Source organism: Gavia stellata, chromosome Z (genome assembly GCF_030936135.1).
Source record: "Gavia stellata isolate bGavSte3 chromosome Z, bGavSte3.hap2, whole genome shotgun sequence".
In the NCBI taxonomy this organism is placed as follows: Eukaryota; Metazoa; Chordata; class Aves; order Gaviiformes; family Gaviidae; genus Gavia; species Gavia stellata.
In genome coordinates this window covers 43,637,798-43,781,976 of record NC_082637.1, presented here as the reverse complement: position 1 = coordinate 43,781,976, position 144,179 = coordinate 43,637,798, and the positions used below count along the sequence as shown (strand labels likewise).

The following is a 144,179-nucleotide window of genomic DNA, read 5'->3' as shown; positions in this document are numbered from 1 at the left end:
ATATGGTTGCTGTTTCTGTCACATTTGAGTGAAAACTTTTTATTCTCACCCCAATTTATAGCTGCCTTATCTTAATTGATCATTAAAATCTTTTTCCTAAATTATAGTTTCTAAGAATAATGATTAAACTTGAAATAGATCAGAGCTGCTCACTCAGAATGCTTGGAGACTGAGATACTCTTGTTAACAGGACAGAGAGATGTCATGGCCTTCAATTTTGGGAAGTTACACTTAGCCACAGGTTTCTAGTAAAAACGCTCAGGATCGTGAATTATGTTTCTCAGTGTTCCTTTTTTTCAATGAATACTTCTTGTACGTGCTTAAAAATCACTTTTGCAGCAAACGTTTCAACCAGCAAATTCCTCTGAGAGCAAATTTGTAAAGGCAAACACTAAGGCTTTCTCTGGACTGACTCAAAGCTATTGTTTTTCTATAACTAGATAACAAAAAACAGTGTTATCTCACTCAAAAATCCTAACAGCAGACAAAGCATTTTCACTGTTTCCTGTGAAGTACCCAGGTAAGGTCAGATCTTTACCCTACCTTTGCAGTTGACCTCATCTGATTGACCTTGTGCTAACTCTGAAAGTGCTCTGTTTATACTACATTTTTAGCACAAAAACGCTAATATGTTAATTCACAGTAGTTATCCGTGTGTAAAACACTTCTTTGCCATGCAAGGCAGCCACTGAAAAAGGAACTTATACGACTCATCCACTTAGGGATGCTGTCATACTGCCCCAGGAGCAAAAATTGTGTGTTAGATGATCGTACTTGTCTGTCCCATTTTGCTGTTGCCATAGAGAAAGTGTCAACAGAAACACAACTATTGTTACAAGACTGTACACTGGCACAAGTAAAAGCAAACTTCCTCTGACTACACTGTGGGGAAAAAATCCAAAGTGGCTTGCCTTTCCCAGTCACCCACAGAAGCAGAAGCAATTTGAATTATGCAGAAACTACTTCTTTTCCCTGCAGAAATTTGTGACTTGTTTGGCTGACAGAGGCACCGATTTACATCCTCACACTGCTACAGTACCTGTCCTGCATTTGGCCTATGGTAGATATTAATTCTGTAGAACAGTCTTTCAGATATTTACACATCTGTAACACTCATCCCAAAAGCTTATACTGCAGCCTTCTGCTGATGCTGTCACAAGTCAAGCAGTTAAGCCACTGAAGACATTAACAAAACATATATCATGTAATTAAAATGTATTATAAGATATTGTCTTTTACAGAATAACAGTTCAGAAAATGAGGAGCAATAAGCTTTTCACCCTGAAGTGTACATACATCCTGTTTACCAAATGCAATGCAGGTATCAAAATGCATGCTAATGTGTCGAATGTCTGCAGTAATTTCATGGCATGAGCTTCCAATGAGCTTCTGTGACATTGCCACTAATTTTTCTTATTAAGAAAAATTACTTCTGCATTCCATCATGCCAATTTCTGGAGGTATGCACTAAGGAACTAGTGTACAGTAACTCAAATTAGATACAGCATGTCTCTGCTTAATTTACTTCATGCTGTTAATTACCCATCTAGAGAGATTTTAGTGATGCCATGTTTAATAATCCAGATCTGTCTATGTATAAGCATACGTTTAAACTGAGTGGAACTTACTTTGTTTTGATACATGACTGGTAACAGTAACCTGGGAATTTCATGCAAGAAGATGTTGAATAAGCTGAGTTTTACTAGTCCTCCTGCCAATAACAGATTGATAGTGTAGAAGGCTTCCCTAGGAGGTACTTTTTCCTGCCGAGACTCTTCTGTGGAGAGCGAAGTCACTTAATCCCTACATCCTTTTTATTTTGCGGTTCAGAACAAAGGGCCCAGTCACATGTTGTCATAGACTTAATATGTACTCTGCAAAGAGCTACGCTGCAGAGGCAGTTCTGACACTTTTCTCACAGCCCACCCTTGGCTGTATTTCACCATCCTTTACTGGAAAATAATATTGATTGATCAGAATAAAAGGTACCTCCTGGCAAAGGGGTACTGGCAAGCTACAAGGGGTCTGGCTGCGGTAAGAATCTCCTGCCTAAACAGCAGAGCTGAAAGAGGGTAGGTGTAAACATTTTCAAACCATGTTTCAATATGACGATGCAGTGCCTAGTGGACTGTTCCCATGTTTCAAGTTAAATACATATTCTGGTACATTCTGAATTAGAGCCAAGGATTTTGTCTGTCTATAAGCTGTTTCATGAATTCACATTGGTGACAATTTCATTAATCTTTGATCATTTATTTACACCTGGTGTTTACTGCCAATGCTGTGAGTGCAATAAGGATTCCTGCTTCAACCTATGCTCTCCATGCCCGAGAACTACAATCCAGAACGTATTTCTTCAGCAAGCTGGTCATGTCCAACATGGTCTGTTGCCCTCCATATGTGCCCTGTAGACCATGGACACTTGGTTAAGTAATAATTCCTGCTACTTTCTGTCACATTGCAAGATTTCAACCTATAGGGATGTATTTAAAATAATGCATTTATAAACACAGATAAACTGCACTTAAATGAAGATGATGATACTCATTCATCTGTGATTTTAGGAGTTTAGCAGGGCAAAAAACTTGTTGATTCTTTACAGCATGTTTCATCAGTCATGAAGATAAAGGTGAAGACTATGCAGAGAGCATATTTTAACTGTTGCATGAGGAAATGTGCTCAAATTTTTATTTAAATGCAAATAAGCAAGTGGTAGGAAGACTTGTAATTGGTTTTACAAATTTCACAAATAACTTCACAAATAATTAATAGGGTTAATCTTTCCAGTTAATCTATCCTCTCATCATGCCCTGTACTTCAGAGTTCCATTTAATGTTCTGAAATCCATACGGGTAGCAAAGTGTTCGAGCAGGAAAAAAAAAAGTTAGGAGTTTAATCTGAAATGATGGCAGTATACAAGAGGGTTATGCAAAATACGAAGAAATCTTGTCATTTCTTTATCCAGAGTATTGACATTGCAAACATCTTGCAGTACAAAATGAACACTTTTGAAAGCAATGAGAACGATTTATTGGAACTTACTTCCAAACTCTTATTAATCATAATAAACTGACCACAGAAACTGACTGTCAAAAAGAATGCAACTGTTTACATAATAATCCGTCACAATACTTGAAAAATAAGACCACAGTCTAATAAGTCTTACAACCAATTAGATTTCTCAGTTCCTTCATCTATGTGTTAGGGGAAAAGTTGCTGCTCCTTCATGACTAAGTAATATTCAACAGCTTTGATTTTATATTTCTGAGGTAACAATTTGGCTTACATCAGTTTTGAGATATTTAATTTTTCCTTTTACATGAGTTAGAACATGTCCCTTTTAGTTCCTCTATGACGACATTTTTTGGTCTCCTGAGGACATGAAATAGAATTTTTATTCATATACTTCCTCTTTTGAAAGAATATTCCTGTCTTCTTGGTTCTTATCTGTGAACACTCTGTAACCTGTTCCTAATAAATTAGGCTCGGTTCACATGTAACAATAGTCCATTGTGTTGTTCTTGACCTTGCCTACTGAAGTGTCCCTTAAAAGCGCAACGGAAATTTAACTAGTCAATGAACAAGGTTCTGTTCTGTCCTCTGTAGCCTTTTTTTAAGGTTTTAATTCAGCACTTATTTCAGGACCCCTTTGACTGGTGCATTCACACATTCTACTTGTTTAGCTGTCCATTTGTATTTGAGCAATAAAGAGAACTTCTCTTATGGATTGTACCACTCATAGTCAAGTGGTCCTCTAACTCTTTGGAGGTCAGTAAGAATCCATTGTCTCTTACCAGTGTTTAGATGACCTTTCTTTTGGAAGGGGGAAAACCAATCCGAGACAAAAAACCCCAAACCACTATGTAGGAATTATGTGACAATTTCCATGCTAGGAAAAGATTAAACCAATGGTCTGGATATTTTAGAATTAGGCTTCTCCAGAGCAGTGATACAGAGTGAAGTTCTTAGAAAGACTGACATATATCCAAACATATCCATAGTTACTTTCTCATCCAAAAGTGTTTGAAAGTACCATAAATGGTGCAATGTTCTCTTTTAGCATCTATTTCATTTAACAAAATAAAAAGTGTCAAATTGTGTTACTAGGTCTTGTGGTAGCTTGGTATTATGATTTCTTTCATAGGTGCAAAGATGAGGCTCAGGGATATTACACAATTGTAAAGATAGGGAATGGATTCATATTTTATTGGCAAGAAAGAGATTGACATATAACCTCACTCTTAAAGTCATCAGATTCCATCACACAACCAAGACCACTTTTGTACCATTACTCCAGCTGGGAAGCCTGTCCCAGAATCTCATTTCTCTGGTGAACAACTCAAGTGAAGTAACCAAGGAGGGAAGTTTGGTTCATATATTTCCTCAGCACTATCTTATACACTAAGGGCAGTATTTTTAAGCAAAACTTAGGCAAAACTTCCTTTAAATTTAATATGGGCACGTTTTCGTATAAAAGGACCACCTAACAAAACTCCTAATCCTTGCAATTGTTTATTTTATACCCAGACTCCACTTAATTAATGGGAATAGGCTTTCACCATGTTTCTGAAACTGTCACTTTTTTAATCATTTCTACTTCAGCATTCAAAGGACTTGACTAGATTGAGATATAAATGCCCTAGACATCATACAAAGATATGTTAAATGAGAGTCCCTGCCAAAAAGAACTTAGCCTTGTACATTACAGTTATAAAAAAGCCTGCAACATTGAATATTCTGAGCTTTGTACACCTTTCAGCTAAAGATAGCTGATTCTGTGTGGACTAGAGACACAAGAGGTTGGAGAAGTCTGCCTCTGTCAAGCTGGCACAAATTAATTTATTCTGATAAATGCAAAAATGTTAGCTTTTTAAGTCTTCAAGGCTATACCACTATCAGGGCATTTGTCTTTGATCCAATATAAATGAAGCTACCTGTTCTGAGGAGTAGCATAATTTAATTATTTATTCACTCCTTACTCTCCCCCTTTCCCGCTAAAGAGATGTTAAGAAAATACGGGATTTTTAAAAAACTTCAAATGATAATGAGTCTTTTTGAAGAAGGACTTGCTTACTTTGAACACAGTGAAATGTGATCCATGCTTCTTCTAAAAGCATGCAGCCTATGAGAGAGAGGTCATCACTGCAACAAGCTTTGCACTACCTACACCGGTAGCAACTGATAGACTACCCTGAATGACAGGAGGTGCTTGATATCTTGCAGTGTCAGGATATATGGGCAACATTTCAAAAAGGTATCTATAACGAACTAAAATCTGTCTGTACTAGTTGGCACAGCAGGAGGTAGAGAAAGGTGGACCAGTTCCAGCTCTGTAATTATGAGAAACAGATCTCCTCCACTTCTCCTAGGCGCTTGTAGCCTAATTATTAACTCTTTCTGCCAAACTGATGAAAGGTTTTGACCTCCTGTTTTTTTCACTCCTTTCAAAACAAAAAAGCTCCCACAGAAACAAAGGTGCATTATCAGAATATGGAAGATTTCTATTGCTTGTTTTTACCATACCATGTGTTTTTTTCAGTGGACAGAAATACAAATTATTTGCAAGCACAGTGCACAAAATAAGTCTTAAAGGGAATAACAAACTTACTCACAGCATGTAAAACAAAGATGAAAATCAGTGCGTTTATGGCTTATTACAAGCTTCTCAGATGGTTCACATACAAGAGCAGCTAAGCTGACCTATGATTTCATGCTGACATCATACAGATATAACAGTTTCCAATGAATGGGAGAGCAGATAAAACTCAGCACTGGCAGATCTGACATTCAAAATGCAAGATGGGGGAAAGCAAATCCATTTATCCACAAATCAAAGAAAGTGTTTGCACCAATTTTTGGGTCACAAAACTTCTGACTTATGCCCAGTCTGATTCAAAGTCCATTACTTCTTTCATGTCAATCCCACTTACGGTTTTGATTCACCACTGCTGTCACAGAGAATATGTCATTCACACATCTTTCCTTTTCAGTCAGCTATTTAAAATAGCATGAAAATGGGTTTTGAAAATGGATGTTATATCCCAGTTCTAGCAGTAATCCAGAGCTAGGTCACTTATTTTAACAAAGTAAACAAACAAACAAAAAAACCCCCACCAACCTTGTGGTAGTAGATTTGGGAAAGGGTGTTTCCAGTAGATGAAGAGACTGAATGGTACTGGGGAATATAAGGCAGGTTGCTTTCCAGCCTCTCCCTGCCTTCAAGATCTCCTGCCCCGTGAAGCAGGAACGGTGTCTCACATTCCACCATCCCCTGTAAATCTCCCCAGTGATCCTACCATAAAATTCCTGGGCAGAAGTTTGCCTGCAGTGGCACGAGTTTTAGCTAGTGGTCCCCAGGAGCCCAGAAGATGAGTGTACCTCTCCGCCACCCCAGTTTTTCAACAGAAGGCTCTTCTCTCCACTGCTTATTTGCTTCCTGATGGATGATGTCGCGCTTTCTGTGTGAGCTGCCTGTGGCATGGCAACTTTGCCAGGTTTGTTCCAGAAATGGGGCAGGTGAAACAAGCTGAAAATATAGGGACCAGGGATGATCCACATCCATCAGGATTTCTCAGCTCTTTCTACACATGCAACTTACAAACCCCCAGCTGTCCTATGACTACACAACAAACAGTCAGTAGATAAGTGAACTTCTCACTCATGCTTGGTACAGACATAAATAATCTTTTCATTATGAAGAAAAATTCAGTGTTTGAGCTGAGCCAAAACAGGTCACAAAACCTACATAAGCAGTAATTTCAGCAAGCCAGACCCAAAAGTTCTATTCATGGTGAGACAATAAATTAAATTAAATGTAATAATGAAAGTCCTTTTCATTGATTAGTTGCATTATTGTTTTCCTGGCTATGTAGAAATAGATTTTCAGCCCTGATTGTTTTATTCATGTGTTTGACTATCTAGAGAGTGTAGAACCACCATCTACCCCCCAAAGGTCAGTGAAAAGCTTAACTTCCCTACTCTTGAGAGACATATATGTCAACATATTGCATCCATATTTTCAAACTCAGTTTGATTCTTCAGTGTTATAACATGGATCTCAGATTTCATCTGCTGCATCTCATTTAGAAGTTTTTATTTTTATTTGCCCATTAAAAGTGAAGACCCCCACAACAGACATGATGTCTAAAATATAACTGATCAATTGCATCTTGGACAATCCACAAAAATAGAGTAGTATTTTCCTAATTTGGAAAGACAGTTCTATAATTCTGCTGAGATTCTGCCACAGATTTTTAACTGCATTTTTGCCTGTAATCAAACAAAAATAAAAAACTGTAATTTTCAATGCTCTCATACATAATTTTATCATTAGCAAAATGCAAGTTGTTTACATCAGTTTGTCAGACAGGTATTTTGAGAGAACCTTTAAGATATTTTGAGAAGCTTAATTATCTAACAGATCAGTGAGGAAAGAGGGAAAAGAAACTATTCATAGTTCATAGCTATGTTTTATTTCTTTTCTATTACAGTTACTGAGGACCATAAGTCCAGCCAGAAAACTATTCTGAACAGAAGAATGAACAATGACTCACAGACCGTAACTTGAGCTTCTGCGAAAGCTTTGATGTCACCTTGACCTGGAAAACTGACATAATTTTTAAAAGTCATTCCTCCTTTGTTGTTACAGAATCCTGGATCATATCCTTTGGACTACTTTCATGTTTCACGCCATTGTGTGGGTTTTAAGCCCTTGATTTAGAGAATAAGTTACTCACATAGTTAGAAAACAACTTTTTTCAAGTTTTTCTGGAACTTGTTTTTCTACTGAAGAGAAACAATGAGTTCAGACTCCTATGGATTTAAAAAAAAAAGGTTTTTGTGACAATTAATATACCCTTTTTGTGTACAAAACACACACTTAGAAATTCCTGTAATGCCTCTTGAAAGGGAAAGAATGAATAATCTGTATGCAGTAATTAAAGTTGAATCCATGGCACAGATTGCCACTTCTAAGGGGTTTTTTTGTTTTTTTTTTTAATTCCGAAATTTGCAGTTCATTCCCATTACTTACGGATATGCTACGCATGTGAAAATGACATATATTGAGAATGAACAAATTCATTGGTTGTTAGTAAGAATTTAAGCTGACTCTCCCTCTCTACAATAGGACACCTGACTCCAGAGAAGATCAGCTCCCTCAGTGCAGCTTGAGGTCTTTTTGCTTAATGATGGCCTCACTTGTATGAATAGACAATTTAGGGATTTCAATAAAAGAAAATATAGTTAAAATTAAAAAGTCAGTAAGGATCAGACTTACTCTGAAATCTACATAAGGCAGTAGCACTGAAATAAAATTGTTCACAGGGGGAATTTTTTAGCAAAAAACCAACAGTTCTTTCTACTCAGACAAAGTAGTTAAAATATATCCACCTTTGACAATAACAAATCTTAAGTAATGTTGCTTTACAGTTTACAAAATAATGAAGAAACACAAATTTCTCCTGAAACACAGAAAACATGACTAGATTATTTCTTTAATATTTAGTCACTTTTGATCCATAAAAGTAAGGCAAAATGTTTCCATTTATACTCATAGCAAAAAGGAATTTTTAAATATTGTCACACATTTCTTCTTCTTAACTCTCTGCTCTTTTTTTATTTCATTTCTGAAAATTGGTATAACTTTAGCTTTCATTTTGGTTTTGCACCATATTCTTACAATGCATTGTTGAGACAAATCTGTATGACTAACATTACCAGAATATCTGAAATGATGTATTTTCTGCAGCTCACCTCCTACTTACTAATAATTAGAAAGTTCAATATTTAGGCTTGTTTTAATGTGTTTTTTTCATGAAATTGGATCCTAAATACTGTCGTTTAAATGATATATGCTATTTTGTATCTCTTTCCCCAATTACTTTACCTCGTTTAGTGATTTCACTGAGGACTTACTTAGTATTTCCTGAGAGAGGAAGAGAACTCTGACCGAATTTCAGCTGTTGGATTGCAAATCACTTACTTATCTCACCAAAACTATCTGTATAGATTTATCCACATAACAAGGTTATGCACCTGTCAGTCCTTCAAGGCTCTACAGTTTTGGACAGAAATGGTAATATTCTGCCATAACATTTACAGATTTTTTGCCTCAACAATTTAACAGATGAATACAATGCTTTCCTTGTGTAGCACTAGCTTTTACAGCGGAAGTAGACAAACCAATATTTTTCTTGATGTTTGCATTTTTTACAGTCTGGCAGAGATTACCTGAAAGCTTACAAATAAAATAATTTTCTCATAAACATGTAGGAATGTTAATGGAAGGCTAGGGGGCATATAAAATTAGTTTATACAAACCTGGATTAAAACAGAGACTAACATTTTGATCTGGTGTGAAATAATAACCTAATTTAAAAAGAAACAACACAAACTTTTTGCTAGAAAAAGGGGAAATCCAACCTTTCTGAAGCCATATGGGAAGTCGACAATGTTCTGTCTGTTCAAGAGGCTTTGGGGGATGTATGAACAACAGTGGGATAAGCACCCAGCAGAGAAAAGCTGCAGAAGGTACTACTCCAGGCACACAGCTGCATCCTCAACTGGCAGGCATTAGCTATGCTGCTGACTATGCATCTCTGAGGCCAGCTGCTATGGAGGCACCTGGCCTCTTTCTTGCCCACTTCCCTGCAGCCCTGATGGAGACTGTACAATGGCACCGTGGCTGCCCTCTCCCCCTCTCCACAATCCCACACGCTGGTCGGACAGAGCTGGAGAGACAACAGTCAGCACCAGGGAACGTATGCCATGTCCCGTTTACAGCCATATACTGCAAGTCTGTCCTGATTCTACAACCCATATAGCAGTGGTGCCGCCACCCCAACCACCCAACCTCCAGTGCACAAGAGTAAGAAGGCGACTGGGTTGTACATCCCTGTCAAGTCTGCTGCCCACCGCTTTTAGGACAGCCTCTAAGGATTTGTCTATAATGAGTGTTTCTTTACAAATATTGTCATATTGGTGAAATACATATACCCATGGCTGATACACCATTGATAACCTGATATAAAATGGTATACACTGATGTAATTTATTCCTGTTTAAAATTAGGATTATTAATTCCAAAACAAATCACTCTTTACCTTGCAGCACTTTACTTACTGTGTGTGAAGCAGTGCAAACAGTCATGATGTTTATAATTACAATTTATCTTCTGCTTCAGGATCACTTTTATTTTATACCCAGTTTACCTGTAAAGCCAGCATTTACTGGGTGCAAGTTAAGATGATAAGACTGAAAATACGGCAACTAACATTGCAAGCTCTCAAAAATTTTGCTGAGATGGAAACCAGATTCTAACAATTGAAAAGTCACAGCATGAGAGAAGGTCCTGTCCTTCCTGCAACAGAGTATTTGGGAAAAGGACAAATGTTTAATAGAGGGAACCAAAACGAATGAGGCTTGGTGAGCTACATAAAAGGAAAACATGCATTAAAAAAGATTATTCATTAAATAAACATACTCGTGAGTGTGTATCATGAACCGGATTCAATAAACACTAGGGCACATGTTTAAATTTAAGCACTGACTGCAAAGTGTCTTAGGTGCATGATTACGTGCTATGCTGAACAGAGCTTTTGCAAGTGAAGTTGTGTTTGTCTGCTTCACTGACTCACAACCTGTTATATTTTCTGCAAAGAGCAAAAATATCTTACTAACGTTTTACACTCAGATACTTTTCTCATTGCTGTCATTCCTTTTTAACAGTGGAAATGAATGATTATTAAGAAAACTTCCTTGACATAGTTAAAATATAGGGCCTGTGCATCCTTTACAAGCATCCTGTTGTGCTGCTGGGAAAAAAACCTAAATGAGGATGGTAACATTACCACTACGCGACTCCGCAATGATTAACAAGGCTAAAAGGATTAACATTTAGTATTTATTTTATGAGGGACACAATGGTATTCTGGAAGAACACATAGAGAAATCACTTGCAAAAAAATCTGGATTTTTTTGACAAATGAAGGTTTCGGTTAGCACTATTTGTAATTTCAGAGCATATGGCTGCTGGCAGCCATTGAAAAATGACATCATCTTTGACCCCAGAAATACGAGTGATAAATATAAGAGGATTATAAACCATTTTCCATAGTCCTTTAATGCTACTTCTTAGCTTGTCAGAAATGATTGCCTTAGAAGCAAAGTAGTAAATATTTAAAAGTCTTCGTTGTTGACAGATTTAGCTTGTTAACTGTGAAGGTAACATTAGCATAAATATCTTCTAAATAGTACCATTATCCCTCTCTGGCTGTTCATATGACCAGGCCAGAGCCGAGCTGAGCTCATCACCCCCCACCACTGGGAAAGGGCTTGTTATACGTTTTGGAAACCATTAATTTTCCACGGCCATGGCTTACCCTCCCAGCTTCTTTTTTCTCTAGGCTACCATTCCCATCCCTGCGTGCCCAAACCTTCACAGCTGTGATGCAGTTTACACTTCATGCCAAGCAAACACAGACCCCCTTTCCTTGGGGGAACCCTGGTTGCCCCTGGAGGCATGACTCTGCCGTGGAGCCATGCTTCGCGCACAGCAGCTTGCCGATGCAAAGCACTGTAGCTCCGTGGATGATGACCGTTAAGGAAGAGCTGAATATCACCATCTGTCTCAAAGCATTTTGAGGGGGTGGGCGTCAGGTTTTAGGCACTGTCCAGAATCCCTGGCCTTTTTTCCACCTCCTACAAGATGTAGAGAGCAAATGGCAGCAGCATTAGAAGACAGCAGTTGCCTGTCATAGTTCTATTTACTAGTTTACAGCATTAGTGTCATCCCATGGACTGTTTTGCCAAACTACCAGGTGCATAGAAATACCAAGACCATGAATAAAAAACAGTGCACTTGATATAATTTCATAAAATATATAAAGTATATATAAAATTCTCATTTATTTTCCTTTTCATAAGGTGTTAGAATTAAAACCAGAGTTATTTTAGAAATTTAGCAGCATTTCTCCTGAGGAAAAGGAGAGAAAGGCTAATATATTATTTCATTCTTCTGTAACCCTACTCTATTTATTTATTTATTTATTTGTTTTATTTCACATACCTGATCAAGCAACCTAATGTCTGGAACAGCACAGTGTTGAGGACTCAAAATTTCAGGCATGTAATATGTTCTGTGCAGTCCTATATGCAAACCTCCAGGCTTATTTACTGTACTTGGCTACTGTACCTTTCATTAGCTATACGGCCACCCTGTGCAGGGAATATGATTGAAACTAGGGTATCTGTTACACACTCCAAGTGTGGAGTCCTGGAAACACTTATTTTTACAAAAAGTGCTTACTCATTTGGAGTAACGTTGGCCATCTAACGTTGGTACCGCTCACATGAAAGTAACAGCAGGATTAAGCCTCATTCAGGACAAACCTAAACAATGTACTCGCGCGGCTGCTCAGGCATGCACACAGTGCCCCTGAATTCAAAACTAATATACGATGCATAAAGCACCTTTGCAGAAATGGAGTCGCATGTGGTGGACTCTCTATGAACTAAAAACATCTGCACAGTGTCCTTCTGTGTTTAAAGATAACTTGCATAAGCAAGGTTGCACAATGCTGAATAGTTATAAATCCAAGACAAGGAAGTACGTACCCGCACTCTCGAGGAGAAGCAGAGGACCGATGGCAAACCTTTGTATTCCTACTAAGTCAGTGAAAAATAAAGAAACTCAATAGCACTGAATGAAAGAAGCTTCCACAAAGATTAATTTTAAATAGGAAACATACTGCTCAAAATTCAATTTCAGGTGAAGGCGATTTGAAATAATTAATTTTCTCACATTTCATGTTTGAAATTGATAAGATATTGCAGTTTTTCAAAGAATTATTTTAAATAATTGATGATTGTTTACCAGTGTCAGCTTACCCTTTGATGTTTGTCATACTATTTCTCTTTTAGAAAGCACTTATAGCTGCATAGTAGGATTGTTTTATCATCAGTAAACTGACATATCATAGATTATTGCTTACACAGAGCTCCAGTCCTGATTTCACCAGATCAACAGAAAATATCAAATTTAATAACACTGAGATGAACATTTTCATTCTTTCAACTTTCTGGCCAGAAAGCATACAGGATCCCATATCCACAGGCACACAGCACTACTAAAGTCAAACACTGCATTCTGACTCATACAATTAACAATATGTCCTCCTACATGTTAAGGGGAAGAGAAATCTCACACTGATGGAACCACCATTGCTATGCTATTAATTATACCTATATCAAAAGAACTGGAGACTCAGATGTCAAGACATTATGCAACAAATTGCTCTGTGTTTTCACCTTTTCTACCAAAGGAATACAGACTAGAAACTGCTTTGATAATCGGGGGGGTTGTTTTGCGTTGTTTTGTTTTGTTTTGATTTGATTTTTAAGTCAGCATACCTAAACACCAGTCACTGGGTAAAGACTCATCTCACATTTAAGAGAAATATAAATTTCTAATCACATTTTTTCATGAGCCAAGAGTGTCCTAAAAAAAAAAAAGAAATTAAAAAAATGCCCAAGACCAACAACCACAATGCAGAAACCAGAAAAGAAACAAAAAGAAGTCAGTATCAATTAGTCAACATTTATCACATGGTACTTTGAGGTCTAGCTTATTAATTTCTTTAATCTTTGAGAGTCTCAGTGCAGTGCACTATTTTTATCTAAAACAAAAAGAAGTCAGTATCGATTACTCAACATTTACCACATGGTACTTCGGGGTCTAGCTTATTAATTTCTTTAATCTTTGAGAATCTCAGTGCACTATTTTTATCTAAAACATTCCTCAAGTCTTAAATTCTTTTTTTCTTTTTGGAAATTTATGGAAATTCGTGGAAATTACAAAAATGACAAACAATAGTTCTGTTTGGATGAGGTTGTCTTTTCTTAGAACAGAGATGATTAAGTTACAGGGAGGGCCCAGGACCCACCCATGCTGAAGGGGAAGTTCATGTGCTCACCTTCCCCTGGTTGATCCCAGCTGAAAGTTACTATCCCTTCAAATATTTCAGCTGAGCTTCCTAACATGTCATTTCCAAAATTAATCAAATTAGCTCCTTTTGAGCTACGCTTTGTACTGTTTTAGCTAACCTGATGCATTTGGATCAAAGGAGTCTACAGTACATTCATACAAACAGCTTTTCTAGCAATATGGGAGGTGCAAACCTCCAGATGGAGGGAAAAGAAAGATGCAAGGTTGAGTACAGGCAGGAGGACAGCTACGTCTCTCCCTGTTAGACCTGCTCATAGAATCCTCACATTTGTCTAACACTGACTCTCACTCTTACACTGCTCTATGTACAACCTCTCAGAAAAATAAAATTCCATTTTTTTATTTGGAATAACCGATGCTGCAGATAACAAAAAGAGTAAAACATTAAAGAAAATGAAAAATATTTCATTTCCAGGGTCTGAAATAGTATTTGAGGTGAAAATAACTTGCATTAATACCTGTCAAGTTAGTTTCTAATCTGGAAAATATATAGGTATGTGATCCTTTAGATGATTGAAAACGATCCATTAGTATTGATATAACACTTTGAACTGGAGCAGATAAATCTTCAGGTCTGTGTGTGATGTTCACACGCAAGCTCGCACACTTGAGTACATGTTTGTGTCTCCATGATCAGCCATTGTGATATGGAGGAACTGCAGACTAGAGTAGATGGGGATCAGCCAGATGAAGAGCAATAGCTAAGGGATCTGAAATTTGCATATGCTACATCATGTAAAGGTTTGGAAACTTCACAAAGAACAACAGATGATGCAAAACTTAGTATGCATTTGAATAAATTAAAATAAAAAGTTTTCCCCTCAAAGCTAAGAAAAGCAGTGTGCATTTATGTCTGTACATAAGTGATAACTGTAAGAAAGCCAAAAATTGTAAATGGGAATAAGCTAAGAACAAGATCAACTGTCAAAAAATCTAAACAAACCCAAACCCCAAGAGCAAAGAATGCATTGAGACAAGTGAGAAAGATCTGATGCAGCTGCCTGTTCTAAACTAAAAACTAAACTGAAAACGTGCAACAGCAATGCCTTGTCAACACTAAAACAGAATATGGAGCAAAAGGCACAGAGATAATTACAGGTTTTCAACACCTCTTGCCTAAAGATGATTTTTAGTTGGCAATACCAAAAAGGCTGTGGTGATAGCCAACCAGGCCTATGTATAGATCGCCATCTGGAATGCTAAGGCTGGTGGAAAACTTGAGAGCAGATGACTACGCTCAGATCTTACACAGCAACTTTATAAGTGAGAAGCAAGAATGTTACGGATCTTGTCTATTATAAGCTCAAAAAACATCAGCAATCTTCAAACCCATTCCTGCAAAGAGCTTCAGCTGGAGAAGGAGATGAAGGGTCTGGCTCAGGACAGATGGAATGAATGAAAGAAACCAAGAGTAACCTACCTATTCCCCACAGCGCCTAGAAATCTATCATGTAGTTTAATTTCCCATTTCAAAGGCTAGCAATACAAATACGAGTGCAAATGGAGATCCACATGAAGACCAGATCCTAAATTTGGGTGTAATTACAGCAAGGACTGTTTATGGGTTGAGGTCGCCTGCATGCTGCATTTGACTTTCCTGAACACAACCACGCAACCTTAAGCTGCTCTTAAATATCTTTTCTGTATGAATTACATTTTTAAATGGTAAAATAGAAAGCTAGTAAGACTGAAAATATAACACTACTGTCTTGGAAGGGGGATTGGCAGCTTCAGTCATGAAAATAAAATTCTAGCATTTCTGACATTTTTATTTTGATTGACTGACAAATAACTTCTTATGGATTTAAAGCAGAAAATTATATGTATGTTTTTCAGATATAAAATACTCTGGCTAAGTGTTCAGAAATAACAACATGTAACTCTGCCAAAATCTCATGTGTCCAAGTGTAAGGTGTACTGTAAACAAACAAACAAAAACCCCCATTCAAATGTAAGAAAAAAATAAATATTTCATAAATGCAACGATCAAAACTAAGACTAGTTCACTCATCTAATGACAAACCAACCATTAGAAAAGAAAGCATGACAGACTTTTTTATAGCTGTACTATGTGAGGATCTCTTTACAAAGAACTGCACTGTGTTTATCTTGTCTACAAAAGAGCTCTGCACCCATAAAACACCATGGCTGTGCCAACAGAATATGCAAACACTCCCTGCTTCTCAGTACTACATGCTGCCAGATGACATTGCTGCTCCTGGATGACTATCTCATCTGAGCCTAGATTACCCAAATTATCTGCAAAAAACAGGCTCATTAGTAGGTCTTTCTGCCATTTGGCTGAAACAGGTTGGAGAATACTCACCCAAACAGCTGTGCCAAGAAATTTCAGGGAAAAGTCATGATTGCTAGGGAGCTGGTGATGACAGTTGATAGCATGAACCAATTCACCTGGCAGAGATGCATTACAAAGAGGATGTATTGCTATGGAAAGGAAATACTTGTCTTGGAAAACTGAGAATGCAAGTGGCCCATGCAGAAAAAGGGGGATAGAAAAGGTTTGGTATTTTTCCTCATGTTTTTATGTGAGAAGTTAAGTAGCAGCAGGATTTTTCTCTCTGTTCCATGAAACACATGTCTTGCCATCACTGGGACATAAACCTATGCTCAAGCCTTTTGCCAGAATGTGACCTAAGCAATCTCCTTGAGGTCATTCCTGGCACCATTAAGAGCACATGCTGTGTCCCAAGTCTCAGACCAGTGTCTTACTAGAAACACAGACTTTCTCTTACCAAAGAAGTAGTTGGGCGTGGTGCAAAATGTCTGTTAATTTGTCTGTCCATACTCAAGCTTTTGTTAGCTACTACCAAAGGCAGTGCTGAGCTTTATCATTCTTAAGAAATATTGGTATCCTTTAGACATGCTTTAGACTGATCTTCACTTGGGGAAAACTAGGGGCCTATCTATTTTGGGAAAAGCATTAGAGTAGTTACTGCAGTCTACCTCCCTCTCTCCTCGGCATTAATTTCTGGAACGGCATGTTTATTTATCTTACTTTATTCTGGAAATACTACAATTTCTACAAAGCAGGGATACAGTGTCCACAGGGGGAGCTATTTTCCAAAAGCTACTCCAGTCGTATGCAGTATTTTGAGGGTATGTTAAGTGAACACAGACTGAATAGGAAAAAGAAACAACAGACTCTTCAAAGAATATGCCCATCTGAATCTATACTAAGAATTACAAAGACCATTTATTTATCTAAATATTTAAAAGTCTTTTCTCAGGATTCAATCCACACCCTTTTCATTCAGAAATACTGCAGTATCTGTGGGAACCAGACAGAGGTATATTCAGTGCTAGCCAATTCTTGGCCTGGCAGGCAAAGTAACATCTGCTTCATGCCCATATTTTTCATTCTTGTTTTAACAGTCATGAACACTTTCTCAAACTGAAAAAGAACAGGGCTGCAATTCAGGTAAATTAAGATTTCTGAACTCTGAAAACTGCACTTACAGTTATTCACCAAATCAGAAGAAAATTGATTTTATTCCCAGAATGTCACAGTCTATACAAGTACTAGACAAGGTTTCAGCCGCTTTGCTTATCCATTTGCTTTTGAGTTTTGCAGTCCCAAGAACACCAGTGATGATAAGCATTCAGGACCATACAGCTTCATCACCTCAGCCACCTACATCATGTAAGCACTCCAAAGAGCTGTTGAAAACCAAGAAGTCTTCATATTAAGAAAGTTAACAATGGTAAGTTGATCACTGATGTCTTGGGATTAGAGGACCTTCAGGAAACCAATTGAATCCTGAATATATCTTCTCTTAATGCTGACACTGTGGAATATTATAAATTAAGATATATTTCTAAACGTAAAGGACCAAAGTAAAATCTCTCTTTTCAGTTTCAGGAGATTTTTATATCTCATATTGTCCCACTCTGAGAAAAGAATTACATAAATATTTACATAGGGTATACAAGCACTGCAATACACTAACAAGGAACAAATATAATTGCCAGGCAAATGGAGTGTTATATAAAGGGACAAATTCTGCAGAACATATAAAACCTTCCTTCACATCTAAGTACAGATTTTACCTGGACAGAAAAGGATCAAAATATATGCTTGCATGATTTCCTGAAGCTGAGCCTTAGGTGACTCTTACTGAAAAAAAGGTACAAACTCTTTTCTATTACAACAGATATAACATCAAAAATACGTTTTTTCCCAACATAAAGGAATTTCCTCTCTCCTTCATCCAAGATAACATGGAAGTCCTGATACTTAACAATTCTCATTAAGATCAGACTTTTGTTTTAAGAACTGTAATTACTTCAGGTTCACCTGAACTTCAAATGCCACCACATTACAGGACTTAGATATCTAAGACACAATTCTTCTCTGAAATGTTTCACTTGCTTTTTCATTTTTCAAGAGATGGAGCAGAAAGATTGAACCAGAGAACCAGACAAAAGTCCTAGGAAATCTAAAAATGTTCCACACAGTTGAAATATACACACACACACTTTCAGTCAACAATACTATAATTAGATGGTCTCATACAAATTATAGCAATGAAAACAAGGGTGAGTTAAAAAGGAATAGTAATAACATTTGCTGAATAAAGCTGATATAAATTAGATCTCAACCAGTCTAGAAATGTATCCTGTAATGGACCCTTTTAAGCAACTGGAGACTTCAAGTTGTAGTTTGGAAAACTCAGTTTGAATGAGAATGACAAACAGAAATCCCTCCCAGACCCATCTACTTCTTCACACAGCTCCGGCTTACCTGCTGTAGAAAAGACTAACCTAAGTTTCAAGCTTTAAATCAGAGTTCTTCTGAACTACTTTTTATGAACTTCACCTACCATCAGCATTCCTTCCTCTATCTAATAAATATAACCAGTTTGATTATCAGGTTTTCTGAAGCATTAAAAAACATTCATCAAGGAGCCAGGAGTAATCTACGTTTATTGTACTGCTAAATGAGAAGGCCTGGGAAGCTTCCAAAGACTCAAAGGGAGAAATGGGATGGAAAGAGTAAAAAAAAAGTAGTTTTATAAACATGGTATATGATTTGCATGGTATACAGATCTCACAAGACAACAAAACTACACCATTGCATACATGAGCAGGATTAACAAGGACTAGGTGGTAGAGATTAATCATGTCAGCAAGCTCATATCTTAAAAAACCTTTGATGACTTTTGCCAATAGCCGAAAGTAAAAAACAGCCATCAGAAAGGCTGAAAAACATGTATAACTTGATCAGTTAAAACTGACACCTAAAAAATAAAATCAAAATATTTTAGGCAGTCACAGCAGACTGGGGACATGCCTGGCATGTGATGCCCCCAAAGCACACTCATTCTTCTATGGTGTGAGAAGTGCACGCTATCTATCTAGTCTATTCCTTTGAGACAGCAGTCAGAAGGAATATCGCTGCCATCAAGAATTGCACATGGCTGTATTTATCTACATACAGCCTATATCTGTAATGCATCCTGCGTGACAGCCCTGTTAAACGTTTAAAGACACTTAATAACGTTTAATGAAAACATCATTTCAGACTACGCAATTGGCCTGATGCAGTTCAGCTTTCCAAAGAAAGGAAAGTCAGTGTCTGTCAGCTTTATGCAAATGTCTAAAAATTCTCTTCCAGACTGCAAGAAAAATTCAACAATGCAATGCAGCAATACAGCAACACAGCATACTGCTCTGGGAAAGAAAAAAAAACAAAACAAAACCAAACCAAACCAAAAACGAAACCCAAAACCAAAACCCAGCCATACTCCGTAAAGAAATCTATAGCCCTGAGTAAAGTCAACACCTAAGGCATACTGGAAGTCTCTCCAGCCTAGGTTGTTTCAGATCTCTAAGATCCAAAAGGTTTGAAATGCTCAAATGAAGCCATTCACCCTTTCACTTTTATCCTGGTATTGGAAAAGGAGTGAGTCTCAAAGCACAATTTAGTAAGGTACTCTAGCTGCCAAATTTTCCATTGTGAGCTCATGGGACTGAGGTGGCCAGATGCCTTTGAAAGTACCCCCTCTAATTGCTTTCTTTTAATTAAATTTTATAGTGAGTAATACTTCTTATGTCTTATAAGTGATTAATACTTGTCATGAAACTAGTAAGAATCTAAGTTCAGGTAAAGGACTGTTTTCTTTATTTCACTTCCAGAGTACATTGTAAATATTTTTACACAATGTGAACAGCATAAAATAGTGCATGACCTACAGTGAGTCTGAAGAATCTCATTATTTCATAGTAGCAAAAATAAAATTTTTACACTTTGAGATGTTGTTAATGTAATCCATGCAAATAAAATAAAATAAAATAAACAGAAACACTAAAAGGATTCAGTGACTGTATTTAATTGGTTTTCCACAAACCGGGATACATTTCCAGAGGCAAGTGTTAGTCTTCCTTGTGGTAACAGACTTTCTTTTGTGGATCCTTTTCCTGAGCTGCCAAAAACATTTACCCCTTGGCAGGCAGCCGGCACTGATTTTAAGCTTATAGCAGGAGCTATTCTCTAACATGGTTGCTTTCACTGAGAGGAGCTTTCTCAGTGTTGTAGTTTCTGCAACAGTCAGCACATTCTTGAAAACATGCTTTAGCTCTAAATTAGGGATGAGATACTGTAATACATTGCTCTAAATTTTGCACACCTGTCAGCAGTAGCTTCTGAAGCTTTGAACGTGCTGCAGGATGATCCCCCTTCTCCATTGCCTTCCTGCAATTCAAGGTCTCCTTGAAAGTGGCAGCAAATGGCAGCAGGGCCACGTACCCACTCACCTAGTCCATCTTCTCAGTGGAACACCTCTTCTTGCTCTCGCATTGCATTTCCCCTAACAGTCTCTCCCAGCCAGCAATACTGGCTGAAAATCAAAATGCCAAGTGATTTTCACACCCACAGTGGATTAGTAAGGAATAGACTTCAGAATAATTTTTTTTTTTTAATGCAGAAAAAAGTGTGAGGTGGTAGTAGGTTCAGCTAGGGAAAAGACATTCCTTCCCTGGCGGTTAAGAGCAATTTGAGATAGGAATTTACACTTGTTTATTGCTCTTCCAATGGGCAGATTACTGCTGCAACGCATGACACAGTGCTTGGTAACATCTGGCGAGAGTCTTATACGCTCATAATTCTTGCGATTTTGAGAAGATAGGTTACCAGGATTTCAGTGTGACTTCTAAAGCACGTCTCCATATTTTGGGAAGATTGCTTAGCATTTCTTCACAACCACTCAAGCTCATCTAGTCATGCATCACCAGCAATCACTAGGTCCCTGTTGTCCCAATTCAAGAAAAGGACAAGAAATTTTATGAAATACCCTTTTGTTAATAAGCATAGCTGCAGCCAAATTACATTCTCTTAAGCTCCAGCCACTTGTACCACAAGTGTGGTTTTGCAAGGTTTAGCTCTTGATCTTCTGCTGTTTCTGTGAATTACTTGATTTGACCTAAAAGCATTTCAGGTTAAGTTTCTTGGTGAGTGCACACAACAAAACACCATATCATAATCAATAAGTAGATGTCTGAATGCTGAGAAAAACCTCAAACTATTCTCTTTAAGACCTTTGGCAGGAATTCTCAGGGAACAAGATCAGATAAGTGACATTTATCCATTCTTGTCCTGCTGAAGAAAAGAACATGTCTGTGAAATCTGTTAGGAAAGAGCTATTTGGGTTCCTCTTTTTCTTCCTCTGTTTCCATCACCACAAAAAAATACATTAAAACAGCCTATTAAAAAATGACTGTTTACAATACTGCAGGGGGAACTCACCAAATGACGCCTTCATCCACTTAGGCTTGTCTGCAGTATTTATTTAAAAAAGTGAATAAGAAAGTCAGCTTCAAAACCACATTCATCTGACAGTTTCTTTGGACATTAGAAAAGGAAGAGAAGACAAACAGAATAATCCTGTTCCAGTCTTGTTTGGCTTAAACAAAGAGCTCCTTCTTTACCTGTGAATGTTCTTTTGTATTCTGTATTTCAAGTATTTCATGGCAAGTAGTTATAGAGATTGAACTGTCTTGAAGATTGCTGGTTGCTTTACAACTGGTTCAATTGTAATAACAGTTATTTTTAATGTCATGACTCTATCCTTGCTGTTGATTGCAATTAAACATTCACCCATTTTCTGGAGGGTGCAGACATAGCTTTTTGTATACAGGTATTATCTCCACATTTGTATCTTTGCGTTTGCAGATACATATTCACGTAACATACAGATTATATTTTTGAGTACTCCTTTCAGCAACATATTGTTTATAAGAGAAAAAGGGTTTTTTATCATCATCTTTCTCACCTGTGCTGTACTTCACATTTGACTTGTTTTTAAAGAAAATAATCCAAAGCTCAGAGTCAGTTTTCTACCATTTTTTGTTCTGTGAAGATGAAAATAAGTTGGGTTGTGGGGTGGGTTTTTTTGACAGTTCATATTAGAATTCAGAGAAGGCAATTTTCAAAAGCATTTTCATACCCCAGGTATTAGTTGAAGAGCCATATGAGCAAAGTCGTTTAAAAGTGCAACTATAAAGCCTAACTGTATACCCTAATCTTGGCTCTTGACCTGAGCCTTTCTCCCTAAGCAAAATTATATGCAACTAAAAGATAATTTGCCCAAGCGAGACTAGATGAAAATCAAAGGACTGTCTCTTTAAGGAAAATATATCATCCTTTATTACTCTGAATGGCTGCATTACAGCTCTGCTACTTTTGTGCTTCAGTCAAGCACACTACAGATATTAAACAGAATGGCACATCACAATAGGACATGAAATGAATTATAGCATAATGAGTGAACACATCTACTGTATTATTATACAGTCACCTTTTATGTATTATGTAAAAGAACCCAACTTGAGAGATCTAGCTCATTTTTCATTTCAAAAGAATTTTGTAGAGAACAGTGTCATTACTTCAGTATCAAACAGCAGATTTTTTGAAAGCTGTAAGGTGCAGGAGGGCTAAGCAGAGGTAAGCAAGTACATCACCAGTCACTTGGACAACACTGATCTTAACACACAGTAATGAAAAGCAGCAACAACAAATTTCAAACCCGTTTTGCTATCCAGCAGCATAACTGCTCTCTCTGCTTGGTATAAATGACAATGCATTATCAGGACTCTGACAGGCTACACAGAGGTCTTACCAGGGTCCTGGGAGGATCTTCACAGCTATACTCACCATCCTATTTTACAGGTAGCTGCCTGCACTGATGAGGGGTTTTTACTCAGTAAAACTGATGTCCTGTGGAAAATACGGCAAAGCAAAATGGAACAAAACACTCCTTTCCGGAAGAAAATACCATTCCCAGCAGTAGCTTGCAAAAACAAGGTTGCCTGCAGCAAAGAGGAAGGCAGGTTAAAACTGATAGCATCTTTAAAAAAAGATTACAAAGTTTTCAGGATTTTGATACTTCTCAGAACAATGGAGCATCAGATTCTTTGACTATCAGACATATATTCAAGCTAATGCCTAGGCCACCCATAGATCATCCTGCACAAACTCAAACCTAAGTCCATCAAAACTTACAGATGCTTATACAGAAAATAATATTTTACCTTAACTTCTTGAATTATAATGGCCCATATGACCTTGAGTTATTTCAGTTTTTTAAAAAAAGAATTCAGCCGTAAATAAGCCATCAGAAAAACATAACAAACAATGGAAACTGTACGTTATACAGAGTGTCTCCAAATGAAAATGATAGCTTTTTTTTTTGTTCAAGATAAAATACTTGGTTTATACATGTCATTCATTTGTAGCTTATCTGCATGCAACCAAAAGGACTATTGGATAGGTGAAAAACTTAAATGCACTAAACATTTTTATACAGCTGATAGTGGTTTAACAACTGCAAGAAATATAGTTCTTTTTAGAGGAATAAGTTCATAATCTTTTATCTACTGAAAACCAAATACATTTTAAGGAAATTATAAATATTCCTTTTATCTTACCATGATAAAGAGATTTACTGCAAACATTAACGTACCTACTCACCACACATAATTTATAACAGAAGAAGAGCTTGAAATGCTTTTATGTAAGCAATCATAGATTTTCCTATGGTTACTAAAAGGCTGTTTAAAACGCTTTAGTAGCAGGAGACCTTGAAAAACACTCTTTCTAGCAAATCTCAGTGTTTCCTTTAACTTTTGCACAGTATTTACCCCACTGACACCATTTTTGTCTCAAATCCTTACATAAACAATATCTGTAATAAAAGCAAATACATTTTTACCAGTTTCATATAAAGCAGCCTTGGAATAGAAATGCAAACAAAGATACTGGTGTAAAATAATGAAAGCATCTTCCAACTCCTAGAGCTCATCAAGTACCGTCAACAATCTCCATTTACAGAAAATGCCACATTTAGCCTAACTGACAGAACAGAAAATATACAGGACTCCAAATATCATACAACAACCAGACTTCCATAACTACCACCACCTGTTATTACAACTGATGCGCAAGGATGCACTTGAAAGAAAAAAAGAGACACAGTTACACACTTGCTCTATGCCCTCTACTCGCATAACAATGTCTAGAGAAGGCTTTCAACTACAATGCAGTCTTTTGTCGAAGTTCACCCATCCAGAATCTGGGTTTGGAAAAGGAGAAATGAGACTCCAGTTGTGATAATCTATTTATTAGAAGGATGTTTAGAGACTCGGACTAAGCTTAATATTTTAACTTTCTGGTTTGCCTGGCAAATTACTACAAGCCTCCCTGTTACACTAAGTCCTCCTAAGAGACTAGTACCTCCAAGAGTAACATCACAGTGCACAACAAACACCAACTGACAGACATTATGATATCCTTCAGGGAGGTAGCTCATTTTATACATGATTCTGCATAATGAGACACAAGTGCAAGTGTTCTGATTCTGGAATATACATAGATTTATCAGGTTTTCACACTAGCCTATCTTTTTATCTCAAATTTCCTGAAGCAGATATGTTAAAAATATGTTTCTGTCCTTCATGTAATCTTTCACAGAAATAATGTTACGTAGTTTATAAATTAATCCCTAAGACAAAGATAACAGTAACACTTCCCACTTCTAATCCATAGATATCCAAGAAGCATATTTATCAACTATATTTTAATAATGGATAAAAACTAAGTTAAAGTACCTTCATAGAAAAATTTCCATAGGTTTCAATGGAAGACATTATCAGAATATTTGATTAGGAACCACTGTGGAATAATTGATCCGTTACAGCTTCTACAGAAAAAAGAACATGATTTACATCAGAGTCTAATATCCCATACTCCAACTGAAGTCACAGTTGTAGATACACGTAATGTAACAGAAAGCATCATCAAACATGCTTTTAAGAGCTTCTAGCTTGGCCAGAATAGGATTTTAGGAGTTGATATTACATTTCCTAACCCCCAAGACAGCAAAAAAGAGTCCCAGACCCACCATATACAATAGAGGTGAAAGTTTATTATAATAATCAACTGTAAAACAGATTAAAAATTGGCAATTAGTTTAGAGGGACGTTTAGGCCTATAGTTCAGTCTAGATCTCTAGAACCTGCAAACAGGACACAACTTTATTTGTGTTCTGGTAAAGCACGAAGATCTCGGAGAGGCCCAGGCACTGTACACCCAGAAGAGAAGGCAATTCTCACATCCAAAGAGGCTGCAACCTAGGAAACAAAATAGAAAAAAGACACAGACACACAGATCTGATGTATCTGATGGCTAGGGTCAATAGCCTGCAGTGCTGGCAATAGCCAGGGCACAAGCTCTTGCTCTGAGTTCTGCTTGGCAGGGGACTGAACACGAGCCGCCCGCTTCACCCAAGGTCATGCCCAGGGTGCCCTCACACGGGAAGGGAGCTCATCATTTCAGCAGAAACTGAGCTCTGAGTCATGAGAAAGCTTCCAGATGAAAATTTGTCTCAAATATAAATTTCAATTTAAAAAGTGAAGCAGTATCAATTACCTGAGGTTTTCCATGAAGGAAAACATAACACTTTTTTTGAGGTACTTTTAGTTTGACTGGGGGCTTTATTTTTTCTTTTTTATGTTTCTAACTGGCTGTAGTTTAGAATCAGAGAATCACAGAATATCTGGAGTGGGAAAGAACCCATGAGGATCATCAAGTCCAACTTCTGACTCCACACAGGGCAACCTAAAAGTTAAGCCATGTCTCTAAGAGTGTTGTCCAAAAACTTCTTGAATACCCACAGGATTGGGGCCGTGACCACTTCCCTGGGGAGCTTGTTCCATGCTTGACCACCCTCTCAGTGAAAACCCTTTTCCTAATATCCATTCTGAAACTTCCCTGATGAACTTTCGTGTCCTATCATCAGACAACAGAGAGGAGAGCAGCACCTCCCACTCCGCTCCCCCTCATGAGGAAGTTGTAGGCAGCAATGAGGTCACCTCTCAGTTTCCTCTTCTCCAAGGTGAACAAACCTAGTATTCTCAGCCATTCCTCCCAAGTCATGCCCTCTAGTCTTTTCACCATCTTTGTTGCCCTCCTTTGGACACAAAAGGTTTTATTAAGAAAAGGTTGCAAAATGAAACAAAAGACCAGTAATAGAAGGAGAAACATTCATCCAGTTGGACTAGTGAATAGGACTATGCAGCACGCACACTGTGAGTGAGTAGCTTGAACAGTTAATCTGGAACAGATACTCATTTTTTTCCCTGAAGAATATGTTGCCACAAACCAACACTGGGCTAGAGCCACATGGAGATGTGGGGTAAAAGACAGAAAAATGAAATATATTCTTTACCTCCAACCCCATACCTTTTGAACAAATTCAGTAACATTCTTAAAGGAATTAACTCTCTTAAACTCTGTTGTTCAACTATACCCGTCCTTCCAAAAAGAAAAAACAATGATGAAAAGATTTCTACTTTTTGTTGAGCTGCAAGTACAGCAAACCCAGAAATGGCCAAGCTGCTGAGAGGCTTTGGGTGGACAAAATAGAGAGCTGTCCCAAGAAGCTGAAGGGCCTACATCAAACTTTTTTTTTTTTTTTAAATAGAAAAAGATTATCAGGAAGCGATATAAAAGACAAAATTCCTTTTCTGAAAGACTCACTGAGACTATAGCTCAGAGAAAAGGCATATCTTAGATGAGGTGGTGATGGCCAAAAAAAAGCCCTTGTAAGGAATCAAAATGCTCCCATTTTACAACCAATCCAGGCCACAACTGTTTTAGATGCTTTGCTGCAAAGGCAGACTTCCTTGCCTACGTGCCATTACCACAGGCATGGGAATGCCTCTAAGGCTGGAAATCATAAAGCTGCAGTTGAGATGCAGTGGGAGGAGATCACCAGACCATGTGAAGGTGAAAGCTATACAGTATGCCCCTGAAGTCAGAGTCCCTCTGTACCCAGACAGCTAGGACCACCAGGCAGAAAAGACTGATGGTATGCTCCTTAAGTCTCAAATATTTCAGTGCCACTAAGGTGGGTCAATATTTCAGTACGAGATAACACGAGAAACCTAAATGCTCCGCGATCATTTCATGTCCTTCCTTCTCAAGAAATCCTACTGCCACAGTGTGAACGACTGGGTTGGCAAACAGATTATAATCACAAGGGATTATCAAAACCTGCTCACATGACCAAGTGCATCATGGAACACATCCCTACTAATAACAAGTAACTATGCTCTATTTTCAAAAGAATGTGGAGTTACTCATCCCTTAGTGTGTACGCTTCCTCTGCTAAGTAGCTGCCTCCCACCAGTCCAGCAATGGCTGGAATTCAGCAACAAATAAAGTTTTCCCTGGGCTGTGGTTTGTCAAGTGCACTGGACAAAGGTGCTATATAAACGACTCTAGTTATTTTAGGTGATTCCTTAAGGGAAAGGTGCTATAAATTACGTCAGGAATGTGTTACCACATAGCTAGCAGTAGTTACATTATCCTTTTAGGTCCCCAGAAAAGTATTCAGCAGTCTCCATTCATCAGCCATCGCAACAGAAGGATGAAAAGTTACACAGGAGTGACCAAGAACAGGTGCCTGTGCTCTATTATGTACATGCAAGGTGCAGGAAAACAGAAGGTTGTTCCTGTCTTTTGATTTGTTGGCATTTTTTTAAGTATGGCAGGTACAGTCAACTGCATGACTATTTTCTGCATAAGAAAATTCAGCCATCCATTTGTTTCTTTTCTTCTGGGTGTTCCCCTACTGACCTGCTGCATTCCAGTTGGGTAGCATCTCAGGTATCTAACTTCAGTTGCATCAGATCCTTTTTTTTTCATATCTAAAACTGGTGTGAGGCCACACAAAACTCAGTTCACAGTTTTCTTGTGCTCTTACCATTGCACACTGGTACATTAAACAAATTCTTTGAAAAGCTATGCAGGATGGCCTGTAATGATTTCTCTGATGTTCAGCTTCAGAAAATACTATGCTTGAAAAGGAAAAAACAAAAAGGAAAAAAGAAAGAAAGAAAAGAAGTCAGTTGATATGAAACAACTCTCACGGTGATCCATCAGGCCTGTACATGCATGTTCACATTCTTCCAGCTGCAGACTTGCCCGGCCTGAAGTATACAAATACTTGTGGCAGGATCAGAATTTTTCCTTTTGCTAGGCATTAAGAAAAGAAATGCCTGATCTAGAAGACAAAGCTGGTAAAATTTAGCCTGGTGTGAGAAGGCTGCATGTGTTTCACATGGAACAATTTGGCTTTTGATACCATTTTTCCCTACTCTTCCTGACATGGTAAGTGAAGGGATCCTCGGCAATCCTTGTCCTCAAGCCACATCTCTCTCAGCAGTGCACGGTAGCAGCCAGTACAACTGACTACGCTGAGCTGTAATCATCTTGCCTCCCTCCTGTGCAGCCAAAATCATCTTCCCCCTCTTCCGTTGCTGTTATTCTGAGCAGCTTACAGCTATCAGTCTGCATAGCTGCAGCCTGTGACACTCCACTGAACCCAAGCACCATGGACACGACCAGCAACAGACATGAAGGAGAAGCATCTGCCATATATCCAAGCTCCAAAAAATCCAAACACTTTGACTTATAAAAGAAACCAGATCGCCTGTCTGGGCTGATGGAGTACAAACCCAAGCAGCCTAAGTAGGCTGGAACACGCTGCATTAGAGCTTGAATAATGTGCAGTTTTCTTTTTAACTATTGTTTTTAGATAAGCAGTGTCATAATAAATAGACCTAGGAAGACGTGCTCGTTTTTCAGCTGCAGAGAAACACTCCAAATGAGTGTTTTCTGTTTGACAGCCCTTCTCTCCCACTCTCTTCACCCACCTTCTTCCTCTCCCTCCCTCACCCCAAACTTTTCCTCAAAACAAACATTTCTTCCTTCCATTACCATTATACATCCTTTACATATGCAGGTCAAGCATGTAGGAAGGACTGAAAGAGACCTATGGGCTATGGATGCCAATGCCCTGCTATCACACGCACCTCTTCATAAATGTATCATGCTTCATCTTAAAAGCAGTCTGCTTTTTTCTCGGGGGTCTCTGGATTGGAAATCCTCACCAGGGCCTCTTTATTTCCAGGCTACACTGTTTTCCTCACATGGGTGACCAGGTTTGTACTCACTATTCCAGGCGAGGTCTTGACAGTGCCTTGTATAATGGCAGCAATACTTCCCTATCTCTGCTGCAAATGCCTCTCCTGACACGTCCTAGATCACATCGGCCTGTCTCCTGCTGGCATGCTAAGACCAGCTAGGACTCCCAACTCCTTCTCCTCTTCCATCATTTCCAGCTGATAAGCACCTGTGAAACTTGGTAAAGCAGAAGGGTCAGCTAGACAGAGGACTGCTCCTACTGCATCTCTTTATTTAAGACTGCTCAGAGGAAGAAAGAGGCATAAATGGGTCTGTAACAGCTGTCACAGCAGTTGTTACAGCCAGCCAAATCCTGTGAACGCTTTCCATTCCCATTTGCTGAGCAACCCCCAAGATCAAGACCAAGCCACAAGCAAAAGCATCTCTTGAGTGCTGAACACCAGCTTCAGAAATGTTCTCAGCAGGGGAGGAAGGAGTGAGAAAATAGCAGCGGAGCCACACACAACCCCAAAAACCCCTAAAACTGATACGGCATGGAGAAGCTATTCTGATTGTTTTTTAAAAGCCTGCATGAAGTAAGCTAATTTGCAATGGAGGTGGGAATTTTTTTAACCAGGCAAATACGTGTGCATAGGTAAATGGGAGGATGACATTAACATTGCTTTGGAAACAGTATTTTCACTGACATATTAACATCATTGTCCACACGTAGGAGATTATACTGTAAAATGAGCAGATTTTTTTGTACAATATTGCTTTATATGTTGGAGAGGAGAAAGCTTGTTAACTATCCTCATTCTTTCAACATCATTATTTTTTGTAAGACGGCTAACCATGCCATCATTAATATCATAGGAAAATTCATGTTTGTTTATTCTAAAATGAATGTAAATTGGACTTCATACCTAATACCTTAAAAGCCATGCTGAAACACAAGGAAGTCTGTTATCTTTATACTATGTATTTTGGGGATTTTTTTTCTCCCCACTCCATCAGAAGACTGACAATTTATAAGACAGCGGTGCAACTGCCTCATTTGCACATTTACAGTGCTTGATAAGGGGTTGAAATGCTTGATTCCCCAGAGGTCCTCCTTGCTCTTTCCCCAACAGAAAATGTCTCCATATATCTCAATATAGCTGTGACAAAATTTTTCTAAATAATGGATATCTTGCCTTCAGATAATGCCTTTCATGCAGAAGAATGTAAAAACACTTTACACAGGGCTCATGCAAATCATTTCACTCCATGCCAGGTAGCACAGAGCGGAGCCCGGAATCAAAAGTGGAGCAGCCCCTTGCACACAGCATCTCCTGCCCGTGGCCGTGGGACCCAGCTCATCCCTATGCACTATTCCTTGCATCGAATGCATCCTAAATTACAGTAAAAAAATAAAGACAGAATTGTTGAAACCCCTCAAAGTTTCCCTAAGCCATGCTGGACAGACATCCAAATGCATTCAAATATACTGCCAAAAATCCGTATTGCTTTTGCTCGGGAAATGAGCTAACAGCTTCAACCACCAAGTCACGCTGACTTCTTTTTATGTCAATAGCACTGTCTAAAACCTGGCTTTAATAGCAGCCATATCACCTATCCCCATTTATAGCATTACTGTGGATTGTGCCACAGCCCATTTGTTATAAAATTCTTCAAGAATAATGACAATAAACCCAAGACAATTACTCCTCCAAGCACTAGCTTTGGGGTATTTTTTAAAGAATAGATTTGATTGAAAGGTAAAGATTAGCTTTATATTCCTCCACCCCTTATTTCATTTGAATATGAAAAGAAGGTGTAATACAGATGCTTACCTTGATATGACATTAAAAGACAGTTTGGGTCAATATAATTACTGTAGAACAGCAGAATTTTTTAAAAAATCCTTAAATATTTGTACTTATTGATTTTACCCTTCAGATGCATTTTAGCATTCTGGGGTAATTGGCTAAGTCCAAACCACAGATGCAGAAGTAACTACTAGACATTCCCTCCCTGAACGTGTATACTATGCATACAATATCATAGGCTAATCCCCCCCAAACCAAGAAAAAAATGTATTTCTGCAACAACATTTGAGAACGTAACCATGTGAGTCAAAGTGACCCCCCCAGAAGAGCTTCTTTGCACTTGACAGCAGGTTTATGGACATGTTGTAAATGTCATACTACACCATTTTTAATAATAAAAAAAGACACTATAATACTGTTTCCTTGTAACCGGGACAGAAAATCATTTGGTAAGACTAAGAACATTTATTGGTTTTGACATAAAAATTTCTTGCTGTGAGGTGGAAATGCTGTACTCCAAATACCGGAAGAAAGTGAAATCTCAAGGGTTATGTTCAGTAACTCCTGGTTCAAAAGCAGACACAGCAGGTGCATTATTTAAGAGCTTGTCAGAGATGATCTTCTACAGCACACTACTCCAGATTTCATCTCCTGCTATGCCTGGGAAGGGGATTCTCATGTAAATATATGGCAGAACTGGCTGGCTGCACATCAAGCCCATATTGCCCAACCCTCTTCAATACCACTGTGGTCACTACAAAATGTTAGTATCAGAAAAGATCTTCAGTACTGAATGCGACTACTCCTCCCATATACCCCATGTAAGAGCAGTTCTTTTGCTGAGCTCTTCAGAGTGCATTTGCTCTGAAAAATTCAAAGCGACATTTTTCTCAGTAGCCATACTTGATGTTCAGAAGTGTATTTTGTATTGCTGTATTCAGTCCTAATTTGGTGCCACAAAGATGCAGTATATTCAATGCAAATGAGAAACAGTTGCAGCCCAAGCTACTGCTTCAAATTTCCTGACTCCTGCACATGCAAAAACTTCAGCATATCTAACAATTTTTTTTTACTTTTCATTCTCTCGGAGCATAAATCCTTGAGTAGAAGCTAGTCACATCAGGATTTCAGGAGGGATGATCACAAATAAACATGCTAGTAGAAAAACAGAAAAGGCTTAAAGGACCCAACTGTTAAAAACAAAACAAAACAAAAAAACCCAATCCAAATGGGTTGATTGGGTCCTCTATGCCTATAGGAGTGAGCTAGATTTTCAGCTGTGTGAGCCATGGGAGCATTGCTGCCTTCAGCACAGATGAGCTCATTTGTGCAAAGAATCTGATCTGTGCTTCTATAGAAGATACTCCAGACATACGCAGACCTGCATAGCTTCCTTCCTTTTTCTCTCACACACCCATCAACATTGCAGGAAGAAGTAATTTGCTATGTGTTTCGGGTGCCAAAGTGAAAACAAACACAAAATCCAATTCAAACCATTCCAGTACAGACTCAAAAACCCCTCATACAGGAAAATCACAGTCAGTAAAATAGATGTTTTTTACCTAACTGAGTAGCTTAAAAAGAAATAGGAGAGAAACATCACTTTCAGCTAAGAACAATCAGGAGAAATATAATTTAAAATTGCATATTTTTAGAAAATACTATTTTGATGGAAAGTGCTCCCCTTAAACATGTCTATACTGGCCAGTCAGAAAGGATACAAAGATTAGACGGAAATGGCTTTCCTAATGTATCATTGCACTAAACATTTGAGAGGGGAAGAAGAATACAGAGAAAGCAACGGTTGTATCTTGAATATGGAGTTTGCTGGCCACATGTTTGTGTCACAAAAAACATCTGTAACAAAACAGTTTGCACAAAATTGTGCTCTGCAGTGGCAAGAGAAACTAAAGAGTGAAAAAGGAAGGTGACCCTATGTATGCTTAACTGAAAAACACAAAGTAGCTCTGTACCTACCATCTCTCACTTGCACTGAAACCTGAAAGGGAAAAAAATTAGGATGATTACACATTTAAATGCAGTAATCCTGGATTAAAGCATTTAATTCCTAGACTGTTTACAAGTCATCAATACAAACATTAATAAGCAGATATATGGCAGGCTGCTTTAAAAGTATGTTACTTCGCTGTCAAAACTAGCTCTGGTACAAATTCAGGAGTACACAATATTTTATTCTTTTTAAAGAAAGGCTTTATCTTAGGGGTTTTAACTAATCTTTTATGCCTGAACTACTACATAAAAATGTAACACCCTCTGCAAACATCAAGTAGGTGGTTTCTCTTTTGTTAGCAAATGGAGAGCACCCTAGCCTTTTAAATTTTTGAATGCCTTTGAAAATAAATGTCTCTCTAATATAATATTTAAACAGGCAAATTATATCTCTTCAGACAAGAGTAACAATTAACAGAAAGCATCTGTACCATGTTTACCTTTATGAAGCATTATTGTACTAAGTAGCACAGAACCTCAATACGAGTGAAAACTTACATTACTCTGGGGGACATCTGGAAAACTCTTCACTGTTAACTCTAAGGAAACTGATAGCTCTGAGAGAAACCTGCCTCTACACTCACCTCCATCAACAAGTATTACCCAGTCACTCACAGTACAGGTAAATGACATCATCAGCTTAAGCCTTGTTTTGGCATTTAAAAAAAACCAAAAAATCTCTCAGCCTGGGTTCACGTACCAGCAGTCACCACAGGCTGGCACATCAGAGCAGGACAGGCTTACATGTCTCGGAATTTCCAACAGAAATGGGTTACAGGAGAAAAATTTAATTCCAATTTCCCCTTGGACTTTTTCCATTTCCATTTCTCCTGTCATGAATAGCACAACTCCTCCCACCCCCGCTCCCTACTCCACCCCACCAGTGTATAAATTAATTTCCCCTAGTTCACTTTAACCTGTGTCTGAACTCAATGGAAGCTGGGTTAATTTCTTGATCTAAACCTAACTGTAATCAAGAGAAGCCTTTCCACAGGCATGAAAAGGTTTCAGCTCTGGATGGGGAAACCCAGGTGTGACGCTGCAGTGAAACACCACTCCCCACGTCCTGCTGAACTCCGCATACTTCAGCAGCTGCGAGAGCAGGAATCGTCCCCAGTCTCACTCTCTCCAAGGTATGGGATAACTTAAAGCTTTGTATCAAACTGGAAACTACACAAACGGGAGGTGGCAAACTCCTAGGTGACATGGCCAAAGTCTTGTGGCTGATGCCTCCAAGAGTTCAGAATCACTGCAGGCAGGTAACTTGGGAAACTGTAAATTCATTGATTTTGCTAGCTCAGAGAAATTTTGTGAAACTCTACGTTGTCTCTCAGTGACAAAAGTGCAAAGTATCTGTAGTGGCATGCTCTATGACCGAATGCCTGTTGTCCTTACAGACAGCATTCTGCACACATAACTGAAATTATCACATGCAAGAAGAATAAGGGAGGGGAAAAAAACTGAAAAATGCATCTTAGAAGTTACTTATGTTTAATGCTTAAAAGTCTGAATGCACAAACAATAATCTACCATTATAGAAGTACTGGTGGTCAATACAATGCATTAGAACTATGTACAATGACACAGTTTAGTATCAAAATCTTTCTACAATGTAGAGTATTACGAAACTGTTAATGACATCAAACACTAAGCACTTAAGACACCATTTTTTGCTACCACATTTGGAACTTCAATGAACAGTCCATTTTAACTTGCAGCATCAATCCATTTCTAGTATGAAATTAAGTAATTTTCTACTTATACAATAAGATTTATCTACACGGGTCTTTTGATTTTGATCCATAGCAGCAAAGGCACTGTACATCAGCAGATCCACAGACTTAAAGATTTTTTTTAAAGCATTCAAAAAAAAAGTCACAGATCATAGTTTAACAGCAACAACAACAACATAAAAAGATAACACGTTGTCTCTGGCACAATGGCTCAGTCTGCGTCCGTTTTAGGGACATCCAATCAAGACTTGGATTGAACTGCTGGCGAACAAAGCAAGTCCTTATCCCAATGAGAATCCATTCCTTTTCGTATGTCGGAATGAGTACTCGTAAATCCTACCTCAGAGGTCATTGCTTTTGTAGTTTGTATATTGGTAGGCATCCATTCTTATTTCAGTGCAGTTTCCAAAGAACATATCAAATATTTTTCAATAATCTCTTGTAATTGAAAAATTGCCCAAAGACACATATCCCCATTTTCAAGGAAACATTGCAAAAGTTTCCAGAAGTAACAAAGGTGATTCTTTGAGGCAACTTATTGTACTCTCTACAATATAACAAAGAGAGGTGTTTATATTAAAAAACCTAGCTTGACACCAAAATGCTTTATGTTTATCAACAGAAAAGCATTGAGAACAAATCTGTACACAAGATGCTATATTAACATTGCAAATATATAAATTAGCACATTCTTACTTAAAGTGAATTTAATTTAGATGTGAACTGAATTTGCCATTCATCACAGGCATGTAGATTACTGGCTACAGTTTGCAATTTTCTAAGTTTCCAAGACTGTCTAAAATAGTTAAGATACAGCATCTTCCCACCAAATAATTATACTGTAATAACACTTAGAGGTCTCATCCAAGAACAGGACTAAAAAATATAACAAAGTTTATTTTTTTTTAAATAGAAACTACAAGTCTATTTAGTGTAACTTTAACTATCTCCTGAACATCCTTCTCCAAGATCCCCAATTTATCCACCTGCAAAAACACAAAGTATACAATGCACCTTTCAAACTAAAGCCGGGCCAGACAGCTTTATTTAGTCAGTTCATTGTTAGAAAGCCTTCTTTAAACAAAATAAATACATTACAGCTATAATACATAATTAAAGAGTTAAGTTCACTGTTAAGTATGCTTATTCCATCTTCTTCCAAGTAGATATCTGACAATTTGGTATCACAACTTCTTAATGAGCATTCACAAATCAATAGCAAGTTAAGAACATAAAAATAAATTCCACAACTGTGATGAGCATTTAAGTTCGCAGTTTAGAAAGAAAAAAAAGGAATATATAGCAAAGTGCTAGGAGAAGGAGTTCTGTCTGCATTCAGATTTGTCTCTAATAAATAACTTCATAGACTGTAGCTTTCTTGTCCCCAGAGCCAGTGACAATGTATTTGTCATCCACAGAGATATCACAGCTAAGCACAGATGAGGATTCTTTGGACTACAAGGAAAAAAGAAAAAAGAAAATTACATCTTTCCAATCCTTCAATCCAGAAGGGCTTGAAGATTAATTGGAAGACTTTATAGAGAGGGAATATACTGAAAGCTCATTTAAATATCAGTACCATAGCGGCAGCTTTTGCTACAAGACTGTTTCTCCAAACTTGTTCCACCTAAAGCTCTCTGGCAACAAAACAGTAGCAGAAACGGAACTGAATGTTACGGACCTAGACATAATCTATCAAACAAACAAAAAGATGCAGTCCTTTCTATACACTTTACAAGCAATGAGCATTTATTAATATTTTATACGTTAGCTTTTGCATAAAAATGAATGAAAAGCCATCTTCTTCTTCCCTCCCTTCTTTGCTGTAAATCAGAAATCCATATGGAGAAGCACTATAAAGCCCTACCCACCCACAGGTATGAAACAAAGAGACTCCACAGAATTAACTGTATATCCTCTCACTATTTCCCCAACACAGAAGACAAAAGCCTTGCACAAAGGAGTTTACATTACCAGGGAGGATGCAAATATGAAAAGATACTGTGGTGGAATAGGATGAGCAACACTGTACAGCAGGTGAATAGGAGACAGGATACACCAGGATGCAGTAGCTCTGTCTCTCCCAGCTTTTCTATCTTTGCTGAGATGATGTGTACATATTGTCACGTTTCACTTGCTGGTTTAGTGCATGTTTTCTTTACACAACATATGTCCACATTCTTTTCTGCCTGTCACTGCAAAAGAGCTAAATACTTCCCAATCATGCTAAGTTTTTGCCAAGAAAACTCTGCTGCACTGCACAAGAAGTTTCTCTCTCTACCCCTCATTCAGAAAGCTGCACTGGGGTTTTAACATCACTTTTAAGGGAGATATGTTCTTGTTAGGACAATTTGGGCCTTCTGTGGGAGGTGGTTCCAGAGCTGAAGAGCCTCCACTAAGAAAACTCAGACCTCAGCTTTCTCATGTCAAGGCAAACTGCGCTGTCCCCAAAGGTGGAGACACAGCAGGTATCAGTACATGTGAGACCTGAGCATTTAAACTGGAACACCAGTTAACTTAGTTCAAAAAATTCCCAGCCTAGAGGTACCTGTAGGTGAAAGAAGAGAAGGCCATGCCAAAAATCCCACTTTTCTTTAATGGCACTGAAGTGCCATTAAAATTGGGCACAGAGGGATGAAAGACTACAGAAAGGTTACAACTTCCAGTTACACTCCACGGGGCTCCTCCATATGGACACAGTCTTCAGCTCAGGAGTCTGCCTGTCCAATCGACTGACTTTACACATCTCATCCAAGAAAAATACACATGTTGAATATGACTTTCACTGTTTTAGCTACGTTTTGGACCTTCAGAGAATGCTCACCTAACAACGTGATTTGGGTACTGTATTACAGCAATACGCACAAGAAGGTGAGAAAGAAGGGTATTAAAAACAATTTCGGATTGAAGGGCTACTTTATTGTAAGAGCTAAATTACTCAAATGTTAGAAAGGACAAAAGCAGATCTCTCTTTAATTACAGACAAAGTCTTAAAGGAACATAGTAATTAGCCAAGAATTTCCATTTAAAAACTCCTTCAGCTAATGACAGACCCTGAGATGTGCAGCTCTATTGCACTGTAATGTATGTGGAAAATAGCTTTTCAGAGATTATTACCTGGAATATACTGGCTCCATAAGGTGTTCTCCAGGCATTAAGAAGATTATCTTTTCCAGTGCTTACAAACCATTTGCCTGCAACAGATTGTTTAAATGTTATTGTTGCATTTTGTTTTCAAGGCATGCACCCCAAGAAACAGATTAATCACAAAAACAATGCATTCGCACAGTAATGGAAAACATATCCAAAGAACAGTCACATTTTCATCTGGTTGCACTACGATGTTTGATCACAACATAAGTAGTTCACACAAAAAAGCAGTCATACAGAAATTTTAAAATCATTTTAATACTTAAATTTAACATCTAATTTTTAACTATAGCTCTACTTTCACTTAAAGGTAATCTTGAACAAATTTCTCAGGAGGGAAAACACTGGCATAGAAAGATTTGCTTACCACAGTGAGCAAATTTGAGTGACAACACACAGCTCTCATGAAGATGCAGCTGATACTTGTCCGGCTTAGTTACATGCAGCACTTCGACGTTACTGTTCTCCATTCCTACTGCCAACCATTCACCAGTTGGGCAATAGCCCAGTGAGAAGATCTGGAATTAGCACAACACATGGTTCAATCAGTAAAGGAATGAGCTTGAGATATTCAAAACCGACTTTTGCTACACTGTTAACACTATGCAAAAACACATTCTGGTCTACTACAGTTTTAAAAACATGATAATCCAATTCCTACAGTGATCAAGATAAACTAGTTCATGTAAACAAAGCTCAGTTAAAACTGTAATAGTAAAGCACTGAATCAAGCTATAAAAGTTAATGTCCTAGCTTATCTGACAGCATTTAAAAATATTTTCCTAAAATATTTTTGAACAAGAATCTACAGAAACGGGAACAGATTGCACACAGGAACACTTTAATCTGGCAATTCTTTTATAAAAAGGGTTCTCCACTACTCTCATGGAAGAAGTACTAATCCATCAAATAATCATAATCCAGAAAGATGTTTAGCTGCCACGTTTAAAAAAAAAAAAAGAGTGTGAGACTAAGTGAAAAGTTCTTTGGAGTTCTCTTCAAGCCTGCTTTTTTTGCTTTAAAAAAACCCCAGAAAACAAAAGTGGTTATTTTAGAAAACCATGACAAATTTTTCTTAACATGCCAAAGCTTCTGAGATTGAACCTGTGATGTGAAGTCATGTTGCTGTAGCTGTCTCCCTTCTCTGAGATCCCACGATCTGACTGTATTATCCAAGCCTCCTGTCCATAGTTTAGTGCCGTCATTAGAAATGTCAATACAGCTCGCTCCATCTGTGTGGCCCTGAAATTGCCTGAAAATATTGAAAGAAGATACACACATTCTCACACTGGAAAAAGTCACTTCTGAGCACGTATGAAAAATACCTCCTTTTTCTTTCAGTCCCTGACACACAGCCATTAAAGACAACAGTAACATAGATTCCAACAGCAACCTGAGATTAATATAAACTCTGGGACGGCCACGTGAGTTTTGTGATGAACTGATGAAGCAATCAGACCAGACAGCCAAGTGCTAATTTGATTTCAAAAAGCACACTTTACCAGTCAGAGACCCTGGGGATCTTTGCTGCTGACTGTGTGATACCCACTACGTGACTGAAAATACCCCACCCCCCACCAAGGAACGTAGCATGATCGTCAAAATTCACTTAGTTTAAAAAGAATCCGCAGGTCACCAATAAAGAAAAAAAAGAGCAGTCTAAATGGGAACATTATGGAACAGCCTGCCTTTACATGCAATACTGATATATTACATATAACAACATATACACAGTACACTGCACAGAGAAGCGCTCTATGACTGGCTCCTAGCTTACTGTACATTAGTGCTGAGCAGCAACCCACACTCCTAAGATGCTAAGTTTGCAATGCAGTAATTTACACACATCTTTGCCCAAGATATTTTTGCTGGAGCACTGATTAAGAAGATGGGAATGTGAGCACAGTGTATTGCATGGAAACAAAGAAAACAGCCTGTTCAAAGAACCTACACCAATATCAACACCAGCTGATCTTAGGAAATTATAGTTATGGGCTGCTCAACAGGCCTGGAATTATGAAACTCTCAAAACCCATAAACAATTATACAGACTTCTGTCAAGGTATTACCCATGGCTATTGCCTAGCAGTGAAATACTGGAAGCAGTTATGCAGACACCATGAAGAAAAACAGCATATGTACACAGAACAGTACATAAGGCCATGTCTAATTAATTCTTCACAACTTGATGATCCAGTTCTATCAACATACCTTACTAAAGTTTGGTTATGCAGATCCCACACTGCAATGTTCCCATCGCTACAGCAAGAGAAGCAGACCTTGGAATCGGGGCTGATAGCTAGTGCATAGCAAGCTGGAGCAGAAGATGTCAGCTCTGCTTTGATGCGAGGAGTTGGAGCTGCCAGGTCCCAAATGGATAACGTGCTGGCTTCCCCACCAACAATCAGGGTGCGGCCGTCCGGGAGCAATCTGCAGGAACGGATGTAGTTATCTCTGTTCTGTGGAGACAGAAGCCATCAAGAGATTACTCATGAGGAAAGGAAAACAGCATTAACATGAGAGCAGAAATCCATAAAAGTATTGTATTCCCTCCTGGTTTTAATGAGCCATTTATACTTATGACAATGATAAAGTGTATTAATGCCAGAAAATTACATGACATTAGGGAAGTACTTAAACTTGATCTACAAAATTCAGTAGTGAGAGATATTTAATCTTAATTAGCACCAGAACACAAAGACCTGAACCCAGCCCAAAACAATTCAAGATAGCCGTATTCGACAGCTTGTATAGAAAGTTACATTTTCATACTCTGTTTATTTCAGTACATTAACCTCTCGGCATGGGGGAGTACCAAATTCCCTACGCACTCCCCCCTCCTCTGTTCCAGTGAGACTTGCTGCCACCATCTAGGAGATGTCAGAGGAAAATATTTGGGCAATTTTCTTCATTTGTGTAGCAACGTGTGTAGAAATTCATTATACGTCTACATGTGCTGCACAGTTCTCATTTTACTGCCTCTGTAACAAGAAGCAACATCTTACCAAGAACTGGTAAAAGACATGAGAAAAGCTGCTAACAATGGTTCATCTTGTTAGTACATTCAAATAATTTGTGAGTAACAGTCAGGGATATTTTTAATTGTCACATTAAGACAAGGCAATGCATTCACACACATACACAGACACAAAATACGTGACACAATCTTCAAACGTTCTCGGAGAATACAGCTGCAAGACAGCAATTTTTAGCATGATAGGATATCAAGCTTTAAGATTGCCAACAAATGTCAAAGTTTATAAACAATATTTGCTGTGCTGTCTTTGATCTTTCCCCCTACCAATACAATTTTAGGATATTAAAGATGTTTTGATTCATTGGGGGGAAAAAACCACAAGTACGACAAGGCACATACTTCAAACTCAGTTCTAAAAGAAACAACAAAATTACAAATGAAATATCAAGCTTTGATACCAATGACAGCACTCAAATAGCCACTGTTTTTTGTACCTTAATGGTATCACTTCAATCTTAACACAACCTGCTATCTTCTTCCACTGTCATATGCTGCTGTTCACCTACCAGGCAGTCCAGCTGAGAGACAGGGCTCTTGTTGCCAGGGTGGCTGATGTCCCAGACTTTGACGCACCCCTTCCCACCCGTGTACACATGTCTTGTGGGGTTGCTGATGGTAACTGCACACACAACTTCCCCGTGGTTCAGAGTGTTGATCTGACGGGCATGGCGAGGGATTCCTGGACCAATGAGGGCATCAGGAGGGAAAGGAACCGGCTGCATCTGACCATCTGCACTTACATGAAATGAGTATGCTCTGAGGGGAAAAAGAATGATAGGGAGTGATTTAAGTTTTTCTTCAAGCCTATTTAAAAAACAGAATTAAAGGTGTGTTTCCACTGTGGGCATTCAGATTGTGCACTCAGTTCCTTTTGCAATCTTTTTAATCATGTGAAGAAGAAATTATTTATCTATAGCATGGCCCTCAAAGCATAAACTTAGGTACTCTTCTAACATGGAAAGTCAAGCACCGTCTACCAATCAAATGAGCTTTTACAACGCATGCAAGGATGATTTCTGGCATGAGTGAGGACACACGATGCTACTCTTAACCTTGGGGCATGGGGAGATCACCACATGCAGAGAAGGGAAGGAAGGTCAGGTCAGGACCCCCTGGAAGTCAGAAATAGTTGGCTGGCTGCTGCAGAGCACGGCGGGTTGCTGAGTGCCAGGGGACATTTGGTTGCTCCCTTACTGACTCTAACATGCAAACTTCAGCTGGACTGCTGCCTAGCTGCCCGGAAAGTACTGTGGGTCCCACACCCCTTGAGCGAAACTGCCCACCACTGTACCTAAGGGTGCAGTGAAACCTCTACCGTCAAGGAGTTAAGTCCTCAAGGCATGGTTGCTGACATCTGACATGACAGGCCAGCAAAAACTGCACTGGAATCTCTTTTCCTTCTTTTGGGCTTGCTGTCCTTTTTATTTTTTTTCTTTTGTGTGGACCTGACACAACTATAAATCCCAATTTCTCTTGCCAGAATCAGGGTTCTCACTAAGAAAGAATGTGTTGTGTGACTGCCAGTTACACCACCTGTGAATAACCTATCAACAGCTTCATCTCAAAATATTTTCCAGGGAGAACAGTTAGGTTGTGAAATTGTCTTGTTCTGAGATGCTACCTGACACATCACATCTATTACAAGAGCACAAACTTTATAAGGCGGTTCACCTATACATATCAAGGTATGCTTAACGGAAGGCTTTAATTCCCTTAGACCTAAAAAATCATCATAGTACTGATGAAGAATCCATTGTCACAATGGTGGGATGAGAAGAACTCACAAAAAAAAAAAATCATTTTATGAGAATACTTAAGATCACTTCCTTAATTGTTGCTTCAAAGTCACTGAAGAAGGCAGTCTTCAGAATTCAACTATTGAATTTGTTATTTAAGATTCATAGTGCATTAACACTAGAACAACAATAATTTTCAGTGGGACAAAATGCAACTGCATGTTCACCTTTCTGCCCTATTCCCAGAGCTTTACACACTCTTCTAATCCTGCGCTCTGTTTCTTGTGCTGGCAGGTCTGAGTGACAGATCATATCATCATTCTCAATTTTTTGACATTAAACACATTCCGGAATGGGTAGTACAGATTTCTGTGGTTGTCAGAAAACTGCCTATATGAGTAGAATTAGGGTTCGATTATCACCACAGAAACCTGAAATATCTTCCTTGTTTTCTCCCTAATTCCTGTTTGCTGCAGTAAGGTACTGGGAAAAGCAGCTGATGTTCACCTGAAATCTCTTAACAAAACAAGTGGAACTTCATTATAATCTTTTCTGATTTCTATATACAGTCACTCTCTGCAGAGCAATGTTGAACACTGAGTGTAAGATACTTTTATCAGTCTAAGTGATTTTTAGTACACAAGGAACATATTTAACAATTACAGAAATAAAGCTTAGATGTGGAGTGATCTGTGACTACATTATTCTCAGTCTATTTATTACTTCATACCAGCACGTGTGATTAAACTGTTGCTTTGTTGCTCAGTTTGGTTTTGTGGTGGTTGAGTGTTTTGGGTTTTTTTTCACTCTGAGAACTAACACCACATGTTGCATATTTGAAGTACTTTAAATATCTTACAAATATCTGACACTATAAACACCTGGCGAGCACTTTTTTCTTCTTTTCATATTAGCTACCTTTTCTATTTATATATTGTACAATTCTCAGCATTTTGATATATCTCCAAAGTGAAAAGAGAGTTATTAGGGGACAGATCCCTGATGTGCCACATGCTGCCCGCTCCATTTCAACAGACACTCAACGGTGCAGAGAATTTACACAACTTCTGCTCTAAGGAAAAAGGAAGAGTAAATGAGAAAGCAACAATCCTGAATGATAGCTGGGAAAAGTACCGCACTTAAGATGAAGAAAAATCAATGCAACCATGCTAAAACAACCACAGATTTCAAAGGTTTCAGGCCCTATGGCACACAAATGAGAGTTACATTTAAATGTTTAAAACAGTCATCAATATGTCAACAACATTCAAAAACCTTGGAGATGCACCAGAATTGAACCGGTTTGATTTCAGTTTGCCTCACGTTTTATTCCTCCCACCTCTAACACAAGTGAGATGTAAGCAGGGAGGTCTCTGCACCCCTGGTATTGCTATTTCTCAGGCCACAGCAAGCAAAGCCTGGTAGAGCCAGCTACCCTTCCTTCAGGGCGACCGACTCCACCAAGGATGACCTTGAATCCAGCAAAAATTTGACCACTTGAATCCAGCAAAAAATTGAACATTACATCAAGACATTTCTAAGTGCCCGCTGAATGTGAAAGATGAAGATCTGTGCCTCACAGAATTTTTAATGCAAGCAGCTGGTCCAGAAGCTACTGCACACCAATTTCCAAACTCACCTTACGCAGCCACCTACCAGGGCAGTGCAACTGGCAGAAAAGTCAACTTGAGATGGTAACTAGTGTGTGACGTCTGAGAGAGCTTGACACGGTTTATGATTTGTATGACACATTATGTACAAGAGGAGTTACAGGCACTAGGACTGATCGCTTATCACCATGATATGTTATTAACCCTGCATGTCCACAAGATCACTGGCATGTAAGCATATGCATTTACTCACATGCAAGTGTGTGACTAATCCCCAACCACCGCTCCACAAACATGTTCATACATATGAGAGTAAGAGAAGGAATGGCACAAACATCCCCTGCCCTTCAAGCTCTCCAGGAGCTGGTCACAGTTTCCCACAAGTGTCACACAAGAAGTGGAACTTGAGGACCCTTACATAAAATCTGGATCAATACGGTTTGCATCAATGTTCTATTTTTCCCCTCTTTAACTCAAGAGGTATGTGAGCAGAGAGTTCTTCATGTCTCTGTAATTCTTCTTCCAAAGCTCATAACAAGCGAAGCCCAGTAGAGCAGGTCACCTTTTACAGTCAGTTCCATCAAGGATGAATTTGAACATTATGATATGATAATTCTTTCCAGTATTTTCAATCAAACAAATATTTCTGTGTTCCTTTCTCTGCACACTGCCATTTATAGCAGCTGCTAAGTTTGCAAGTAATTGCAAGGCTTCTGTGAACAAAGAAATCATTTTTTTAAACTGAGAAGCAGAGTACAGTAGAGATGGAAAGTCAAGATCCTACTCCAGTCTGCATTTCCATATAAGACCAACCAGTCAGATTCAGCATGTAACACCTCGAAGTCCAGCTCCTTTTTCCATTTATTTCTGTCTCCTTTATTCTATACCACCTAGTCCTTGTCGGCTGCTATTAGTCTTCAAAACAAATTTACAAATGCAACTTTAAGATTAAACAGTGTTTCTCCTGCCCTTGCCTAATAACTGTATTTATTCCTATTCACACAATGGTTTTCAGTAGCTAAGGGAAATTCCAACCAGCAAGGGAACATAACTTCAATAGATGATTGATTTTTGAAGTTGAATGTTTGATACTCACGGTTTTCCTCCTGGGATGCCTGTGAGATTGGGAGGGATGCCTGGGACTCGCATGTGATGATGTGGATCAAAACCAACCTATAGTTTTCCCCAGGCAAAACAAAAAGGTGTATTAAAGACAGAGTTAGGCAAACAAAGACTGTTAAATTCATGTTCACTACTACAGCATACTCCCCAAATTACGAAGAGCCTGAACTAGATTCAACCCCGCAGGTTTTATATTTAATATAAACTGCTCTCAACACCAAAAGCACTAGCAGCAAACACTTACCACCGGAGATCTCCCGTAAGCTGCTGCTGCGGCTGCTGCTGCAGCTGCTGCACTCATTTGAGGGGAAATATTGTGTAGACCGGCGTAGGCAGCTCCAGGGCTGGTCAGCTCCCCATTCATACCAGCATGTGGCACAATCCCAAACGGAGTAGGATAAGGACACGGCACTGCCATAGGTGTCCTTAAACCTGAAGCTATTGAGGGGAAAAAAGAGAGAAGTCACACAGCGAGCCCAGACCCGTCAGATGAAATTTGAGTTTGGCAATATATATGTATACACACACACACACAAGCTGTATTAAAGTGCTGAAGAACCAGCTCTGCGTCCAGTTTAAGCAGCTGTAATATACTGCCTCGTCACTGTAGATTTAAAGGGAGCCTGGTTAGGGACGAATGGCCACTGTTTCACACCATCGAAATATAGAGACACTAACCTAGCGGGTCCACACCTGGGGGCTTGCCAGGCACTGGCCTCAGTCCGGGAGTGGAGTTGCTGCCTGGAGTTGGGGCATCAGTCCGTGGAGTTGGGGTATTTGATTTAGACACAGGAGTGGTAGATTTCTCATTCTAATAACCAAAAAGGAAAAGAAAGACAGTTTGTTAGTTATTTTACTTTTTTAGCTAGTGGTTGGAAAGAGTGTGTGTGATCACTGATATTTAGCTTTTGGGTTTCAACAGTCCCTGGCAATGAAGAGAAGCTGCAGAGACACTGAAAAAGACAAAATGGCTTTGGGAATTAACTACAGCCTTCACAGCTTTTCTGGTCGGGGGGCATATGTATGATTCAGAATGAAGTCCATGACTGAAAATCATCACTGTCTGACAATTACATTGGCAGCATATGTGAAATCTGTCAGTGGTCTCACTCTGCTCATGGTGGACCTACTCCCATTACGATTATGAGTTTCTGTGAGGCCACTGCCAGCCAGACAAGAAGAGCAGAAAAAAAATCCACAACTGACCAGTAACTCATGCCCCAATGTGGTGCTGGAAACACAGGATGGAGACAGTGATGGCTATAATGTCAGCAACTGTGCAGTGCCACTCTTGTGACACTCTTATTCACCAGACAAACCACTGACTCCTGGGCCTGAACCTGTCATTCCATCACCCTTCCTGAGCACTACATTCACTTTAAGCTTTCTTTTTATTTCTTTTATTTCTTTAAATAATCATGTACCCTGACCTGTGAAGAACTGAGAGGGGAGTTACTATGCAGCTCAGGAAGGTGATTAACTGTGGTCACAAACAGGAAAGGAAAGAATACCCCTGGCTTTCAGGCAGCTCTTTTTTTTTGCATTGTGATTTGCGATGCAAGTCAAGGAAGGCTCTTGTAAATGACAGATTACTTTTTAGACAGAAGATAAAAATTATTGTTGTTGTATATGGCCCGGTAATTCAAACAAAGCTAACAACCAAATCACATCCAAGCAGGGAACTGAATTTGCTATAAACCACAGTACAGGAAAACAGCTCAAGGAACCCCTGTGTACTCTTATTTATTCTCAGAATGACAGTTTTTCATATGGGGGAGGAGAAAAACCTCTCTCAGCACAGCACATCTATCATCTACCCACACCACCACTGAAAATAACCTCTTCCTATCCCAAAATAGGACTTTCTCCTTATTATTTTATCCAATTGCCTTGAAGAGATAAATTAAACAAATTTTAAATTGATGCTTCACGGTGCTTTACTGATAGCTGTGGAAATCCAAATTGTGTCCAGGCAGAAATCCGGTAAGCATGTGTTTCAGCATATGATCATGGGTCAGGAGCATTTTGAAGCACTTACAAGGCTAAGTTCTTTGGATTTGGAGGAAGGAGTACTGCTGGAGGATGCAATAGATGCCGGACTAATTGGTGCATCTTTCTTCAGCAGTCGAGTCTTGTCCAAGCCATTCTCCCGTGGAGAGTGTGCTGGGCTTCCCCGGGGAGAGGAAGGATCCTAAACATCAGTAACGCGGGTTAGTATAAAAACTTTATACTAGCCACCAGTGCTTGTCTTGAGCAATTCTCACTTTGGAATGATGATCTATCATAAAAAGTGACATCTTCCTTCAATCCTTAATTGATTTAGCTGATAAAATTGTAAAATTGAGATGGATGAAAGATAACTTTCTTTTTTTTTCTTAACATAAGTCTCAAAATTTCATGCCGTTAACCATGAAAAATAATGTTTAAAATCTATGGATATTGAAATAGGCAAGTAAATCTCATTTGTCAGGTGACAGACTGAAAAGGTTTGAGGCACTTGGCAGACCTGATAAAGTTCATGCATGAATTCATGGCCAGAGTGAAAGAAAACACAGATACCGTTACAAGCTGCATCCTATCTGCTGTGCTGAGCTGGCTTCAAGTATCTCAAGCAGACTTCTGGTTGGTACCAGAAACAAAGAGTCTTTGTAGAAATAAGTGTTACAGATCTGATTTGCATTCTAAAGAAAAGACTACCTGACTGGTTTCCCTCAGGCATTTCAAGCTCCTTTACGAAAGCAAAGGCTGTAATCTTACTCATATACCCAATATGCACAGAAAGCACTGAAGACCACCCCCCCCCACCACTGTAAGGTACAAAAACCACCATTGTGTATACCTCATTGGAAACATCAACTACCAAGTTGTCATCACTCTTTTCACCATCACTGTCCTGCAATGACAAATCACAATGTGTTAAAAACATTTATTTAATATCCCAATGACTCTTAAGTACTAAGAAAAAATAAATCAATGAAATGCAAGGCTGATCACAACTATGCAACATAGCATTTACTTTTACCAAGCTTTATGTGGTAATAAAATTAAAATATTTAGGCCACCTATAGGGTTTCTCCTTAAAAGGTTGCCACAGCTATAGCATTCGTCCCTGTTTTCACATTGCTGAACGAGAACACAGGATGAAAATCCTCATCCAAAGTTGCACTGCACTGAGAAGCAGAGATAAGCTAGAGTCCAGATCTACCAAGTCCCAGCCTAACAAATGCTCAGTCCTCTTGTCACATGCCTTCCAGGTGCTCTGTATTTATGTTGTTAAAAACACTGTCAATCCTACACACAGAAACCTGTTAAAAATTTGACCCTCAATTTTAAAATTAGTTATGCATCAGAAATCAGGTGAAATTACAGACGAACACAACACGCAATGCAGACAATTTACTCACATAACGAGCTGCTATTTCCTTCTCTTCTGTTTTCTGTTTTTTACTATCTGAAGAATAATCTGTTGAATTTCTGTGCTTTTCTGCTGTTCTGAAACTGGCTGAGGGAGATACAGAAGAGCTCTGCAGTCAGAAAAGAGATGGAGAAAACATCATCAGATGCTCATTCAAAGCAGCAGTTCATTTGTCACTACCCCCAGTACAACTTAACCCAATAATATGATTTGGAGTTGTTCTCACAGATAGCACTTTGGGTTTTAATCAGACATAGCTACCCAGCAAGTGTCTTGTATTAAAAGTGCACAATGCATTGCAAGAGACACAGATAAAGGCAATCAGCCAACATATCATAGTTGCTACCTACAGTGTCAATGGGGTGAATGTAGAGCTACTTTGGACCATTTTATGAATACTGTGCATTGGCCTGGTTTTGGCTTGTTTCCTCTACAAATATGCAGGGTTAAATCAATATGCCCAGAAGAAGGCGGGTGTGCATGTGTGTACGTTTGCCTGTGTAAATCAAGAAGAACAAAGTGGCCCAAGGTAAGTCACACTTCAGCAAACATTTGAATGAAGGTTTCTAGCAAAGAAAGAAGCAAGCTTCTGAACCGTCTCGCAGCAGGAAAGAACAGGGGAAAACACCTAAACTAATTTTATTTTGGTGCCTTTTACAATTACAGGTTGTGCCTGCAGTAAATGGAAACACAATGCAGTGGTCCAGGAAGTCTCTTGCCATTCTGCAGCCCTCATCTAGTAATGATCCTTAAAGAGCACACATATGGGACAGGACAGAAAGGAAGATAATATGTACTTTATGCACTGCCATCCAACAATTCTGCTCTACTCCTTTAAACAAAGCAAGTGACATTTATCAACTCCTACCATATTTCCAGAGCTTGGTGGAGCCTGTGTCTTGGTATACAAAAAGGGAAGTAATGAAAGATGCAAAGTTCCCTCTGGGATTTATTTTAGCAGCAGCTTTTGGCCCTAGTTCAAGAAAGCATTTAAGCATGCGCTAAACTATCTCACGCTGAAGTCAACAGTTGAACGTACAGTAGTAAGGGTATGTTCAGGCATTTTGCAGAATTGAAGCTGACGGGAATGAAGATGAAAAATAATTCTCAGTTGAAACCCTGCTGACTGTTTCCAGCTCTCTGTCCTCCTTATATAAGGGGATGGCAGGAATAACGTCCAAAGAACTCCTTACTGCCGGATTTTAGATCCTCCCATTCATCCAGAAACACTGGTTTTGCGGTTATGCCTCCATGCACTACAGACAGCCATTGTTCCACATAAAACTGTACAACACAGCAATTTGGTTTTGGGGTTTTCAGTGCACACCTCCCGAGGTTTATTTTATAGCTACTACCAGGAACGCAAACCAAGAAATCAGCATTTACGTTGTGCAACTTCTGTTCCATTGCTATTACCTAATTTCTTCTTTTCCTTAACTTATTACACCACAAACTTCTGGTAAGGATTAAGAACACTTAACCACAGAATTTAAGCTGTGGTTGTTGCCCAAGTCACATGAGAGAACATTTTTGCCTACTGGGGCACTCTGGTCCTCCTTTCCACTTCTCTAGAATTTCCAATTCTTGTCAACAGCAGCTGAGATTAATGAGTGGTGAAATTTGCAAAAATCTTCCATCTTTTTGATTGGTAATTGTTAATTAGCCGCTAAGTACACTGAGTGGAAATAAAAATTTTAGAACAAAGCTAGTGCTGAACACAGCCTGTGCCCTTCCCATTTACCTGCCTGCCTGCGTCTCACTCTAACAGTATAAAATAGGTAGACAATGATTTCCTATCCTGAGCAAATACATCTTAAAATACATTCAGTGATTTAGCTTTAAAGCACATCATTAATCAACTACTAAAGTAAATGACACAAATTAAAAATGTCATTTTCTGCTCTGAAGAGACAACAAAAGTTAAGATATTTGGAGACAGCAGTGGCAGTAGGCACAGAAGCCCTTAAAATAAAGGCCAAGTAGAAATGCAACATTAAATGAACTGATGGCTTGAAAAACGTATTTGTTTACTGCAACAAAATAGCATAGTCTTTTGCAAAAGATTTTCATAGTATGCTCCTATTACATTTATATTCATTTACAATTTGGGAGGCAGTAGCTTGTAATGTGAATTCAATTCATTATTTCTCAACTTCACCCTACAGAAAGCAATTTGCTTTAAAACGAAGAAAAATAATCACCAGTAAACCACAAATTAGAGTCGTGTCTAAAGAATTAAAGTAAACTACTGCACTTATTTAAATAGAAATATTTATTTTCATAAATTTGAAACCATACAGTTTCATTTTTCACAATCTAGTTAGCTATGTGCTATAGCTACCATTTTAATCTTTGATTTCACTGCTTAATAAAGTAATAAATTAAAGATCCCTAGTAGAATGATAAAGTAGCTAATTATCACTAGCACATAAAGGATGAGCACCGCATTGGCAATCAGGGCAACACACACTACTTAATGGTTTCATTGCCTCAAAGATGGATCAGACCTGATACCAATATGAAAAGATCTTGCTGGGGTATCTCACCTGACATTAGCAGAAAAACAGAGACAACTCACCTATTGACAGCAGCCAGAATCTCGTTTCCCAAACTGAAGTTTGGTCAGTGTACTAGGACTAACATTATTTTGCCTCAAGAGTAAACTACTACAGAACAAATCTAAACATTCTCACTTTTAATTGTCCCACTCCTTTCCTTGTATGGAGCCAGTCAATCAATACGCCTGCAGTACTAGCTTCTTTTACAAAGATCTCTGACTCATGGAATCTCTGTTACTGGTGCTGACAGTTCTAAAGTTACCTCTTATGCTAAGTAATAAACAAATGTCATGTACGTAGTCAATGAGCTATGGTCTAGATCTTCCTATGGACCTAACACCTACTATTTTCAGTGTGCAGGGGACAACATTATTACCCATACTGGATTCCCACTGTTGTTTGCAACAGCTTTTCAGCCTATAATGTCCCCATGGTTTCCACTGACATCAGATTCCTACATATAATCCTGTACCCATCCACACCTTGGTTCCTGAGTTAGCAAGTCTACGTACTTCAAGAGAGGTCCTTGTATTTGCAGACCGTGGAAGAAAACCTCCATTGAAGCCCACTGTTTCGCTGTCAGACTCTGCCCTCCTTGATTAAAACATGCCTTTAAGAAGCTGGAATAGGATAGCTACTTAGATAAATTAAGTGATTCAGCATTATGACTTGGCAGGCTGTAACTTAACGGGCTGGAGTCCTCTCATTTTAGTAACTATTAAAATTTATAGAGAAATAAAATCTTTTCACACTGCTGTTTTCTTCAATAAAATGCATTACTCTACTAGAAAGTAGCATTTTCCTACTAACCAACACTGAGTTTGCTCACATATAATAATTAGATCAGACACAGGAAAAAAAACTCTTTGGTGAAAGTAGGTTACATTTAGTTTCTGTTGTAGCAAAATGTACCAGTTTTTATATTCTGCTTAGGCAGAACATTTTTATTCATGTTAAATACACCACAAAATGCTGACAAAAACAACTTAACATATACATTCATAGAAAGGCTGAGCACGTTGCCTTGTTCACATAATTTGCTTAAGAAGTGGTACGATGTGTTTCTAGTGCTGGACCCACAGTATCTTTTGCACTAGGCTGTAAAGCATGGCATGCTATACTTTAGTCTCTGTTTTGGGCAGTGCTAATTAAAATGATCTCCCACCACAAGGACCGCTCTGTTTTCTTTCCAACATCGGCAGCGCACTGCTCCTGGTGGAGTACTGCTGCCACACAGGCGCAAATTAAATGAACGTAAAGAGGGCCATGTAAGCCTCTTACGCAGCCGTAAAATTCTCGCCAGTAACAGGGCAAACATCAGCATGCTTGCTACCTATTTGGGATAATTAATACTTTAAATTCCTCGGAAAAGAAAAAAGAAATCCATCACTTTACCCCCAACTTCCACTGGAAGCTACCTGCCCCACTCACACTGTAACACGGCAGAAAAGAAATCAACATGGTCAGACTGCGCAGCCATCCAACTGCTCTTAAATCCTGCAAGCCCCAACTCCCCGTATGCTAGCTCCTGCAGACGAAGACCTGGCCTGAGCAGAATAAGTGATAACTAAATGGAATCAGCGTTAAAAGTAATGACTAGAGATGGCAGGATAAAAAGCCCTCCCACATGATAAAGCCGGTAACTCTTTCAAAGATTCACGAATATGACCGTTCCCCAGCGTACCCTTACTACTATGCCAAAATGATGTATTTGGAGTGTAATAATTAAAACAATAATTCCCAACAAAGTGGGAATTACGAGATAATTGACCATCCTGAAGTATTAAGCAAACTGCAGTAAAAGCCAAGGATGCTCAACGCTAAGGTCAATTATGGTATAATTATCTGAATTACATTATTGCTGTTATAAAGTCAGTTGAAAGTATAAAAGAAACTATAAAATTGGATACAATACACATGGCAGGGAAATGACCAGGCAGTAATGATGCTTGGTTGGTTGGTGCAAATATTATAGATGGACGTACCAGCACTGGAGCTTGGACGCAAGCACTGCTCCAGGTTTGGGCTTGGAGCACTTAGCTGACATGCCAAGGATGCGATGGAGACCGGTCTGGTGAATAACGAGTGGTATGAGGTGGGAGAGGTCGCACCAGAGAGGTGACAGGACAGGGCATAAGAAACACCCAGGCAAGAGGAAGGGGCAGTCCAGCACAGCCCACCAAGACCACGTGCCCAGGGAGAAAAACTGTAACCAAGAGCTCCCACACAGCAAACCTTGTGCATGGCTCTAACTATAAGGCAACACCCATCTGTCTAAAAAAATTCATTTATTTACATACACCCGTAGGCACAGGTACATTACTTTTATTAAAATGAGGGAGATGGGTGTGAAACGCTGTGGGCTGCTCTATGGACTCCATATGGAATGTTTGCATAGCAGTTGTGCTCCTGAGATCACCCACACCTACTACAGCTTTTTGTTGCTACTATTATTTTTACTATTACTACATTACTATTACTATTACTGCTATCACTACATTACTATTACTGCTATCACTACATCCCAGTATCCACTCCTGTGTCATGGATTTTGTGCTCTTTGCTTTAATTTTCCAACATCCCCTCTTTGCTGTCCTTACTTAGGCAAGTGAGTTTTCTTTACCATGCGTTTCCCTTTAGGTATATGCAGTGGGTTGCGATCAGGCTGGCACAGTCAGGCAGTACAGTGTGGAGGGCATCTCTTCCAAAATGGCTCACCAAAGGAGGGAAGGCTGGTAGTCACGCATTGTTCCCATATATATCACCAGTCACAGCAAACTTGTAATATTTTCACCTCCCCCTTTTCCAACTTGTTTCTCTGCTTACCCAAACTGAAACCCAACTTCCACTCAGCCGTACCATGATCAAATTATTATTTTTTTTTTGTCTCACTCACTGCCTTTTCCCTGTAACCGCGTTTTCAGATACCAGACAAAGTCTCAGTAATTGTTAGTGAAAAATGCTACTAACTAGCTAGGAAAGATACAGAACAAAGCTTTTTTAATATCACATGACCCTGTCTGAGATAACTGGATGGAGTTTAGTAATCAAGCATGTGATAATTATTTTTAATAAAAACTATGATTAAAATGCAAACTTTGAAGTTTTATATAGCATTTTTACCCACTAATTAACTTCACTAATTGCAAAATTAATGAAGTTAATTAGTGGATAAGAGTGTCATAAAAAACATCAAAGTCTAGATGTGCAGTGCTACTGCAAGAGCAACGAGACAGCCATAAAGAAGTCCAGAATAAAGAGAATGTGTAGGCTCAGCAGTTAGTCTTCAAAACTCAAGTGTTCTCAAAAGTTTTACATGAATAGAAGTATAGATATGTACGTGCATTATATATGTGCATGTAATTTCTTTAAAAATATCCGCGTAGCTGTTTACACCAGTGATCTGCTTGCCCTGGTGGTACCACTGCAATATTTGATTTAAGCTAATTAAAAGCATCGAATTCTAGATGTTATAAAATGGGTGATAAAATGAACAATAAACCACTACGGTTGCACACGTTAATTCCAGTCATGTATTTCAACATACACTTATCAATTTGCTGGAAAAGCTCAGCAGGCCACACAGCAGAAGTTGGAGATACCTAGCAATTTTCACGTATAATCCTATCAGCATGTGCTGTTGTTTCTGTGGCCTCTCCTGGTGTACAGGTGCATGGTGGTGGCAAGAAAAGTAGTTGTTTAAAGCAATGGTGAGGGCTGCTGGCTAGCCTTTCACAGATGGATTTTGGCAATAAATCCTTTAAAATACAGCTTCTCCAGTAATCACTGGCTGAGGGACATAACACACATAAGGCCTAATCACTACTGACACTGTGAGGGTCAAAGGATGGAGAGAAGAACCGATGCAGCTTAAGTACAAGCAGTGAAGCAGTAGAGGAGCACAGCTGTGAGGCAAAAAGGAAAGACAGGTTTAGGTTAAAGTATATCTTAGCACAGGCACATGAAGGTAGTGAAATCAAGGAGTGTGGCAAGAATAACAAGCACCCTTTGGTAAGCAAGACAGTTTAAATAAAGGATCTGGTTTCAGCAGGGAACAAAAGAAAAAGAAACAGATGGGCAGGAAAAGGAGTTAAACATTTCTGATAGGTTTACAGAAGCTTCAAAGTTCACAGATTACATTTGCCATCAAGTCTGCTCTCCTCCACATCTGCCAACTCGTAAATATTGAATTTAATTGATGGTAACACAACCCAGGCATTGTCAAACATCCTCCCCTTTAATCCACAGAGCAATTCACCTGATCCATTCTCCATTCACCGCCTGTGCTTCAATCTCCTCCCCTTTGAACAGACCCCAAACTAAGACCACATGCTTCAGCACACAGCAGAGCAGGTAATTTGGACAGAGTGAAAAGATTTGCAAGAAGGTATTAAGGCACAAATTGCAACTGGCATAGGAAACACAGCGGGTGAGCCTCAGGGCATATGCAGGCTGCAAAGGAATTCTGTCCCTAATGATCCCAGAAAAGATAAGCGTTCCTGGATAACAATGGCATAAGTGTGGAAATGCTACCAGACAGAGAAAACCATGCTGCTGGCATTTTAGAAAATAAATGCCAAAATCCAGGACAAACCTGCATGTTGGTCATCACAGCATACAAACGCCAAATTGTTACTTTAACCAAAACCAGGCACACTGAAACGAAGGGGTCAAAGACCACCGAGTTACAGCGATCCAGAAGGACTGAGGGTAAATACAGTCATCTTTGGAAATTTAACGAACAGAGCAGTGCCAAGGAAACGCAGAACTACAGCTCTCCTCTCCTCAAATATTTATTTGGGGTTCCAATTACTGATCCTTCATGCTATTTCCTTCAGCAGAGACCTGAAACAGTTTGAGCAGCTCTAGCAAAATAGAAACAGAAACAGAGAGGAGAGTACTGGGAGTTAACTAGGGAGAAAGAGCAAGGGAGAGCACACAATCACAGGATAAGAGAAAAAGCTCAACCAGCCGGAGCATTCAATGCAGCAATTTAACTGTGGGCTCACCACCATGAAAGGGAGAGAGCAGGCTAACCACCAGCCTGCATTACGGGCTTTGATTCAGCGGCATGCCAGGACACAAGAAAAAGCAGCAGCGCTCCGTGAGCATTCTTCAAAAGCCGATGACAGACGCGCACAGAAAATTCCCAACATATCTCCAGAATATTAACACTAGTTACATTTTCATAGAGACTGCATTTAAACAGAACACACAGGGTAATTTGGTTAGTTTTTAGAATAGTAAGAAAACACTAAAGAGGGAATGCTTTATCATAGCCCATAAAGGGCTATGTCAGTATGCTTTACACTTTGTTAAAAAGTATCTGCAAGAATCACAAAATCCCTCTGAAAAATAACCGGCTTTTGCTTAGAGCCCTCTATTCAGACTGAGCACCACAGTAAAACTGTTATCCTTTCACTTTACACAGTGATTAAAATGGACTGTACGGCACCGAGCCAAGCTGAACGCAAACACTTTTCCTGCAGCGGCTCAAGCCACAGGGGTTATAAAAATCTCGTCAGTACTGGCAACAGAGGCTAGGAGGTAAAAAATACACACACCTACACCCCCCAGATTTTCCATGTTAAAGCAGTAATGATCAGGCTTTAAGCATTGCCTTCTCTGGGGATAGCTAAGTGGATTCAGTTTTCAAGTGACAGGTCCTAACAACTTTGTCCTGGGATTTACGCTCCCTATCTAATTCTTCATTTCGACCAGATGGATATAACCTAGCAGTAATTAGCCTTTTTTTGCTGCTTTAAAACCACAGAGATCATGTCTGAAGACAGTCCCACGAGACACTCCATTTAGCTGCTTTCAATCACGTACTATGCCCCAGTGCCCCACATTTTTAGTTTTGGTTACATATGACGTAGGCTATACTCATGGCAAAGACATCAGTATTGAGTTTTCACATTTCTGTTGCCTTCCAATCTATCCATATGTATCAACCCTTCAGAGAAAAACACTTCCATTTTCCTCCCTTCTGCCTGTTTGTCTCTAAAGGACTTTATAGTTATTTTGCTGCAGAGATGACCTAGGAGACGGTAAGAAAACAAAGCAAAATATTGTTTTAACTGAATACTTCACAGATAGAGATGATGATCTCCTTCCACATTTTCTGACTTGTTCCCTCCCTTCCCCCCATTTTTAATCCTATTTCTTCCTGACTGGATCAGTAGAAAAGTGATGGGAAAAGAAGTAGCCTTCAAGAAGCTACCATGATTACAAAAAGCACCCTAAAATTCAATAGAAACATTCACTCCACATCTTGATTGCTTCCATCAGCAGAAACATGTTCACATGTTTTTCTCAGGTATTAACTAAGAGACGGGCAATTCACTCATCTCTTCCCATGTCAAATCTCGTGTGGCTTCTGAAGACCCAATATGTTTTATGCTTTTCTAGTACCTTACATGATTTAGGAAGCCAGAGCCACTGCTAAGCGCCCAGTGAAAACAGAATTTATTATAGGACCAGCCTCTTAATTGGGCAGGTGGATAAAACATAGCCACGTGCTATTAAATATTTGCAAATTCCAGTTCATGCTGATTCTGAAGAAAAGCACTCTCTCAATGATCTATAAAAATATCTTCCAGAAAGAAATCTTCAAGCACTACTGTTCGCCTCTCTGCCCAAATAACATCCAAGTAAGCCCATTATATCTGCCTCACTTCATCTACACTCACTTACTTGTGTTCCCAAGACCCTTGTTCAGGAAATCATCCTATTTCCTATTCAGGAAGGCACTCGTGCAGATGCCAGATTTGAGGCACACACTTTGATCTCAGGCAAGTCACAAGGCAGATAAAGAAATCAGCAGAATGTACATATGTGCTGAACTTTAGGTGCCTACTATGCGCTGCTCTGAATCTGGACCTCAGCCTGCTGCAAAAACAATTGTCCCCAGTCTCATTCTTCAAATCAAGGACTCTGGTAAGTGGAATGGATGGCGGAGCAGTGGGAACACAGATCCTGCAGTCAGCCTTAAAGCAGTTACATCAGTATATAATAGCACATTATATGTACAACATCTACTTTGGAGACTGAAAAAATAAAACACACAGTCCTTTCTGCCAGATTTTTAGATGCATTACAACTCCTGAACATCCCAGAGCTTTGCCAAGAGAAGCAGCAGTAGCTCTTATTTTTCTGGCCCTTTCATAATTTATATTAGAGAGGTCATGCTGTTAATTTTTTAAACGTTAAAAGCACAATCAAATACTAACTTCAGGCTAGCTGGAAATGTTTTGATGTCAGCAATGAGCAGCCAATACATTTTTAATTCAGGCTAGAGGAGAGGAAAAGCAAAAATCTCTCTCTTGTACTCCCCCTACACTCTGCCAAGTAGTTAAGTGTGATAACTGGCATACACACACACACGACCTTCTGTTCTATTCAAATGGGTTATCTTAGATAATTTGTGAAGACTGTTCTCTCTCATTTAAGTACTTCATAATATGATCCATCCTTCCCTTTGCTTTTGTTAAGGGAAGACTACGGTAATCCCCCTAAAACAGCATTCTGGCAAACGCTCTAAATTATGTAATTCACTAGGTTCAACTCTACTGTTACAATAATTTTCAAGGAAGACGGGTATAATACATTATCATTATAGCTATACAATCCTGAGTTGAATTCTCCTTGGCTGAATTCCTAACACTTTAATGCTGAAATTGATCTGTTTTAAAAACATCATGTGAAAGGTTTTTTAAATACCATACGTGCCCAAGCTCTTTATTTTAAATGGTTTAGAAATGAGCTGGTGGAAACAAGAAAAAGTCTTACGTTCTCTAATCTAGCATTAAGTACATTTTAAAGAACAACAGGCATGTTTCCAAACAAACTGTTTCAGTGTACAAATTACCCAGCAGGGATGGAGATAACAATACCTACAGTGTGGGTTTAGCTCTGAGAGGAAGTTGACATTTCATCAAGGTTGTCTAGGAAACCATTTTTAAAATTTATTTATAAAACAAAATGAAAGATGTTTATTTCCATTTGGGATGTCTCTAGAGAAGCTGGCAAGTAACAAGTTTATTAAAATGACAAGCTCAAGGTACTTTTCTTTTTCACTGTAAATAACCTCCCTGTGAGTCAATTAAGAGTGTGAAGATCAAAGGCCCAAGCAGCCCTGTAAAACCAGGAGTTACAGAGTTAAGGAAAAGTCTCCCCAAGCTTTCACTCTGGTAGTGCAACAGCACACACAAGTATTTTTGGACTTGCTCTCGAGTACGTTAAAAACCAACATCCATATTATAATGGACACCTAACCAAGCAGCTCGATTTTATGCACAGTCAGGAATTACTTTAATTGTAAAGACTGATCCAGATGAGACTGAAGCAGCTAAACGGTGAGAATGCAAAAAAGGAGCTGGGAAGGATGCATGGGATAACTTGTAAAATGGATTTCTCAGTTGGGAAGGGTTATTAAATCCCAGATTGCAGCAGTTTGTCAGTTCATTTCTTCTCCTTAGTAGCTGCCAAGACCATGACTTTCAAGGCAGGTCAGAATAGACAGCAACATGTTTCCCAATGCAAGGCTTGACCACTATGATGAGCTCTGCGCACACCATCTTCAAATTTGGTATCAATGTAGGGCACGCTTGTCCTGATGAGTGAGTGAGGACCCTACATAGAGTACACAAAGCACTGCCAGCAAGTCTCTAGCTCTAATTTAAAAGGCTGAGTTCTAAGTCACACCACTGTTTACTAACCAGCATCTGGGCTGCTTGAGCAATAGCAGACTCTGTTTCCTTGCAACACCACCTTGCTTGCTCTCAGTAATAAGCTAAATCTTGCCCTAAGACAGAGAAAATCTTTAATTTTAAAGTGGGTCTTCATTACTGCTTCCTGCTATGATGGGGAGAGATTATAAACCTGCCCGCCCCTCTCCATTTCATTGTCCTTCCGGGCCCCTTATGTTATAGGGTGGAAGGTGAAGGAAAGGCTTGCAGCATTTATTGTGACTGGTAAGACCATCAGACTACTCATTATGCGTAGACTTTAGTTCTGACAGTAAACATAAATTTCCACTTAAAGACACCTAGAGCACCAGATGGAGCCCTTACAGTGAGAAAGTGTAACAAGCTCTTTCACAGCAGGCACAATTGTATCCAGAGCTCCAGTCCACAGATGGAAATCCTTCCCTGCCTACATGCTCTCCCCACAGGGCGCTTTCGCTACTGACAAAAATCACATTCCCACATCCACCTCTGGGGCTGCTCCCTCCACAGCAGCACCGGAGGAAGCCTGGGAGAGTCCTCTAGCTGTGCAGCAGCCTGTGCTGGGCACCTTGCTAGCTGGCAGTGGAGCACTGTGATGACAATCCTGATCCATAGCTGAACAATCTTGCTCCACGTATGGAAAGCAGCACAGTCTTGCTAGCATGGTGCCAGGCCAGAGGCAACGTGATGGGGAACAGCTCAGGCTCAGTGCTGGGCTGTTGGAGTCACGCTGCTGGTGGCTGGTATGCTACCAAGACAGGTTAGCATCAGCCCCGGGGTCTCAGTGGTGTGCTTTGCGGCATGGTGTATATATGCTGCATGATGGCTGGTTAGCCCAGAGGGGCATTGCATGCATGCTCCCCCTGCCATGACCCTCCCAACAGTGAAGTGGGCTCCCACGGATTCTGCTACATCAACAACCCCATGAGGTATTGAAGGATCCATACCACAGTCTTCCTTGTATCAGCAAAAACACACCTAGATGACTAGAGCAATCAGACTACTGTAACAGAGTGCCTATACTAAACGCCAGAAACTAATACATCTACAAATAATAACTTTACCCCATTCTTAGTTTGCATAAATCTGTATCACACAGACATAGGAAATGTAAAAGAGGAAACACTTCTGCATCATATCTAAAACTGTCATCAGCTAAACTCATGAGAACCTAAAGCCACTACATCTGAGATGTAACTAACTTAATACTCTGAACAAAATTTCAGGAAGAAAATACTGGTGGTGGTGGTTGTTGTTGTTTTTCAAATTACCAGTGAGTAAGAGAATTAACCAGGAAATGTGCTATCTGCAAGCTTGTCTTTGAAATTATTTTTCTCAAATTAACCGTATGTATTTGAAATGTGAAAAAAGCCAAACCTGCAGCTGCCTAACAAACTCAAACCTGTACTTCAGAATGTGTAAGGCCTTCTCAAAGACAGCCAGATGTCAGATAAACCTCCCTGATTTCAAAAATGCAGAGCCAGTCTTCCCATCATCACTCCTTTTACTATAACCCACCAAGTACACAATCTTTTATTGCTTTGTGCTATGCAGTGTTTGCACTTACAGCACTCCATAAATAAGAAAAACAAACAGGGTGTGTGCTTATCTGATTAAAATCCAATGTAAATTGTATGCAAAATAGGTGCAACCCACTGGCTCATGGCAAGTTGCCAGTAAAGACTTCCTGTGCTGAAGGTTGTGCACCACTGATTCAGGGCATCATCTCTCTGTCACACTTCTGTTTCATTATTTTACAGTCTCCTACACTATATTATTGTATGTTCCTTCCCACCTCCAGTCTTATTCCTACCCGGCCAGTTTAGCACTCCATTTTCTTTTTCACTATCTGACACCAGACTATGTGAAAAAATCTTGCACCGCGATGCATAATCACTTTCCAATTTGGGTGAGTCCAATACAATCTCACTCTATGTAGTACGCCACTTCTCTCTCTCCTTCTTGCTCCTGTAATCATTCAAAACTATTGTTACTCCAGTGCAAATTTGTTCCAGAAGCACTTTCCTCCTTCCAGGTCTAGGCTTCCTAAAACTTGTGCCTTCTCCTGGTAAAGCGCAGCTTGGGACCCTTCTTACAGGTCTGCAAGCAAAGCATATTAGCCTGAAGAGCTAACTCTGTGTGACCGACTACAGGGGAAAGTGTATTTCACATGAATACAGAAAACTATCCAAGCTTGATTAAAAAGCATCCAGGCAATGCCGCAGAGCATTCACGAGTTATTTTTTCTAAATTCTCGCACAACTTAGATCATCCAGAACTGGATTTCCCAAATGTGCAGACATGATTATGGAATATATTTTTTTGATTGGGCTCTAAGTACCTACTTTTCAGAGAGTTCTCATTTTTCCTTCATTCAAGGATGAAATTTGCTATGAGAATTTCTTTAGACCCCTGTAGAATTGTCCAGGTTATTCCCCAAAGAGGGAGACAAAAAGAATTTGGGATTCAACATGCACAAGCTGATATTTACAGTAACACCACTCCCAGTACATGTTTGATGGAAATAGCTTGATATTTCTTCACTTTCTCTTAATATTTGTAGGATTAATAACAAATTCAGGCCCTGATCCCACCGTATTTAACACCTGGGCAAAATGCTTCTTGCTGACATCCACAGCGCTGAGGTTTGGCACAACAAACACACTGCATGTTACAAGAAACCTTAGCAGTGGCAGCAGTAAAAGGCAATTTCTTCCTTATCTCTTTTCGTGCTTCCCTTCTTTTCTTATTGTGAAGAGACTAGGAACAATATGGCAACCATAACAAAGGGGAATAAAGAAAACACTCATGAATGATTGCTCAAAGTGGGTCCATAAATGCCACAATTACCTTGCTACCATGGTGTTTGGTTTCAGGACAACTTGAAGCTACATGAAGGCAGGCAACAAAAAAATACCTCCATATGACAAGTTTGGTGTTCCAAAACCCTGTGGGCACCTCAGATACTACCAGAGGCACATGCTACAGCAGAGGCAAGGAATACCTTTGTATGCCTTCAGACAGCAATACAGACAGCAATACAAAACCGTGTCTACTCCTTTTATCACAGTGGTGTCTTCACCCTGTGAACTCTATTTGCCACTTTGCAGGTGACCTGCACAACACTCTGAGGTTGCTTGCTACACGAAAACTATAGCCGAAATAACAAATATAAACCATCTATCCTGCCAAGTGGTAAAACCTTCCAGATCATACACTAACTTCCTCCATGACCAGCCAAGGTAACCATATTTCACAACACATTAAATGCATTAAGGGTCCCAAGCAAACAATGCTCAGGCACAAAACTCAAAGAGCCAGAGATGGCTAGAACAAACCTGCAGCACCTCCAGGGCCAAAACTGCCTTTTCAGCAAAGATATCCCAACACAACTCTATTCTTCTGCTTCTATTCTCTGCCATCCCTTAAGACAGACTTGAAAAGAAAGGACATCTGGCAAAATAGAAGCAGTGACAAATCTGTGAGTCAGACACAGGTAAAAAGCTTAGCCTCCAGGAGCCAGAAACCACAAGGACAGGCATCTTAAGACACGTATTTTTAAATGCTTCCTTTCTCTCTCCTTCTTCTCTTCCTGAAAGACTAAATGCAAAATGAAATCATCTTACAGAAGGACAGCTGCCTCCCCCCTGTGCCCAATCATTCCAGTCACACTATGTTGTCCAGTAACCTGCATTGGTAATTCCTCATGAATAAAATGCCAACATTATCATCCACAGCTATGTTGTTGACATGCTTTTGCTATTTCACTAAAAATACCATTAATTTTCTGGCTTCACAACAGCTGAGCTACTCCCCATTTGAATATACAAAAGAGTATTTTGTTTAAACCAAATTAAAAGCGTTCCAGTAAATGACTTCAATTTTGCTGGCTATACTACTTAGTGTATACTGTTCTATTTAATCCTCTATTTTCTCAACTCTACTCCTTTCTACCTCCCCCTCCTTCTCTCCCCCCCCCTTTTTTTTTTCTCCCCCTTCCTTTTTATACTTAATCCTTTCATGCCAAGAACTGGATTTGCCCAGCAAGACATCCACAGTCAGAAAGAGCTTCAAAAATGTGGTGCCGAAGAGCTAAGACAATGGTGAAATTGCCTCTGCTCTGTTTTTATTCACCCGTGTTCACCAAAACACATCTAGCAGTAAGAAAAGGAAGGGAAAGGGGAGGGGGAAGCAAACAAATGCTGAACACACCTTCCATTTCCCATCCAGATAAGTGTCGACATTCCCCATTTAAGTCAGAATGAAAACCGCCATTACTGCCAAGCCCTCCTGGCACCTCACCACTTTATTTGTTCCCATTTGTATCTAATGCTTTTGTCAACAATTCAACAGAAGTCAAAGCAAACAACCCACTACAAACACTGGGGGTAACAGCAACAAGCATGAATCCTTCACAATTATCCAGCCCAGCTGCTCAGTGCCTGTCCAGGCTGCTTTCATTTACAACAGTGTCAACAAAAGGCTGAAACCCAATAACTAGGTGGGTCAATACTACCACTGTAAACCCTCCGGAGAAGGAAATGCTGTTCTCCTGCTTTACTGCTTCAGCAAACATGCAGAATAATTCAGTTAGATAGACAAGTGCTTGCCTAATCATTTCTCGTGTGAATTATTCAAGGCTTTCCCCGTAAACTACTACACGATGGCTCTTCAAATATTTCCGAGGAACCACCAGATGTCCGACACAAGAAAAGGAAACATTAGGCAAATTTTGACATAACAGAGGGCAATGATAACCTATGATCTTGGAAAGCGTTAATGTTCAGAGGATTAATGACTTCCTACACCTTGCTTCTGGTGCCACTGTATAGAGAGCAAACAGCTTTTAACATACAAGCGTTCGGCACGCATCGGTCTACTAGCTGCCTGATCTTTATTCAGCATAATCAAGACTGTTGCCTATGACTTTTCTTCCTCTTTTTTCATGTGAGTTGTAAAAGAGTTCTCTCCAGAGAATATGTAAAATGTGGCTAAAAATAAGCACAGTAGTTAGTCAGGTGGATGCAGAGAGGAAACATGCATTTACTCCCACATCTCTCTCTCCCTCTGCTTCCCCCTCCATGCTCATTTGATCTCTTCCTAATCACTCACCTTAGCGTTTCTCTCTCTGCAGCCACAAGGCAAATATTCACGTGCTTTCCTCAAGGGTTCATGTTGACACTTTCAAAGATCAGCGCAAACTAGTCATACAGTGTAGAACCAAGTGCTAAGCATTACATCTTCTACTTCAATTGCCTCTTTAGTGTGGGAAACAGCCACCTCCAGATGTCTGCTTCCTTGTTTTTTGTTGGCTTTTGTCACAACCGTATCATTACATTAACATATTCTTTTTAAACTTTAAGTAAACTTTAAGAAAATGGGCAAATTAGATAAGTGGTGCTTGTTTTGATTTAATCTCACTACTGGCAAGAACAACCCTGGATATTAACAAACGTTTTTTTCTAAGACCAGTTTACATATACATCACAGTGCAGTGTTGGATGGATAGGTATCTCGAGCCAGAACACAGTATCAAATACACTTACAAATATTTCATTTTTGACATCTACAGTAGCAGTTGTGCATGCTGAATAACTAGCATTCCAGAGAGAATCCCTGGCAGTTTTAAGACTTAGCAAAATAGTAAGAGAAATTCTATCTGTATGTCAAATTAAAGCATATATTTTTGTTTTTGTAATTAGAATCTGTAACATATATTTTTTTTAAAACTAGCAGTTTTACAGTGATTGCACTGTAGCAATCTTAGGAGTTGTGTGTTGTCAACATAAAGAGCCTTCTTCAATCAAAGTTTTTTTCCCTCTTGCTGTCCAAAACAATTATGAAACACTTGTCTACTAAGTAGCCGCAGCTCTGTCACTTTGTGATTGCCACAGCTGTTAGCACCCATTTTGGCCCTACTCCACTTGGTGGGAAACTTCAGCTAAATTTACTATTAAAAATCAAGTTATTGCTATTTGCAATGCTAAGTTTGTTTATCAGTATTAGCAGGACCAGTGCCTTCACTGTTACAGTCATTAGCAGTGTTTGCAAAATGGTTTAGGGTCCATGGCGACAAAAGGCACAACAGAGAGGTACTATAGCACAGAAAACATTTGATATCAAAAGGGCTGCAACTTGCACAGATTAACTCGGAAAAACCGGCACAGTCTGATGCTAGATACTCTAAAACACCAGGGAAGAGAAACACCACCAGACAAAAATGTCTCCTCTTCCTCATCCCCTAGAGCAGGAAGAAGGGTGCAAAAATGATATCCCCAGCCTTCGCCACGGCTGAAGGCAACACGGTTACCAGAAAACCTTCATGAAGCACGCAAGTGTCCTACAGAAAGTCTGCTAAATACTTAATTGCTTTCAAATACCCTGCGGTGTGATATAAAGCGTTTAGGCTACCTAGGTGGTGAGCATACAGTGCTTTTTATAAAGGCACTAAACTGACCCTGGACAGGCTGCCTTCATGCTGAAAGCAGGGTGCCCTTGCTACTCTAAGCCAATTATGCATCCTTACAGGGCACTTGGAAAGACACCTTACTTCAAGGGAATGGCAGAAAAAGGGTTTCTCTCACCCCGCAAGGTTTACTGTAATTGATTTTAAAGGGCTTATTTTAAAATTACTCAGACATTGAATTCCTCTCATATTTTGCAGTATGGGACAGCAAAGCTCATTACAAAACAACATCTGCAGGTCACTGCAAGAAATGCTTCTTGAAGCATGGGAGGCAAGGTAAAATATTAATTTCCTCGAGGGCTAAAATAAATTGCAGTTTGGTATTTTTAAAACAAATGGTGAGGTCGGACAGAAATACAGCATCAACAGGTATGGTTTCAGCAAACCTATCAGGAAGAGACAAGAAATATAAACACACAGCTATAATTACTGCAAGCCAAATACAATGATTTCCTAATGCCTGGTGGTGTAACATCACAAGGCAAAGCTTCATGTTATTTAGGTCAGCACTGGCTTTTCAACTCAATGCAAGCAATGATTTCTATATAGTCTGGCCACTTTGTTATTAAAATAAAATGAGCAAAGGACTCGGAAAGAAGTTGCTGTAGCTGCCAAGTTTTGTGTTGTGTGTGGGCTGTGCCAAACTCATGCCACACACACCTGTGGACAACCCTTCTTCTGGGAGTAGCTGCGATCGGGCGACACCTCTCCCGGCCCTTCTTCTGTACACCTGTGCTGCACCTCGGCAGCGCACACCAGTCTGACAAAACAGGACACCGCCAGCAAAATCAATGTTATTATTTACGTTGAGCTGGCAAGATGAAGATAGCAAAGAAAATACTGTACGCCCTCTTTCAAAAAATATAGTGGCTTGAAACGTGCCAGCTTCACTGCACGGAGAAGGTATGATAGACCGCTCACCCTGCAAATGAAAAAAGGAGCAAACCATGTCAAAATTTTCCCTTTCTCCCTCCCCTCCGCCCCACTTACTCATAAGTACGCATTAAGGAAACTCCCACAGCTGCATTCACTGCCTCTTGAGAGGCAGAAGAACAGACGTACAGCTGCGCCTGCTAATATTCGTACGCAAACAAGTAGCAGCCGACTGGCTGCAATACCTCACTTAAAAGCACCTCGGTACGCTTTGATAAGCTTGCAGCTCAAAAAGAAGCGATACAGAGCAACCTGCCGTCCTCTTAATGCAATTAGCAGATTAAAGCGGCATTTCACTTCCAATACTTCATTAAAACACTGACTGCATCCAGCATTAGCTGACGATACGGCATACAGAGTGTTCCCCCTACAGTCCTCCCGGAGACTCGGTGGAGAGCGGCGGGGCAAGCCCTGCGCTCGCAGCCGGCGCCCGGCACACGCCCGCAGCCGGACGCGAGACCCGCACCCCGCTGCGCGGCAGCGGGCGGCCAGGGGAGAGAAGGCCGCCGCGCCTGCACGGGCCCTGGCCGGACGCTAACGGCCCCGTGCTGGCGCGCTCGGTAACCGCTCTGGCAGGCCCCGGAAACTACCTTCCCCCCGGTTTTGCAACTCTCAAGCGCGGAGGCGGGCGGGCCCCTTGCCAGCTTGACTGTCACGCCGCTGATTTTTGCTACACGTCTCCATTTCGCGGTTTGCGCCAGACCAGCTCCCCCTCGGCTTCTGTTGCCGCTACCATCCAGCGCGAGCGAAGCACGGGAGTGGTGAAGTCCAGTAAACGGCGGTGCGGACATGAGAACTTACTTCAGTTTTCCCCTCAGATTATTTTTTTCACAGCAGACCAACGTGCGCAGTAACACCTCGACTTGGGAGAAGATTTTTTTATTCCTTCCCTCGCGAAGCCAAAAGCAAGCTAACAGCATCCCAGCGAGAGCGCCGTCAGGCCGAGTCCCTCCGCCACGGGAAGCGCTGTCAGGAGGGACCCGGCTTCACCCCCTCTGCCAGGCGCTGGGGGCATCCCCGGGGGACCCTCCAGCTCTGCCCCTGCCACTGCCAGCCAGCCTGGCCCTGCCGGTGCCAAGGAAAGAACAAACTAAAAAAGATTAATTCGCAGATGTTCATGCATTTCACACACAGGGTGCCCTGTGGTCCGTTGCCAGGGCAACGGGAGACCACCGGCGCGCGCTTTATTGGCTTTATGAAGTGCGTCTCGGGGGCTATAGTCCGAGAAATGCTGCATGATAATTGTCAGGCTTTTCAGAAGCCTTGTTTTGTGTTTATCCACATTTAACCCTCTGAGTGTTATTAAGAGCACCACTATGCACGTCTGGCGCACCGAGGAAAGCGGAGACAGGGAGAGGGGACACACGCACTGATCTCCTCTTCCAGCCTAGAAACCCTGGAAAATGCATCCTTGGCATCTGCTCCCACCTGCCTGGCATTGAAATTTTCACCCACAGGCAAGCTGGTCCTCGGGCTGTGGTAGTGCAGGGCTCAGCACAGAGGAGTCTGGGGACAAAACTGACACCGGCAGTCTAAAGGCAGCACAAGTGTCGCATTAGACTAACAGACTACTGATGGCAGGCACAACATGTTTCCTCCGTAACTTCAAAAGAAGGAAAAAAAAAAAAAAGGCCCACCAACTTCCTAGACACATTAGGAGAAAAAACACACTCTCATTTTGAATCCCAACATGTGACAGCAGCAAGCCAGCCACACTGAAACCTTTACCACAGCCCCTCCAAAGCTGTGGTCCCTGTGAAAAAGGAAAAGGAAAATCCCGTGTCCAGACGACGCTCAGTGTCGCAGTGCCAAAGGCTACAACATCATCTATAAATTCACACAAATGAGCCGGAGCAATAAGCCACCCAGGACTCGGCTGCTCTGCCTCCCCCGTCACCCGCTTTCCATCCTCTCGTTGCTCCAGGCCAGCATCAGGCATCTCCTCCGGCTGTCCTCTCACTGGCCAAGGCAGAGCTGGGGCCGGAGGTTAAAATCACAAATGCCACAACGCCTGCAGCAGCAGCTGCGGACCACGACATCAAGCACTAATCCAGCAGGAGAGGAGAGGGAGAAAGCAAGGGTGGCAGAGGGGATCAATAGAAGAAACCGCTTACATTCAGGCTCGCAAAGAGAAAGAGCACGTAGAGAGAATAATTTCCTGGGAAAAGCTAAAGCCTAACGAGAATTTACTCTGCCTCCTTTATTCAGACAACCAACCCTTTTGTGGCAGGGGCTTCCTGAGTGACAGGAACCTGGGGCCCCTTAATAGGATTTCCATATTATTTCCAACACCTGCCTAGAAGTTATTTGTTTACATTGAAGGAGGCGAAATTCTCAAATCAGACATCTGCTTCTAGTTTAGGCATATCTTAGGAAACCATCTAGAAAGAAGCTTTGTTGCTATGGAGACATTTTTATTTTCTTCCCTTAGTTGGCTGAAAAACATTAGCATTTCCAATTTTTTGTTCTTCAAAAGGCCAAATGTCGCTCAAGAAAACACAGAACTTTTCAAATTGCTATGCAGAATAGGCTAATCGAGCTTTAGATATTTAATTAATTATTCAACTCAATTAGAACTGTACTAGAGAGAGGCGAGAGACATGGTGTAACTTTCCTGCAAATTCCCCTCAATGGCCGATTCCTGCTGGCTGGCCTAATTGCTTCTTCCCTCAAAGCACAGCTAAAACTTTGTAATTCATGATGCACTCAACAATCTTGCATAACAACTTGGGAATCAGTCAGACTACTCATTTCCTTCAACTTCTAAAATCAACCGAAGAGGCTGACAACACTTTGGCTAGGAATATGCTGCTTTCCCAGTGCCATGGAAGAGACAGGGAGAGCAATACAAATATTAATACAAGTATTAACCTACTACTAGCATTCAGTGACTTTAGCCAGCGGACAGATACTTCCAACGCATGTCATCCTTGTCACCGATTCCAGAAGGTAATCTGTCCTTCCCTCCCTTTAGCCCAAGGCATCCATTGATTTGCATAAAAATAAGGGATGTTTCAAGATAATTTGGATCTAAGGGTTTTAAAGACAAAATCAAAACACTGTGCTCACTACAACAAAAATAAATGTATCACAGCACCAACAGAAAACTGTAAGGCAAAAAGCAGCCATCTAGTTTGTGTCCCGCTTTGACAAAAATTTGTAAGTATTGTTTATTTTCTCCCATTACTTTGACTAACTGTTCTTCACTCCAGACATGTTCACCATGAGTAAACTGGTGTAAGCCATGAATGCCAGCATCCAAAGTATGATTTTAATTGCACAGTTACAATGAGGAGAACTTCAAAAGAGGTAATAAACAAATTCATTCCCCTCCCTTTAATTCTTTTCTCCCAGCTATTACACTGTCAAAGCCTCTGCGCTGGAGAAGACCTTTCCACCCACCTCCTCACCCCAGCAAACTTCCTCTTCCTACTCTACAACATGAAGTCATAATCCTGTGTTATCAACATCACAGTCTGTTGCCATGGAAATAATTAGACATGACTGCTCAGGTTAGAAATTACAGCCCCTGTAAGTGTTCGCCTCCTGGATGAAGAGAGCAGCTGGAGAGAGAACATTTAAGATACTCTAAATCACCAAGTGGCAAAATAAAGTTTGATAGTGAGAAGCACTGCAGGATTTTGTCCAAATATGGGCACACTGCCGAATAAGAGTCACCCTGTGGTAACTGGCAAAAGGGTGCAAGGTAACAGGCCAGCGTACAGTTAATACACAGAAGCGGGGAAAAAAAAGCTATTGGGTAAAGGATGTGAAGCCATCAAAAATGGCAGAAGCAGCTAATTCTTTGATACAAGAATAAGTGCTGTTACTTTCACACGAATACACTAAATTAAAATTCCCCGACGACTTCATTAAAAAGGCAAATGATGTGACACTGAATGAAAGAAAGAAATGTAAAACTCGGGGTGGGGTGGGGTGCGGGGGCACAGAGAAAAGAAGAAGAAAAACACACCAGGGAGATACATACCTGAGGTTCAGCTTCGTGTTCTAAAAATCTGTTAAAAACTAGAGGGCTTGAATGACATGCTACAAGTCTAGCCATGAAAAGGTTATTAAGAAAAAAAAGCAGTGCCAAAAAATCAGCTCCATAAGATAGACCGAGACAACAAACAGGACCCTGCTAATTAATATTTGTTCTGCTTCAGCAGATAGTTACTGGACGAGACTGCAACAAACAAGCATGTCTCACCCAATCACATCATTAATCCATTCACGTTCACCACCTGAGGACCAGCTATGCCCCACAGATATTTATTCATCTGTTCCACAAACAAACAATTACAACACATTTTCTGGAATTAGGGCACCTGTTACATTCGGCACAGCTTATACACCTAAAGGCAGATATCAATTAATACTGAAGAAATTACTGCAGCACAAGCCAACAGAAGTTACTCATTGTATTTTGATAATGCTACCCCCAAAACACCCACAAAGATCAAAAATACAACTCTTGTGGAGCAAAGTTTAGTTCAAATATGCTCAGCTTAAAACTACCACTTCATCGTTACGGAAAGCAAAATACACGCAAAGCCTCATTTCCTAACGGAGAAAGGCACGAACAGAATCCATGACATGAGTGTGAAACGTCTGGATTTTAACAAGCCCGTGAAGTGCTTGTCAGCTGAATGGTATTAAAGTGGCAAAATAACAAAACGATCAGGAAATAAATTCTGTAAATTTCTTTAGGTGTGTAACAGATAACTATGTTTCTTTGGCTCATTAATTACATACTGAATGCAAAGACATTTGGCTGGACACTCATGCCTCTAGAGGAAGTCTCATCTAAAAGAAACCTGACAAGACAAAGTCCACAGCAGTACATCACAGCAGTTTACGCGGTGTTCCTCTACCAGCAGAAGAACAAAGTCCGAACAATGTAATTACATTTGGTAATATCCCAAAGTCTTGTAATATATGTTGGGCATTTTGATTTTCAACAACATTGTTCCTTCCAGAAGCATTACACTTACACAACTTTTTTATTTTAAAGTATCAAATTATAGCTGCAGGAGTAAGCAGCTTACTCTTACTTACATACTAAATAAACAGAGGTCTAAACACTTAACAGTGGCTAACAGCTCGAGCAGCTAAGTTGAGAAACACTGGAGCACTTGCCACCACAACATAAATGGAACGTGGGAATCACAACCGTTCACTTTCCCTGTATCTGCCACATGTGTAATTATTAGCCTTCACACAGATTAAGGCAAAAGTAATTTTATTGTTAAACCCACTTGAATTTGTCTTGACAGACTTCTCCTTGTACGCTAGCACGTTGGACAAAAACTCACCCCAAACCTGCATTTGATGCATTATTTCAAATCCTGTCATTTAAAACTCTTTTCTTTCCAGAGCAGTCTCAAACAGGCTATTTTACTCCTGCCTCAAGACTGCAACTTTTAATTATTGGCACTTGTTGCTGCTGAAACGGTAACCCCCAGCACCAAAATGAACAGAGTCTCTACCACGTTGGCAAGCCTTGGTATGGGCATGGTCTCTGCCCCAAATAATTTACCATTCAGGTGAAAAAAAACCCAAAGAAAACAAAGAAAGGCAACACACCACATGAGTATAAAGAACAAAAAGATCTGGATTAACAACAGATGCGGTAAAAAGTTACACAAGTTGAATCCTGTGCATGAGGCAGCGATTCAGAAGACTCTTAGATTCTTGAATAACCTGCTCAGGGACATCCTAGCTGCCTCGGGCAGGCCCGCAACCCAGCCAGTATCTGTGGGCTTCGTCACCCCAGCTGCCGCGGGGAACACCACGGGAAGAGACTGCTAGCGCTAGATTACTTTCTGCCAGGTGGTGCTTTTGCACACAAAATAATTCTGTAGCTTCTTCACAGGGTACGTTTTACAGAAGGGACTTTGTTAAGGGTCAGGGAAACTTTCACTACATTTGCTCCAGAGAGGGTAGGTGAGGACCAGGGCATCAGCAGTTCTTGCAGGAGGTGGAAAAAACCTTGCGGGGTGCAATTAGCAAGCAAGAATCCACTGCAGAATAATCCTTTTTTTTTTTTTAAAGAAAGAAGTTTCACTGCTTTGAAAAGGGGACACACCGAGTCCTCTGTGAAAAGCTGCTCGGTTAACTATAGAGCTGTTTGTCTTTGTGTCTAAACAAATCATATTCCCTCAGAGCCCTTAAGCCATGGCTGCACTTTGAGCACAGCCCTGGCGCTTGCCACCCTTCCCTTCCCTTTGTCTGCTCCTCAGCCTCGCCACTGCACAAAGAGCTCTCCTGTGACCCAGTTTACCACATCTAGAGTTTTCCCACACTTCAAACTTTGCAAAGGATTTGGGGGACTGAATCCAACACGAAATCAAAGAGCTTCCAAAGCCGCCCTTCTCCACAGAGCTTGCTGTGCCGACGCTGATCTATTATTTAGGAATAGCTCCTAGACAATCTCCTGTTATGTGGAAGGTGAACTGCTCGCTCCAGGGAGGTGCCAGGAAGGATGCAAGCCTGGTCTGGCTTACCAGGCAGAAAATGTCATGTTTAGAAGAGTGATGCAAACTGCCTTTTCCTCAGGCTGAACCAGGAAGGAGGGTCAGGATCAGCACAGCTAGGAACAGAAAGTTCCGTGAAGACAACTGTCCAGCAAATCCAAAGTGCTGTAAGTGGTGGCAAAAAATGGGACACTTCAGCCAAACTCCTTTCTTTGTAGAAATGTGTAGGGTACCTTTGTTATCAGAATCGTACGCTAAAGCGTAAATTTACACTTTATGAGCTATTCTAAAATCTGCCCTGCTTAATAATCTGTATCAGCAAGAAAACACTTTAAAGTGTCTCTCACAATTAAACCCAGGCACAACCTTGTATAAATCAAAATTTTGCTACCATATCAAAACGTTACACTGGGGCTGTATAACATTGCCCATATCCTCATTACATGCTACACTAATTACTACCAGCAGATTCAGAATTTTCTGCACATTAGAGGCTTTTAGAGGAGCTATAAAAAATTTCAGGCACCATTAATTTAAATTTGTATTGAAATTTCCTTTTGACAGATGGCCAAAAATTACTTACTATTTAGAGTACCAGAGCTGCCTGTTTGCACATTAGAAGAGGAAAGGGAAAAATTAAAAGCAAGAAGGAAATTTATGTCACATTCATTACCTGTTAAATGTTAAGGAGCATTATCCTGCATGAATAAATTATTTCATACAAGCACACAGACTCCAGCTGCTGGCAACTGGCAGGTTCTGGCTGACAAAAACCATCTCAAGTCACACAGCAGACAATCATAAAAAGTCTCTCTTAACCAGGAGCCACTTAAGGGAGGACAGATCGATCAAACAAGCGACTAACTGCTACTCTGGGCATCACTGAAAACATTTAAGGAAATTAGCAAACTATTTTACCTTGCAAAACTGGCAGCAAGCCCCATAATGCTGACACACAAGCCAACTCACAACCTGAACACCGTGCAAGACAAACATCTACTTATCATTTCAAAGTAAATTGGCACAAAGTAGCAACACCCTCCTCTCCCTCTGGAAGCTGTATGAATAACATTGCCTTTGAATCATTCCCAGTCAAAAATCAGCCTTTTTGGTATAAACACTCCCTGTAACGCCCATGCCAGCATAAACACACCAACATCCCACAGACATTACAGAAACACACATTTTTTTTAAACACAGCAGTTCGCATATACTACCAGTTCTCCTCATTCACTTTCTTGAGTGAAACATTCATGGTTCCAACTGTACAGGTATGCAAACTCGCTAAAGAAACCAGGTGGGTTTGTATTCCCACATTCAGATATCTGTCCTACTTGTACTTGTTTGGGTGCAGGAAAAAGAAAATGGACTAAACCTATCTGTTCACAGCAAACAGGGGGTGTTCTACGCAAATCATCATTAATCTGCACCCAGCCTCGCCGCACAAAGCAATAATCCCAGTCTCTAGCCATCATGACAAGACAGCTAAAGTGAAATCTGACGTGCTGCTGTCCTAGGTCGGCAGACAGACAGCTTCCAGTGCCTTTGCTGCTCACAGTGAAAACTGACAGTTCCTGTCAGCTCCTGGTTGTTATGCAGGGCCATGTGGGTAACAGCAAAACTGACAACCATCGGCTCAGTTGCACTCGGCTGGGAGGTGGCAGAGTTGCCAGTGGCAGAATGGGCAGGCTGGGGGAGGCTGTGGGATGCATCCCCACCTGGAGCTGCTGGAGAAGCAAAGGCATAGCCCCTTGCACGGCAGCCCAGCCAGACAGGTCTCTGGTGGGGGCAAAGCCTGTGTCTGGCACCGTGCTCCTCCCAATGCCATCTGGGGCAAGCTCCTGGTGATCTTGTCTAACACGCCCAAGACTCATGCTGTGAACATCTCTTCTGCCATTTGGCCAAACCCAAGAATAAATTACAACTTCCTAAAAAAAGCACCACTAAACACTTGACAAATGGGTTGCAAGTAATCAATAAGGTGGGCATAGTTCTTGCCCTTTGTAAAGGAAGTTTATCTTTCATTTCACATTCACCATCACCTACAAAAAGGCTTAATCTTATGCTCCTGAAAATTGTGCAAGCCACTCAGGCTCTACTCTGTAACTACATCGAGCTACCCGGAGCTGGGCAAGTTAACTGTGCAGCTGGCAACAGCTGGGTCTGCTGTGAGCTGGTAAACTGCCAGCAGCAGTGAGGGCAGCAGACTGATCCAGGGGAGGGCAGGGCCAAGATGCTCCTCCCCAGTTGCAGCATTAAAACCCCAGGAGCCTCTGAGAGACTCTGGTGGCTATCCAGTATGGACAAGTATCCAGGCACATATGCTGAATCATAGTTGTATGCATCACTGAACGCTCAGAATTACATGAACTGCAAGGTGTGTATTACATCTACTTCTGAACACTACCACTCACAGAATGGTGTACACACGTACACTGCAGAGTCATTCAGAGCCTGAAAATTAACTTTTGGAAAAGGAAGGCAGGATCCTCCATGTGAGTACCACCTTCGTCGGGTTAGGGAACGGCAGCTCGCTCCTCTCCAATTGCTTTGGCAAGGACAGCAGGCAGCGCCCCACCTCTCCGCTGCGAGCGATGGAGCTCTCCTTCCCTAACTGCATTATTAGGACGTAACAGAATTACCGCCTCCAAATGACTTACAACTACTGGCTAATTCTTTCTGTCTCATAAGCTTGGGCAGAGACCCCGGGCAGCCCTTTCCTTATATCCAGGAACAGCCTCAATGCTGTTCCACCAAACCCACGTTGCCTGCAATCCTACCTGCCCCAATACCAGCCACTTTCTAAGTGTGATGCACATTCTATGCAGGGCTCTGCTGGTCAACACGAGCGTTACAACTCGGTTTCAGTTCATGACTTTATCCGCCACTTTGGGCCACACTTTAGAAAAATGCAGCACACAGCTCTTTCAAGCCACCCCTTACACCTATGAAATAGAGTCCTACCTTGATGGAGTCTCTGTCTGCATGCAGACCAGGCCCCGTGCACAAGGAGGGGAGGAGGCAATGGCAGGGGATGGGAAGGTGGGGGGAGAGAGAAAGGGAAAAGTACTAGTTAGTTTACATAAAATCATACATTTATCATACTTGGAAGAAAGAATCCTGATGTCTGTTAAATAATAAATTGCACAGATGTTAACTTTTCTGTACAGTTAATTATTAATACTATACAGCCAGATTCATAAAACCAGATTTCTAGCATTTGAACACAATTTCTGGCTACTGCTAGGTAATAAATACTGAAGCAATTAGCTAGGAATTTTTGTGAAAATTTTTTTCATATTTTTTTTTAATGAGAGCAGAGTTCAAAAAAAAAGAAAGATGAAAGAGGAACGAATGAAGCCACACAGCCACACACTCATCTGGCAGCACCTACCTCTTTGGTGATCAGTATCATGGTGCTTTTTCTCGTCTTTAATTGGGAGGTGGGACTGCCCCCCCAGCGCGCTGGACAGTGCCAGGAGACCAGCACTGCTGCCAATGGGTGGGATGGCTGGAGGCTGCAAGCCCGAGGGGTGCGGAGTGAGTGGCACAGGAAGACCATGTCCATGTGACAAATGCTGGGCCTGGAGTTGTTGCTGCTGTGAAAAACGAAACACAGATATTGAATTTGTTCGGGGAGCCAGGGGTTGTCCGATTGATCCTGCACATCGAACATGATTGATCAGATCAACCAAAGCATCTGATCAATCCAGATATCAACTCTCACAAACATTCTAGGCGTTTTAAAAACGTCCATATGTTTGGACACAACACAATCTGTAAACTTCAGGCGGAATTAAAAGAACAATACAAAAAATTTAAAAAAAAAAAGGAAAGGAATTTTACAGTTTTGGTGAAATTTTTATTTCTCAGACAGAGGTATTACATTTTACTCTTTCTAGCAGAAACACACCACGTACAGGTCTAATCAAAACATATGTAACTATAAAAGCAGTTATATAATGCAAAAAAAAAAAAAGCTGAAAATTGAGAAAATTAGTGTTAAACAGTTCTCCCAGCACTACCGCACAGCATGCAGTGAGAGTTAATTTGAAAGAGAAAACCTGAATTAACAATCCAGAAAAGGAAACTGGTTGCAGCCACCGTTTTAAGCCCTTTAAGTGTCCTCAGCGGTACTTGAGCAAATTACTAAAGAAAATCTAATGTAGCAAGGCTTGGGTCCTCCTGTAGGCTTGCTCAATAATGCTGAAATAATTGGGCACTCTGTGCACGTTTAGTGATGCTCGAATGAAAAGCTAGAGGCCTGCCCTTGTACTCTTCTCTAGCTGCTGACTCCGTGTTGTGACAGGTTTATTTGAGTGGGACTGTGATGCATGCACCAGTAACTGCGCTGACAAGAGTTTAAAGTCATTTTTACCAGTACACTGGCAACACATAGAGAAAGCCCTTGAGAGGTTCGAATTGGAGTGCTTGACCTCAACCAGGGCTGCATCAAGCTCTGTGCTATACTAACCATTGTGGGGTAGATGGTTTGTTTGTTGCTACTGAATGGGAAGGCAGGAGGGAGGAAAAAACCAAAAAACAAACAAACAGGTGAAAAAGTTATGTTAAATAAACCCCAAGAGAGATCTGTTCAGGTCTAAGGCTTGCCCACTGACCGTCCAACTAACTTCTGTTCATACAGTAACCAGATTAGCTCTGAAATTTTCTTTTCATTTTCAAGCAGTCACTGCTCAGGACTCAGGGTAAATCAAATCAGAAGTTCTCTAGGATTGCGTTCTCCCCCCTGCACGTCTGTATAAAGGACTTTGGAAGAAGAAGAAATAAAAACTTAACTTGCTTTGCATAAAAACACTGCATTTGAAATTCCCAATTGCGAAGATTCAAGTCCTAATTTTATTTGTTTTACACTTGAATCAAAATTCACTTCCCACCTCACAACCCAGCCCTGTAATCAAGCAAGAGACAATATGCTGTTCATTTGATTTTTCCCTCCCCTCTCTAGCATGAATCTTTACATAAGGGTGAGCTGAAAGTAAAAGACTGTGAGTCACATAGAGCACACTACGTAACTTGTGTAGCACACTGCACGCATGCCTCCCTCAACACCCCCCTGTGAAAGTACAGATCCTTCTCTTACTCCTGGAAATACAACCCAGGCGGTGGAATCAGACTGTCACGCATATGTCATCAGACCCGGATCAGTGCCAGGGAAAGGAGAGGAATGATCCAAAAGGGAAGTGAACAAAAAAAAATTTACAAATACAAAAAAAAGAGGGGGTGGGTTGGGCGGGGGCAGGGAAAGCACAAAAAAAAAAGAAAACCAGAAAGAAGATTCTTCAGGTGGAAAAGGCAAGGCTCAATCCTTTCCCTGCTTGCGAACCCATGTCATACCAGCACGTGCTCTGTCTCGTAGAAAGTATCAAACACATTTTGCTTGCTTGATGCTCTTATGGAAGGACTCTTCGTTTCTCAGAATTTTAAATAAGCTACAACAAAACAAAGCAAGAGCCAAGAGTGTATTGTTTAGCTTCAGGGTTTGAATGGGGCTGCCTTACAGCAAGGAAACAATCTGGCATGCTGGGTTTGGTGAGGGAGGAGGAGAGTGAGTGAAAGAAAAGGAGGGATGAAATAATCTGTCTTCTGGAGTCTCATTTTAAACAAGGGATTTCGCATTCCTGTTTGAGAATGTACTATAAAGCAGTGCAAGAAGATATCTGCCTGAATCTGCCAATGCCTTGAAGCAAAGGCTTTGAGAAGAGCCTGAGGATATCAACAGTGACAAAGTTTTCCCCTTGTTAATTATTTCACTGTTGACCAAAGTATACCAGGTAAGGGACGCTCATTGCACAGTACTGTACAATCCATACAGATCTGCCTGCTGACCTACCCAATTTGCATTATATGACCTCTTCTATGGATATAGGATGGTTTCTGAAGTGCTTGAAGAAAACTGCACTAAATCCCCTTTTTTACTGCTCTTTATTGGGAACTTGTCTGCACAGCTCAGCAAGACAGCAGCACAGACTGCACCTTGGATGTCATTAATGCCTCCCAGACCTAATATGGGCATTAAGAGTAGTATGGGTAATGACACCACAGTGCTTAGTGGCTTGAGATCACCCAGGACAGCATGGCTGGCCCAGTCCCTCTTGGCCAAGAACCAACACGTTTTCACTGCAAGTTGAATTGAGAGCTCTGAAAATAACTCAAGAGAGTAGGACAAAAAACCCCAGACCCACAGCCTTCCTGCCAAGGAGAACTCTTCTGAAGAGACCAAGCTCTTCCATGGAAAACGATGGGAACATGAAATCTGGAAAGAACATGGCCCTGCAGCCACAAAAGTGTCATTCACTGATACAGCAGAAATTTGGTGAAATTTAGTCACATTGTAATGGCACAAAGAAAACACTTTGGTATGAAAACCAGACTGTTAAATAAATCTAAGCTAACACCCAAAATTCCAGTGTAGCCCCGCATGCCCGTGCCACACAGACATGGACAATGTTGTGCGTGCTGTTAGACTCGGGTAGGACTAGAAGTTCAGCAACAGAAGGAGGACTGTGGACCAGGATTGCATTGGTACAGGAAAGGACTATGAGCTCCTCCAACACGGTAAGCAACATTGTACAGCGGAAGTGAGACACTGCTGCAAAACCAGAAATGACAAGAATTCAAGTGAAACACTAGGCAGGCTTTTGCTCTCAGAATATGAAAGAGCAAAAGGAAAAAAAGTATATGATTGCATAATTAAGCACTGTTTGCTAACAGGCATGCTCGGGAAGGTAAAGACAAAGTGACAGCACATCTCTAACTGCCATTTCCAGACCTTTGATATCTATTACTATATTCAAATTCCCACAACATTCACAGCTTGGTTTTGCTTTTCCATTGTCCATGGGTGTCACTGGTGAGCATCATCAGCTTCCTGGGTGGCCTGTACACAGCTGCTTGGTTACAGGGAAAGTTATAAAAACATGGGCAATTCCTTAACCCACTGGGCATCAGGTTAGTGCTACAAAGAGGTAAAAAAAGGTCGTCTCCTCTAGTCATCAAAATGCCAAAGATACGGAAGAGTAAGACAACTGACCGGTATACTCCCCACACAGAAATAGTCCACTATGGAAGAAAGTTTACATTCATTTCCGCCTAGACCATGAATTTAGATCATAAAATCTGACACAATTTAAAAACTTGCAAGGGAAGCCTGAAACTGAGCCAACTGAGCAACCACATAATTTTTCTGATGTTGCTGTAATGCTTTCACTTCCCACTCCTCCATCCTCTTTTTAATTTGTTATCCTTAGTCATGTTATTTATGAACTCATAGCATATGGTTAACTTTAGACAATCCCATCACAGTTGACTATAGTATGCATAAAGTCAAGCATACATTTTCAGCATCAATGCATAATATGTGAAAACTTGCAAAAGCTTTATTATGCTGTAAGTTCTCCATAACTATTTCAAAATAAAACCAGCAACAGTTAGCTACCAAGAAATACGCCCTACAGAATTGCAAATTAGATCGCAATGTTTTTAAGAAAGACCCAACACACAAAAATTTAAGAGCAAGGGTAAACCCAGCAATCAGAAAGAAGACAAAAAAGAAAATTGTATTCTTTTTGGTAATAAGTTTAGAAAGATGGCCATTTAAATCAGCTCAGTAGTAAAAACTAAAGTAAAACTTTCAAGACATATCAACACATGTCAAACAAAGATAACATGTGGTTGCTAGTAATCTCTTGAGGTTTTCTTAATTTTCTGTATATTCTTCTAGGCAGTCTACAGTAAAGAGTAAAATAACTCCAAAGCCATGTCTAAACAAATGGGTAAAAAGGCTTTGCAAAAGGTGATTATCTGAGTACCACTAATTTTTACAACCGCAATTCTAAATACTGTTGCTTAGCTTAATTCTTTTCCCAACACATCTTAAGAGATCAAGTTTAAAGGAAAATGTGATAATAAACCCACTAACAAATTACCTTCTAATGCTCTCTTGTTACAGTCAGCACATTCAAAGCCTATTTTCCTGGAAAACGTTCAAGTTTTTACTGGATACTTTCCAAGCAGCTCTGTGTCACAGTAATCTACCACTTTTCCTCTTACAGACCCTGAAAGCTCACAGCCATTATCCAAACAACCTGAACATACTCCTCTAACCTGAAGACATTTATAACGTTAACAAATTAGTATCTCAAAAAGATATTCTACATCCATACACGTGTGCACTACCCATACCCGCAATACTGCTGGGAGGGGATCTCAAAAAATGTGGAAAAAATAGCTTCACTGTTTGTTTGAAATTTGTTATATGAAGTGATTGATTGCTCAAAGTGAATCATTAGTAAGATAACATACAGATAAAACAGTAACCAAGATGAAGAGGAAATAAACACATAAAAACAATGGCTCGAGAGTACACAATATCAATGTCAATGGTTTAAAGACCAGCAAGAAAAGGAAGTCCTTTGGCACACACAGTTATGAGTGTGCTTAGAATGACATGAATTTTTATCTATCATGCCTGTTCGCACCCCTGATGCGTTGTGCACTGTTTGTACTTCCTTTGTACAGTTCTCTCTCTGCTGGCATATCATTACAAAAAAGGTTTTTCTGATGTTAAGATACAACACAGTGAAACAGCCTAGAAAGAGAGTCATGCAGCAGTTCCTCCAGTGGAATGGTCCTGGAGCTATATGCATATATATCATATGATTGGTTTGCCATAAAAGAGACTGTGGTACAGTTGTAGGCTAGAGCAACCTACTATCCTTACTCTTCCAAGGGAAAGTGATCCTTTTGCAAATGAACACGCCCAGTGTGAAAGAAAGGTATCAGAGACTGGTGGGAACTCTAAACACTCATATGCAGCTGATCTACTGGAAAACACAGATGTTGTTTCCATTCACAAAGGGGAATGAATGCACACAGTAGACAAATTCTAGGAAACAGAATGAAAAACAATGAAAAAGGAGAGAGAATAAGGACGAGACAAATAATAATAAAAAAATCCTTTTAAAAAAAAAAGCAAATGCCAAGCTTCTTACTCTCTGAGAACCAGTAATTTCTGCCTTTGAGGATGCTGATCCTACAGGAGGAAAGCAAGTTCCACTGAGAAAACGATGGGGGGAAGGAAAAAAAAAAAAATCAAGAGCTGTCATTAATCAGAAGGGGAGCATTTAGAACTCTTACATAAATAACAAAGAAACTATCAGAATCATATCTCTACAAATTGCCTCAAAGATCTTCTAAGTGATCTAGGAACAAAAAGCCAACTCCCGAATCATATTGTGGGATGAAAGGCAATATATGCAGAGCACATTTCCGTTCTTAATCATATATATAGGAACATCTGTCAGGATACAAGTTTCACCATTTGTCCTCCCTTCCCCCCTTACAACTATTTTTTGCTCAGTGAAACAGTGTAGACAGAGGACAAAAGTAACAAAAAAATTAATACAACCCACTACCAAATAAAAGATTTGTGGTAGAAAAGGCCAGCATTTTTAATAAAGGAAAAACCTACTCCCCCGCAAAAGGCCAAGTGCACTTTCCCCCAAAATTTTGGGGTTCAGTAGTTCCTTCTTCTGCTTGCAGGACTTCTCTCCATCTCAATTTCACAGTGAGGGTGGACGGAGGAAGAATTAAGCTCTTTAGAATCACTTCCTATTATCATTTAATAAAGGTGAGAAATTCTTGCATAAACCTTAAGCTCTCTTCTCCTTCCTTCTCCCCCACCAACTGCTAGCTAAGGAAAAGAAAATCCACATCTCTTGCATGAGAAGGCAGAAAGCACCAAATGCAAGTAAGCTCAAGGTCTTACCATTACAGACTGACACTAGCGTGAAATTTGCCACATATACCAAACCTCCACTTGAAAACCTTTTCACAAAGACCAATGCAGAGGAAAGAGTAACGGTGGCCGCAACTGGGTGTCTTCTGTTACAGATGAAAAGATGGCAAAAATCAGCTCTGGATATGTAGGTGCACAGTGGTTGAAGTACCTTATTTATTCAAGTGCTCCATTCATGTCCTATGCACAGACACTGGGCGGAGATTTTCTCTCCTCTGGACTGACAGTAGGAAAATGGTGTCCCCATTGTGACCTTGTGAATCTTCGTCCTTTTCTTTAGAACTAGAAAACGACAGCAATGCGTATGGTGTTTCCAGCAGAGTCCTAAATAACCTTCTAGGGTCCTCACATGAAAAAGTTACTGAAATCCTGAGTTACATAAACATGACTGAAAAGTGAAAAAAGTACCGTCTGAGATGTGTAATGACTTAAACAATAAAAGCTAGAAGAAAAGTTAAGTAAGGCCACTGGTCACAGAGAGACCTGAGTTGCTAAATCTATAAGCAATTCTATCACCAGAGCTTTTAACGTGGCAACTATAATTCACTTCTAAGCTTCCTCACAAGGTATAGTCTAACAGCCATGTAGTCTTAGCATAAAAGAGATGCATCTCGTGCATCTCACACATGCATTTGTTTAATACATCTTTTAAAGTCAATCCTTAGCAAGTTGAATTTCTGAATAGCAATTACTGAGAAGCACAGGCTCCAACAACTCTGTAAGTGCTAACGCTGTGTTTCATCATGCTTACAACACACAAACGTACGCTGGTTGGATTTCAGTAAACTGTCTTTGCTTGGGATAAAAACCTAGATTGCATTCTTTCAATCCATTCTGCATCTTTAAAGACTGCCATTTTCGGTGTGGCTCTGGTCCTGTGCAGAGCACTGTAATGCCCGCTCTTCTCGGTGGTAAGCAGCCTCCTCCCACAGGTCAACATTAGGTGTTAGGACACGTGGATACCATTCTCTCTCTCCAAGTAGATTTCATTGAGAGATGTAGTGTTCTGTCTCCTTAATGTAGTGCCCATTAGTCAAATAACTGAAACCTAAAGTGATTTCTTTTGCTTTAATGCAGTTTCCCAGTTACAGCAGCTTTGACAAAGGAAGGTCTTGTCAAGGATCAAATCACCTGGATTTATGTCGCAACTCTGAGACTGTGGAAGAATCAGTTGTCTTTGCCTTAGCCTCTTCCAAAGGTAGAACGGGGAAAGCAGTACTCCCTTGTTTCAAAACATTACTGGAGCAAGTTCATCAATGCTTGTGATACATTCATATACTAAGAAAGCATCTGTGAAAAGTTCACCGAACAATAAGCAAGGAACTGCCTCGCTAACAGAAGTCAAGCATTCTGAAGTATCAGACAATTTAAAAATTTAAGACCTCTTCAATTCCTTCTTCATGGATTAACTTAACATCTGGAAATACTTTCCTTATGCAGTACTTCAGCGTCCATTCCAGTTAAGCACTAAACCCCTTGCTTTAGCCTGCATTTAAGACTTAAGACACCAAAAGAACTACCCACGTACCTGAAGAAAAGAAAACGCTTAACTGATTCACTGTATGGAGTCCTGGTTCTCATGCATAGCTGTAGGCAACAGCCTACAAAGTGTGGTTGGGGAGAAGTCTAGATGACAAACACACAACCCTGTTTAGGGGTGATATCAGAACTCTGTGGTATGAAACCATGACACAATAATGACTGTCTTTAGGCTATACTGTCCAGGAAGGGTACATATTTAAATACGCTACATCTCCACTGAGTACATAAACATTGTTGACTTTGCAATGAAGCATTTTTGGGAAAACCCTGCCTCCACAATACCTCAAAATCAAACAGAACATTTATACACTTTTTCTTCTTTTCCAAAGCACTGGTATAAGGCCATCACTGAAGGTAATACATAGCTCATAATGGACCAAGAGTCTGATGGAGTATGGCAAATCTCTATTTGGTTGGAGACAGCTTCCATACACTGGAGTACAGACCACCTTGGCAACAGCGTTTTGTCCTTTCTACTGTGTGTGAAGTGAGAGCATATAAAAATAAGTCGTAAATAAAATACTGCATGTGTTCATGCTGTAGAACACGAAGAAAATTCTCCACAGGACTCCTCCTATCTGCACCGATTAATCCTAATTAAAAAAAGATATGGTGGTCACATAGCTTTGGTGCCAGGGTTTGGAAAACCTTGAGAAACATGGAGGCAGAAGTCAGCTCTCCTGCCTGATCAGACACAGTATGTGAGCCGTAACACTCATGTCATATGCACTTACTTAAGCATAATGAGCAGGGCCTCTGGCATCAGCATATTGGCAGTGAGATGTAATAAGTGGTCTGCACTTCACACTGCAATGTTACTGACTGCTCCTATAGTGACAGACCAATACAAATTCAGTAGCTACCACAGCTGCTGAAAATAGGAGGAAAAGAGGACAACAGTGGCAGCCCTTTCCAAGTGTAGCAACAGCATTTAAAGTCCATCCTCATACCAATTTTTCTGTACATATGGAACCTGGAATTATTTACATTCTAATTAATTCCCTCAAAAAATCCCTAAAAAGATCGTATGCCTCATTTTCAGCTTCTTTAAATCAGGATAATGATGCATATGGAAGAGATTTCTTTGAATTAGGCTTCACCTGAAGGGCTCTCTCTGAAGCTGGCAGCTGGGAACAAGGGGAGAAGAGAAAAATCCCTACAAAACATCTCTTTCCCCAAAAAAACCATGGCATCTTTAACCTAGCCAGACTTCAGATATGTAATTCAAAACAAAAAGTGCTCATCCAAAAGGCTTCTTTATCTACAATTCCTCCTACAATTCAATTTCAGGCGCTAGGCAGTGTCAAAAAATTTGCAGGACCACATCATCACACATCCTCAATATACAAACAGCAAACGAGTAATTAAATAGGGAAGAATGAATGTCAGCGTTTCTTTAGGGTACACAAACAAACACAACGCAAAGCACGCACCCATGAAGTCAACCTCCTCTGCCACCTTCCCACTGTAACAACCTGTGTACAACACGCAGCAGGTGGCCAACTTACTCAATAGCATTTAAGCTTCGACCACCGCTTAATACACCTTTGAACAAGCAATACAGAAGGGCTGGAGAGACAAGTGACTGTTGCCCCCATGCTACAACATACTTTCTTGTCCTACCACCCTTCCCCATACTCCCTGAAGCTCCCGTTTCTGAACGCACGCACGTAGCAGGAACAACTTTGCCATACAAACTGGAATTAAAACATTCCCCCTCAGCTGCATTGGTTCAACCAAAAACCCCTCACTCTTCCTCACTGTGCACGCACACACGAGAGGCAGAAACAAACCACAAGGAGCGCGAGGAGTGGAAGATGCCTCCGGACGTTAAGCACCAACACAAAAAGGCTCCTCAGCATTTGGCAGCAGGAGCCCTGGACCGCTGGCACCACGGCAGCGACAGCATGCACTGATGCCCAGGTTTTATTACAACTTGCTTGCACTTATCTGCACCGCACCGCTTTCAAAGGTTTCCGCGCCTGCAATGGCAATACTGTTATTTTTTTAAACAGGTGTTGTTCTCCACTGCTGTAAAACGGACTATTCGCTTGAAAGCAACCAAAAATTACACACCTTTCGAGATGGGTCAAACAAACGCCTCAGCCTCAAACACAGGGCAGAAATTGTGACAAGGAGTGTATTAAAGAAGGAACTTTACAGCTTGATGATTACATATGACAATACAGGAGTCCCTTCTTCCAGTAACTGCCATTTGCTTATTTTTAAAGAAGATAATAAAAATGACATAATAAAACAAAATGCTTAAAAATTAAACCAAAACCATTTTTTTCACTCAGATGTACAGAATGGTAAAGGAAAAATCATTTAAATCATTTCCTTAGTAATACAAGTAATATTTAAATAGATTTAATAGTGCTGCTCCAAACCAATGAATTATGAGTTTAAAACCTATTAAAATGTAATGTTTTTTTCCTGAGCTGAGGGGAGAGAGATTTAAATCCACTGAATTTTAATATTTCAGCTTGAGCTGCAGGAGGTAGAGAAAGTCCAAATGAACTATTCCATCAGCACCATTCAAGCATGAACATTTTAATCAGTTTTACTTCCTTGGAGTTCTCCAACACAGTTTACGCTGTCATTCTGAAAGCACTTAACACAGAGGGTGTGAAAAACCACCAAGGCTTGTTATTGCCTTCACAATTGATGGCAAATAATTTTGCAGACTTCCTATCATTAAAATGTCACTGCTAAAAATTGAGGTTCAGCATTTCTTGTGCTAAACTGCATTTTCTTTGAACACCATCACATACCTGTTCTTAAGTTTTCAGCACATTTATCTCTCTCCGTGTGATAAACAAGCACACAAGCCGTAGCCTCCATTTCTGCCTTACTACCCAACTGCAGTTAAAAACTGACTATTCTAAACAGAGGATTAAAAAAAAAAAAAAATACCCTGATAAAATTCTTATAAAGTTACAAGTTAATTCCCTGGTTCCCTTATTAAAACGTAACCACATTCACACAGCATGTTCCGATTATATACTATAATGGATTAAAAAAAAAACCCCACCAAAAAAAAACCCAACAAAAACATTTTAAGGTAGTTAGACAACTCAATTTAATAATACAGGAAATGAAAACATCATTCCTAATTAGATCATATTACTGATTTAAGGCTCCAATTTGTGCGTTGTTCCAACAGTGTGATCTTGCAGATTCTAATTTAAAAACACAGCAGCTATGACACACGACAAGATCAACTGGATACATCACACTGCTCATCCCGATACACCCAACCTGGAAAGGAGCTCTGGATGTGCACTACAAATCGCTCCGAGCAACAATGCTGCACCATACTGTCCATGGCAAACACCAGATGCAGAGTCTGGATGCCTGCAGATTTACAGTCCTCCTCCAGCATGCTTATGACACCTAGTTTTGGCTTAGTTTTTCTCTCTGCATCTCTCCAGAAGAAGATAGATGATATTTAACTTGTTTCAGCCCGTCAACAGTTTTAAACTGAACATGACCTGTGAAAGAAGTCATTATAACTGTGTTTCATTCCATTAAACACGACTAGTTTATTGTCAGGAGAACAAGCAGTCTCTCCGGGTTCCAGGCTCACTTCAGTATTTTGCATTTAAACTGCATGGACCAGTGACTTGGTTCATTTACCAATGAAGATAGAATAATATTGCAAAGCTAAAAGGTGCTTCATCAGATTCCATTAAATCAGAGCACATTCATACAAAAATAAATACATATGAAACACAGAGAGAGACATGATTTGTGCACATTCAATTCTTTTCTTGTGCCATCCTCCATTCCGGTAAATTCATTTTAAACTCAAACCCAGGGTTCCTCCATTCGAACCAAAAGGGTTTAGCATCAGTGAGGTGAACTGAATAGGACCCCCCCAAAGCACAGAGAAACTTAAGCTACAGTGCTATTTCAAAAACTCAAATACCGCTTCTGTCTTCATCTGATACACAGCTCAATGGGTAAATAAAAGATGTATTTTTAAAAACTGTAAAGAGCCAATGAACTTCAGAAGCTTTTAAAATATCACAGGGTTAAAAGGACACAAACTCTGTCAGACTTACCAAATGGCAAAATAACATAAGACAATATAATTAGTGATCTAGAAAAGCCATGACTTCAAATTATGTTCTTTATTTTTATTCGTATTCACTTTACAGAGTATAACAAGCCTTTAGTCCCATGCTAGATTTTCAGACTCTAAATCTAAGTGCAGACATAACATTATTGTAGGTATTCATGCAAGTAGAACTTAAGCTTTTTTGATATCTTGCTATCCTATTTATTCAATTTTTTTAATTAATCTCTTACAGATTGGATTAGATTCTCTTTAAACCTGATGAACACAAAATTTTCAGTCCGTATTCCTCCTGTTTCTCTAAAACTAAAGAGAGGGCCACACAGCACTTCCTAAGTCAACATAAAACACGAGAGTGAAGAAAAGCAGTAAAGCAAGGTAAAAACGAGTCTTGTGAGGGAGGTGAGAGCTGTCCCATTTTAATGCACAAAACTTAAAGTCCGATATTATGAAAATTTGAGGCAATAGAATTTCAACTGACTTGAAGAGATAAATTCAGACAGCAACAAACAAACCAGAAAATTTAGTTCTGTCTGGTGGGGGAAGACCAACAAAAGTTACTGCCAGGCTCCCAGACAAGTCTCTAGTCTGTTTATATTTATTTTGTGTGGTTTAGTGGTTCATGAAAGCAGGATAAACTTAAATAACGAGTGCAATAGCCAGTATCTGTAACATCACGTTCTACATGAATCAACGTATTCTTTACCAGAAAGCAAATTGCTTGTTGCAGTCTCCCTAATACATACAAAGGTGAATGGCAAAAATGTACACAAACAGACTGTTATTATTCATACACGTGTGTGTGCACATAACACACACACAAAATGGTACATGCACGTATACACACTCGCTACGAATGCACATGCAGCACACATATAAAAACTTCTTTAATAAAGAAGCCAACCTTTAGCTACTTACTTTATGCAAAGAATGTTAATATAAGGCAATATTTTTGGTTAGGTAATGAAAACTAATTGGGAAATTATTCATCTCCCACTCTCCCCGCTGGAGCGTAAAAGACATACAACAAATGTTATTCATGATTCTACACGACTCGCTCCGATTCACCTCCTTCTTTCTAACGGGCACTTCAGAGGAAATAAAGGTTACTCTTTTCCATTTATATTTTCTAATTGACTACCAGTGTTTTCTTGTGGTCAGAGGGATACAATATAGAGTTAGAAACAGCCTATTAAAAACAAGCTACAATCAGACTGCTGCTCTACACTACCGTCAGCAATGATCAGAGAGTCCTGATTTTCTTGTTAAAAGGCAGAGGCATAATTGAAGCAATATCTTCACTTCAGATTGATTATTCGGCGACCCTTATCCACATCTTCACTCAGCAATTTGAATTTTAATGAAAGTAAATGGAATAATTAGCATTTCAAAGTGTGTTTGATACACTGAATAAAAAAAAGGAAAATACTTTTATGTATAATCTATACACAAAAGAAAAAGCATTTGGGAGGGTGCAGAAGATGGGAAGTACAGTTGTAGTGTCTTCATTAGAATAACTTAAACAACTGCTTGCACCAGCTGCATAATTATACATGTGAATAATGTGCTATTAAGCTATGACTTCTCACCTTTTATTTTACGTAGTGTGAACAGCCACGGCTTTCGTTGTTATGCCCTTCCTCTCCAGTTGTAAAATGTAAACACTGTGACTGCCCACACCCATAAAACCGTGCAGGACTGCTATACCGGGCTAATACTGCTGGCAGTAAAGGTTTTACAAGAGGGACTCCACACACCCGTATTTTTAGATGACTGGGAGCAGGGCACCTATGAGCGCACTGGTGACAAGTCATTTTGCCGTCAATTTTGGTTGTGGTTTGTTTGGGTTTTTTTAAAAGAATAGTAACAGCACAGTGTGTCCTATGAAGGCTACCTGTTATGGTGGCTGCAGAAGCGGACTGGCATGCGGTATGCAAAGGAAGCAATGTTACTTAAAAAGGACAAGAATAAAATAGATACCGACGCAGGTTCGGGGAATGGATACAACACAGACATTAATTACCCCATTAGTCTTCTCGGCACAAGCAAAAGTTTTCAGGTAGTAACCTGCTTTTATGAAGATCAAGCTACTGAACACCACCACTGCCCACAACTTTTGCCCTCCTGATGGAAATGAGTTCATAAAAGAGCGAAAGAAAAAGAAAAGCTATTTACAAACTCTATTAGAGCTAAAACAGAAAGACCACATACCCCAATGATTGCGTTCAGTTCTGCCATGGTCACTTGCTTGGCACGCTCCACAGCCTGCACCACTTGTTGCTGGTGCTATAAATGAAGATCAGAAACAGAATAAAATTATTTGTTTTCTAAATTATTAAGCACAGATTCTTCCTTTTATCTTTTTTCTTCGCTTTTCAAACACATGCAGGGCTTGAAATAACTGTTCTCTAACAGACAGTCACATTCTGTGTTGATCTGCAGGAGTATCAGGTAAGTGGAGGATTTTATTTATGTCATTACTTGCCAGGACTTACATCCTTACTCCTCAAAAGAGCTATTTTACAACCTGGGTAAACGGGGAACTGTCCTTTTGTTCATCAGCTTTTGAATTTACATACCAACTTAAAATGGAAGCCACTTTCCTTACAGTCACAGAAACTTTTTGATTTTAAAAAAAAAAAGGTACTGAAAAAGAAAGGTACGTATTTTCAAGAAGCACATGGCACCCACATCACGGGTACATTTCAAAGCAGCTCAACCGTAAGAAAGAAATTTAAAATGCCATTCACAATTCTGTCAAACATGTGAAAGAGAACTAATTATTTCAATCCCCAACATGTATATTTTAATAGCTTTAAGAAGTCCATCAAAAACACATGGTCTAATTAACAACACAGTTTACAAGCTTCAGTGGTTATATTATCTTAGTTTGAGTGATACTGTATTCCTGCAGTAAATTCAAAATTGCTGCACGCTGAAACCTGATTGATACTTATTTGAAAACATCAACTACAAATAAAATAAGGTCCTCATCTTGCAACCAGATCCATGCGTGTTCAGAGCTCCACCGGTGGCAAATTCATCTGCACAGGCAGCGTTGCAGGATCAGGATTACACGTGACAAATTGGTGCAAGAGAGGGTCAAGACAGAACTGCAAGTAGGTTGTGCGATCTGCACTGGGAGTGAGTCATCTTTGATTTACAGCCACAGGATGGACATGGAGAGGAGTGAGTTCTTGCCTATTTTGAAAGATGCTGAAACCATAATGATGAAACATTAGCTCTGCATCAAAACCAACGTCTAGATGTTCTTTGGTGCAAAGTTTAAGGAAGGGGCTGAGAGGGTCTCTTTAAAGTCTCCAGTTTGCCCCCCATGGCTGTGTATACAGGCAGAGCAGGGCCAAGGTACGGACCATGCAGCAACACGTCCTGTGCATCCTTACCAGCGCAGAAAGCTGCATAAAATAAGGTGAGGAACCAAATCCTCAAAACTTCCTCCAACACAAGAGAAGGTGAAGGGCATCAGAAAGACTCCCCAGGCAGCAAGCACCCTGAGCCCTGCTGGAAGAGGGGGCTGTAAGGAAGGGCTTCGCTACCTCGGGGGCTTCGCAGTCTCAGATTTGCCAGTTCTCAGTGCAACGCACAAACAAAAATGGTATTTTCACTTATAAACTCTCTCCCATAAAAGCCCTCAGGGTGAGGAAAAGCAAGTCTAAAAATCCACCTGTAACTGTAAGAATGCTGACCTCAACTACAAAAAAAAAGGATAAATGCAAATAATGAAGGAGGTAATTTAAAAACACTCCTAGAAGGAAGAAAATGGTTTTAAGGTTTGTTTGTTTTTAAGCAAAGAAGAATTAAATGAAAGAAATGCCAGAAAAGCAAATAACACACTGCTGCGACCAGAATCACAGCAGTCCCGTGTAGAGTTTTGTAAAGCTACAGTGCTAACATAAAACAAATCTGTCACTCATAAGTAGACAATGTAAAGAACAAAAAGCAGGCCGAATGTGAGTAAATGGGTTCTTGGCATTCAGAAAAAAAATAAAAAATGCAGTGGAGTATCATCATCACAGATAACCAGTAAAATGGAAATTACGATACTCAAGCCTCAAGTTCCTGACAATGTGTTATCATCTCCAGGTCATCACATGTTAAGGACAGGTACAGCTTTCATCAGTTATGTAGCTGAAAGCCCGGTGACCTGTGGCTCTATATGACAATGCGGTGATCATAAAAATTATACCACCATTTTCTGGTGGAGGTCAGCCACACCAAAAATGGGTCATAGCATTTTTGATCAAGTCATCCAAAAAACAGCACCCAAAAATAGGTTTTAAAAATATTTTAATTTTTTTTCTTTTTTAAATAATTTACTGAGAGATTTACAGTCATCTTTGCTTTCCTACCATTTCCTAGGCAATGCTTTTTGCACTGAGGTGAAGAAAGGGACCTAGCTCTTGATTTGTATATATGAGTGTTCAATTCCAACACCCATTTACTTAAATACTGTTCCCAGGCCCACAGGCAGAAGAAAAAACTTCTGAGAGACCTACAGAAAGCTGGCCTGAAAACATCAACGTAATTGTAGAAATTACTCCAATTTTCATCCAGGTTTTGGAAAAATAAGTCAACTCCACAAGAGTTTGAATAGTTTCCTTTCCTTTACAGCAAATGTAAGAAGAATGGCTCTGAGGAGTATTTGGGAAAAACGTTATTTCATTCCCAGGTGAGCAGAAGAGGAGGTGGAGGGGTAGAGTACCAAAATCTCACTTTAAGATTTCTGCTGGAAAGCACTGTAAGACAGAAATTCCCTAAGCAGCCACACAAGGCATCTTTCATTTGGGATCAAGCCTTCATAGAGAGGAGAAAACCCATGGGCCTTGTAACGCTGAACCTAAATTAGGTACGGTAGAGACAATTAAAACTCTCCTATTGCTAGCTGCTTTAACATCGATTTAATCTTCAGTGGCATAGTATGCAAAAGACCCAAAATAGATGGTCTGTAATTAGCCTCTCCATCACCTCCACCTTGTTGCAGCAACCAAGTAGACTCAGCTCCCTGAAACCCCACGGGGGGCCTGCGCCCCAAGTGACTCCGGGGCTACTTTGAGTCACAGGCGCAAACCACGCACTCCAGTGGATAAAGACACAGGGAAGCAGTCGCCCCGCAGCACGGCAGAGCGCGACGCAGGGTTTGACGAGCCCATCGGCTGCGCCCAGCGTTCCTTAACCCAGGGTGGGCAGAGGGCTCCACATCACCGACCCCGGCTCCCGTAACGTGAGGAGATCTCTGCACGCAGAGAAGGAGCCCTACCAGGATCCGGGGACTCCCTGCAACCCAAAACGAAGGTGAGAGGCAGGGAGCCCAGGGGCCCGTGGAGCGGGACAGCAGCGGGCTGGCCCAGCCCGCGTGGGTACCCGGGGATGGATGGCTCCAGTGCTTGCCGTGTGCTTGAACGCCTTTTCCAGCCAGCACACCGGTAGCAAGCAGCATTATGCTAAAACCAAACAGTACACATTAGCCTGCCCATCAAGTGATCACACAGCGATTTACAGCCAAGTAAGAACAGCAACAACAAAAAAAGGGCTACTTTTTCCCCCAACCGAGTATAGACACAGGGTTGCAGCTTTCACACATATTTAATGCCAGCCTTCCTCTGTGCACACAAGCAAATGACAGACCCATTTTCTTCAGTTATGGGAAAACAGTATTTTGCATTGCATTTAACAGGCCAGAGCAGTGAACTCAATGCCCTGCCCCGCCTGTCACGCAGACTAGTATCGTTTCTCCTTTTTAACTTCTTCCCTGTCTCTTCTCTCCACCCCTTTTTGCCTTCTGTAATGAGCAGTGTGTCTGCACTTGCCTTGTGTTGGAAAATCACCTCCTTTCAGTCTCACAGTGGGTAGCAACAACAGAGGCCACAAGAAGGATGTAGGCTTTTCCACCATCGCATTGTCTCACCACACTGTCCTGTCACCTAGCCCTGGCTCCTGCACATGCATTGCAGCATGGTGGAAAATACCCGGGCTTTTTACACCATGGAAGAGCTCCCTGCAGCTCCCAATGACAGGGGAGCCGTGCTGACTGCAACCGAGTGGCCGAAATTCCCCCTTGGCGCGCATGCACAGACGCTGGTGTTAAAAATGTCTAATTCCAGCCTGCCTCCGGCACCGCCAACAACATCCGAAGCAAAACATGCTGAACAATTCACTTTGCAGAAGCAAGCAGGCTCTGCTATGTTTTATTCATATTACTTTGTTGTTGTATTATCTGTTTGGAGGGAGTACAGACCAGGTCTTGCTTAAGAACTGCAGCAGTGCCATTCTCAAAAGTCCAATCTAGAGACAGCATAACGAGATAAGGCCATGCCAAAACCACTAGTGAGGACCGGAAAGCAAACACACATTTATTGTGGAGTACAGCACACACTTACAAAACTAAAAGGCACTAGCAGGGTCACTGCATGCAGGCACCGTACCTCAGACAAGATACAACAACCGCTTCATAAAAACATAAGAACATTATTAGCAATATATGCATCAATTGCTAATAAGATACCTTCCTTGGTAGAAGGATTAGCGATATCTGTCTGACAGCTTCTTTGTACTTACTGTTTCAGCTCTAGTCTGAGGCAAATCTAAGATGGAGGAAAATAATTTTGTCTTCCTAGCCTCTCACATCTCAGACCAACAGCTACTTCCTTTTCAACAGCACGTAAGGACTCCTGCTCTGCTTCTATATAATGGATCTCACACCCTTCATCCAAATTTACTGAACTTGAGAAGCACCTCTAGGGAATGTATGTACAGTGAAGAGCAAGCACATTATGGCCCATATCTATCTCATAAAAGGAAAACCATCAACTAATATTAAAGTGTTTGAAAGGAAAAGACTGCATGCAGCATTTCCTTTTTGTATGTTTGTTTGCATGTATGCATGCCAGTGCTTGGCACTTTATTGTACTTATATTTGACCACCTTATTGTGCATGGGGAACTGAAGATCCCCATTAAAGAGCAATCCTTCCAACTTATTATTAGCTAGTTCACTGGCAGGTGGAACAGAAAGTGCACCTTCTGAAAAAGTTCATTAGAGCCTCCTCCGTCCTACGTAATGCTTCCATGGAAGTTGACAAGGGACAACACCGTAAACATTTGTCTGGCTTCTCAAGCAGCTTTTGCAGGTTGTGCTGAGCTCCAGGTTGCCACAACTACATCATCAGCTGTAAATCAGCCAGCTTGCATGTGTCTCATGAATATAAACACAGTCAATATTTACTCAAAAGAAGGTAACCGCGATACGAGAGTATCTCCAGCCACACTGAACAAATACGACTATCCAGCACATGAGGTCGTTCAGCACTTGATAGTCCACAGGGTCCCACAACGATAGCCTCAGGTTGCAGCCAGTCACACACACCACCTTGACCGGACAGGAACCAGCCCCAACTTGAAAGCCTCAGAGTCGTGCAAGCATCACACTGTGCTGCAGCTGGTAAATTCCACTGAGAAGAAGCATAAATTAGCAGAGGCATGATCTACGGCTTTAGACCCAAAATGAATTACATCTTACTGGCTAGGTCATTTGATGATGTGAACATCACACTATCTATACCAGCTGCAGCAGATCAAAACTAAGTTAAATGAGTGTTAACAACCTCCAAGTATTTACCTACAACCTTGCAGGCACCCCCTTCACCTTATGCAATAGCAACTACTTCGAGCACACTGGTTATCTCACAACATCACAGGGAGGTGGAAAATGACTGTTGCAACAAAGCAATCCTGCAACCGCAGGAGAAACTGAACACACATCACCCCTGAGGTCCATCTCATGCCTCGACCACAAAGTCACTCCCTCCTATCAAAATGGGAAGCTTATATTTCTTGGTGCTGTTTTTCAGTCTGTGTAAGTCAGCATCAACGTAAAAACAAGGTACCACTTGACCGTGTATTTAGGCAGGTTAGGAACTTTATTTTCAATATAAGCTTAGATGATGTACAGCACAGTAAAACTGACTAAAGCCTAGAGAAATTCCTGGATACTTTACTGGATTGCCCCCTGAAACAAAGCATGCACTAGTACACAGTAGGGTGATGTATTATAATTACATCCTTTTCACAAGATCTGTAGCGATTTTGGCCACGATTTCTTACTTCTAAGTGAGTTATCACAAGCCATTGATTCCTTACAAAGTTAACAAGCAATAAGACAAGTTAACCTGGTGCTATTATGAGGCAATAATGTTGCCATCAGTGCATGTAACCACTGTGTTTTTTTTTTTTTTCATTTTTCCCTCAGGCACCATACAAAGGAGCCTGATCAGATTTTTCAGCCACTATTCCACAATTAGACTGTATGCAAAATGCATAAACAGCAAAAGCATGCTGCAATTCAATTCTCTATTAATCTAGATGATGAAATAAAGAGGCTTCCATTAAGACACTCACTTTTTAAAGACACAAATTAGACAGAAACCAAGACTAGCAGAATACTCAAATCTGGAGATCAGATCTCTTTTGCCTCATCAGCATATGCCAATATAAACTGATTTAAGTAAGCGCTTCTACTAACAGAGGTCAAACAATTACCAAGATTTTCCTAACCCCAATATGAAAACGATCATGATCAGTAGCACTGTCAAGGCATGTGACAAGTTTTTTTGTGCTTCCCCTTTCAGTCCCTCTCTGTTGTCTAGTCCCCCTCCCCTCTTGCTAAGTGAACTAGAAAGCCCACTTGCCTCCATGAAAGATGAATGTATACACTGGCTTTTTGGAAGTGCTCCCTTTTGTCTTCATCAATGCACCTAAAAACACTGAAGTTGTGAACTTTTTTTGACCTCTCCATCTCCTCGGTAGCCAAAGAGCTTTGACACCATGCAACATGCACAGAAGAGGAGCTGTAAGACTTGGTAAACGAGACGTGCAAACAGGTGAAGGAAACTTTACGGTCCATGGATTTAAAAAGCAGAGGCTCACTAGCACGGAAGCCGTACGAGAGCCTGTTTTCAGATCTAAAACTGCTTAACATAAAGCTGTGACCTAAAGCCTAACAAAGTAAATAACAGTCATTAAGCACACTGACGCTGGTGCACTTAAGCCCTCACTGGGTGATACTGCACCCATGACAGAAGTGGGATAGCATCATTTTCTAAATTTGCAATCTGGATCATCTCAGTTGTCTACCTACAGAGTTCTGACAACTGGCATATTAATGACAAGCTACTGCAATGGCTAAGTCCAGAATTACTTTAAAATTGCTCTCCATGCCTAGTTTGATGGCCAGGAGGTTGTTCAACAGTGATCAGGGCCCTTGGCTCATAGTTCTCAAGTAACTGCATGTGCGCACCACATGGGAGAATCTCTTTGACGGAAGAGAATAAGGAAGTACAATGTGCAGCCATCACAGTGGCTCCTCCCTCTAAGGCAGGGACTTAAAATGTACCAATACCAGCTTTCAGGAGAATGACTCCAGGGCGATTTAGCTCCAGGGACAGGAGACTTACACAGGGGACAGGGACATATGCAGCAGGGAAAAAGGAGAGAGCCCATGCCCACAAGAGTGGGATGCCACTAACATCAAAGCTCAAAACCTACAGCCTTTTTTTTTTTCTCTTCTCAATTCCGTGTGGGCATATAGAGGGGGTGGAGGCTAGGATTTCCAAAATCAAAGGCCAAAATCTATCAGTCACTGTGACTCAAACACGCCCGTCTTCAACTGTATTCTAAGCCCATGTAATCCCTTTGCTTGTCTGCCTGGCAAGAAACACCTACTCCAAGAAAGCACATGGGCTGGGTTTGTGGAAGCAGAGCAAGCAAAGCAGTGTGACCTACTTATGTACAGTAATAAAGTTTTGTTTGGCATTTCAGCTGAAAATAGCAGTACCAGTACCAGCAGTAGTATACTGGTACAAAGTTTCTAAACACAGTATCACATACTCTAGAGAAGATGTCTCTGTCATGGAAATGCTGATCCCACATCTTTGCCAAGATGACAGTTTTGCCTGCCAAGTACTCACCCCTGCCTTTGTTTCAAAATCATCTCATTTTAGCACTCACTTTAGCATGAGTATGAATCAGCTTTACACCTCATTTTTATATGCTATGCTATTCCTGCAGAGCAAATAAACCCCCGTAACTAGATGTATAGAAATTCTGTTGCAGTCAAAGTACAAAATCAACAGCTACTCGTTTTGGATCCATTCAGGACTTAAATTCTGGTCCCCCAACGACATAACTAGATCATTAGACATCATTTAGTTTCCACAAATCCATCTTTATAAGCAGAGAGTACAGTGGCACTCATGAACATTGTCAGGTTCCAGTTTTGACAGCATTATTCTCATTTCAAACACAGATGCACACGTGCGTGCACATGCGCAGTGCATCAGGTGAATGCTAATATTGAGCACACAGCCTCTCGTTTGCAGCAGGATGAGCAGCTCTCTTGAAAAGCAATGGCACTTTATGCAACAACGGAAAAGGTGGGAGAAAGAGTCGCAGCATGTTCTCAGGCACGATGTTTGACGGATGCAATGCACAGAAACACACCCTCCAGCTTTGACTTCTCAGCTACCGATTCTACTGAAATGAAACCATGCATTAAATAGATGCATGCCAGCCTGCGCCAGCAGACCCCAGTCTCCAGCCCCTTTCCTCCAGCAGGGTGGGCAGGGGAAGCTGTTACGCACCCGGGGTCTCCTTTCATGAACCACACTTTCACTTTACTTCACACACGCCTGTGGCACCAAGGCTCCCTCGCTAGCTCCCACAACTCCCCCAAATCCCAGTGCCCCTCAAAGTGTCTACAGTGCACTCAAGATAATACCAGCAAATCATAATTTGGGGAAAATTAGTGCTTACAGAAATTAGCTCACAGTGAGTTCCAATCTTCTGGCTACATTCCCCAAATACAGAGAAAACATAAATGGATTTAAGGTAGTAAGTAATCTAGCATGTAGAGAGAAAAAAGGCAGAAAAAAAGCTGCATTTGTGTGTTTACTGCATTGAACATCACTAGTTGGTAGACCAAAACAGAAGTTTTTGCCAAACTTTAATACCTGCTGCCAAGAATGTAGCACAAATCATGCCCTTCTAGCATTTTTGTAAGCTATCCTCTGATTTCAGACCGACAAAGTCCTAACTGTGAAAAAAACTGCATTGTACATGAGAGCAAAATATTTAAACAACTAAAATTTTCCTTAGCACATTACAACACGTTCCATTTCATAAATATATTTAAATGATATTATAAGGGACTTGGAGAAGATAATGAAGTTACAGTGATAACAGCACAGTGGAAAGTCATGTACAAGCACCAAGAGATTCATAAAGAAACAGTCTCAACACAAAGTCCCACTTTTGTAATAGATACGATGAGGCAATCATTTAGATCAGCGCCAGCACAAACGACTACCTACCTCCTGGGACAGGAAGGGAATGACTTGTGCACATATAGCGTTCAGCCTCTTGACAATTTCTGCCTGCAAGTGACAAGAAGAAAGAAGTTCAATTACATAAATTCTCAGATGCGATGGTCACCCATGAACACAGAAGATACATTTGTTTGGTTTTTTTCATCTCTAGTCATCCTCCGGCCAGGACAGATTATCAAAATAACGAAAGTGTTTCGACACCAATTCAACAATACCTAGGAAGCTAATAATTTCAGGCTCAGAACTTCTCCTTAAAGAACATGGTTTAGAATTGACACAAAGAAAAGTTAATTCTGATTACGCAATCAAAGGCAATTAAAGAAAAAAATCTTCAGGAGATGTAACAAAAAAGATCAAAAAATACTGTGTATCGAACTAAACTCTCTCCTAAGAGGCAAAAAGAAGGATCATTTCAAACTACAACAACGCCACTGTAAGCGAAGGAAACAAATAAACCAACTACTTCTCTACTAATACTGCATATCATGAGAACATTAGCAACACAATATACAACTTCACTGATAATCATTCTACCACATATTTTAGAAAGGGATACTGCAGTCTTGTATCATATTTATGCTGTTATCAAGCCCGAGGTTAATAGTAGTTACTTTCATGTGATCAGAAATGAGTAATATACAATGTTTTATTTCCATACTGCAGATCAATTCTTATTCTGTGTATTTAATCTGCAAATCTCAATAGAGACAGAGGAGACTGGGAAAGATAACACAAGAATTACAGCTCCAGAAACAGAATATTTAAAGCTACATAGACTTTCTAAGAATAAATCATAACCTTCTTACAATAAATTGTAACCAGGGTCAGTTTCTCATTATATGGTAGGACAGAATGCTCTTTCTCTTGCAAAGTCACTAACTGTGTGACGAAGACATACAAACTTGTGCAATTGTGGCTTCCTTCTTTTAACAGCAACCCTTCCAGCCTTTTTGCTATGCTGTCTTTTAAATTGCAAACGCTTGGGAAAGAACCTACAGAAGAGAAAGGCGCAGAACTAGCAGTAAAAAAGTCAAAACCACATCTAAAGTAAATCTGGGTTCAAGGAATATTACAGTTACGCAGCTACGTAACCAAAAGACGAGGTACGCTAGAGGCAAGGGTAGGTGTGAAACTAACTCTGCCACCTTGTGCATACCATGACACACTCGAGTTAACACACTCTACTTTGCAATGCAATTTCTTCATTTCTCTGAAATCCATATAAACTCCTGTAGGTTATTTATACAGCAATTTCTGTGTTACAGTGTCCCAGTATCTTCTCACTGGTCTTCACTGTTTATGCAAGTTCTCATCTCGCTGAAGTTAGGCATTTTAGTACATTTTTTACATTCATCTACTACACCTTTTCTGTTTATTCAGCAGCATAGGTACCTTAAAGAACACTTGAGAATATATTCCGTTCACCACAAAACTAAATTACGTGCTAATTTCAAAGGTCTGTATGTGCCTGTAATATCAGATAACACACAACGTAAAACTTAAATACCCCTTTAAATAGTTAGTGTTCACTATACTAGTTGACACAGAGATTTACGTACTGCTTGTTACACAGAGCAGTAGAGGGAGTGACAAGATGTGTGCCTCTTAAGCTTCAGCCAGAGAGGCTGCACAATCCAATATGGCACTACTTGAGAAACAATATTTGATTAAGGAATTGTAGATCGTAATATAATGCACAGCTCCAAAGTACCTGTGCTGTGGTGGTTCAAGCACCATTAATTTAGTAATTTCCAAATTTTGGATCCCAGCCACACTTTTTTTTTTAAAGGAATCTCCTGAGTGCTTTAAAACCAAAGAGAAAAGTATGCATCCTGCTCTTTGAGGCTTTTCCATATGAAGAGAAAACTCCAAAGTGTGGCCTTACTGACTTGAGCTGAAGCCCTTCTGACCTGCCATTTAACACACATAAATGCCTTAGCAGAAAAAGGCACGTGATGCCTTCCTCCACTGCAAAACAACTCCTCCTACCCATCTTTAAAATGCCTGTCGCAACCTCACCCACCTCCTGCGGAGAGCCTTTGCCTTGGCTGTGCTCCGCAGAAGACCACTCTTCCACCACAGCTACATTAGCTGGATGCCTCTACTGCACTGCTTAGCAACTGAAAATAAAACTGGCTCGAAGTGCCACGCAAAAGCCCAGCGTGTAATTCTAAAAGGCTTGTAGATTCATAGTTTTTAAGGCCAGAAGGGATTATTACCGTTGTCTTATCTGACCTCCTGAGGAACACAGGCTGTAAAACTTCACCAACTTCTCCATCAAACCCGTAAATTCTAGTTCAGCTAAAGTACAGCTTAGTCAGAAAAAAAAAAATTTGTTCAACTCACTTTGAGGCATTGCTTCTTCTTTATTAAGGTACTCAACCCCAGCTATTTCAAGCTATTTCAGCTATGATGTTTTTCTTTTGATCACTTCCCTCCCCACCCCCCAACAGAAGAAGTATGTCTCTCTTCTGCTGCTCTTCTGGCTAAAAAGTGGTTGAAACGTATTTACTCAGTATTTGTACAAAAGTTCACCTCTGGCAGATTCTGAGCCTGGGAAACATTAAGTTAAAAAGCGTCTTCCAAAAAGCTGTAAGTAACTGAAAACAGGTGACCGAATATGAACGGTTACACAACCGTAATAAACCTCTTTATATCAATCCCACTGGACTGCAGAACAGCGAGTCTTTTCATGGTGTACGCAGGGAAGTGAGCTGATGGAGACAGCACCCAGCTCAACCTACAGAGAAGAGAAAGAGCTTGCAAACAGCTCCAGGAGATGCCGACACATTCCCCAGCAGCATTTCTCAGCTAGGCAAGGGGCCCGCTAGGCCAGTCACAACAAAGCTGAGAAGTCCTTGCTACGCTAAAGCAGGTGTTTACACTATTTCCTAATTAAAACGGTCTTCACTTCCCCCAACAATGAGAATCCCCAGTTGCATGGTTGTGCATACAGTTATTTTTTATCACCCTCAACACTTGGGCAGCAAGTTAACAGCCCAACTGAGCAGCAGCGGACCACAGAGGCACAGCACGATCGAAACACAGACTGCCTACCTTTGGAAACCACAGGCAGCAGGAAGGCATGAAGAAGAACACTGCGTACGTGCACAAATGATAGGAAGAACATTACACATTCTGTACCAAAAAAAAAATCTTAAACCAGACATTTTCATGCAGGAAATACAAAGTACCCTCTGTCTTGACCCTGCAACTGTTTCTGCAATTAGCTGTACCAGATAACACCACAGCAACAAGCTTGATTGTTTGCTACGAAACATACAAGAGAAGGAGTTAGCCGCCTTAAGCCAGCTAGAGTGAGTTTCTTGCGATGCCAACCTAAAACTTGAAGGTGTAGGTATGGATGACATAGGTTAGCATCTCAGTAGACCTATTCCTACTGCCATTGGAGGGGGCCTGGAAACTCATTCTTCTTTGCGTAAGTCAGACACACAATAAAACATGAGTCCACTTCACATTTCTATGCTCATACAGATTTTTAAAATCCTACGTTTAAAAACCAGCTTAGGATCTTTTCTTTTTTCTTCCACATCAGGCCAATAGGTTTTTCATGATCAACCTAATTGGCAGGGGAAGGAAAAAGTATGATTTCATAGAATCAGGCAGCCAATTCCTGACACGGAAAGCCAAAGTTGCCTCGGAAACGCGGCTGCTTCCGCGGTCACATAATTTTGCCTCTTTTGTCCCATGGGTCAAGGCTTTAGAGAGGCGTCGCTTATTTACAGGACTTTCCACTGGGCCTCAGTTATCGGCCAATAATACTGTGGACACACATACTTCTAATGGCCTATGTTTTGAAACCAAGTCTAATCTGATGGCACAGCGCCCGAACTCCTTTTCCAGCATAGCCATTAAAGGATGTAGGTTATTGCTGTTGTCACCATTGATATTTGTCATTGTAATGTAATTAGGGCCCTAAAATGATGCATTACAGCCCTTGGCACAGCTTCTATTAAAATCTTTTCTTCTGCTCACTGAACTGCGACCTGCTTTCTGATGAATAACAGACAGACAGCTTTAGGGTGAGGAGCAGATTCATCAAAGAAGTATTTTTCAGCTCTGGAAATAAAATAAATAAATAAATAAATAAATAACAGAGGGCAACCTAAGAAGAAAAGCACAAGGAAGAGGCGGGGGGGCGCGGGGGGAAAGAAGCACACATCGCATTTGAATTTCATCTGACCACTTGAAATTCTGATTGCATCTGATGAATCTTTCTTAGGACAATATATTCCCAGCCTGTGAATCACATGGTTAATCAGGGCTCTAATCTGCTATCCATCAGCCTATGCCAGCACTGTAACTTCCAATCAAATTTATAGGTTATGTGGGTCACGCATCCCTGAACAACTACATTCACAGATATCCCATTTAAACCGGCACAGATTCTGAAATGCTGTTGTTAGGGTTACTGAATGTTATACTATTCAAAGCTTTATGAAAGCTCCTGATAAACAGCTGCTAAATTATTGCCTGTGGATACAGCGTGATGCTCTGAAATAGCATTAAGGGCCCAATAAAAGGGTGATTGTTCACGCCAAAATATAAAAAAGATAGCTTTCGCTGCCATAGTTTGTCAAATATGTTAACAAACACCGACACTTCTATTACTCCTTTCCCTAAACACAAAAGATGCTTGGTTTTGCATAAAAACACACCAGCGTGGAACCAGAAAAGATGAGGGAGAGGTAGGCAGGGAAGGCTCAAGCTGGAATCGTCTTACTACTTATCTAATGCAAGCTTGTGTTATTTGCTTCCTTTGGGAGACACCTATAAAAGACACTATTTTAACAGTTTTGAGCACTTTTCATAGCCACTGACATGGTATCTTTTTTAAAAAGAGAGGGAAAGATTAAATGTTTATTAACTACCATGTTAATAACTTTTTCATTTTCTTATGTGTATAAAGAGATGATAATAAAAGCACTGTGCCAGAATCTGATCCAAGTAAAGGAACGAAGACCTGTATCAATCCCTCAGCATTATTGCAGGGACACAATACAAGAGCAACAGCTTAGGTCCCCGATTCAGCCAACAAAATTTTTTCGACCGAAGACCAGGGTTAAATGGTATTTAATTGCCTAAATATGCCTGAAAACCTGACCTTTAAATTCGTAAGTGCCTATAAAGACTTCTGAAAAATGTTCAGAAAATAAGCCTGTGGGCAAGGCTACACCTCAGGTCCCACGAGGTAGCCCAGCCCTGAAGGGGGGTCAGCAAAGCCAGTCCTTGGGGTACAACCACAGCCCTGCAGCCACCAGCTGTACACAGAGGGGAGCATGTGACGGACCATTAGACTCCTAAATCCCTTTGAGGATGGCAACATAGGGTTTTAATTCAATTTACCCTTGCCACACACAGCTAAAATAGGACACAAGCACACGGTAAAATATGGGAATGTGTTTAAGTGCCTTGATAAGTATTTTAGCGTATGTCCGAATTCTTAACACAGATGGGGACTAAAAGAGAAGCAAGAGTCATATAAACCCAGATAGTAAAATACTCAGAAATGTTCTAATACATAGGGAGTTCAGAACCAATTTGTTGCTGAAAAATCTCCATTTGCATTCTTTTTTGGCAGAGGGAAAAAAAGAGAATTGGGATTTTATTTATAGTATATAAACTTCAGGAAAATATTTCCACTATATTTCACAAAGTTCGTAGTTATTACAATTATAAAAAATTGCTGGTAAAGAATTACCACTGGAGACTGTAGGTCTGTCAGTGGAATGGAAACAAAACTACTATATATGTATTGTTGAAATAAAACAGAATAATAAAACACTATTGGGAAACCCATTTCAGCAGCCAGTAGGAAAAAGAATATATGCAATTACACTTTCAGAAAAATAATCTGAAACAACTGTTATTTCAGGTTTAATTTGTTCTACACAATGCAGCCTTTGCCAAAAAGATCAATCTAGTTTATTAAGTGCTTACCAAGAACACATGCACACACCCATAATATCTAAACAAGCATTTCACAAATTAGTGAGAACAAAAAACATTATTATACTGTATGAGACATATCACGATTCTGAATAAAGCAAGCAAAAAAGCTAATCTTAGTATTTCACAGAAAATTAACTCTTCTTTCATAAAGAAGAATATGTTTTGTTTTAATCACAGACCGTTGTCTGGAAGTGCTTACTCCAGTTCTACAGAACTGGAGGAAATACTGCAAGCCCTGAATATAAAATTTCTCTTCAGCCCTAAAGGAATGGTGTTTGGAAACTGAGCCACAAAGAGTCTACTCTTCTAATCAAAAAGAGTGGAGGGGACAGTTCTCTGGTGAGAAGGATACTAAAGAGAAAACAACTTCTTCATTAAGCCAATTTGTCAAGTTTGGGAGATTTAATGTGAGCAATACATGTACGAGTTGAACACAAGTGGGACCACCAGACTCTGCTGAATAATCAGGTACATTGTCCACCTCACTTTCCTATGAACCTTCTTTACGAACATCTCAGCTAAGCTCATGAAGTGCTGTAAACTTGATACTTACCCTTTGTAAATTAATTTACACGCTTATTTTGCACAAAATACTGCAGACAGCAACATAAGCAATAAATCGGAGTGGCAGAATTTTCAAAATCAATTTTCTAATGTACATCCCGATCCGTGGGCTGCTGAAGTGAACTGATAAGACATGGCTTTTATTTAATGTCTCAAGAACCACGTGGAGCTCCACTGAGCAAGAAAATATACATACTGAATCATTCATGATTAAGACAATAAAAAGCAAGTCAAATAAGGTGACATATAAACATGCTTCAAGACTGTCACATCAAGGAAGTCGATGTTTTTTTTTTTATTATCGACTTCTACCAGCAGGTAGGGGAATAAAAATGCACAGCCTGGAGATCCCCGTAGTCCTTCAGTTGTTCAGGCTGCCACCACATAGCAAGCTGCATCCTGCCCTGCCCTGCCACAAGCAGTTGCAGAGCATCCAGAAAAAAGGCTGCAAGTGGAACTTGAAATGGCAGAGACTGGCTTCAATTTCCCTTCCTCAAAGGCAGCAGCTGAAAAAGCAGACAGAAACAAGTAAGAAGGGGACACTGCCACGGGAGGTGCTGTTGCCATCAGCAGAGCTTTTAAGTCCTCCATAAGGTACTGTCCCTTCACCTACCACCAATCCTCAGCATTTCACAGCAATACTTATTTTGTGAAGTATGGCCTCATAACATAGGGATGAGAAGTTTCGACCACTCTCCACCAACTGAAGAAATCTGATTTCATAGTTTAAAAAACCCAACAAAACATCTTCTAAGCTTATAAGCCTGTGGCATCACACTAAGGCAGCTTCAGCTCCGAGTTCAGCCTTTTGCATCTGTCTCCTAGGCACAATTAGGTCAGAATTTCCCATTTCAATCTTCCCCGTAACAGCTGAAACACAACAGCACATGCACAATCATCACTGCCTTACTACTCGATACCCCCTCTCACACATCCCTCCAAAGATTCTGACCACAGTTGTTCTGCATCTGCTGGAAATGGCACAAGCCAGTCTGAGTCTGTCCTTGCAACTATATGCATACAGTGGTTGTAGTGCACAGTTTTAATTTACTTGGATGTGTATAATGTGTACATCGGGGGGGGGGGGGGGCGGGGCGGGGAAGATGAGAGACAGTCAAAACCTGTTCTCAGGCAGCTTATGTTTAACTTGAGGTGTCCTTAACTGCCCTGGAAAAAATATTAAGAAGGCAGCATTTCAGGAAACAACTAAAACCTCTAGCAGGTGAATCTAAAAGAAACCATGCTTTTAAAATTTTCATATATAGTGCTTAAGAAAGGGGGTTCTGATGCTCTTTTTAAATGTTACCACAAAATAAACACTAAAATCGTTTTCCCTCTACAAAACAGAGCTGTCAGCGTCCACTTCTGATGCCCATCATCGCTTACCTTTCATTTGCAAATACACATAAAGAAAGATTCAGAAGTCGCTATAGGCACCCATTATCCTACATCCAATTCTCTGTATTATGGCTACAGTGCTTACTCTGGAGCAGTATGCTCCGAATGCTCATCACCGAGAAGCTGACATGCTATCACAGTTAAGAACTGTGAAGCTTGTGCCAGACTTCCAGTTACATCTACGAGGTTGTACCGTTCAGTCTTGAAGCTTGCAGAAAACACTGCAACCAATGGTAACACGTAATAATCTGGCAATAAAGAAGGAAGAAAATTTAGTTTCTCCAGCAAGTGTTACGTTGTTGCAGGTTTTAATGAACTACATAAGGCTGATCAATAAACTTACAAAAGTGGCAATCCGAAGTCCCCCATAAAAACAGGAAAAGCCATGTGACTGCTGAATTCAATTTATTTTCTTCCAGATTCATCTGGAAGCCAGGAATCAGCCCTTCTCCATCAGGAACAAGGTTAATTCTTCTCTTCCACCTCTGGTTTCCTTTGCGGGTTTCCCACCTCAGCCCTGCAGATCATGAAAGGTGGAGCCCGTAGCCTGTCTGATTCATTGATAATCACACATGATTATGTTTGCTTCCAGAATAGATATGTACTAGGAATCAGCACACTGACCTATTCAGCGGATTTGTTAGGTCTGGTTACAAGAACTCTTACAGTGTTTGAAAACTTTGTCACGTGTCGCCTTCAATCCCTCACCTCTTCTTCCTACCCAGCAACTTCACACCACGTGGTGAATAGCTATCAATTAGCTTAAGAAATCCAGCAAAAAACCCTGATGTTTATTTCAAGGAAAAGTAGTCTACACAAAGGAAACAACATTTTAACTCCTTTTCCATCGCAACTTCCTGTTGTACTATGAAAATGAGCAATGCTCCGGTGCAATTTCAATAGAGTAAGGTAACAGGTTTTTGTATTTGACATAATAGATTAAAATCCTGCCCCATTTAAGCCAGTACACAAAAGTGTAATTTTAACAACACCCTGAAAGAGATGAAAGAACAGTGCAGTGGATTTTATAGCAATGCTGTAATCAAGCTTCATTTTCAGATCCTTGCAATGACACCTTCAAATAAGGCCTGTTACAATCTCAATTTTTAAACCAAGTGGAAGTATGGTAGCTGTTAATTCTTTCTGAAGATAAATGTTTCATACTCGGTGGTGGTGTTTTATCAAGTCCCAGTTTCTAAAGTAAAGCGATAATCTAAGAATCAGATTACATTTAAGACACCTTTCTCCCTTTCCCACCTAAAGAGCTTTTTTTTTCTTTTTTTTTTTTTTTTGTTTAAATCAACACTAAACACATGAAAGTTATCTAAAATACTAAGGGTGTATACGTAGGGCACATTTTCTTTTACTCTGAATTCAAATGTAAGTTTGAACTTCAGGTGCTGACTCATGATTTCCTCATGCTTTGAGATGGCAATGCCACATTTCTACTGAAGCACCAGCTGTGAACTTCCATACTGCAGCACCCTATGGGTGCGCAAGCTGGGATGAACCATCACCAGCCTTGTCACTCGGGGCTTACACCACACCGTACTGCATTCAATGACACAGCCAGTCAGGATCCCAATTCCTTTTCTCTGGAGCAGGTTGCCCTGAGAGTAATAGGGACAGTACTGAGGAGCTGGCAAACGTCCAACAGAGAAAGAGTGGAAGTTCCAGCATTTCACGCATCTCTGCCGCAACTCAGATGATACTGATTGATACTCATATTTTTTAAGTAAAACACTTGCCGCAGCAACTAGCTCAACAGGAAGGGATTCTTGACACAGCAGAATGCTGCCTTCCTGAGAGCAGCAACAAAACAACAGTCTGTAGCTCCAACTCCTATTGAGGAGAAAATATTGATATGAATTGTCACGGCTCATAATTTCAATCATTGTGCATCACAACTATCTCTGCTGAAAATAACTCTATTAGGATTTCAGCAGTTCTGCAACTGGGGTTTCTTGCTATTTTTCCCCTAAATGAAGGAGGACAAGGAAAGAATAAGTAATTTTATCCTTCAACACTTGAATATCTAGCAAGTGGTAGTTTTCACTAGTCAAGTATATCTAAACTAATCAGCCAGTTTACGATTCTCTTTTTAACCTTCCTAAGAAGACACATTTGCAAAGCAAATGCTAAGACATTTGCAAGACATGCATGCTACGTTCAGGAAATACACTTGTCCAAGACAGCTTGAAACACTAAGTACATCCTGATGTTCAATTCATTTGAATGGCATTCCCCCAGTGAAACTCCTGCCAGGACAGACTCTGAGTCAAGCAACACTAAATGGCATTTATCTTTAAATTACATCAGCATTATTGACGTTTTCAAATAGTCTTCATCCAAGAGGGATTTCAACTTGAAATAACTTTTTAAAGAAACACAAAGTTTAAGAAAATACCTTAAAAAGCAGAACAGGAAGCATGGAGCAAAGGACAACTCTCTGCTTGTGAAATGTAGTATTCCTGAAACCTCTTCCAGTGCTGTAACTCCGTGTGAGATCACACTTTGTGTGGAGAGCCACTATAAACTGCACTAATTTCAGACAAATGCTCAAGATGCACCATATGTTAAGTGCGCTCTTCATCTTAGTGCACCTACGGGCTTTAATAAAAACATCTAGAACATGGAAAGTAGGTCAAATGTAAGCAAATGAAAGGGGTAAATAATCAACTCTATCAACAGATTAACCACGTGATGATAATATCAATGCATTTCTCCTTAAATGTGTTACTACCAGAAAAGGCATCAGTCAAACAGGATTCTTCATACAGTTGGTCCAATTTCACACCCATGACCCCCCTAAAAAGATGTCTGGGCCAGAAATACAGATTACACACCCACGAACTATGCTGTATCTGCTCTTGAGATAGAGAGAAGGCTTTCGCTGTAGCTTCACATGCATTTTAAATTGGCATAAAAACAGGCACTGAAGAGGCTCTCCCCTAATCCAGCTACTCCTGCTCACCCCACCCTTATGCTGCCAGCATTTTTGTGGGTATGTGGTGAACCAAGCAAGGAATTTACCCAAGCTAAAACCACCCACCACCCTCCCAATTATTTTTTTTTTTTTAAATATGAACCCCATCCCAGACCCAGTTTACCATGGGGTTAACCCAAATGCAGATCACCCCTTTCATAATCAGGGACACCTTCTGCCTGCTTGAAGTGCACAGAAAACTTCAGTCTCAGACACACAAAACTTCTGAGACTTTTTGTGAACACTCCTTTGAGTCAGAAAACAAGAGCACAGTTAAGAGAGCAAACCACACAGCAGCACTCCTGGCAAGCTGCTCAACCTGTTACAGACACCGATACTTCTCTGGGCATGGGAAGGAAGGCACTCTGTTTCGCTTCCTCTACTACCCTGCGACCAAGACGTATGGCCGTCACGCGCATCCTAAACTTTTCACCTCTCGGGTTAGCATCACGACCTGGTTTAGCTTAGCTGCAAGTTTCGACTAGTCTTTACAGCCACCTGTTAGACCATCTGGTAAACCAAATGACCAGTACCCAATTGCACAGTGAATTCAAAACAATAAATAAATAAAAGCTGGTGTGCATTAGAGGTGGATATACTAGCTCTGTAGTGGTCAGAAGAAGAAATTAAATGCTGTGGTCAAAACTGTGAAAAAAACACACTCATAAAACAACATATGTTTTTTCGATTATAGCAGACAGCATGACAGACAGCAAAACCACACTTCCGTGCCTGGTGGGGTTTTTTTTAATGGGTCTCTGGCTTTTTGCCATGGAGTAATTCTATGGTTTACCAAAATGCAGTCTCTGGACTTGTTAATTTCGTATTTAGCTTGCTAGGTCTGTAATCTTGCCACCCTTTTAATCAAAAAGGTTTCAGGCAAGCATTTATGTGAAAAATACTCACTCAAAACCTAACATTTTTACCCACAAAAACACACAGAGGTTGTATCTGTTTTGGTTTATGAGAATCTGTTTTGCACAAAGTATTATAATTATTCCTTCTCATAACAGCAGCTTCCCATGACAATTAGAGACTTAGTTGTGCTATTCTGTTTGCATTAAAAATTTGCCAGAATACAAGAAAGGAAATCTTAAAATCATTGAACTACCTACTGACTGTTTGCAAACCTGTTTATGTAAAATCACTACCTGTTTTTCACAAAAGACAGCAGAAAAGGCCGGGGGGAGGAGGAAGGGAAATAGGTTTGATGACTAGTGGATAGCTCAGACTGTGTTTCCTTTGTGTGGACTTCAGTGAAAATAGAAGAGTAAGCCGGAAAATACTAACCTTTAATATAAAGGGAAGACAGTTCAAAATGACTGATTTCTTTATTGAAATAAGTCAGTTTTCACTACTGTAACATACCATGTTGCATAGGTGAAAGCAAAGGAAAGAGAAGGGAGAAAAAGTTTATTTTTTAACAATCACCAACAAGGGATACAGTGATTTAACCATCACAAGTATAACTTCAGCTCATGAAAACAAAACTGAAGTTGCCTTAAACGAGCTGCAGAACTGCTCAAGAAGCTGGAGAAATATTCAGCACAGTAAAACTGTGCTGACTCCTCAGCTAGCAGGGCCTGAGCAAGTCTGTTCAACGGTGGTTAAAGCACACCTGTGAGTACTTCAGTCATACTCTTGAACATCATCCACATGCACCAAAAAGCACTTTATCTTAACTCTATACCTGTAAACAATGTTGTAAAAATAGATGCCATTTTCCGCCAATGAAGCCCAAAGCAATACAAAATTACTCTCAATATCCACCACAGAACCTGCGTAGAGCTCATTTGATATGGTTGTAAATTAGGCTTTCTCCAGCTCTACTGACTAAACGAGACTGTATACTGAGAGATATTATAGTCTTGCTAAATTCACAGCTGTTGTGCCTCCAAAATTAGCACCCTTCTGAGGAAGGGTAACCAAAAAAGCTACGGGCAAAGTGATGCTTGGATAGAGAAAGTGACCTACTTTATCATCTAAATCCCATTGCTTCACCAAAGCGGAAAAGCACAGCAGTGTTTCAGAGAGCACCAGGTATCAAACCTTTCTCCTATATTATGCTGAAGACAGCCCTCAGACTAGTGTTTCTTTTCCAAAGTCCAAGTTGCATTTATGCTCAAAACTACATTTACAGCTTCTCACACATGTGGGGTATTCACATGCTGAGGAGTGAAGACTCAACCAAAGCTGTGATCCTCCCTGTTGAATACTAAGCTGGTTTGCCTCATCTTTTGACAACTCACATTGTCATTATCTTCCTTCAACCCCTGGACCAAATAAATCAAGAAAGAGCCTTGTCCAGATTCATTGTCTAATGGGCAGGTAGAAACTCAAATGAGGTTAAAAAGAGAGTGGGAAACTAGCTACTTGAGATCTACACCAAGAGCCTACCTCAGACTAATTCCGCATAGAATCAGGAGGCACAGGAAGGTTTAACAAACCTTGTATTTTCCCTAACTTTGCAATATAATTGCTTGCACCAGAGAATCAAGATCCCACTGTGCTGCAACCACTGCACATAGGCAACAAGCCCCACCTCTGGCATTTGCAAAGGTTTGGTCATGCAGGAAGAAGGTAGGGACACGCTACCACAACGTAAGAAAGTTTGTTTCTGTTTTCCCAAAAAAATCCTACCCAGGAAAAAAAGTAGTATTACCCCATTTTCCAGATGGAAAACAGAGGCTGAGAAGACAGATTACCAATGGCAAACTTCCTTAATACAAATCAAAGCATTGACTGCATTACCGCTGAAAGGTACATCACTGGAGCATGCTAATTGCAGCTGGGATGGAAAAGACAGCAGAATTCACACGGAGGCAAAACGAGGACAAAACTGTCTTGGGAAAGAGCACCCTACCCCACACATCTTACAATCTAGAGAGATAAACACAGCCACTTCTAAGTGACTCCCATGTAATAATACCTCACCTCCCATTTCTCAACATATTGCTCTCCAAAAACTCCTCTGTGGTTATGCTTCAGGAAATAGTATTACTTCCACTTCGCAGACAGAGAACTGAAGCAATGAAAGCCAGAGGTGAAGTCTCCAGAAGGTATGTAACAGGATTTTTAAAAATGCCTAAGCAGACTAGACATGTAATTCAAGCAGAAAGTCAGCAACAGACAGATGCTCAAGAAGATTTTCAAGAATTCTTAAGCACAGGAGGGCACCTACCCATACCTACAGATACATAAATGTACCTTTGCATCTTAAAAAAAAGGCACATCAAATATAAAGGCTAGAGCACCACAAGAATTTAGGCATTAAAATCCCAAACTACAATCTTCACCCTCTTGCCTCCCCACTCAGGAATGATGCGGTGCTGAAGTCACCAGAAGTGCATAGGAGCAGCACTGAAGCTGCTGAGTCTCCTTTCCAGACATGTTCAGAAAAGTCTTCGGCTTGACAAGACCAAGCTCTTTGGCATCCAGCTCACAACTAAGCCCTGCAAACACCCTCCCCCTGCAACTTCCTCTACTCAACCACCCAACTTCTCCACCCATGTCCTCCAGGGAGCTGAGAAACACTGCCAGAATTATTCCCACATAAAATACAGCAGCAGCATATTAAAAAAAAGGGGTGGAGAACAAATAGACTTCTATGTAACAGCTTAGTGGTTAAAGGGTTTAATCAGAGCATTATATACATTACTTTAATTCTTTATTTACTTCTCCTTCCCACCTCCTAGGAGAACACCCTCTCTAATAGGCTTCTGTGAACTCTGGGAATGAAATACTCCCAATTCTTCCACTGGAGAAGGAAAGTCCCTTTTCCAGTTCCTGCTCAGAATCATCGTATGTGAAAAACCACCATGGGCTAAAACATGTAAATGGGTTTGAGGCAGGACCTGGAACCCAGCACAACTCCTGGCCAGAGTCTTTCCAGGGCGACAGCACAGCATAGATCTCTCCTCTTTCAGCTCTACCAAACCATTAAGGATCTCACGAAAACCAGACAGCTTTCTGCTGGGTATCCCAGTCATTCTCCTGGGAGAGAAGAAATGTGGGTCTCACTAGTAGACAGAAAAGTAGCTGAACTAAGATGAACCAAGAGTCTTGCCTTCTCCAGCTTTTTTGTTCATTTTTCATTTAAGAAAAATCTGCACTATGCTTGTACTTTAAAATAAAGTTTAGGTGCCACTCGTCAGAAAGTGATTCTGAGACTACCAAGCCAAGGCAGCATCTCCTGGCGGCACCAACTTTGGTGTCTCAGCCTTCAAGCAGTGAGACATTTAAGACACACCCATGACCTCAACATTTTCCTAAGGGTTACCCTCCGATGTGCTGGATTTCTTTGGCTCCATGCTGAATCACTTAACTCACCCCACACACCGCAAGCATTGCTCTGCCCTCGTTCAGCTGGCCCTGCAGTCCTGTGGTGCAAAAGTGCCCACAGCATCGCTCCCGTCTCACTGCAGACAGCGGTCAAAGCAGCTTTTCCGAGGTCTCACAGGAAGACCTTGACAGCATAGTCCAGAAACTTGCACCTGGATCCCCCCAAGCCCAGACCCTGGCAGCTGCATCTCATCCACCTGGGAGCTTTCTGCTTTGCTTCACATTAATACGGAGAGGTATTTCCTGTGTCTACAGATTTTCAGGCTCTCCAGGTTCTGTCACAGGCTTAAACAAACCTCATGACCCTTAATACAGTGCATACTTACAGCAGCATTTTTCTTTGAAAATGTGTAAACTAAGATTATCCCAGGATTCTTCTCACCCACACAAAAAGACTTGTTAAAAATCAATGCTTCAGAAGAAATACACACCTGAGTTCCAGGCAGAAAACAGAGCTAAGTAAATAGCAACGAAACAAAGGACAAAATATCATAATTTCGTACATTCACAAGGCCTATACATCCATTTGCCTAAATGCATATTTGAAAAAAAAAAGTCGCATATGCAAAGGAGCTGGATGTTTGTATCTGCAAAGAGAAGTCATATCTTTCTACAGAGGTAGGTTTTGAACACGTATAATAACAAGGCTGCTAATGTTAATTTGAAAAGCATCTTGTACACATTTGAAAACTCATCTCCAAGCAGAAGCCTACAACCTCAGAAAAAACCCACCCCACATGTATGCTCATGAGGGGTCTCTTTTTGTACAATTTTGTGTGCTGTTGCTCTTTACATATCTATCTACATAATCAAACCTAAGCACGAGAACAATTGTCATCCTCAAGTCAAATGTGGTTTTAGACAAAATGTCAGAAACAAACCATTCCCCAGAAATCTCCAGGATGCCACAGGCACAGAATTGTAAGACTTTTTCTTATGCTGCCAACAAGTGAAATAGGATGTATGTTTTGGTGTCACCAGTCTGTAGAGATAAACCAGGTAAAGTCGTGAGGGCAAAAAGAACTGAGTGTCTTGTAGAGCTGCATGGAAAATGTCTTTCTCCTCATGGTGTCTACGTAAGACACATTATTAGCTTTGTCTTCCTTAACAGCCATCTCTGGAAGCACATGGAAGCGGAGAGATGCAAAGGAAGCAGGACGTCACTCTTGAATGAATTAAACTAAGAGCCTATACACAATTTACCTTTCAAGAATAACACCTCCATATTTACGTATGGACAAATACATGACAAGTAACTCCGACATAAAAAGTCCTTTGATGTTTCAAGAAGTCGGTGTCTCTTACACCAGTAATGTTTTAGAGCAACAAATAAGCAAGAGACTCTTGTCAATGCCTGGATTTTGTTGTTGCTGTAGTTGTTGCTGTTTAGGACAAGACTGAGAAAGAAAACATACAGTTTGTCCCCAGAAATTAAGAAGTACTGATAAAAATTGTAAATAAGCAACATGCTCAGTCTGCAACAGCTTTCTGCAATTAGGAGAGAAAGCTTACTGGTTAAATTGAGTACAAGAATAAACAAGCTATCCTTTGTTAACACAGTGACACAAACATAGGGGGTATATTTTATGCAAAGTCTTCCCAATCTTCTTGTGTTATTCAAACACTATGGACTGATATTTTAAGAAGAGGCACCTACTTTGTATCTAGTCATATGCTTTATAACATTACAGAAAGCAGACAGTAGTGGTGTTGTAGCTGACTCTCTTTTACACATCAGCACAGTGCCATCTTTCAAAGGGGACACTGTGAAAGTGGATGGTTGTCATACAGAGTGAATGGTACTGCAGGGAAATAGGAGACGTGAGAAGAAAACCAATTAACGAGCTTCCTCCAATCATTCCTTTTTCTCTGCCTCCTCCCTCAAACCAAAAATGCAGCACAAGCATTTTGGCCAGCTTTGGCCTTACTCTCTTTGCTTTCCTTCTCCAAATGTTATCACAAGACCAGCCCCCCTATTTCCAACTTTATTTCCAAACACAATTAATAGAGTAGCAGGCAGGAGGACAACTAGAGTATCTTTAGTGTTATCTCCTGGTAACCTCTGGGGCATAAGGACAAAGGAAATCCCATAGCAGTCAAGGCACTGCTGGACCTCATTACACAGCGGACAGGGGTTTGGAAGGAGTCCTCTTCCCGCCACAGCAAATATGTATTCATTCAATATTCTCTGATTCTCTAGAGCCTCTCATCTAATAATGGATGTTAACAAATTAAATCTTACATCACTCCCCATCATGTAAATATCATCACCATTTCAGAGAGGGAGACAGAGGCACACAAATGTTAAGAGACTTTCAAAGTGCTGCAGAGCCTGAGCTCACAATCAGAGAAACCACAACTGCTAATTTGTCACATGCTTTAAATTAAAAATGGCTTCTTCCCCAGATCCAAGGCAGTCGAGCCCCTGGGTAGGCATCTGCAGGTATCCAGTGCAGGAAGGAGAACAGATACCAACGCTGACTTTTCTCTGCAGACCTGTGGTGCTTCACGAAGGATGAGTACTGAACTCACACCCCTTCATCCTGCAGCCACCATAAAAATCCAGTGGAGCCCCACATCCCTCTTAAAGCCAAAACCACAACATAGCTTGGCTCAACTGCAGGATTCGAACGACCACGCGGAGTCCACACTGCCACTGGCTACTTGGCTGTCAAGCAGCTGTATGGTGGCTTGTCCACCTCAAACCCAACGCAGGATCTCCCATGGCAGACAGGAAGCTGGTCAGAGACACCACTGGAGCTACTGACAGAAACCCGGCCCTGCACAGCCCTCGGTGAGGTGGTTTTCATGAAAACACGCGGACAAGCATTGCCAGGTCCAAGTGTGACCCCAACCCTCAGCTGGGCTGCACTACAGTTATTTTGTCTCCCTTGCATTTATTAATAGGAAAACTTAATAGGAAAACACCATTGTCCAGAAGTGTTTCAGCTATAGGCATGGCCGAAAACTCCTTATTCATCCCTATGAAATGTCAGAAATGGGAAAAAGTGGTCGTCCAAGATAAAAAGCTTTCCTCAATGATTGCTCCACCTTCCCCATGGTTTTAAAAGGTAAAATTTTAATCAAATGCTAAGTGGGAGTAACTGGTTGACCAATAAACAGAAGTAACTGAGATAGACAGGTTAACTGGATATCCAAATATACTAACCTAGAAGACCTCAGTTAGCCACCTGCACTACAAAGAATGAGCAAAAATGAAGTTCCACCTTTCCCGCCAAGAAGCAAAGAGACATGAGAAAGAAAATGAGTGATCAAAATGCTGCCTTCTCCCTTGACCCCCAGCTAAAAATTCACTCCAATTTGCCCTATGGTTGATTTTAAATAATGCTGTTTACGTGGTAAATGACAGCTTCAGCCATTGAGCAACTGTCAAGAAGAACATCCTGCAACCCAGACTTTCCAAACACTGAGGCCCGTGCACCATCACACAAGCCTCCTCCCAGCCGCTACAAGGAGGGACGCGAGGATCACATCACTGTGCCAGCTCAGCGAGCTTCAGGTTACCTGCTTTTCCCTCATCCCCTGCTGAGTCTGCCATCATAACCCCAGGGACACCCCACAATGAGTCCTGAGGAAGCCCTCTGCCTTCAGGACACAACAGACCCAGTCTAGACCTATTTGCTGTTGTTCTCCGGTTTAAAATTGTCAGTTAAATTTCAGTAGCATTTGCTGTCACTCCCTACAAGTACCACAACGCTTTATTAAGTATTCACAGAGAGCATGTGTTGGCCCTGCTACATTTTGATTTGTTGATTTTGGGTTCAAAGTCGGAAAAGAGAAGGGAAAAGAGGCCCCCTTGCTTTCCAAAGTACACTTCTGCCGTAGTAAATCTGCATCACACCTGCAACTGAAACCCAGGCTATGTCTTAGCAGCAGCCTCACATGCCTTCTGTACGGTCCTACTCCATCACCAGCTAACGCAGGACTGGGTCAGAGGGGGGTTTTTGCATTTGCAAACTCTCCAAATGAATGAGACGCTAAGAGAAGCCAGGCACATAAGCAGACAGAATAAATACAAGAGAAGTTTATTCTTTTCAAGATGGAGGGAACAGCAGCTTTTTTAAAAATTAAATGCTCTCAGTGATCATACACAACATGCGCACAGTACATGACACATGCCGAACAAAATCTAGTGGCAGGACCTATTGTTATGCAGATTCTTTATAGCATGAAGGGGACAGATTTTGACTTCTGCTCAACTGTGAGATGCTCTGCTGAGGTTTTTAAGCAAACATAAGAAAAAAGAAAAGCACACATTCTCATTGCCAGTGTTCCACATCCCAAGCATAACAGTGAAAGGTTTTTCTCCTTTGAAGAAGTTGAATCTCATCCAGCAAATGTCAGAAACCTCTGGCAGTATAAGATCCTGCAGAGAAACCATTTAAGCAGACCAAGAGAGAGAGGCCAAGTTAGAAGACCTCTACTCAAAACTATTCCCTGTGTTCCCTCACCTTCTAGCACAGCAAGAGGAATTGCCACCAGCGTTATCTGTGCCATCTTATGATATATAATCCACAAAGACTTAACAAGCTATCATCTAAAACCCACAAAAACTTAACAAGCAATTCCAGTAAGAATATGTACACATTTTTAATTTGGTATTATTTTTTCCTAGGAGAGTATACCTCACACATTTTCTGAGAATAGGAATTTATGACAAAAGTTGCCAACCATATCTCATACCCATCTCCCTGGACTTTACTGTGAGTCTTGGAACGTTTCACTCCTTACTTCCAAAAAACGATTATGGAAGAATACTGTAGGAAAAACTAAGAACCATAAGCCAAGTGCAGTTTGACAGCTTAAAATTAGAAAGAAAATAAGAAGAACCCCAAATTTATTATTTTTATCTCATGACTAATTTTAATCTCATGATTTTCTGGGGACTGGCATGATTTAACATTTGGAGTTGGCAATACAGCATACCTTACAAATGCATAACCATAAAGAGACAAATTCAAGTTTACTGTGGGGACTATGACTTTGACTTGCCTGACATCTGCACATTTAAACATGTAAGCCGTAACATCACGGTGTTCAATACCAGAGCATTACATGCCTCTCCTGGGCTAGGAAAGATGATTCCTTATGTCTAAATCCTATCCACACAGGCAAGAAAGCACTATTGAGAGTTCTGTTTATTATTTGTGACATATTTCAGTTGTATTTAGAAAACATTATTTTTTTTTTAAAAAAAAAGTTATGGACACCTGCTTTTGACATTGTGCCAAAATGCTTCCTGTTGCACTGAACTACAGAGTTTATGCCACCACTAAGATAAATGATATCAAGGGAAAAAATTTACAGAAGCACTTCATGGTATCAGTGGAACTGTAAAAATATCTTGAACCAAGACAAAACCTGTAAAAATATACAGATAAACAGAGAGACAAACAGATATTCTTAAAACCACTTCATATTTTTGTATTTTAAAATAAAGATTACTTTTTAATTCAAACATTCAGGTTTTTTCACAGAATAGCATTTCTTGAGTATAGATAGGTTCAGCTTCAAGTATGTTGTCATCTGTTAGTTAATGCAACTACCGGTTTATACATCCTGTGTTTCACATTATCGTCTTTGTTCTGCTCCTGCTGTGCCTTGTGGCTAAATAGGTTTTCTGAAAGTCAGTGGCAACAGATGTGCTCAATCTGCAGACAGCAAAAGAAGTGACTTCGGTAACAATTATAATCACACTGTTCACAAACTGGCCCACGTCTGTGATAAACCCAGTTCTCTATTACATCCACAAATAATACATCATATCTTCTCATTAAAAAAAAAAGTAAGACCAGATTGATAACTCTGAATTCTCAACATTTGACAGCCTTGGTGTTAAAAGTCACAAAATCTGACTCTCAGCTTTAATGCATTGAGTCCATGGTATGCACTGTGATCGACCTGTGTGAGCACCCCCTTCACTTTTTGTAATATAAACCGAAATCAGAATCCCTGCCTCAAGGAGCTTACAATTGCAATTATTTCACATGCCTGAATCCTTATGCTTAAAGTTATTTCAGTTGCTGAGCCAAGCAGCCAAACATTATCAAGCCAGATTTACAATCACCTCCGCAGCCTTAATTCTACTTTCCTAATGTCTATTTTGCGCACTGAAAGAGGTCCTGTAGGAAAACTGGTAATGAGATCAGAGAGTGTATAACTAAAAACTGCACCACGATGCACATACACAGTGGGGCAGGATCAAGCTCACACAAATGCCGTAAAGCTTGGGCATCCCAGCATCCCCATACCCCACTTTGAAAACTATCTGCTAATTAGTGTTTTTTCCTGTGCTGAACAACCTTGGCACTTCTTTTTTGCCCCCAAAAGGAAGGGAAATCTTACTGCACAAAATGGTGCAGAAGTTATTATACACAAAATGGTGACAAAGCTTCCCTCTCCTGGCGGGTAGTCAGTTCTGACTGTTCAGCGGGAGCCTTATGCCGGAGTCATACTTCCAGCTGTGCTGGCTGACCCAAAGAGCCAGCGGTGGTGCCAGGCAGGAGGGGGGTCTCCCGCTATGGACGGGGGTCCACAGCACCTCTCCCTCTGCCTTCCCTCTCCCCCACCGCTGCCCAAAAGGGGCTGGGGGTTCTCACCAGAACAGTGTCCCTCTCTGCAAACAGCAAAGGTGATGGAGTTTCTTGCATTAAAAAAAAAAAAAAAAAAATTTGCAAGAATATTTTTATAGGGGAAGGTGTTAGGCAACTCTAACCACAGGGTCACCACTGGCCCCCTCTGTAAGTACAAGTGGGCTCATAAATTAACACAGTCAGTGAGGCAGCATCACAGCAATTAGCATCTTTCAAAGACAAAAAAATGCTTTTATGTTTCAGCACTGTAGAGCACAGCCTTTTGCCAGTAAAAACAGAGCATATGTCTTAATTTAAAAGTTTGCTCAGCATGTTTTGTGCTACTTCCTGTGTCTTAAGCATCTGTGTGAATTGCCAAAACAAGTGGGGGGAAAATGACACTTTCCTTTGCTTATGAACGGCAAAACCAGGGTGAAATGGAAGTTCTTGTTCTCATCCATGTTATTCTGCAGTTGTGGGGGGAAACATTACTTCAACAGTAACTCGCGGAGAAGTGGCACCAAGAAACTTCCCAGTAATTAACAGGACCTCTCCACAGAAAGGCTGTCTGACATCTGTGTCATCAGGGAAAGAAAGCACAGGATCTTGTTTCAGAACTTAGCGGTTATTACTAAGTAAAAGGTTTCTGGTTTAACTGCAGAATAATACATTTTCTAACTTCTCATAAGCTTCTAAGCTTTTCTGCTGGCTTCAGTGGCTAAATAACCTAAAACTGGGACAAACAAGCCTCAGTTGTCAAGCTGATTTGACAGCCTATTTTTTACATTTTGCGACTTTGATGGAAAAGCCACTTGTTTTTCTCTTCCTCCTTAATAGTCCTGTGTGAGCTGCAGTCTTCAAAATTTCACTTCTAATCTCTCTCATTTTGAAGTTTTCCAGTTCAGTTCTGACTACCCACTGCCTATATCTCTATTAAATCTTTCCTACTGTTTATAATGGAGAACAAATTCAGCCAGTATAATTTTAGCTGGCTCTCTAGCTATTCTTCAAATGGAAGACAATATACATTCAACTACTGACTGTGTTAAAAAAAAAAATGCACACATCCATGCACACGCACTCACACCGAGCCCAGACCACTGCCAAAAAAAAAAAAAATAAAAACAAGAGTATTTTTCCATTACACAGGTAGCGCATACACAAACCGATTCTCTGTGATATACGCATTTTATGGCCACAAAAATGAAAAATGGTCAAAACTCTGCCCTAAATTAAACCAATTGATTTCCATCTTTACCCCTTTACCAAAATAATTTACTAAGGCTTAAGAAGCAAGCAAACTCAAGGCTGGGATGTCGTACAGCCCATATATTAACTCAGTCAGCAATAAATCTCCCCTTACTCTCCATACTACTTTCTTAAATAGCTCACTATAAAGCCCCAACCTAATTAAAAACAGCTTTCTCGGCAACAGTGGCCTTGATTTCACTTATTTACACATTAACTGCAGCCTCCGTTCGGCCAATCCAGGCTATTCCCTGTACCACGCAGGGCCTTTTATCTGCCCTGGACAGCATTTTCTCCAGCAGATGAAGTAGATGCCGATTGATTTGCTGTCGAGCATGGTAAATTAATAGCAACAAATTGCTGAGGGCCCCATCTCGCTGCTCCACCATGCTTCGGCAGTTTTGCTTTATTTGCTCCATGATGGGCAGCAGTCAGGCCTCTTCAAGTCAATTTCTTCTTAACAACCTGCAATACTTTTCAATGGTGAAAATAGAGCCGTTCCTTGTAAGTCAGAAATCAATATCCTATTGCCCTTAGAAAATGCTAAACAAGCAGTATTGGCAATCCACTTGGTACTAGAGGGTATCAGATATAATGCAAATCCATACTGCTTCCCTCCTCGTAGTTATTACAGTTTGCTAAAAGGTTCCTAATGCCATTTATCATCATTTACCATCGACTACTGCAGCTATGATTATGATATCCTATCAGCTAGCAGAGCCCTTTCATTTCTATCCAATTAATATTTTAGCAGCACTCAAATGGTTGTTGCCCAAGCCTTATAATAAAATTTACATGGATTGGACCGAATTTTTTTTTACTGTGATCTTAAAAAGTCACTTCATTTATTTTTTCATACCCAGCTTCTTAAAAGACCTGAATTTTCTTTCAAAAATACTGAAATCCAATATTCTAGCATGTGAATTAGTTCGAAGACGGAGGTCTGACCAAAAAGAGCGACTCCATTTATGTATTGCCACCTCCAAAAAACATAACTGAAGTAAAAAGTGAATGCTGTATCCTATTACGCTTTCCATCAGTCCCATTCACAAATATCTGTTGTCTGTAGCCAAATACAATTATTTTAAGTGATAATTACAATTCTGAATTAAAACCTTCAGCAAGCATTTTGATTACAGCAATTCAAACAAACTGTTTACCATAACATTAAAACAGCCTAATTTCAGAAATTAAACCAAATGACCACCACCACCAAATAGCAACAGTATATTAGAAACACAGAGCAGCGTGTCAGCTATTCATTTATAAACTATCAGCTCAGTCTCTTAAAAACAAATATTAAAAAAGCAACTTAGTAAGAAATGGACATCTTCAGACCACACTCAAACATTCATATTTATGCTAATATTGAAATTTAAAACTCTAGAGAAGTATCTGTTCATACTGCGACCCAAAAACATCCAACTCAATGCCTTTTTTTTGGAATGTGTCTATTTTGAAGCTCTATTGATCCTAGTACAGAATATAAAAAATTAGCTTAGCATTTTAGTCTATAACACCACATGTCACAACATACCCCACACTTACCTTTAAAAAAAACCACGAATGACTAATTCTACCAGTCTAATGCTATTTACTCAGTTACCAAAATTTAAATTAATTATGTTCTCAAACATAATTGTTAAAAATTGGCAACATTATGCAGGCTTAATTAAGATTAAATCCAATTTACTAAATGTACTTTAATTGGTACTAATTACATTAGCTTTCCTTTCAGAATGACAAATTCCCCATAGGTTTCACTTTAATAGTCTTCTATCAAAATCAACACAGGATGACTGATGATGAGCATCACACGAGGGGTGGGAAAAGAGATGCTCTTCCCCCCCTCTCTCCCCCCAGACACACAGACACACTCACTACCGCTGCTCTCTGCGCGTTTATCCTTTTATCAATTTGCTAAGTCACAGAGTCATGACTCCATCACAGCCATCATTTTCTGTTCCAGTGAAAAATTTCTCTAAAAATAAATACTCTGTGGCTGGGAGCAGCCAAGAAGAACAGAAGCTTTAACAGAAAAATACACAAAGGTTTCAAATATCAGGGCCACCAATTACTAGGGTACTTCCAAGGACTCCAGGGAGTCCTGCTCTTGAACCCTTTGAGACGCAAATCTAATAAGTGAATAAGCCTAACCTGATCTTGAGAACTAGGCCCAATTACGCCGAAGGGCAACTTCACTGCATTATTGCCTGCTTTCCATTACAAGGGCATCCAGCGAGTACATCTGGAAAAGAACCTGAGAGGAACCAAGGCTGTCTGCCCAGAAAAACAAATAAAGACAGATATGCCTCTGTGCTAAAGTGAAAAAAAGAAAGAAAATATAATAAGTAGGTGGTTTGCAGGGCTGTCTGTATTTCATAATGTGATAAACTGCCCTCAGGATTTTTTATATGATTGAATTTAGAAAGCTGGGAGGGGGGAGAAGTAAAAAAAAAAAAGGGTGAATCGCTCAATTTCAGCCAAGTAAAATTCAAAGATGGAAGAGAAGGCAATTTAAGGTAGAAGACTAAAAAAGCTTCACGCACATCAAATGAAGCAATCAACGCTATCTGTGTAATACACCAAATTGGACCCTAACGCTGTGATCATAAAGCAAGATGGGAAATATTTTGCAGTTGCTGAAGCAATAGCAGAAAAGAAAAAAAAAAAAAACAACACACTGTGGCAATAGAAGGGGAGACAAGACAGATATGAAATTGGTATCAGATTTAAGAATGATAGCAAACAAGTTTCTTAGCCACAGCTAATTTCAATCAACATCTGACAAAATATTTAAGTGTTTTGCATAAGAGTACGATACTTAGACTACTAATTTTAACAGAATGATCAGTAATGGAAAAAGGTGTTTAATTAAAACCCAGTCCTTTGTAATCCCTACACTTAGCTGTAACTCAGTATTCAATTTCTCCAGAATATCACTGACGACTCCATCACCGTAACTGAATACAATTTCTGAAGTAAAGCACTTAGAAATTAAAAGTTAAAAGGGCTTTTGCTGTGGGTTTTTTCCCCTGCTTCGAACAATTTAATTACACATTGCACTTGTAAGCTGATTTTGTCCCATGGAATTTTGTGCAGTCAATGCAAGTCTACATACACTAATTGCTGTAAAAACAGGGTACCTAGAAATATAAACAAGTTTGACTGCAATGCTTGCTTTCAAATGCCTGTAAGAATTTGCTACGTAGGTGGCCTGTAAGGACTCTGGTCTTTGTGAATTGTTTTCATATCTACTAGTTTACTGATGGGGAGCGCGGTGTTTTGGTTTTTTGGTTGTGTTTTTTTGGGTTTTTTTTTAAATGGGACCTGAAACAATTCGGCTATTCATTTGAGAACAGACCCAACACCTCTGAGAGTCAGTGAGCAGTCTTTCCACCAGCACCCGCAACCTGAATCAAGTCCAGAGAGTCACCACATACGTACAATCTGATCAGCTGCTATCACAGCCTTTTCCTCTCAACCGTTTGCCAAACGCACTTGTTGAGTCTTCATGCTACCTGTGAGGAGGACATGTGAATTCAACAGGTCTACGTATATGTCTGTAAAATAATGTGTATGTACAAGATCCCGTAAGTTTGCAGCTACGGATCCAAAATGCTTTGAGGAAAGAAATCCCACCATCTTCATACTTGTATGCCATCTATTGCAAATAGCCCTAATTAGTACTGTGGCATTGGGATGCTAATGTAATACAAAACATAATAAAAAATAAATAACATGAAAAAAACGTTTGACTTGTATGTCTGCTCTCAACAAGATAAAGAAATCCTATTTCCACAACCCAGAGAAGTTCCAAATCCCTAACTTTGAACAGAAATGCATACAAACCAATTCTCAGATGGTCTTTCTTCTCCCATCCAACCATTTATTTATTTCTGCAGTTTACACTCCCCAGCAACGCTGGCAAATTGCTCAACCATTTGCTAAAATGAGTTGTCAGTATTAAACTCCACCGTATAAAAAGTTCCCTCACTGGAAAAGAGGTCAGATGTTTAATTCATTCTCCTCTAGAGAAGGTTAAAAACACACATTACCAAATAAGAAACTCTGATTTGCACTACCATGCTCCATCTGACTAACGTCCTGCTAATCTTGGCCTAAGTGCTAGACTTCAAGGCACAAACCCGAGCATGCTAACATCATCGCAGAAAGCTCATTTACTCTTTCATGTTTGAGATACTGAGACACTGGTTTTGGACAAAGGTCCAAGTAAGCAGCCTGAGGGAAACAGGAACATGGCTGTACGTCAACTGCTTTTGTAGCTCCAGCTTAAATCAGTCCAGGTTAACCGGAAAGAACAGTCTTTTCCACACACAAATACAAATCCTGACACCTAATATGTATTTGTGATGTAGCTATCATCCCAAAAAGTAAACCCTAAAGGTTCAAGGTCAGACAGATCTGAAGGTACAACCCACATACCCTTCCCTTCTCACATGCATTCTCCCCGTGCAGTATAGGACCACTTGCATGTGCAGAGATTGCATGTGGAAAGTCAACGAAATAATGCACAACTGGTAGCCAAGACCAGTTGGTCTACACAGAGCCCACATACCATACACAAGATTGAAGTTTCAGGGTCAGGTTAAGTACAAAAAAATTTCCAATGCACTCAAGCATGCAATTAAAGTGAGTCACGCAGAATACACATCTGTTTTAAGACTGATGGGAGAAATTACACAGAGCATTCTTACACAAAACAAATTATCTACCTACCTGTTTATGCATCTCTATATTCAGCCCATAGGACATCTCATAATACTAAGAAAGAAGAAAATTACTCTATTAGACCTTGCAATTGTGAAAACCATTCCAAAATTCCCTTTGACTCAAACATCATCGGTACAAAGACATACAGACCTAAAAACATTTATTGGCCTTGAAAAGCTCCCAGAATTCAAAACAGCATTTCACAGCAACCTTTTTCTTTTTTTTTTTTCCCCACTTTTTTGCTTTATCTACATTGCTTTGTGTCAAATTTACAAAGAACAGCCATAAAACAAGGAAAAAAACAGACAACAAAAAAATAACGAAAAGTAATCACAACCAGAGTTAAAGATTAGAAGAAGAAAAAAAGCCACAAAGAAAACGCTCAAGATTTTATTCCCTAGCACACATAAAAGATGCCAAAAAAACTGCCTGAAGTGCTTGAAGCCAGACACACATATAAATCAGCAATGTCTAACAGACCGGTTATTCAATATTTTAAATTAAAAACACAAAAAAGCTGCAATTAAATTGCCGGGATGCAAAAAAATGAAAGAGCATGGAAATTTAGAGCCAAAGCAAACACACCAATCTAAGTATGTCCTGTTGTGCCTGAGTATTACGGGGAACTCAGTTCAGTGTGTAATGTTAGTACCAAACAATCTCCAAGACTTAGGCGTATCAGGCATGAAAAAGACAACTGCAAGCCTTAACATTTCCTTGTGCTCTTGGTTACGAATTTTTCAAGGTTATTTACTCTTTTTGTAAATACAAGAGTGTTACATGTCACATACACATGGACTACAGCTAATCCTTCGTAGATGTACAAGAGAGCAGATAGCAAGCGCTCCTCTGCAGTTATCATGATCCATCATGCAATTATGTATTTAGAGATGACTTCCTATGAGCGTTATTTAACCAGGCAGACCACAGACATTGAGGAAATCTCTTTCACAGCTGAGATGCCTGCCATTCTGAATGAACCAGCTGCCCAGGTGCAACAGTTCTTCTAGGAAGCAGGTTTTGGGTTTGTATACATGTATGTGCAATTTTGGCTTACTCCCACCACAGAAAAAAATATCATCCCCAACTGTTTTATGGAGATATGATCGTTGGGAGAGGTCAGCAAAAATGAAAACATCACCCCCAGGTACACTATGGAAGTTGTACACAGCTTTAAAGGGCTGACAAGTAATCTGCTAGCATTTGGAAGAAGTAGCACCAATTGCTTAAAAGATTAAAAAGCAGGTTTTGTGCAGAAACTAAGTGCTGCAAACAAGTTACAAACCCCTGAAACTAAGAATTTACAATGGAAGCACTGATGCAACCTCAACAACAGCAGCACTACTATAATCTTTCTGTTCGCCTCCAGCAATCCGAATGTATTTCGGTCTCAGTATACCAAGCTAATAGACATTCTGAATTTATTAGGCAGCTTGCTTACCATGACATAATGTCGCTGCATCTCTGTCTTCTCACTGGCCAGCTTTTCACATTCTAGCTTTAAACTGTTCAAGACATAAAAAGGAAAAAGCATGGGTACTTCATAACACAAAACTGACATTCTTCCGAGTACAGGTTATTCCCCTTTTCAAGCACTTCTCCAACACACAAATAGAAATGTGCATTCCAGCTCTTGCTTGGGAGTTCAGGGTGGAGTTTGTAGTTTTCCTCTTTCAAGAGATATTGTGCAACATCCTCATCTCCTAAGTGAACTGCGTACAGTACATAGGAGAGTATTTTCCTCTGACAAAAAAACCCAACACTGGTTCACAGAAGAAGCACGCGGGGGTTCATACCTGTAACACTTAAGCTTGAGAAGTCACTTACAAATCCATAATTTGGGTTTCAGAGTTTTTATTCAAACGAGTTTTAGAAACACCTCTTGCTTTAACTCAAGCCACAGAGAAATCAAACACATATCACCACTTCAAGGAGGAAAGAGTTGCTGGGTTTTTGGGGGGGTTTTTTTGCTGTTAGTGATGACAGAACTGTAAGGAAAATACTGCAGGTAGTTTAAGGAATACCGCGGCAAACATGAACACTTCCGCTGGTTTTCTGGTTTGTTTTCAGAAGCCCACTAAGCAATCCTGCCAGAAGTCACTTGTCACTTTGAGGACACAGCGCTCTTCCACCTAAGGATAATGAAATGGCTCGCTGCCTCGCTTCCAGGTTATCAGCACTTGACATGTCAATGAAAGGCGCGAGGGGGCCGAGCCAAGACAAGATGCGTGTCCTGAGCGGCATTTTGAAGAAAAGCAGAGGACGAGCCCAGCCAGCCACGTCTTTTTCCATCAACCCCCACCCCCGAAAAAAAAAAACCGACCACCAACCGGCGCGTGGGGAAGACAAGAAAACCCGCTCGCACCGTTCGGCTCGGGGCCCCCGTGAGCTCCCCGCCCCGAGAGCCGGGAGCGGCGGCGGGATGCGGAGGGGCCGGCGGAGGAGCGCCCGGCTGCGGGGCGGGGGGGGGGGGGGGGGTCCGCCCCGCGCCCAGGCTCCGCCGGGGGTTCCCGGCGCCCCCGCCCCGCCGCCCCCCCGGGCGGGAGCGGTGGAAGGCGGCGAGAGGCGAGCTCGCGCGGGGCTGGGGGAAAGTAGGCAGCGTTACCTGTGGTACTGAGCCTGCAAAAACTGAAACTCCTCCTTAATCCGATCGCAGGACTCGGAAATGGTGAATTTAAAGGGCTGCGCTGGCTGGTGAGGAGCCTGCAAGCAAGCAACAGCGGGTCTCTTAATCGCCCCCTCTCGCCCGCCCGCTGCTCCCCCCGTCCGGCCGCCACCTCCCGCCGCGGCCCTCGCACCCGGGCTCCGGGCCCCCGGGCCCCCCCGACCCCCGCCCGCCCGAGGCGCCCAGGGCTGCCGCCCCGACGGGGCCGCCAGCGGTGCGGGGCCGCCGCGGGGGGGAAGCGTCGCCCGCTCGTACCCTCCGCACCGGCCGCAACCGCGGGACGCGGGGCGGGCGCCGGGACCACCGCGCACCGGGCGGAGGCAACTCGGAGGAGCCAACCCCGGCCCGGGGCGGCGGCGGCGGCGCGGCGGACAACAATAAGAAAATGGCTACAACTCCGCGGTGCCCGCGCCGGAGCGCTGCCCGCGGGGCCGCCGCCGCCACTCACCGGGTGCCGGGTCTGCGGGTACATCTTGCTCAGGTCGCGGATCATCCACGCCGCTTCGGGGGGCGCTGACGGCCGGAGCGGCGGGGATCAGGGCTGCAGGCGCGGCGGCGGCGACGGCGGGCAGGGACGCCCCGGCCCCGCCGCCCCGGGGCAGGCGGGGCACCGCCGGCAGCAGCGAGGCGCGGCGGCGACGGCGGCGGCGTCCGCGGCGCGCGGGGGCCGCTGCCACATCCCCCGGAGGCGGTCAGCGGGCGGCGCCGACCGGCTCTCCCGAGCGCCGCCGCTCCGCGGGCTCCGCCGGGCTGCGAGCCCCGTGCGGCGGCGGGCAAGCAGGAGGAGGAGGAGGGCGGGGAAAGCCCCTCCGCCGGCGCCGGCGCGCGCTCCGCCAGAGATCCCCGCCGGCAGTTCTCTCCCCTTCTGCAAACTTTTACTGCTGCCGGCGGCTCTCCCGCCGCCGGCGCCGAGCGGAGCGGGGCGCGGGGCGGAGCGGGGCGCCCCGGCGGGGAGGGCGGCTGCGGCGGGCGGGCCGCTGCCCCGCGCGGCGCTGCCGCCGCCGAGGTGCGGTGCGGTTCGGTGCGGTGCCCTTTTGTGTGGCGGGCTGGTCCTCGCTCCTACCAGCCGGACCGCATCTCCCCCGCTAGTGCTGCTTGGCCGCTCTTTTCCCGTTCTTTTTGGGTTCGCTTTTAATTAAAAAAAAAAAAAAAAAAAAAAGAAAAAGAGCGCGAGAAAGATAAAAAAGAAGGTACGGTCCGGGCTGCTTTATTTATGTCTGTCTTTTCTTTTTTTCCCTCCTCGCCTTTCGAAACTCCGTGAAGTGGCGGCGGCGGCGCCGCGGAGCCCCGTGCCCGGCTTGGCCCGGCCCGGCCCGGCCCGGCCCAGCCCAGCCCTGCCCGGCCCGGCCCAGCCCGGCCCGGCCCGCCGCCGCCGCTCCGCGCCGCTCCCACAGCACGCTCTGGCGAGGTGACTCCTTTGACCAAATTTAGCAGCGGCTGTTCATTAACATTCTGATACATATTCACGGCAGCCGGAAGGCCGCCGCCCGCGGGGCACCCTGGGAGCCGCAGTCCTCCCGGCGCCCCCTCTCCCCGCCCTGCCCGCACGCCGCCGCGCCCGGGACTTCTCCTCCCGTCCGGCACTGCGGCGCCGCGCGCCCCCCCTCGCGCGACCCCACCGCCGCTCCGCCCACGAAGGGAGACGCTGGCGACCAATCGGCGGCGGCCGCACATTAATCGCCGTTCTGTATTAATGCCCATCATTTCGCCGCTGACAAATGGGCACACGGGCCCGAGGGGGGGGCGGCTCTGGGCTCAGCCCCCACGTGGGTGCCTGACGCCGCGCGGGCCCGCAGCCAATCAGGCGGCTCTCCCTGCCGCTCCGCTCCTGTTTGCCCGCCGCCCGAGGTGGAGCCTGGAGATCGCTGGCGTTCCGCGGCGCCGGCGTTCGAACAGGGGAAACATTTGTTCAGCCGTCAATCAAAGTAACGTGGGCCGGTGTCGGCTGTCGCTGCCGCCGCTGCTGCTCCCGCCGCCTCCTGCGCGCGGGGCGGTGGCGCGGCGGGAGCGGGGGGCGGCGGGGGGCGCCCGCCCCCGCCTCCCGCCCCGCCCGCGGCCACTGCCGGCCGCCCCGCTCCGCCGGGGACGCGCGCTAATTACGGGGCAACGTCTCCTTGCAGAGGCAGGCGCGGCGTGCCGATACCCCCCGCGGGCCGCGGCGGGCGGGCCGCCGGCTCCGGGCGCGCGTTCCCTGCCCCGTCGTGGGGCTCGTCGGAGGGAGCGGCGCTGCCGCCGGGGGCGGGCGGGGGAGGTGTCCCCCCGCGTTGCCTACCCTCAGGGACGGGCGAGCCCCGAGAACCGCTGGCGGGGCGGACGGGCGCCCTTCTGAAGCCCTCGTCTCACCTCCCCGGGCTGCGCGGGGCCGGGGCAGGCCTCGCCTCGCAGCGGCCCGTTTTGAACCGTTTACAGCCGGAAGGCGCCGGGGCGAGGCGGAGGGGCAGCCCGCAGCCGCTTGACGGCTGCTGAGCCGCTGCCTCCCGCCGTGGCCGCTGCCGCTGGGCCCCGCGGCGTGACCTGGGCAGGCGGCGCGGTGTCGTGTTGTAGCCGCAGAATACGACGTGATTTAAGGCTTTTTTTCCCGCTGGCTTTACTTAAGGCACTCAATCTTTACTCTGGGAAGCGGTTGCAGTGAGAGGGTGTTATTCTCGGCTACTCGCAAGGCTGAGGCTTAAAGACTTGACCTTTAAATGATAGATTGTAAAGGTACGTTGACATTCGACGGGGCATTTTCTGCCGGCGTCAGATGGGAGGAGGGCAGCCGGGTCCAAGGGCCCGGTTTCTGAAGGTGCAGTAAACGCACCTGGAAATTACGGATGGAGAGTAAGGGGCAGGTCACTGCACCCGCGTCCCACGGGCAGCTTGGCTTTGGCTGCTGCGGTCTGCCGGCTGGGGAGCAGGCTCCGGGAAATGTCTTCCCAGCCCCGCAGGTCGCACGCCTGCTGCACCGCTGCCACTGGCACGCTGTAACGTGAACGCCTGATTTCCCCACGGAACCAATTCTGCACCTAGTGCTGCCGTGTCCCAAAAAGACCCCAGAACAATTTTTCTGCCGAGCCCCACTGCAGACAGTGCTGTGCAGTGACGCACACGTGAGGGATAGGCTCAGACTTCTTTTTCTTCCTCGCTGTGCCTGTCATGCTTGGATTTGCCTTCAAGCAGTTTGTATTCCTGATGAGCTGCAGTTTAAACCTGCATGCAAAATAGATGCAGTTTAGTCACATCATTTTTGATGCCTGTATCCCAAATCTATAGTCTCAGAACTTGCACTCGGCAATTAGTGCCCTAATGGTGGTTGCTAAATTATACACAGATTTTTGGTCGTAGATTTTCTTTACTGCCCACAGATCTCGGGCTAAGGCCTGCAGCTGCTGAGCTCCTTGAGGCCTTGATGGGACATGCCACCCAGGTTTTGCCACCAAGGTTTTGCCTTGCTTACGTGACCTTTGAAGACTGGTCCAGCAATCTGAAGCTCAGGACTCTGAAGCAGGGTAGCGGTGGTGCTGACGAAGGTGGTAGTGTCGTCCATCTTCTGCCACTGCCTAGGGCTCGGAGCTGCAGGAGGCGCTGGGTGGAAATGCCTCCTCTTCGTGAAGTAGAATTTTTAACCAAAAACTGCTTCCTTCATGTTGAGTGCTATAACCGCTAGCAACTGGAGTGGTTTGTGGCAACTGATTCTGAATCTTTTTTGAAGTAATTTTTTTGTCTAAAATGGCAAGTGGTCTACTGGGAAATGGACCAAAACATGTCCTTCTCACCTTCTGTTTTTATACCACTGAAAATGTCTACATACTAGGTATTGCAATACTCAGCCTTCAGCCTACTTGCGTATTTCATTTCTGCTGGAATTCTCATGTTTACCAAGTTCATCATCAAGTGTTCCAGGGGGATTTAGACCTTTAAATATTGTTAAAAGATTTGGAGATAAACCACCTGCCTAATTATGAAAACACCGCTTCTCATGTGTCTAAATCTTCCAGCACCAAAAATGCTTTTAAAAGATCGGTCCTGAGCAAGCACCCTTCACTAGGCAGCAGAGCACTTCCAACTCCTCTGAAACAGAGGACGTTTACCACGTGCCAGGATCAAGTCCTGACATTCAGAAGTATGGCTGCCAAATCTGCAAATGCTTAAATGCCTGTCACCCAAGTGCTTGAAAGCTGTGCAAGAACAGAACAGAACAACTCACTCTGCAGAGCCACAAGCATCTCTGGAAACATGATGGGCGAGCTCAGCGGATTTTACCATCAAATCCGGAACCTGGAGAAGGACAAATCCAGTTATAAAATGAACGCTGTATCTGAAGAAATTGAATTCTGGAAATAACAGCAGGATTCTTTGTTCCTTGTCGCTCTGCATGTGTTAGTCGTGAGGTACAGCGCTCCAGATGGAAAGGTATTCAACACCTTAGAAGGCAAAAGCGTGCAGCTTTTTGGTCGAAGCAGCCACTCGTCTTCTTTCAGAGGGCAGTTTACCAGTGATGTTCGTCAAAGCTTCAGCACTGTTCATTGTTGCTTGCCCATTAGTCTTCAGTGAATTTGTGTGGCTGGAAGTAGGGCAGAGTTTGGTTTGCTAAGCTTTAGCAAGATGCATGTATCTACATACTTCACTGTGTGTTTTTTCACGGTTTTGCTGCATTCTGGCAAGATCCATGAAACCCAGAAGTTTAAGAGAAAGTGCACTATAACTTGCCACTTTTAAATGATGTGAATTAAGATCAGAATGTCAATGTCATTCTATTTTCCTATCTTTTGTCACTTCTGACATAGCCTTGATGGGTCTTCAAATATAGGCTGTTTTGTATTTAAAGTTCCTTGTTTTTTCCTTCTTTTATGAAAAATCTTTTATGGTAGGTTATATAACCTGTACTATTATCTAGCAAGTGGAGAAGGTAGCTTTTAAATGTTTTAGACATCTTGCTAAAGATTTCTCATAAGTGAATTGACTGCAAGAAATATTTAGGCAGTTTTATGTGCACAGTAAGTGTGCTGAGTTTTGACTGGTGTAGAAAACCCCTTATGAAATACCGCAGAGGAGCCACGGGTTGCAAAACATCACATCCATTCTTTTTCTCCTGTTATCAAGAAAAGCAACTGGTTATTTCAGTCCTGTTAATTCAGAACTGGTCTGCTTTTGTATGCATTCAAAGTCTAAGCTCTGAAATGAACAGAACAATGTGTGCTTATATATGTATTTTACAGGATAGGTGAAAAAGAAACTCCGTTTCCCAGCTAAGATTTTCTAACCAACTTTCAGACTCTGGTAATTTTTTTATAGTCGAGTCATAATGTTAATACAGAGATTTATCGGTGCCAGAGGACCTTTAAAAAAGGGTCCAATCCTGAGGGCATTTTGTATGTAACCACACAGGTTTCCTGCCTGGAGTGACTGTAGCTGAGGGCCAAGAGAGTTGTGCCTAGCACTGAAACTTACTACAGTTTATTTTGGGACCAAGTTACTAGGTCACCATGCTTTGTCAGCTGTGTACTCTCACACACACACACACACACACGCACACACAGACTTACAAAAATAAAGGTGTTAAACTGATAAATCAATCAGTTCAAAATGCCTCAGAGTAAATCTTACATCAGTACACGTATTTAAGTGCGCTGTGTAACAAGTGCTTTTCTTATCTTTCAGAAAGATAAGCTCACTGAGGTTTTCAGTTGAAGTGGCACCAAGTTTTCTGTGCTTAAAACTTTTAATTATGGTGTTAAGCCAGGTTTTACTGGTAGAAGAATGTAACAGCATGATACACGGTTTATATTCCTGTGTTTTACAAGTGCTATCAAGTGACCCTGTCACAGTACGTTTTTAAAATACTCCATACCTACAACTTTCTAAATTAGTCATTAGTGACCTTAGGGATATGTTGTAGCTAGTAAGCACAGTAAGAGAATTTATGATACTATGCATAATACAATGATTTATACATCAATTTGTATGTAGCTCTCTCACAAAATAAGAGTTTTGCATGTTCCAAACTACTTTTCAATAAAATGTTTATGTTCTTTAACATTGCCAAAGCCCCATTTTATTTAGTTCTTCTGTGGGCGTTGGTGTTTTGGATTCATAGTCTTACTTTGTTTATTTCTGCTTGATTTATTAGATGCAGACTTCTTGCTATGACACAATTCCACTTCTAAGAAACTCACGTGGGATATGGCAGGAAAACCTCTTAAAGTCCACAGTAGTTTTTTCTGCAGGAAGGATAGCAGTTTAGCGTCTGTCATACACTGGAAGCTGGATTTGCAGACTTATGCAGTGCAGAATGACTTAGGCAGGTGTTTGAAATTAATTTTTCCTAGACAGTGCTCCCTTTCTCATTGCAATCTATGAACTAGCAGTAAGGAATATTTTTTTTCCACGGCAAACCCATGACAAATTCTTTGGGAAGAAAACTTAACTCCCTCAGAGAAGTCTGGTAAAGTCCTATGCCATCATTAAGTTGCATTTACGTCTTTTTATCATGTTTGAGATGTGAGTGCTACCTAGTCACCCCTCACTTTCTGCAAGGGAGTGACTTAGTCTTGAGGCCCACTTGGAACATTTGCTAAATAGATGTAGCCGTAAGGCTGTTTTTCCCACATTTTGTGGCAACATTCTTCTAGCTGGCAGTAAACATGGAATGAGTGCAATACAGCTTGAACTGACAAAGCTGGACCTGAACAAAGCTTTTTCACACAGTTATACCTTATAGTCCCATTGCAGCTAGATAATAAGTTATACTCCTGATGAGATTACAGTATTTCTTAGTTCATTTTATTCATAGGAACCATGTTAATCTCAGTAACTTAAAGTCCACCAGTTCATTGGCAGCATTGGATCCTAAACTTACTTAGCCTCCAAAAAATTAATCGCATGGTTTCACAAGAAAATGCATGGCTTGGTCTAAGTGCTGAAACCAGAGTTTTAACGAGGAAGAAGTCACCCACTCACACAGCACAGCCTCCCATGCGTTCACCCCCAGTATAAGAACAAGGATTTCCCTCTCAGGAGTGATGACTGCATGAAAACACACAGTTTACCAATTTACCCTGCCTTTCAACTTCTCTAACCAGGTTTCAGTGCTTACTGCAATGTTAGGAGTCTGTTAGCAATATTAGAAGACAAGGAGAATGGACCTAGCGTGCCTTCTTGCTACCCAAGATGCAGTCCATGCCCCTGAAGGTAACGGAAGTTCTCCCCGCCCTTGCAACACCATTAATGAAAGTCATTATTTAGCCTCTGGCACATATTAATTACTGGATAAATCCAATTCTTTGAGTTAGGTCTTTGACTCAAGATTTCTTAGGTGCAATAAATACTATTCCACATTTTTCAAAACTTTAGCTTTTCAAAAATGAATATTAAATTGAAAAGGGGATTTTTGTCACATAATTTTGATAAAAGAGAAAGATCACTGTTTGGAAATTAACATTGTCGAATGATTTGTATTTTTTCATGCAAGAAAACTATATAAACCAATTTAATTTTACAAGTTCAAGGTGCATTAAGTAGGATGAAGAAAGCCGTACTGAAGGGTAAGAGGCCAAAAGAAAGAAAAAGAATTTAAAATTAATGTAATATATCTTTAGTTTAATGTTCTTTATAGTGACTCTATTAACGTTTCTGTACTTTGGCAAAAGTCAGTAAACTGAACAGCACAAAATTATTATCTAGGGCAAAAACTCAAAGAAGATTTTTAACTTATTTTCAGAGTGGAGATAAGATTTGAACTTCTCTTTTTCACATCATAGATTGCAAATTTGCTGCTTGCTCTGAAAGGGTAAAGACACGATTTCTCTTTTAATCGTCAATTATATATTGAAGTTGACTTGCATGCTGTCATTGTACTGCAGACTCAGCAAGCACAAGCAATCGGAAGTTTAGATACTGCGTTTCGTGAAACAGTTTTATTTTCTTTACACCTTCCTTAGGAGCAACATTCATGACTAAGATGTACACACCTCTTTTTGTAGCTATGGAATTACTATGTGAAAAGATTAATGTGTTTAGCAGAGACTGATTTCAATCAATAGCTTCCGTATACATGTTTATTCCTCTAAAACAATGGAAAATTCTAATTTGACGGCAGTGTGTTTTCATCTGATGAAGAACCAGGGTTGTTCTCGAAATATACTTTTCCTTCCTAAGGAATGGGAAGAATAATTCCTTTCCGGTTATTCAGAATGGAAATAGTCGAGACGATGTGCTTCAAGTAAATGTGTTAGTTGCAATGCAAACTTCCTGCTGTCTTACAGGAGTCCAGGCAGTTTTGAACTTTTAATGTACTTCAGCATTGAAACTTTTAAACAGTAAATGGATTTTGAGAACCACTGAATGCATTCTGCTTCTATTTCGGTGCTTAATGGATTAACATACAGTGACCCTATATACGGACATGGACATATCCATGGAGTCAGCAATCCTTTCTTCAGAAAATGGTCAACATAAGGCTTTTGTGGATTATATGCATATTTTGGGGTGATGTGAAAAATATTGCCAAGTCATCAGATTATGTAAAAGCAGTGTGTGAGGTTACGTTTCTGTTATCCCTGTTCACCTGGGTCTGGAGAGCTGAGAGTTCATGCTCTCCTAGCATGAATTACAACATCATGTTGCAGCCTTGCCTTTCTTGTCCTTTACATATTTTTCTTGTCCTTGACATGTTTTTCTTTCCTGCCCCCAATACGAGGGAGGAACCCAATGGGGAGTCCAGACTATCTTTCGTGGGATGGAGAGCTGCCATCAGTCTCCTGGAGTGGAGCAAAATGGATTCTGGAAGTGGTGAGACTTTGTCCTGTGTTCTAGGAATGATTTATAGTAGGGGTCACAGTCTGGTCTCCCTGAAAACTGAGTGCAAACAATGCAATTCTCTTCACTGGGTGCTGGCAAATGGACCTTCACAATCTACAGTTAGAGAAAGCAAAGAGGAAATTATTGTTATTTGAAGGACTGTTTCTATCTGTGTAACTGAGTATACATGCAGTGATCCTCACGCCAGGTACTCCAGGTATCAGCCAGTCCTTTAACTCACACCTGTCTCAAAGGTAAACAGTGACGTTTTGTTCCTGATAACTAATCCTTTTGATGAGGCAATCTTATGAACCTCTGTAAAGTTTACTTAAGGAAACAGTGAATGGGGATTTACTCCCTAATTGCTTGTAGCTTAAGTGACTCCATCGGGTTTAATGGCACTGCTTTGGATGTACACTGGTATAAAAGAGAGAAGGGATACAAACCCACAGGGTCAAACTGATTGGGAAATAAACTCGAAGGGCAATTAAATCACTTGTTTTCTGAACAACCTGCAAGATATATTGGGTTGAACTTGATGTGAGCTGGCTGAAAACAAAATAGGGAGTAGTTTACTAAATAAACTTTTTTTTCCTTTTAAGAATTGGAACAGTGCCTGCCATAAGAGAATCCCTACGAGAAGAAGGAGGGATAGAGTAGAGCTGAAGATGGCAAATGAATAGTACCCTCTTTAACAATAGTCAGTCACTTCCTGCAATCAAAAGCATGCTAGCATGTGGCCTGTTCAAATAAAAATTACTGGACCAGAGCCAAACATGAAAAAGTAATTGATAATGTGGTTTTTCAGAACCCACCCATCCATCAAATGTGTCACTCCTCCATAATACTTTATTGCCCCTTCTGAAGAAAGACCTTTAAAATTCATTGTGTGCACTTAAAAACAAAATGTCCTTGTCCTGGTTTATAATGATTCTCTTTTAGTTTGCGTTTGTTTTGTTATTTAATTACATTCTCTTCTACCATGCATTTTTGTACAGATAGTTGCTGGAAATTTCTGCTGCTCTTAAACAAAGCACTTTTTGTGCTGTATCAGCTTGCATTTTCCTTGGGTTGTGTTGTGCTGGTGTCTTTTCACTGACTTCAGCACTGGAGTATTGTAGTCATAGCTTCACTAAGTAGACTGTAACAAACAGATTCATTGGCCCTTTCTCTGTGCTGCATCTTATTAACCAATCTGCGGGAAATGCTCTTTACGTTGTTAAGGCATACGCACTAATACAAACAATAAATTAACCTTAACTGGAGGAAGCTTTGAGACTCTTAATACAGTAACCTAGCAGAAACCAGAGTTTATAAAAGCTTTCTATCTACCAAATTTCATGGATTTTTTTGTTAAAATGCGATGTGCCGATTTTCTACACCAACCCTTTACCAAACAGGTATTATGAACAATGCTCTGTAATTTCTTGATACTAGATAGCAAGGGAGAGATAAAGACTAGATTCATTCAACTGAATTGATATATTTCTTTTTTACCACCGTTAAAGAACAACAACGAACACAATTGTAGGAAGATTATTACACTGAATTAGAGGGCAGTGTTCACAAATCTATTGTACTGGTTTTATAGGGGCTGCTGATGATAGCCCTCAAATTAGAGGCCCCAATCTAGTTAAAAGGTCAAGTACTGTGGCGCTAATTAATTCATAAAGAAGTGCTTTGGATTTTAGTGTTTAGATTGCTTTTTCGTATTACAGTGTTAAGGCTCACAACTTGTGTACTGAGAAGAATGTAGGTACTCGGAATGATGTCTTGAGCAGGCAGATACAAGGATGGACGTGCCGTTCTGGTAATTGAGAACTAGGGGCATACTTAAGCAAAGAGAGACCCTCCCAACTCCCCTCAAATGAGATGTGCATGGTCTCTGGATTCTGGAGGGAAGAGTTTGTACTCACACACTGTCTCTAAACCATCCTTTCACTTTAGGGAGTTCTTTAACTGTAAATTTACACTGAGTAAGTTTCTAAATGAAAAAGAAGTGCATCACCTACTCCCCTCCCTGAAAACTAAAGGCCCAAAAAGAATAAAAAAGAGTTTTATAGCTCCTCCACCTCGGACTGATTAGCTAAAATACAATAACCTCAGCCCAAAGTCTGATTTGTCAAACAGAGTGTCTAGATCTTTGAATCAGATATTGAATCAAAGTAGGGAGCGCGTGAATGGGTATTAGAAGTGTGTTACCAGCTGCGCCACTCACTGTCTGGCTTTGGACAGTTTATTTTCAGTTTTGCTAAGGAAGTGTGATAAGACTTGCTGTAATTAATATTTGTACAGGGCTGTGGAATCTGTAAATTATTTGTTACGTTTCAGGAAGAGGCTCCAAGGTTAGTACAGGTAATCCAGGAACCTCTGCAAAGACGTGTAATTCGTGTGCCCCTTGGCTTTTACAGAATTGCAGGGGTTTCCTTGACATCAACACTTGTTCTAGTCTCACACTAACTACAAATCTGGCAGTGTCTGAGAAGCAGCCCCAAGAAGCTCTGATCTAATAGTTGTAACTGAGTCATAAAATGCTTTAAGCGTTTGCTTAACTTCGAGCCCATGAGTTGTACTATTAATTCAGTGGAGCTAGTCACTAGATTAAAACTATGCTCGTGCTTAAGTGCCTTGCTGGACTTTTACCAGACTGTTAGGTTTATGATTTAGGTATCTTTCTTAAACTTGCTGAGATCAGATCTCCTGATTTAAGAATTTATGGTCCAGCTGAAAGTGGTGGTGGACTTCAATTTCTATGAAAGTCAGTTTGGGGCAAGAGATCTCTCCATATTCACAGGTACTTTTACTTATCTAAACTGACTAATTTCTGTTTAGTTATCTAAACTTTCCAAATGCTACTGTGTGTGACTCATACTCTTGTAGCTCATATTTAGTAATTTTATTTCTCTCAACACAAGGCTAAAACCTATAGTGCTATAAACCATCACGCCTCAGGCAACTGCAGTGAGGCTGCTGCAGTTTACATGTTTGAAGGTCTGGCTCCTGCTCGATACTCCTTTTAATGTCAGTGTTACCATTTGTAGTACAGTACATAAGTAATGCATGTAGAAATATACAATGCATCTTCCACTTACGGAGCAGTCTCAATTAATCGCAAGGAGCCTGTTGCAGATAATAGGCACTACTGAACAGTGCATATTGCCCTGCAGTACCAAGCTTGTAATCTGTATTTTAAAGCTGAAAAATAAGGCTTATTTTACTTTACAGTAGGGATTTGGGGGCTTATCTCCATAAAAACAAATCTTTGCATAGCTGTAAGATTTCAAGGTGTAATTTAAAACAATATAAGGTAATAAGTAGCAAGAAGTGGGTTTTTAGGTAAAAACAGTCTTCTGATGTTTTACCCAGAACCGTTCCAAGCAGTGGTCTGAAATTTACTATCACAGGTCAATATTCAAAAGAGTGATTCATTTGCAGTACAGATTGCTTTGTTTCCTATGGAATAGGTAAAGGTGTTGACCACTGAACATTTGTGATACAGGAATAGTTGTACTGGAAAGATGCTGCTTCTTTTAATTACCACATTAAAATATCAATCCCTCAGTATGCTGTAGGCAATTTCTACTTCTTTCTGATTAGCTTATGAGAATACGTTATTTACATTTAATATGACAATTTAGTTTTTAAGAACTGTGCAGTATGGCAACAATGAATAAAAATGTGATTCAGTCTTTTGGGCTAAATGGTTTTATTATTATCCTAAACAATAGAACTTCAGTTAAAAACAGAATAGATTTTTTTTCCAATAGTAATCTCATTTGAATGTTTTGA

At 41.0% G+C, this 144,179-nt stretch overlaps 1 protein-coding gene across 13 annotated transcripts; it reads right to left on the bottom strand.

Annotated features, from left to right (window-relative positions):
* Positions 1-34,828: 34,828 nt before the first annotated feature.
* On the bottom strand, positions 34,829-132,105 carry LOC104261011 (transducin-like enhancer protein 4). Of its 13 annotated transcripts, XM_059833523.1 has the most exons (23): positions 132,061-132,105; positions 131,553-131,650; positions 130,389-130,452; positions 128,954-128,998; positions 101,096-101,158; positions 91,909-91,998; positions 82,343-82,347; positions 80,785-80,794; positions 77,663-77,871; positions 62,168-62,192; positions 51,213-51,229; positions 49,100-49,187; positions 48,535-48,588; positions 47,734-47,886; positions 46,374-46,506; positions 45,940-46,133; positions 45,670-45,746; positions 41,734-41,983; positions 40,402-40,649; positions 39,295-39,442; positions 38,558-38,708; positions 38,158-38,234; positions 34,829-36,495 (listed from the first exon to the last, which is right to left on the bottom strand). In XM_059833523.1, the coding sequence occupies exons 1-23, from the start codon at positions 132,103-132,105 to the stop codon at positions 36,388-36,390; spliced, it is 2,352 nt and encodes a 783-aa protein (XP_059689506.1). In that variant the 3' UTR covers positions 34,829-36,387. The 13 variants fall into 13 exon arrangements, with proteins under 13 accessions (XP_059689506.1, XP_059689503.1, XP_059689507.1 ...); XM_059833520.1 differs by lacking the exons at positions 51,213-51,229; positions 62,168-62,192; positions 80,785-80,794; positions 82,343-82,347 and adding exons at positions 45,830-45,838; positions 64,198-64,207 and having other exon boundaries at positions 45,934-46,133; positions 49,100-49,219; positions 91,924-91,998; XM_059833524.1 differs by lacking the exons at positions 51,213-51,229; positions 62,168-62,192; positions 80,785-80,794; positions 82,343-82,347 and adding exons at positions 45,830-45,838; positions 64,198-64,207 and having other exon boundaries at positions 45,934-46,133; positions 46,401-46,506; positions 49,100-49,219; positions 91,924-91,998.
* Positions 132,106-144,179: the final 12,074 nt, after the last annotated feature.

Bases quoted from the DNA above. Each gene is read 5' to 3' on its own strand.
- LOC104261011 (XM_059833523.1), bottom strand. From the start codon at position 132,105: ATGATCCGCGACCTGAGCAAGATGTACCCGCAGACCCGGCACCCG. The intron at 40,650-41,733 runs GTAGGTGAACAG...CTGTCTCCACAG, and splicing joins TCTCTCAGCTGGACTGCCTG to AACAGAGATAACTACATCCG. The intron at 38,709-39,294 runs GTTCAATCTCAG...TGCTAATTCCAG, and splicing joins AACATGACTTCACATCACAG to ATCTTCTCACTGGGCTATTG.